At 46.4% G+C, this 144,179-nt stretch overlaps 1 protein-coding gene across 1 annotated transcript; it reads right to left on the reverse strand.

The window, feature by feature from the left end:
- Positions 1-60,499: 60,499 nt before the first annotated feature.
- WNT9A (Wnt family member 9A) lies at positions 60,500-120,134 on the reverse strand. Its single transcript, XM_058818101.1, has 4 exons — positions 120,040-120,134; positions 78,143-78,402; positions 71,114-71,376; positions 60,500-60,973 (listed from the first exon to the last, which is right to left on the reverse strand). The coding sequence occupies exons 1-4, from the start codon at positions 120,132-120,134 to the stop codon at positions 60,500-60,502; spliced, it is 1,092 nt and encodes a 363-aa protein (XP_058674084.1).
- Positions 120,135-144,179: the final 24,045 nt, after the last annotated feature.

Consider the following 144,179-nt stretch of genomic DNA (forward strand, 5'->3'; position numbering starts at 1 on the left):
TGAAACAAATTTATATTTTAGCAAAGTTTCAGCTGGAAGTGGCCTTTCTACAGAAAAATAATGTCCCAACTCTCAGCATAAGTGGGGAAAAGAAAACAAATATCCTCAGGAAACAGGTCCAGCAAATTTATCATTTCACTGATAAAATAGTTGAGAGTTTAAATTAGACTCACCTCATTTGTAGACCTGGGTTGAATTCACCTGTGAGGGCAAACTTTAAAAAAAAAAATCACATAGAAATCACTTTTCAGCAATCTTTGCAATATTTTGATTTGCCAAGCAAAGCCTACCTCAGTTCTGTGTTCAAATTTAAGCAACACGAACCAAGATAATGTTTTTATTTAACAAAGGAACAACAGGTGAAAGGACAAAATGCAGGAGAACAGCTGGGGAGTACAGTTAATTAATTAATTGTACAGTAATTAATTAATTTAGGAGTACAGTTAATTAATGTAAATTTGACTGGATTCATCCAAATATTGGATTTAAGCCACTGAGCTATGGGGTTCTGCACGTGGATCTTTCAGGTTGCCTTCAACTCTAAAAAAACAGCAAAACTGTTTCAACACAAACAATTATCTTTAGGACAAAAAATGACATCAATTTAGGATTTATTTATACAAAACAAGGTGAAATTAGAAGGAGCAGATGAGGAAAGGGCTGAGAAATGATGAGGGGAATGCAGAAAAATAATTTCAATCAAAGCCTTGATTCAGCAAAGGATCTGAAAATGAGCTGCAGGTTAAGCCCACACTAAAGTGCTCACATGGAAGTCGAATTAATTACAGAAGAAATGTCACACTTAAGGCAAAAGAACTGAAACATTTGCTGATTTTGATTAATGAAATAATTAATTCAATTTTTAGCAGCCACGTTGTTGAGATAATCCCTGGATCATGGAATCTCCTGAGCTGGAAGGATCTCTGAGGTTTGATTTTTACCCAGGTGAGTTCTCAAACCCTCATAAATTGGATCAAAGATCAAATGGAATTTAAAGCCCTTCATCACACTCATCCAATTAACTCAGATTCCAAAAACCCCAACAAGCTCTCACAGGCTGAGAGGACAAAGGCCATGGGCTGAAACCCCTGGGATGGGATGGGATGGGATGGGATGGGATGGGATGGGATGGGATGGGATGGGATGGGATGGGATGGGATGGGATGGGATGGGATGGGATGGGATGGGATGGGGTGGGATGGGATGGGATGGGATGGGATCCATGGGATGGGATGGGATCCATGGGATGGAATGGGATGGGATGGGATGGGATCCATGGGATGGGATGGGATGGGATCCATGGGATGGGATGGGATCCATGGGATGGAATGGGATGGGATGGGATGGGATCCATGGGATGGAATGGGATGGGATGGGATGGGATGGGATGGGATGGGATCCATGGAATGGGATCCATGGGATGGGATGGGATCCATGGGATGGGATGGGATGGGATGGGATCTATGGAATGGGATCCTTGGAATGGGATCCATGGAATGGGATGGGATGGGATGGGATCTATGGAATGGGATCCATGGGATGGGATCCATGGGATGGGATGGGATGGGATGGGATCCATGGAATGGGATCCATGGGATGGGATGGGATCCATGGAATGGGATGGGATGGGATGGGATGGAATGGGATCCATGGAATGGGATGGGATGGGATGGGATGGGATCCATGGAATGGGATCCATGGAATGGGATGGGATGGGATGGGATGGGATCCATGGAATGGGATCCATGGGATGGGATCCATGGGATGGGATGGGATCAATTGGATGGGATGGGATTGGATCTCTGGATGAGTCATGATTGCAGAAATCCAGAACCAGGTGCTGCACTTAAAAATCACCTTTTTATGGAGGGGCTTGACAGTTGGCCTGGAAGCAAAGCTGAGTTAATGAAATAAATAACAATTGATGATTTTTGAGTGCGTCCATAGCAAGGAATAAGACAAGGCCATCAGCATGGGAACAGATTAGAAAAGATACATGACAATTTTTGTAAGCTAGGCTTCGTGCATAAGTAGATGTGTATATGTGCCTTATTAAATTTCTGTAAAACTTTTGCCAATTATATTGACGCTAATTGCTTTGCACCAATGAATATAATAAGTTATTGTGATGTAGTTAATGACTTAAGATCACGCTTTGTTAAGAGTGTATAAGCTGGAGAACACGCAGAATAAAAACTTGTTTCTTCTTAGACCCTGATCATGTGTATATATATCATGTCCAGCCTAACAGTGGCACATTTATAGAATCCCAGAGTGGTTTGGGTTGGAAGGGACCTCAGAGATCATCTCATCCCCATCCAGCCTGGCCTTGGACACCTCCAGGGATGGGGATGCTGGTGGCTGGATGATGTTTCTTTTCTAAAGAAAACAACGAAGTGTTAGTTAATTTTTATTTTTTTTTTAGGTCAATGCAAAGAAGGTGGATAATGGTGGCCTTGCTTCTTGAAAAATTGGGCTGAACATAAAATGGTGATGTGAGGGATTTTTTATTTACTAAATTTTTTTGTTTCATAAAATATTTATTTAATTATTTTTATTTAATTTTTTATTGAATAAAATGTCCATTTATTCTCAGTCTAAAGACTGAGGGTCACAACAAACAATCTAATGGGTCCATCTGGAACAAAAATAAAAAGTATTTAAATAAAAATAAAAATAAAAAAATTAATAAAAATATAAAAAATACAAATATTTTTTATATTTTCAGTGATAATATTTTTTAAAATGAAAATTTAAAAATCAATTTTTCTTGTGATTTCTGACTTCAGGAAACCATTGAGTCCAGCACTGCTGGACACTGGCTTCCCACACTGAGATATTCCATCCATGGGGCAACCAGGTTGTGATCCATCCATGATCCCAGCTTCTCCAAATTATCCCTCCATGTTTTGACATCAGACGTGTTCTACTCAAACCAGACCATGCTGAGCAGGCAGGGAGGGAATGGATGGATGATGATCTGGATAAATGAAAATTGGCTTGTCAGGTCATGGGGATCTGTGTAAATGCTTATTTCATCCCAAATAAAGATGTGGCCTGTAATTCAATCCAGTGCCTTCAAGCAGCAGAATTCCACTGAGGGGAAAAAAAAATTCAATTTCTGAATGTTGTATGTGAAGGTTGTGCCTTCTTTCTGGTGCAGGCATCTGCTCTGGACCTATGGGATAGGTGACAGCAAGGGGGACAAGGATTTCTTCAGCTTTTTGCCTTCATGACCCCATTGTGCAGATTGAAATTAAAAATAAAATTTACTGACTGTTAGCAGGGTGCTCCCATTGCTGTATAAATTTCCTCCCAAGGTCTCCACTCCTTCTGCAACAGGGAATAACCTTGAGGTTGAGGTTGTTTTCAGACACGTGAAAACTGCTTAAAACTGCTGGTTTTAATTGTGATTTTTGACTTGGGTTTGATGGGAGAGAAGTATTGTATTTATGAAGGAAGGAATGATGGATCAGACTCCATATTCTCAGAAGGTCAATTTATTATTTTATGATACAATATTTTATTAAAGAATACTAAACTAAACTATACTAAAGAATACAGAAAGGATACAGACAGAAGGCTAAAAAGATAATAATGAAAACTCGTGACTTTCTCCTCAGAGTCTGACACAGCTTGGCCCTGATTGGCCAAAGAGTCAAAGCAATTCACATGAAACCAATGGAACAATCACCTGTGGGTAAAAAATCTCCAAACACATTCCAACGGAGCAAAACACAGGAGAAGCAAATGAGATAAGAATTGTTTTCCTTTTCTCGGAGGCTTCTCAGCTTCCCAGGAGAAAAATCCTGGGTGAAGGGATTTTTCAGAGAAGGTGAATGCCACAGAGAAGGGGTTGGTTGAGAGGTGCAGCAAAAGAGAGATGAGATGGGAAGGCTAAAAGAGGAAAGCAGAGGAATTTGTGGGATTTGCTCAAGTTCATCCCCTGATTAATAAAGGGCAAACCAGGAGTGACAGGGAGGTAACACTGAGCAGGTCTCGGCCATCCCACAAACCATCCCCCATCATTTCAGGGAGCAGGAACTCCAGCTGACAGATTTTTGGAGCCGGCCACGGCCCTGACATGGGGCTGGGGAGAGGAAGAGGAGGAGGGGGATGGCTGGGGAGGGAGCAGAGCTCATGGAGAGGAGCGGGAGCAGGGCTGAGGTCAAGGCCGAGGTGTTGGGGCAGCTCCCGTTGCATGGAGACCAAATCTGCTGCTGGGTTGGGATGCCCTGGGACAAGGAGCACGTCATAAACTCCAGGCTGGAGCGGGGCAGAGCTGGGAAAGGCTGAGTCCCCTCCAGGGTGGCTGCTGGGGCCGCATTACCTGACATTTCCCCCGCCCCATCTCGACATGACTCAAGCGCCGGGGGTTGCATTAAGGAGGTGTGAACATCATGAGCCTGGAAAGCAGCCAAAGCTTTGGGAAGGTCAAGAGAGGAATTTTTCCACCGAGTTCAACTGGACTTTCAATCAATTCCAGCTTCACCCTGTGACTTTCCCTACGTGTACCCAAAAGAATGAGGTGACGTGCCACGTAACGAGTGAGACCACACAGGGCTGACTCACCCAGGGCTCCTCTCTCAGGCAAAGTTTGCTGAGGACATCTGGGAACGTTCTGTTGTGGCTGTGTGAAAAAGGGGTGTCCAAAAAGGCGTTTTGCTGTTTTTTCAAAGGAAGAAGTGGCAGAAAGTTGTTCAAAATTTGGAAAGAACACGAAAAATTAGGACTGGAAAGATGACAGCAAACGATGGGATGAGTTTATGGCTTTGGGGGCATCTTCAACCACCAAGGGGAGGTTGTTCAGACAAGAATAACCTCAGCTGCTGCACCCTCACTCAGAAATACAAATCCCTAACAGCCCAAAAGGTGCTGGCAGGGTGACAACACCGAGGGAATTCCACGCTGTGATAGAGAAGCAGTTGCTCCATTTCCTTGGTAGGTCCTCGTCTGGTTCAGCTGCCTTTGCACATCTCACCCCAAGTGCTGAAATTCATCTTCAGCTTTGCCATCAGCTCTCCAATAAATTACCCTGGAGAGGTGTTTAGAGACCCCATAGCTCACAACGTGCTTGGGGAAAAGCACTAAAGAATGATGAAGAGCTGCTGAAATTTTATGTTACAAATATTTTTACAGCTTTAGCCCCTATTTTTAGTTAACAAATCATCTATGGACCAATTATAATTTCCTTCACACGTATTAAGTACACAGAAGAATTCACCAAACACACTGGTGCTAACCCCAAACATTCAAAAAACATGAGTCAGCCCCTCTCACTGCCTTCCCCCCTCCCACCCCAGGCTTATTATGGACCTAAACTTCATCAGACTTCTGCAAAAATAAATGTAGGCTCTTTATTTGCCTTTTCACACTGGAATTTTTTCCACTTTGCCTCTTTAAGGTTTCTTCTGCACCTCTGAGGAGTAGGAATTTATTTTCTTTTTAAAAGAAGCCTGATGTTTCCTCCTATTTACTTGTCTTCCAGAGTGAGGGATGCCTAAAAATCCCTCCAGGTAAAGACTGGGACAACAACTCCTGAAGTCCCTGGATTTCCCAATTTTGGTTGGATCCATGTGCTCTTACCTTGGTTTTCCTTCATTATATGGAATATTCAACTGAAAAAATCATGTGGTTACTGCTCCATCTTCCCAATAGGACTGAGGGCATGGTCAGACCTTCAAAATGTTGGAACAATTTTAAACCTTCCAGATTTTTTTAAAGAGAGAGTAATTTTCCTTTTTTCCAAGCTGGTCATGGGTGATTGAAGGCCTTTATTCCCTTTCCCAAACACCAACACCATGTCCAACACCATTTGAGATGCTCCTGAAAACCAAAACACCAACAGTTTTATTTCTGTGCAGAACTATCTTTAAACATCAGAATTTCCTGATTTATTCACACCGTACTTTTTTTCTGAATTTCAAATATCCATAAATGAATTCTCTGTGAGTTTCCATTTTGCTGATGGGGTCACAATGGAAAAAAATGCTCAAGGAATCCTTGTTTCCCTTAATTTCATCCATTCCAGAGTGGAATTCCAGAGTGAAGTCACATTTAATGTCTGTACCAGAGGAAAAGTCCCATCCCCATCATCCAGCACTCAGGGATGTGAAGCAAAACCCCACAAGGATCCCAACCCTCTTCATCAGTGTGCACCAAATCCCTTGGAAAAGCAGGAGCAGAGGCCTGGATGAGTGCTCCGGGATAAGCAGGACCATGGACACCTGGAGAAGGTCCAGATGCTTTGCAGGATGAGAAGGGCTTGAGAGAAAAGTGGAATGGGATCAGTTTTTCACATCTCCAAATCCAATCCTTGTCTTTCCAAGGGATCTGGAGATAATAGCTCTCATTTTAAGGTCATAACTTTAATGATTTTTTAATCAAATATAGATAAAGACATCAGCTGTGTCTGGCTTTTCATGGCTGGAACATTTAAGAGGACTCAGGTGCTCATTGCACTTTGGGGCTTTCTTTTTATCTCTTCAGACAGGGCCACAGAAACGCTCAGCACACACAGAACCATCTGCACAAAGCTTCTTTCTGGACCAGTTCACTGTGGCAGACACTGAAGTCAATCCCTCCTGGCCTGTGTGGTTTTGTGAGAATCCAGGGAAAAAAAAAAAGGAAAAAAAAAAGGTAAAAAGCAAAATTCACCAGATCAGCTTTCCAAGCAGTGACTTTCCCCGAGCTTTCCTAGAAACCCTGCTCTGCTTTTCCCGTCTCCTGCCAAGCTCTATAGAATTGGATGAGCATAATTTTAATTTTTTCTTTTGCTCCTTCTCCACGAGCTTGTGCCAGTGCGAGGAAGTTTATTTTTGTAACTTAACCCCCTCTTGCAAAGTGCACTTAAAGCACCTGGCTTTCCATTTTGAATTAAACCAGAACTGACCCTACTTTGCTGAAAATGTGGCTGCTCTTTATTTGACTTTGCAGGGCTTTAAGTCAGCTGTAATGGGCTGGGGTTAAGTGAGTCTCTGGTGAGGAAAATTTGGAGAGGAGAGGAGAGAGCAGCTGGAAGTAAAACAGATTTTTAAAAATCCCTGAGATGCTCAGAGACAGCCATGTCTGACAGCCTTCAAATTCTACCTGCTGCAAAGGAAAACCCATTTGGGGTGTTTGGGTTGGTTGGCTTTGCTTTTATTTTTCTTTCTAACAGGTTTCTAGAGGCCTTGAATGAAATTGAAGCTGGAGGCCAGGGAGGGAAGGGGTGTCTGGAGGCTGTAAAGGCAGAAATTGAGTGACTTGCACAGACTTCAATAATTTGCAGACATCTGATATTAAAATGAGAGAAATCCCACCCCCACCAGCACGGCCTGGGAACTGTGCCCTGCAGACACTTTTAATGGCTCCTGTGGCTCCAGGCACCCCAACCTGCCAGGAATGCCTTTTGCTGGGATATTTATTCATTTTTCTGGATCTAAACAAAAGCCCGGGAAAGCAGGGGCGGCGGGAAAACAAACAAAAAAATAATAATAATAATAAAAAAGATGGAAATGAGATGAAAACCAGCTGATAACTCAGCCTCAGGGAATTCTTAGGGCTCTCTGCAAAGACAGGCATCCAAGGAGACATGGCAGCTTCGTGGAGCTGGGAGAAGCAGGTCAGGACGTCAAGGGGAGTTAACAAAGTTGGAAAAATCACTGAGCAGGAGTCATTAAGGGCACCCATCACACTAAGCCTGGTAATTAATCCTGAAGCCTCATCTGCTCCCAGTGAGAAGCCTGTGATCAAGAGCAGGGAATAAAAATCATAAGCTTCAAAGGGGAAAATTAGTTTATATCAGAATCTGGAGTGTCCAAGGCCTAATAATTAACTAATTTGGAGGTTTCTGTCATTGTTATTGCGGAGTAAATTACTGCTTTAATGTTGGAAAAGAATTCTCAGCAAAACAGGTTTGCAGATCAAAGGTAATAGTCTGAAATGAAGTATTTAGCTCACTTTGATTCACCCCTCTTCCATTCCTAATTCTCAGAATGATCCTCTGACATGGATTCATTTATGACAGGATCCTCTGGAATCAGATAATTTGCCCTCTAAAGGAAAACATTAAAAAAATTTAAAATATTTTATATAAGGTATCTAATTTTAGATGGGTAATATTGACTGAAATGAACATTACACCTCCTCTTTCCTTTATACCAACCCCAGTTTTCGCTCAGAGAATGAGGATGGTGTCATTGCACACTTCAGATGGTGCAAAAAGACACCAAAAAAAGTAATTTTGTAGCAGTGGAGACCTTGAAACCACTTCCTAGAGCAGCCAGACTTACCCAGCACTGTGTTCAGCACCAGATCTGTTCTTTAACTCTAATTTAGCTCTGGATCAGTCATTCTGTTCCCAGAATTCCATATTTTTATTCCATTCCCTGTAAACGATGAGCAATGCTGAACTCAGAATCCCTGGAACAAGAGAAACAAGGGCCCTTCTTGACAGCTTTGGGTCATTTTAAAACCAGAGGATTTTCCAGAGGCTCAGAGGAATTCTGCCAGCCTGACATCATTGCTTGGCCCAGGGCTGGGGGTGACCAGTGGCACGCCACCCTGCTTGGCTCATGAAAGGCCATCCCTCAATGTCAGATGGGAAATCTTTTCCTGTGTCCTTTTTCATCATCCTTTCACAAAAATTGGGTGTGAGGTGAGAGGTCACCCACCCAGCTCTGAGTTCTCCTCATCTCTGAGCCTGCTTTGAGCATGAGGTTGGACAAGGTGAGCTGAAGCCTCCTCTGACCTGAATTTCCCCATTGTCTCAGTTTGGAAAGACAGGAGTCTGCTAAGGAAGGCAGGAGCCTCCCCTGAAATGGAGAATGTAAATCCTCCCCACCCCCCCAAATTGCTATAAATTTTAAATTAAGGGGCTCTCAGGCAAAAATACGGGAGCAGGAAATAACAGTTCTTTATTAGGGAGGAAAATAAAAAGATAAACAATGCAGTAAACTAAACACTGACAGAGTCAGAACCCAACCTGACACCCTGTGGGTCAGGGTGTTGGCGGCAGTCCCATTGGAATTGTGGCTCAGCCCTCCTGCAGTGTCAGGGGTGGTTCTGCTGGAGCAGGGATCCTGTACAGAAGGATGGATTCTTCCTCTGAAGATCCAGTGGAAGGAGAGGCAGCTGCTGTTCCTCTGGGGAATCCAGTGGAGAAGCCGTGCTGGTGTCTCAAAACCTCTGGATTATATCTGGGTAGGAATGCTTGGCTCCTCCCTCTGGGCTCACATCTCCCAATGGGATGCTGTAGTTCTTATCAGCCATGCAGTGACATTCAATAGCTGTTATCAGCAATGTCCCCTCCCAAGGGAGGTGTGAATGTGGTCACTCAAAGAGAGTGATAAGGCAAACTGCCCACTTGACAAAGGTAATCTGCCATACAGATGGTAATGGAAACCAACTTGCATTGCAATCTTCAACACCCATCTTATGGTCTGACTTCCAGGGAAAATTGTCTTGGAAGGGAGACAGTCAGTGCAGGTGATTGAGGTTCCCAGGTGCAGGGACTTGGAGGTAGCCTGGCAAACCAAAATAAGGAGAGAAAAGATGCATTCACACCTGGAATCCAGGAAAACTCAGCTTGGAGGGGCTGAACCATGAGGGGACAACCATGGAATCAGGAAGGTTGGATAGGATCATTCAGATCATCCAGCCCAACCACGTCCACCAATAAATCATTTCTTGGCCAGAAATCTTTTAATTCTTCCAAGGACAGTGATTCTACTCCTTCCCTGGGCAGCCTCATCCAATGCAAAAAATAAGGAGAGAAAAGACAGATTCCCACCTGAAATCCAGGAAAACTCAGCTTGGAAGGGCTGAACCACGAGGGGACAACCATGGAATCAGGAAGGCTGGACAGGGGACAGGACCACTCAGATCATCCAGCCCAACCACGTCCACCAATAAATCATTTCTTGTCCAGAAATCTTTTAATTCTTCCAAGGACAGTGATTCTACTCCTTCCCTGGGCAGCCTCATCCAATGCTAAAAATAAGGAGAGAAAAGATGGATTCCCACCAGGAACCCAGGCTCCCACCAGGAATTTTGGAAAAGCTTGGAGGGGCTGAACCATGAGGGTACAACCATGGAATCAGGAAGGGTAGACAGGACCACTCAGACCATCCGGCCCAACCACATCCACCAATAGATCATTACTTGTCTATGAATCTTTCAACACTTCCAAGGACAGTGATTCCACCACTTCCCTGGGCAGCCTCATCCAGTGTTAAAAATAGGGAGAGAAAAGATGGATTCCCACCAGGAATCCGGGAAAACTCAGCTTGGAGGGGCTGAACCATGAGGGGACAACCATGGCATCAGGAAGGTTGGACAGGACCACCCAGATCATCAAGTCCAACCACGTCCACCAATAGATCATTTCTTGTCCAGAAAGGGACAAGAACCTTGCCCATGAATCTTTCAGCACTTCAAAGGACAGTGATTCCACCATTTACCCTGGGCAGCCTGGCTCAATGCTTGAGCACCCTTTCCATGGATAAATTTTTCCAAATATCCAATCTAAAAAACAAACCCCATCCCATCTCCTGCTGGGAACAGCACACGGATGAGTCACTCCAGAGGCTGCATTCACGTCTTGCTCCTGAGGCTGTTTGATCCCTTTGCTCCTTCCTAACCTTTGTCCTGCCTCCCAGCTTTCCATTTGTGTCTGCGCCGCCGCCGCTCCGACCTTCGGCTGCCGTGCCAAATTTTTCTGTGACTGTATCACTCCATATCTGAGCTGCAAACCTCAACCACAGCTCGGTCCCCTGCTTCAAATCCATCAAGGGAACATATGGAGAGCTGCTTTTTATATTTTGGCCCCCAGCAATAACCTCAGAGTTTTCCCACATGCTGAGATGAGGCATCGTTCATTTTTAGAATCCGTCTTTTCTCTCCTTATTTAGAGATGTTTCATCATTGGCTCGTTGGGGATTTTTTGTCAGTTCTGGGGTGGTTGGGTCACTGGGTGCCATCATGGGGCGAACAGAACAGTGAACTTTTATTTCCACATTATTAATCAGATCTTTTTACAACACCAGAGGTGCTGTGAACTGTGCTGGGAAGTTTTAATTATTCACTGACCCTCAAAACACATTAAGGAAGGCTAAAATTGTCCTTTTTCATATTTCTTGTTTATTTATCAAGATTTAGGGGGAAAAGGAAGAAGAGGGAAGGAGTGAGAAGCATCTGTGACACTTCTGCTATGAATAGCAGAGCAGAGAAGGCCACATTCAAAATTTTTAATAGAATTCCTTTTTAAAAGATTAAAAATGCAGCTTTTCTCCAGGAGCACGCTAAGTTATCCATGGACCAGGTTGAAGGGGACTCGTGGCAAAGATGATCCCATGGTCCTGTTTACTAAAATAAAAGTAAAATCAGGAAAACCAGGGCAGCTGCTTCTCAGAGAGGGGATGGGCTTTTGGATGGGTATCCCTGAGAGGGAAAGGCCCACCCCAGGCACAGCTGAGCTTGCTCAAAATACAGATAGAACTGACAGACAGACAGACAGACTGTTCCTAGAGGGATCACAGCTCTCAGCCAGAAATCCACGAGGCCAACGTGTTCCAAGTACTGCTGAGCAAGGCCCTGTGAAACGAGGAGAAATGACCACAAATATGCCTGTGCTGGAAATTCCTGAGGAGCTGGCACTGCTGGCAGGGCTGCTTGGAGCGGGAGCAGCCAAATCCACGAGGAGCATCCTCGGCAAGGGGGGAATTTGCCGAGTGCGGCCGCGCATCCAAACCAATCCTGCCTGGAGCTGTTTGGAAATGGGATTTTCTTTTTTTACAAAATAACTTTCCCAATCTGTGCACATCCCTTCAAAGAACCGCTGTGGGCACCTGCAGGGTCTCATGAACCTCTGCTCACTCTCAATGGATCAAAACCCAGCGTTGGAGCCTTAATTCAAGGAAATCACAACCTGGGAGACAGAAAGTGAGGAAAGGCAGTCAGTATCAACCAGAGAGTTTTCCAAGATCTGGTATCTTCCCTTCTCTTTAAATATAAAGAATCTGGGGGAAAATAAAATGGACCACTTTTTCTTGTGCTTTTTATTCTGGAGCTGACAACGGGGAGACCACGGAGGAAAATTCCACAGAGTACTGGGGGTTGAACAAACATATTCCAGAAAGAAAACATATTCCAAAAAGCAAACTTATTCCAGAGAAAAAACATATTCCAGAAAGCAAACATATATCAGAGAACAAACATATTTCTGAGAATAAATATGTTCCAGAAAGCAAATATATTTCAGAGAACAAACATATTCCAAACTCCAGGAGCAGCACGTAAGATCAGCATGGGTGCCAGAATCTCAGGAGAGCAATTTCCTGCTCCTTCAGTTGTCCATCCTTCCCCAGAATCTGGATTTAGGGTTGGGTCCCAAAAGGAGCCTCAAAGCCCTTGGTAAGGTGTCTGTTCAGCCACCATCCCAAACTGAACAAGAAGTCTTTCTCCATCCTTTCATCATCTCTTCTCCATCCTTTCTCCATCTTTCTCCATCCCTTTCACCATCTCCAGCCAGCACCCCATTGATCTTTCCTGCTGCCACACCATGAAGTGTCCATAGTTAACATCACAGTTAATAAATTCAGAGAAATACTCTTTGTTCCTGGGCCACCATGGAGAGATGGTGTGGGAGCAGAGGCCAGGCTGAGCTTTGGGTTCTGCTTCCATCAGCACTGAAAGACCTGAAGAAACAGCAGGTCCTCGATAAGCACTTTGAACATTGATAATCACTCCATATCTTTGAATTTCCATGAGGATTGAGGAAGAAATAGCAGTTTTCCTTGTGGAGGAAGGGTTGCATGGCCTTTCTCAAGTTGGGAAATGGGATTTTAGTCCTGACTAATGTTTTTTTCTTCTCTCTGCTTCCTGTCTCCTAAACTCCAGAGCATCAACCTTTTTCCTCACTGTGGAAAGATCCAAACCCCATTTGTCCCAGATAACATATTTTGGATTGTTTGATACCACACTGCTGTGTTTCCAATTAGGTTTCCTCGCTTTTATCTTTTTCTGTGTAATCTATTCAGTCCCTCCCCCTAATTAGAACCTTATTTGCCTTTTCCCCCCTTTCAACAGTGTTTATCCTTCACATTGTTCCCTCCATCTCTGCTCAGCGAGACTGACTTCTGTTATCTTTGTTTTTTAAATATATGTTTAGGTTTTATTGGCACAGACATTTGTTTGAGCGATCCAACTATTCATTACAGACCTCATGATTTTCCACAGTAAATTTTCGAGACAATCAACACAGATCAACATTATTTCGTGTCTCATTCCACATTCTTTGGGAGAGTTATGTGTTATGAACAGCCCAATGCTTCAGATTATTACCTTCCATACACAAGATACCCTCGGAATCAGAGGATATCTGATGATATTCTGATGGCTAGACTTCCAGATGTTTTATTTTATTTATCCTACTTGGCTTGTTTTCTAGGACCGAGTCCAAACCAGCCTCGAATCTCAGGGGTTGCTCAACAAATTCTGTGAGGGGCTGTGAAAAGTTATAAAGCACGGGGGGGAAAAAGTCTTTGCACAACAAATAATTCTGCAAACTCCAGTATTGTCCTTGTGTATTTAAAATAAATGTTGATTAATAACATTGTAAGAAGATGAATAAGGAATTTTAACATGGACTTTTGGGACAGCATGGAAATTCCCAAAATAAACTGATTTCTTGCTGACACAAGTCAGGAAGAAACTTTGCAAGGGCAGCTTTCCCTAAGTGTTATTATGAATATTTTTCCTGTAGAAGATGGCACTTTGGGAGTCAGGAGAGCTTCTGGATGTTTATTTGAGTCAGGATATCAGCCTCCATTCCCAGAAAATAAATGGAACCAGGATGAGAGGAAGAAAACCACATGCTGTGGTGTCCTCCTGCCCATGTGGAGCCTCATGGAGCTCAGAACCAGGAGCACCTTCCTGGAAGGAGAAACTTCCTGGAAGGAGCTGCTCAAGGGAGCACATCCAGAGGTAAAAAAGAGGGAGAAGAGGACCAGGGGACTCAAAATTAGAATAAGCAAGCCAGTAAGTTCACAATTAATAATTTCACCTCAGTGTGTAAAGACATTGACACATTTCACTTACTGATAGGCCAAGCGGGGTATTTTCATAAAATGAAAATTTTATGAACATTTTTAATGAAAATTTTTTATTGAACAATTTTATTAAATTTTTCTTCTCCGAGAAGAAACAATTTCAGTCCACTCTGCTTTCCCTGCAGTTCCTCCCTTGTTTTGGTATCAAATGAGGAAATTCAGGGGCTTGGAATTAAAAATTTGCATTTAGGTACGGGGGGGGGTTTCACTTCCAGAAAAGCCAAATTGCACTAGAAAAATCAGCAAATTAATGATGGACACCATTGTGGTTTGGTTATCCCAAGAAAACCTGCATTGCCTGGCAGCTTTGGAGGCACCATCCCATTCCCTGGAGCTCATGGACTGGGGACCTCCCCAGGTAGGAGGAATCCTCTGATTCTGGATCTGGACTGGGAGGAAAGTCCATGGGTGGTGCCAGTCATCCAGATCCAGAAAATAAAGTGGTCTCATTTATCCCAGTGTCATCTCTACCCACTGGGAGATAAAATCCAACCCTGGAAATGTCCAGTAGATCTGTGGGTGTGGCACCTGGGGACATGGGTTATTGGTGTGTTTGGCACTGCTGGGTGATGATCTTGGAGGGTTCTGCCAACCTCAATGATTCCATGATTCCACTCTGCTTCCTTCAGTGGGAATCACAAGTTCAGCCACGGGTGGGCAATCCCTGCTCGCCTGCATTGTCCCTCCATGAATCCCATGGGTTTTCAGCTCCCAAATCGTGAATATGAGCTGAACCAACCACATAACCAAGCACCCAGCCCAGCCTTGTCAGTTTGCTCTGGAATTCCTCTCATCAGGTTTTGTGGCCTTGATTCCTCACAGCCAGGCCCTCCGACACCAGCAGGGCCCTTGGGAAAGGCAGCAAAATGACACAAAAGCAAAATGAGACAAAAAAAGACAAAAAACCCCCCTGATTTTTGTGAGTGTTCAAGGAAGTTTTGAAGCCTTTTTGTAATTTTAGGCCTTTCCCTCCCAATTTCGTGTAAATCTCTTTCTGTTCTTTCAAACCAAGTTCAAGGCTGAAATTCACAATACCCCCCCTCCCAAAAAAAAAGGGGGAAAAAAAAAAAGAAAAGGTAGAAAAAAAAAGAAAAGGTAGAAAAAAAAAGAAAAGGTAGGAAATTTGAGGATTTTCCCACCCCACCCCACTTTCAACAGCTTCCAAACCTTTTTACTACGACGGCCTGAGAGGGCTCTTTATTTTTACAGCTGCTGCATACCTACTTCTCCTCGCTGGAAGACGCACACGCAGCTCCAGCGATCCTAATCTTCTCATTCCAGGAAAGGAACCAGCTGTAAATCCACTGGAGCAGGATCAGGATACAGCACCGGGGCTGTTGTTCTGCCCTCCTGCTGCTTAAGACTTCCCCTGAACCTCTCTCACACTCAGTCCTGTCGTGGCTCCAGGAGCCTGTGTTTTGAGAATGCCTTCCCATCTCCCAGTCCAGCCCTTAAAGACACTGGAATTAGGATTTTCCAGAGCTGCTGAGACACCCCTGGAAAGCAGCACTGGAGTCAGGTTTGGGTGGGTGGGGGTTTTGCTTTCTTCCAGGCTGAGAGAACCCGAGAGAGGGGCTTGGTTTGCATCCGCTCCCAATTTCCAAACAAATGGCAGGGATAAACTTTCTCCATGCCCCCTCCCTGTCCCTGGGTGATGCAAATGAATTTATTTAATGATGTGCAGCCCTTGAAAGCACAGCTTCTCCCCACTTTTACTCCAAGCAGGATTTTTCCCAATCCCTGCTGATGTCTTGTTATAGGGCAGGCTATAAGAATAGCAAAAATGCTGGCACTATCTGAAAAAAGAAAAAAAAAAAAGAATAAAATCCTATTGATGTTTGCAAAGAGTGAGAATTTCCCTGCACCCCTGGAAAACTGCTCAGGGAGTCACCTTGTATCCATGAAAACGTCACCTCCAGGCTGAGTCTTTCCCAAATTTTCGCGGTAACCTGGTGCGAGTGTGTACAAACACTCACAATGAGCGCTTAGCAACCCCTCCTGCCAGCCCAGGCAGGGGCAGAGGGAACAAAAATGTGTGGGGAGCTCTCCAGCCCTTCCTGCAAGGAAAATAAAGCGGCAAGGAACGGTAAAACCTGGGCCGGGCTGATGGGGAGGAGGCGGAGCAGGACCTCTCTCCCTCTCTCCCCCTTTCCCTCCTTCTCCCTCTTTCCTTCTCTCCCCCTTTCCCTCTTTCCCTCTTTCTCCCTCTTTTCCTTTTCCCCTCTTTTCCTCTTTCTCTCTTTTCCTCTCTCCCTCTTTCCCTCTTTCCATGCTGTCAACATAAGCCTGGCTTTCTTGGGCTTGGCAAGTCTGATTTGGGGTCCAGAGAACCTCTGTCATCAGTAAAAGTGGAATAAATGAAATAATAAAAATAAAAATAAAAATAAAAATAAAAATAAAAATAAAAATAAAAATAAAAATAAAAATAAAAATAAAAATAAAAATAAAAATAAAAATAAAAATAAAAATAAAAGTAAAAATAAAAATAAAAATAAAAATAAATTAAAACTAAAAATAAAAGTAAAAATAAAAATAAAAATAAAAATAAAAATAAAAATAAAAATAAAAATAAAAATAAAAATAAAAATAAAATAAAAATAAAATAAAAATAAAATAAAAATAAAAATAAAAATAAAAATAAAATAAAAATAAAAATAAAAATAAAATAAAAATAAAAATAAAATAAAAATAAAATAAAAATAAAAATAAAAATAAAATAAAAATAAAAATAAAATAAAAATAAAAATAAAAATAAAAATAAAAATAAAAATAAAAATAAAAATAAATTCAAATGCAAATATAAAAATTATAAATTTTTAACTATAACTACATAACTATAACTATAGATATAATGATAGATATAAATAGAAATATAAGTAGATAAAAATAAAAATAAAAAATTAAAATAAAAATAAAAATTATAATATAAATAATATAAATATAAGAAGTGTAAATATAAATATAAAGATAAGACATATAATTGTAAACATGACACCTATAAATATGACTATAAATATAAATATAAATAATGTAAATGTAAATGGAGGCGTAGGCATGCCTGTTTTGTGAGGGGACGGGGAAAGAGGAGGCAGCCCAGAGCTCAGGAGATCTGCAGGACTTTTCCACACTGTGCTGTCACTTCTTACCCTGTCTGGACCCAGGGTGTCCCAGCAAGAGGGAACGTGGCCATTGACCACGGAATGGGATCTTCACTCTCAAGGCCAGGGAATGAGGAGATCCCGAGCCCAAAGGCCACAGCACAACCCCATGGATCTGCTGAGTGTCTTCCAGAGCTGTCCAGGCAGGAGAGAACCCCACCCAAGGCTGGCCACAACATGGCCCAGCTTTCCCACCTCTGGTCTCGGGGTCTCTGTGGTCAGGATGACCCCGAGGTGTTGGGAAATTTCTTTTTCCCAGCCCTGAGATCGACGGAGTCAGGATTCTTCAGCTGTGGTTCTCAAGGTTGTTTATTCTCTGTTATCTACAATATTCTTTCTCTGACCTGCTGAGATCTGTCCAGCAGGTTGGTTTGTGGCACAGTGACCACCTTGGGGTGATGTTAGCTTTTTATACTAAGAAAAACCTGTACTTCATTTACAATAATTTTCCAATACCTATCACCTATGTTTGACAGTCTGTCTCTACACCAATCCAGAAGTGCCACCATCACCCAGAAGCTGGAGGCTAATAAGAAGAAAGAAGGATAAGGCATGCCCAAATCCCTCCATCTTGGCTTCTGAACCCCCATTCAAGAAACCCTAAAATTCTACTTTTCTATCTTATAACAAGCTAACTATCATTCTGTTTAAACTCTCATGGCTTTGAAATCTTCACATAAGTTTGGTAATTTTCTCCATGGGTTGAAATCAAAGGCACAGGGGTCTTGGGCTCTGTGCCAAGGTCTCTGAGCCCCCTGGCAGGGTCTTGAGCCCTCCAGGGCAGCCAGAGGGATGTTCTGGGTTCTGACACTCTGGGATGTCCATTTTGATGTTTGGTGGCAGTTTTGGAGATGGGAGTGCCTTTATTGACTCAGGAGTGATATCCTAATATGGAGATGATCCAGTGCATCCATGGGGTACAATCCTTTGTCACATAAAAATGTTCAAAGACACAGACTCCAGTCTAAGAGCTGCTGGTCAGTTGTGGGCTGTGACACTCCTGATCCACCACATTTAAAGGAAATAATGTCTTTTCCCAACTCTTGCTGGCAATGTCACCTCATTGCTCACTTGGGGACAACAATTCCTTGCTGAATCCTTCACCCTCACATGGCACCTCAGCACAAAACCTGTTTTTTTCACTTTCTGATAGGCCAGGAAAAAGAATTTCTTCACTGGGGGACAGTTATGGGAGATGTGCATGTGTGTCACCAGGATGATGCTCATTTGTCACCAGCTTCTCTTCTTTCCTGGAGTCTCCTGAATACATTAAACTGCCTTAAAATCCAGAGCCTGGAATGTGAAATGTTACTGAGTGGGTGTTAATGATCCCCAGTCAAAACCCAGCGACTCTGTGTAAGAAACACTGTGCAGTTTCTTAACAAGCGTTTAACAAGCACAGCAAGCCTTGTGAGTTATGTTTGGAAAAACCCTTCAAATATTTGTGAGTTGAAACACATTTTAAATTACTCCTCTTGGGTAGCTCCTCCTGCTGACATCCTTCTTTCCTTTGCTGGAATTCCACTCATGTTCATTCCCAGGTAACTCATCCAAATGGAAAGTTGACTGCAGGACACCCTCAGAGCTGGAGAAGAATGGCAGAATCTCAGATATTCACCTGCTGAAAGGTGAACACCCTTAGCAGACCCTCTCTGGCGTCCCTTGAAGATTGATTTAGCGGAAGACATTTAAATTTCCTCCCATCCCAGCAGCATTTCAGCCTTGGGATCAATACCTGCCTTAGCTCCATGCAGATAACATGACACAAACCCATAAAAACGCAACCTGGACCACACAACACCAATTTCCTGCTCCTGTATCCCCCAATTCCATCCATGATTTGTCTTCCCTGCTGATGCCTGTGTGTACAAATGTCAGCTGAAAGGGACACCAGCTGCTCTGCAATCCTCAGAGGCAATTTCTAGGCACAGCTCATAAATACCAGCCCTTAAATTTGGCTCCGTCTGAGCCTTTCTAGCCCTGCTCTGCTGCCCTGCTCTCCACGTCTGCAAGGATTAAAGCTCCCCCCAGCCCTGCCCCTCCCTGCCTTTGATCCTTTTGTCTGGCCTGGCGAAATCCAAGCTGAGATAGAAAAGCATGTGGGATGCATCAGCCTGGTAGAAAGCTCCTCCGTGTATTGGGCTTCTTCTGGAGGAGTGAGATTTTTGTGGTATGATGCACAGAGCCAAACCTGCCAGCATTCCCTGGAAAGCAAGGAGAACAGGGAGAGGAGGAGGAGGGGAGGGTGAAAGAAAAATCTGAGCTCATTATTTGAGACCTGAACGTGTCATGATACAAACATATCCTCGTCACGAAACAAAACATCCACCCCAGCTGATTTCCCCACCGCCACCTTGGCCAAGGGGCTCTGCGGAATGGGAGTGGAGTGGAGGCTGGGATTATTGATCCATTTGGAGGGTGAGGGCTGGGTTTGTCCGTGCTGGTGAGGAGGAACAGCTGGAGGGAGCATTCCCCAGCAGAGCAACAGCTGGATGGCCCTGGGTCCATCCCAGCCACATCTGGCACAGGCACGGCAGCGCTGCCACAGCTCTTCGGGCTCCCCATTCCAGGGCTGCTTCCGTGGGTTATTTCCCAAAAAATCCTCAGCATCCCTTTTCCAGCGCTGCTTCCTTGGGTTATTTCCCTCCCAAAAAATCCTCAGGCTTGTCTTTCCAGTGCTGCTTCCATAGGTTCTTTCCCTCCAAAAAAATCCTCAAGCTCGCCATTCTAGTGCTGTTTTTGTAGGTTCTTTACCTCCCAAAAAATCTTCAGGCTCTCCAGTGCTGGTTCTATGGGTTATTTCCCAAAAAATCCTCAGGCTCCCCTTTCCTGTGCTGCTTCCATGGGTTATTTCCCTCCCAAAAAATCTTCAGGTTCTCCAGTGCTGCTTCCATAGAAAATATTTCCCTCCCATCAAATCTTCGGGCTCCCCTTTCCAGTGCTGCTTCCATGGGCTCTTTTCCTCCCAAAAAAATCTTCAGACTCCCTATTCTGTGCTTATTCCATGGGTTATTTCCCATCAAATCCTCAGGCTCTCCAGTGGTGCTTCCACAGGCTCTTTCCTTCCCAAAAAGTCCTTAGGCTCCCTCTTCCAGCTCCACTTCCATGAATTATTTCCCTCCCATCAAATCCTCAGGCATTCCAATGCTGCTTCCATGGGCTCTTTCCCCCCCATCAAATCCCTGTGTTCCCCTTTCCAGTGCTGCTCCCATGGGTTATTTCCCAAAAAAATCCTCAGGTTTCCTTTTCTAGCTCTGCTTCCATGAATTATTTCCCTTCAATCAAATCCTTCCCAAAAATTCCTCAGGTTCCCCTTTCTAATGCTGCTTCCATGGGCTCTTTTCCTCCCAAAAAACCCTCAGACTGCCTTTTCTGTGCTTATTCCATGGGTTATTTCCCTTCCATGAAATCCTCAGGCACTCCAGTACTGCTTCCATGGGTTATTTCCCTCCCAAAAAATCCCCAGCCTTTGGCTGTTTGTCATCCTGAGTGTCCCCTCAGGCAGTGACACTGCACAGCCCCAGTCTCTGGCAGGGTGACCAGGAGCCAGGGATTGTGTCCCTGTCCATCCCATGGGAATGACCTGGAGCCAGGGATTGTGTCCATCCTGCAGGAACGACCTGGAGCCAGGAATTGTGTCCCTGTCCATCCCATGGGAATGACCTGGAGCCAGGGATTGTGTCCATCCTGCAGGAACGACCTGGAGCCAGGAATTGTGTCCCTGTCCATCCCATGGGAATGACCTGGAGCCAGGAATTGTGTCCATGCCATGGGAATGACCTGGAGCCAGGAATTGTGTCCCTGTCCATCCCATGGGAATGACCTGGAGCCAGGGATTGTGTCCATCCCATGGGAATGACCTGGAGCCAGGGATTGTGTCCATCCCATGGGAATGACCTGGAGCCAGGGATTGTGTCCCTGTCCATCCCATGGGAATGCCCTCAGGCATTTCCAAACCCAGTGCCAGCAGCATCCAGGGGAGCCAGGGCCACTCCAGGAGCAGCAATGGCCCATGGGCTCTGTCACAGGACGTTCCTAAAGCCTCTGGGCTCCCTCCCAAGTGGAAAACCCTCCTGTCTGGAACAAACCGTGTGTTCAACCACACAAAGGATCCCTCTCAACTCCCCCTCGTCCCAAAGCTCTGACAAATCACTTTGCCCTCCTCGTGCGTGTCACAAAGGGCTTGTCATCCTCTCTGGGTGACACCATCCCAAAAACCCTCCTGGCCAAGCCCTGGCACTCAGAGCCAGCCCACAAACCCTGGGGATGTGTGGATGACCTCTCCCTGCAAGCATCCCCATCCCACCACCGTGCCCCAGAGGAGGGCTCAGCTCTCCAAGCCCTGAACCAAGAACCCCCTGTGCTTGCTGCAAAGCCACAGGCCTCTCTGACCATCTGAAGGTTTCCTTAATTAAAACTAGAAATCAAATTCTCAAAAATAGATCCGACTCTATTTTGGGATGGGTTCTGGGTTTGATTTTGTCCTGGTCAAACTGTCTCCTTCTCTTCCACTGGCCCCCAGTGGAATCAACTTATTATAAAACTGCTAAACAGCAGAGAAATGATTCCTGAAATAATGGGACAGGACACAGGAGTCAGCTAAATTGCTGGGATTTTAGTGCTCTTGCCCTCCATGTATTTGTCACCACAAAGAGTGGAGTGCTGAGGGCCTGAAACCCTTCTGGCAGAGCAGGCAAGCTGCTAAGGACAACAAAGCAAAGACCCTTAAAATTATGGATATTAGAAAATCAGGAATGACAGACTTTTTTTATTCACATTGGGGAAACTGTGGCAAGACAACTGACTTGTGAGAAGGAGGCTTAAATCACTTCAATGCACTAAATCCTTTATCTTGGTTATAAATCAAGTGATAAATGGGTGAGCAGGAGTATTACTAACATTGACTTCTAATTTAACTGTTTGGAAAAGCTCCTGGGAAAATCTAGGCCTAAAGGAAGGTGTTCCCAACCTCTGTTTTTACAAGGCTGAAGGTTGAGGAGTGCAAAGCCTTCCAAGATGGATGCAATGCCAACATCATCTGCACCTGAAACAGAGGTTGTGTCTGCCCATCCCTGGAAATGCCCAAGGTTGGACAGGGCTTGGGGCAGCCTGGGATAGTGGGGCTGTCCCTGGCCATGGCAGGGGATAGAACATGACCTCAAAGGTCCTTTCCAACCCAAACCATTGATTCTATCATTTAAATTCTATGGTGTTGGAACCCTGCTGAGAATTTCAGATTTCTGTGCTGCCAGGCACTGATCCCCAAGAGAACACTGCACTGACCTGAGGCCCTGGAGAAGCTTCCAAAATGCAATGACAGAACTGGGATTGTGGGTGTGGAGTTTGGATAGAAGTGTGTGATACCACAGGGTGGGAAACTCAGAGTTTAAGGGTTTAGAATATAGAAATAGATATAAAGCAAGATGGAGGTTTTACGGCGAAGGCTGGTCCCTCTACTTCACCTTCTTCCTTCTTCTTCTCCATGGGTTTGAGTGGTTTTGTGTAATTGGACAGAAAAGTCCATATTTCAGACTTTAAGTGATTAATCATTGGGTTAAAAGTAAAAATAATTTAGGTGTCATTTCTTAATTGGACAATTTAGCCTTAAAAGCCCTTGTACCAAGAGATAGTTGGCCATTTTGTGCCTTGTTAGTGAAATACTGCAGAACTCACTGCTGTGAGACTGTGACGTAGATAAGAAAAAATAAACATCTAAACCTGAATTTGAAATCCTGTCTTCAGAGCTTCAATCCTTACTTTGAGAGAGGTAGGAAAAAGAAGCCCAAAAGTGGCACTATGGTTTCCCTAAAACCCAACAACAATCCATGAGGGGCCTGAGGACATAATCCATTAACTACCCCACCCATCCAAAGAACCAGGGGATAAAATCCAACCTCAGCTGTCCTGGGAGGCAAATCTAGGGCAAATCTGGATGAGGATAAGACACCCCAGACTGGGGTGAAAACCAAAATCAGTCTTGAACAGCTACATTCCACCTTGGGATGGGAGAAGGGGAAAAGGAAGTGATTTAGGCCATTGAGGGGCTGGAGCGCATCCAGAGAAGGGAACAGAGCTGGGAAGGGGCTGGAGAATTTCTGAGGGAGCTGGGAAGGGGCTCAGCCTGGAGAAAAGGACGCTCAGGGGGCCCTTGTGGCTCTGCACAGCTCCTGACAGGGGGGCACAGCCGGGGGGATTCGGGATCTTATCCCAGGGAACAGGGACAGGAGGAGAGGGAACAGCCTCAGGCTGGGCCAGGGGAGGTTTAGGTTGGATATTAGGGAAAATGTTTTCCCTGAAGGGGTTGTCAGGCACTGGAACAGGCTGCCCAGGGAAGTGGTTGAGCAGCCATTCCTGGAGGAATTTAAATTATGTGCGGATTCGGCACTTGGGGACAGGGTTTAGTCATGGCCTTGGCACTGCTGGGGCAATGGTTGGACTCGATGATCTTGGAGCTCTTTTCCAGCTGAGAATGATTCTGTGATTTCTCTCCGCTTTGCTTTATTTGGTTTGCTTTGGTTTTCCTCGAGGTTCAGAAGTGGGGATGGCTTTCTCCACAAATCCACACTTAATCAGGGTCAGAGCACCGTGCCTCTTCCCACTTCCCAACCGCTGCCTCTGCTCTGCAGAACACCATTAATTAACCCCTGCACCAGAGCTGGGTTTGGCTGCTCCTCTGAATCCCTGGGCAATTAAAGATGTTAAGGATGACACAGCCCCTGGGTGTACTGGGAAATGGGCTGAGACCACAAATTTGTTTCACGTCAGTCACCACCAACACTCCAGAGCCTTTGGCCACTGCTACCAAAACAGGCTGCTCCAAGCTAGAAGAAAAACAGGAGAGGGATATATTTTCTATTTTTCGCCATAAAAGTGGATCCAACTTCTTCAGGGGCACTGCTTGGTTGTCAATACTGGGACCCTTTCTTAGAATCTCCACAGATGGAATAAAAACAAACACTGACCTTTCTTTTCTAATCCAGACAAATAACAGGATGTGTTTATCTGGTGGACTTCATGAATTGCTTTCACAGCCATCTTTCCAAGGCAAATGCAAGTTAGAAGGAATTCTCTTAAGGGCCAGATCCAATCCTGGACATCTTTGGATATTAGAAATTAGAATTTTATAGGAATTCAAATAACAACAGGCACAAAGCTACCTAGTCCAGAGCAGGAGTAAGGACTGTTCTTATTTTATGGAATTACTCGAGAAATAACCAGAAGAGACATGGTTATTATCTCCTAATGCTGTGGAGATATTATTATTTATTGGGATTTTCCCTTCAAAATATTTTTGACCTAGCAAAATTATAACTTCTTATTTAGAGCATGACAATCCTGCTCGATTAACCTGTAAATGCCACTCAGATAAGATTGCTTGGAAATTTGCTTGGTTCCAAAGGGCTCCTGGACTATTGCTTGTGATGAAAATTTTCTAATGGAAAAATGTCATTTCATCACAGAAAAATTTGTTCTTTCAGGAAGATACTACCTTAGACCATGTCAGGTTCAGGGTAAAATTTCCCATCAGAGCTTGAAAAATATTCCCAAGCTTGGGAAACCAGAGTCAGTGACCAATTTCTGGGATTTATGATGATGCAGGAATTTTATTCTGTAAGCAGCCTTCCTTCCTAGCTCTTTGCCTTTGGTACTCCTTAGTTTCCTGAAAACCTCTGCTGACTTCAGACAAAGAAACATCCAGTTTCTCAGGTATCCAGGTAGAACACAAAAAATACTGACAGCACCTTTCTGACAGCTATGGATTTTAAGAGAAAAGCTGAACTTGGCCCTGTGTTCCATTTCCTACACTTCAGATCCTCATGGTAATTCCAAATTCAGCCTGTTTCATTTTTAGACAAAGGTGTGAAGGACAAAGATATATCAAAGAAATATCCAATTTCTAAGTTATCCAGGTAGAAAACAGAAAATACTGGCAGCATCTTTCTGACTGCTATGGATTTTAAGAGAAAAGCTGAACTTGGTCCCGTGTTCCATTTCCTACACTTCAGATCCTCATGGTAATTCCAAATTCAGCCTGTTTCATTTTCAGACACAAGTGTGAAGGACACTTTTCCAAATGGCAGTGTAGAGTCTCAGTCCTAGGAGAGGGCTCCTTTGGCAGAGTGAGGAGGAACAAGCAGAGGAAGGCTAAGGAGCCATTCCAACCTTGGATGCACTTAGGATGACACCACACACCCTTCCTGGGTGCTCAGGAGCCTCAGTCTTCCAAAAATCCCCAGCGGGGAGGGTCTTGAGTTGTAAAATATGCATGTATTTTATTTACCATCTGTCAGAGCTGGGGCAGTTCTCTGCTGTCCATGGGGCAGTTTTTTCTTTTCTCTCTCCCACAGCCAACCCTCCCTGCAGGAGATCTCTGCTGTCCATGGCCACTGAGTGTCCCTGCAGGGCTGATCCAATCCCAGCATCCCATGGGGAGATGCTCCGCCCAGGGGAGGAGCCAAGCATTCCTACCTGGATCCAATCTGAGCCTGGCACAGCACAGCAGCCTTTGCCCCCTGCACTGCCAGAGGAGCAGCTTTCTGCTGCCCTGCATGGCCAGAGGGAGCCCAGGCCCATCTGCAGCAGCCCTGGAGCTGCAGAGGAAAACTCCCCCCTTGTGCAGGATCCCTGCTGCAGCAGAGCCACAGCTGGCACTGCAGGAGGGCTGAGCCCCCCTGGCATGGGGCTGGGACACCCCCTGACACACAGGGGGCAGGGACTGCTCTCACTCTGGCAGGTTTGTTTTGTTTTCTTTTTGTTTTGGGGGTTTTTTGTGGGTTTTTGTTGCTGTTGTTTGTACCATTGCATTTGTATTTTTATTTTTCCTGTTAAAGAACTGTTATTCCCACTCCCATATATTTGCTCAAGAGCCCCTTCATTTCAAAGTTATAATAATTCAGAAGGAGGGGGGTTGCATTTTCCATTTCAAGGGAGGCTCCTGCCTTCCTTAGCAGACACCTATCTGTTCAAACCAGGAGAGGCAGGTAAATGAAGCTCACCATGGATTCCCCACCCCATGCCTCTGTCCTTGCCAAATCTTCCAGAGCCAAATCCCTGACTTATGGAGCAAAGTTCTTACATTTCTGTGGCACCTCAGGTTTTCCCACCCTCCTCCTTCCCAGCACAGTTTGTGCCCAATCCTGCCTTGCACCATGGCCAGCAGCAGATGGAATTGCAGAGGATGAATTCCCCCAGCAGGGAGGGGGCCAAGGAGCACCCAGGAATTTCCCCCAAAAGCTCCAGGACTCCTCCAGCCTTCCCAGACATCTCCACATCCTCCACCTCCCAAAAGCTGCGGCCCAAAGAGCCCGAGGCTTTGTGCAGCCGCTCTTGTGCTGCCCTGGGGGGAACAAGAAAGGCATTTTCTCTTCTTGTCCCTTAATTCTGTTGGCAAACATTCCCCACACAACACAGCTGGGCTGGGAAGAATGGCTGGAGGCACCATCTTGCATTTGCCCAATGGATTAGCTGGTAATTGCTTGGGTGTCTCAAATGCAAAAGGGCTCCTGACTCCTGTGCGTGGCAGGACAAGGCTTGGTCTTTATTTAATTTATTGGTCATTATTATTTTCCTCCCCCTTTCTCACCCTTTCTGAGCTGTTTCCTAAATCCTTTTTCTCGGGAGGGAGAGGGAGGCAGGGGAGGGTTGTGGGGTTTTCATTAACAAAGCCTTGTGAGCCCAAGAGTGACTTTGGAAGGCAGGATATTGACCTTTATGGCTCCTAATGCCATGTTACAACATCTAATCCCACATTCCAGGCTGGAAAATGGGGAGAGGATGGGCAGAAGAGAAAATGCCACTCATTGTGCAAAATGCAATGAAGGAAACAGAGGTCATTGCGAGGGAGGGGCAAAGATGTAGCCAAAAAAAAAAAAAATTGAATAAAATTAGATTTAGGTGGATTTTTTGTGGGGATGTACAGAAATTTCCAACGCACAGATGAGCTCTGGAGTGATTAACCATAATGAGAATTTAATTTCCTCTCCTTAACTTCACATCACTCCCTACATCTTCTCCTTATGACTCTTATCAAGCATTTATCACCCAGGAGGTGAGGGCAGGGCGAAGCTGCCCAAACCATAACCAGGAGGTGGGCAGTGATAAATACAGGCTGGGAAAGCTGGAGCTGCTCATCCTGGAGAAGGGAGAGCTCCCAGGAGACCCTTCCAGCCTAAAGGGAATTCCAAGAGAGCTTGGAGAGGGACTTTGCACAAGGGCTTCGAGTGATAAGAAAAGGGGGAATGATTTTAAGCTGCAGGTGAGTAGGTTTAGATTAAATATTAAGAAGTTCTTCACTATAAAGGTGAAGAAACCTGGCATAGGGTGCCCAGAGAAGCTGTGGCTGCCCCTGGACCCCTGGAATTGTTGGACAGGGCTTAGAGCAGCCTGGATAGTGGAAGGTGTCCCTGCCCATGGCAAGGGGTGGAACTGGAGGATCTTTAAGGTCCCTTCCAACCTAAACTATTCTAACATTGCATGAACAGCCCTTATGGATGAAAAGTGGAAAACTCCATTTGTTTTTCCCTGTGGGAAATGCTGAAATACAAAACCTTCTCCCTTTGTCCAGGGAGCAAACAGGCTCACCCCACCAATCCATCCCAAAGGGTGACAGGGTCCAGGACAAGTCAGCTCTGTCCCCATTATCTCCCCAAAATATTTCCCTCTTGTACATTGTATGGATATTAAATTCTGAATGCCAGTCTGTGCATGTCTGAGCAAAACATCACTGAAAATCTTGATTCAAGGCACTGTTACACACATAAACAAGGAAGTGGGAGAAAGAAGGATTTGGGCAGAGCAACCCTAAATAACCAATAAACCATCAGTCAAAAAAGAAGAAAAAATAAAAAAGAAAGGAGGGAATTGATAACATTTGAAAGTCATCACTGATACCTGTGACCTAAAGAACATCTCAGAAATTTGGTTTGCGTGCAAAAAAGAGCCAGGGAGGTTTCCAGCACAGCCTTTCCCACTGGTGCTGACTGGGACATCACAACACTGTCTGACCACGTGCTGGTTATTTCTTACAGGGCTTTTTTACCAGCAGCAGTGACAAAGCAAGGAACAGTGACAAAGCAAGGAACAGTGACACAATATGTTAGAATCCTGGTGGCTGTCGAGCTCGTGAGAGGCTTTAATCTGAAAGTTTGTTTTTCATGTAAAAAGAAGGAAATATAATGTGAAAACAAATTGATTTTGATAAAGCTTTATTCTAGGAAAAAAAAAAAAACAATAGAAAATTGATGCTTTTAGAATAAAATTTCCTCATCTGCCATGTGCAGGGTGGAATGATTCATGTTATTCAAGCAATCTGGGGGAGGAGAGAGGTTAAGGAAGGGGATTAACTTCTTGGGAAAGTTTATAATGATTTTTAAGTTCCAGAATTCTCTTCAAAGCCAGGGGCAGGCAGATCCCACACATTTTGTGTGCCTTCCAGTCTGCCTCTCTGTGCTGATCCATCCCCACGTAGAAACCCAGACATCCAACTAATAATTAGAGTTCATTACTGCAGCCTCAGGAAGGCTCCTGGTGTCTTTCTTAGAGCCCTGCCTCCCCTTCTTGTCTGGGGGCGAGTGAGAATCAAAGTTTGTGGCCGTAGATCTGAGAGCTGGGGATGAACACGCTGCTGGAAAATCGCCCCTTGGTCCCTTTCCTTGATCCCATCCCGGCTCCTCTGCTCAGACACCCCACTTCTGAACCATTTTTGGTTTATGTTCCTGCGAATTAAACAAAATAAACCCAAGCCAATCGGCCCTGACTAGATTTGGGCTTGCTCCCTTTCCGCAAGACGCACACCAGGGCTTTGCTCGCAGCACAGCCAAAACCAAAGGACAATTAAACTCCAGGTTCCCTTTTAAATTAAACATTCCCTTCCAGATCGTGGGTTCTGCTCCAAACCAGAGAGTGAATCCACCAAGGGGTCGGTGAAAGAGTTCAGTGTTCCCTGAAAATCCCCCTCGCGCCGTGGATTTCGGGGATGCCGACCCCATGAACTTCGGGATGGGAACATCCTGATTTTTCACCGGGTCTGTAGAAGGGGGGGAAGGATGTTTGTTATTCTTTGAGGAATTTTATTATTTTTTTCCTGGATTCACAACAGCCCAGAGGCTTGGAGGAGCTCATTGCTTTGCTAATGTGTGGTTTGCAACAGGAGCTGCGGGAAGGCTCCTTGAGGGAAAACCAAGCTGGATTCGGGGACGAGCCAAGCCCAAGTGTTTGGGAGGGAAGAGGATGAGGAGTGGGGATGGGGAGAGGCAAAGCAGGGTAATAAGAGCTGTGTGTGGTACTTCCACACAGGAAAAAAAACTCCTGAGGAACGGATTTGGGATGCCTCCCTTTGGAAACGGTTGGAAAAAAAAAAAAAAGGGAGCAGAAGGCTGCATTTAAGAAGAGGTTAGAAATGTTTAAAGAGCAAATAGACCCAAAAAACCCCAAACCATGTCCTTGAGGGCTCCTCTCCCATCAGCATTCCCATTCCAGGAGAGCACACTGGGTAAGGCTACGTGACCAGTGAATGTGTCCTGACCCCAGCTGCACCACAAGAATAATAGAACTCATATTGTGCTTTCCTCTGGTAGAGTTCAGAACACTTTATGGGAAAAGTTGTGTTTTCCACAAAAAAAAAATTTCTCCAACAGGAACTGGAACCGGGAAAACAAAACAAAACAAAACAAACCCCAACTTTTTGAAATTTTCCATCTGAAATGTAAAAATGGGAGGGAGAAACATTTGAAAGAAGGGAAAACAGTTTTGCTTAAAACCAAAACATTTCATTTCTGAGAAAAAAAAAAAAAAAAACAACTAAACCCAAGGCACGGGGGAGGTTCAAGTGGCTTGTCCAGAATCCCACTTGGGACTTGCACCTACATCTCCTAAGCCACAAGTGAGTCTGTCTTCAGTTAAACTGCAACATCAACAGTGATTTCAGGCAAATATTGAAAAACGAGTCCAGTTTTACTGGTAAAGGCGCCGGGCTCTAAACCAGCCTCTGGAAAAGCTCTCCTTGCCCACACACGTTCCCCAGCCCTGGGGTGGAACAGCAGGGAAGGCAGGAAGAGCCCAGAGAGAGCATTTTAAACATTCAACTTTTAAAAGTTTTGATTGCACAAATGACCTCTCTATCAGCTGGAGGAGTGTGCTTGTTTAGCTTGCAAAGATGGGTAAGGACAAAAAGTCCCTCTGAACACCCACAAGCCTTTCCCAAGGCCCCCAAATCCCTGCTCTCCACTTGGGCAGCTCCTGGAAATTAATTCTCCTGGATGACACCGAGATTTGGCTTGCCCAGAACCTTCAGGTTTCCTCCTGAGCCAACAGCAAATCCTGCACGGAGTTTTCCCAGGGCACACGGATCATGGGGACTCTCAAGATGTCATCTGCCACTTCAGAGGGACTGAGAGAGCCAAGAATAGCAGAAAGCCAGAGCAGCACATACCCCTGGGTGCTCTACAGCTGTGCTCCAGCCTAAGACCTGTAATTTTCACACCATTTCTCACCACCCTACACTCAGACAGCTCCGTTTTCCCAGCTCTGCGGTCTGAACACCCAGATCTCCAATTTTTACATTGTCTTCTCATTCCAAAGGGCTGGCAGAGCCTGGAGGCAAAGTGCTGTCAGTGTGCTGTGCTTCTTGCTCTGATTTATATTGGCTTCTGGAATTAATTCTTCTGTTTAATAATTATCTCGTTAAGCAAAAAGTGGTGAAAAATACCCAAGCAATGACATGGATGGGTTGATGGATGTTCCATGATGGTTTTACCACACAACAGCTCTGAGTGAGGTGGGACATTGAGAGTTGGAGAGGAACCCACAGTGGAGTGAGGCAGAAAAAGTCAATTCTCCCTTCTTTCCACCTCCTCCTTTTGGGAGTTGAAGAAATCTTTGTTAACTTTCAGTCCTTTCCCATCTTTTCAAGCTAAACATGCACACTCTTCCAGCTGACAGAGGTATAGAAGTCATTTGTGTAATCAAAATCTTAAAAGGGGGAATAAAAGGAGGAATTCTTTATTTGGAAGGTAAATTTGTAGCTTGGCTGTTGGACCATCTGTGCAGTGACCAGAGTAACTCATCTCTCAGCTGGACCCAGTCACATTCCAGCAATACCCTCACCCTAAATGAAGCAAATCTGTTCCAGATGGAGAGATTTCCAAAGAATCTTACACCTCAGACCAGCATGAGGTGTAACCAAGCTAATCTTTCATCCAGTGGGACAGTAGAGGATACAGAAAAACACCTCGTAGGGTGGGATTTCTTTTCCTGACTTGGTGGGAGTTGGAGCAGAAGTGTTGGATCTGCAATGAGACCTTGACACAAAAGCCAAAGCTTGGTCTCTGCAGGAGGATATTGTTGCTTTGGGTTGAGGAGGTATTGCTCAGACAAAGCAGTGTGTGATCTTGCCAGTGAATCCAATCTCCGAGGTTTTCAAACCAAAATGGGCTTAGATATTTAGATTTTATTTATTTTTTCTTGGTATCCAAGTGAGTTTAGGTGCTGAAGACTCAGTGAATGCTATTTTTAAACCTTTTGTGGACTTCTGGAAGTTGTGCTGGAACCAGCACTGCAGCCAGCCCTGAAACACAGCCTGGCAAGAGAAGGGTTAACACAGCACCTAAGGAACGTCTTCAAAATGAAAATGGATTAAAAGTCAGACTTTTGTGTTATTTACTGGCTGATGCAGGCTCAGAGGAACATCATCCTTTACCAGTGCCTGTGCCAATGCTCATTGCACTCAATGATGCCTTGAGAGGCTGCCCTAGAACAGAGGCTGGACAGAGCTAAAGAATAAAGCAGGGATTTATTCAAAGGATCTCCTCCATGGATGCACCGTGGGCAGCACCAGAGCCCAGCCAGGGCTGCACCCAAGATGAACCAAAATGGCCCCAAAATGCACGAGCGCTGCCGGGGTCTCTCCCTGGGATCAGTTCTGCTCCATTTGCACCTTGCAGTTCATTGTCCCATTGCAGCTTTAGCCCAGGCAGTCCCACCCTGCTTGTTTTTCTCTCTCCAGCCCACGGGGTTTGTGCTCTGGGGCTGAGATTTGGGTCATTTGTCCTTGGTGCCCAGCTGGAGCAGGAATTGTTTTGTCTCCCTGCTCTGTGCACAGAGCTCACCATGCCCTGATGTGGAGCTCAGACCCACACACTAAAGCAGCACAGAATCTGAAAATATAAAAACTAAAGGCAATCATCAAATCCTCTCAGGCTCAGGAATTTCATAGAGCAGATTCCTGGTGTAATTATCTGCAGTTTTTTGAAGATGAGTCTTTCATAGAAGCCTAAAAACAAGCTCCATGTGAGGAGCTTGGAACTGAAGGGAACCTGCCAGGAACTGAAAACAAAGAGAATCTGCAGACTGGCCTGGTCTGTCAGGGATGTCTTCTCCAAACTCCAGCTAATCAGGATCAAGGGAATATCTGTCTCCCTGGATTACAGCGAGGGGCCCATCCCAATCCTCTGAGTGACAGCCCTTGTGAGAGATGAGGGGTGAAGGTCAGCTCCAAAGGTTCCTCCCTCTCTCAGAGGAGGAAAATGTTGTTGGTGGCACTCTGACAGCCAGAATGTTTCTTGGGCTGTGCAGGGATCTGCTGGGGATCATCTCCTGCCCTTTTTGACCTACTTTTGGGGTGGAAATGTTGTCTGAGAGGAACTGCACATCCAACACTCATCCATCTTAGCAAGGCACTTCCCAAAGGGCTCTCTCACCAACCTAAGGATGCCCATGAGCCAATAGATTTTGGGTCAAGATCTAAACTAAATGGAATTCACTCTTCCAGGTGCTGTATCCATACCTAAAGCACTATGATGCACATCCTGAAATATTTGGGATGGAGGTGAGAGAGGGTCCCAGTGATTGGAACAGAAAGAAAACTGTACTAATTTAAATTAGGATATCTGTGTTGAACCAGTAGATTTTGGGTCAAGATCTAAAAAAAAATGAAATTCGCCCTTCCAGGATCTGTATCCATCCCTAAAGCACCATGATGCACATCCTGGAATATTGGGGGTGAAAGTGAAGAAAAATGTTTTTGAGAGAGGATCCCAGTGATTGGAACAAAAAGAAAACTGCACTAATTTAAATTAGGATCAGAGTTGCTCAGAAAATCAAATAAACACCAAAATCTATCTGTCAATCCACATCTGAACTTTTCTTTTACTCTTAAAAAAAATAAAGGAAAAAAAATCCCAGTTTGGCTTGAACTGAACTGAGTTGAGTACGAAGACCAAAACCAGTCACTAATTAATGGTGTCTCGTTTTCTGGTATTTATGCACCATAAAAATTAATAAGGGACTTCTCTGGGAAAATAAATGGTTAGCTGGAAAGCCAGCTTTGGCCTTTGGTTTTTTTCCTGTTACTCATAACTCCTCAGTGAGATTCCTTGAAACTTCGGGCTGGTTCCTTCCCAGGAACTTTTAGCAACTTCCCAGAGCCAAAGTTTCAAACGAGGAATTGATGCAGCCTCCCTGATATCAGTGGAGAGAGACTGACTGTAAAAGTTAACTGTTCATGCTGATTTCCAGACCTCATATTCTCAAAAAAAAAAAAAAAATCAGGAAGAATACACACAAAATTTTCAGAAGCTGTGGATTAAGGTACATCTATAATTTTCTGCATTTTAAGATTTAGGCACCAAAACTTCTGTTTTTAACAGTGGTAATCACCTGTAGTGGTCACATGGAAGGCAGCAGGGGTTTCCTTTCCTAAAAGAGGTCCAAAATTTGGGAACATGTCCAGTGAGCAATGGAATCTTACCCTGATACTTAGTTTTGTCCAATTTCCTCATATAATCCATTCTGGCACGATATAAGATATCAGCTTAATCCTTTAAACAACATATCTGGGATTAAATGTTTTATCTGAGCTGGAAACTTCTGCTTTCCAGAAAGTTTAGATGTGGAAACAAGAGGAGAAAGCCAGTCATGCAGCAAAAAAGAGATTTAGAGCACGAGCAAAGACCAAAAACTGGGATATCAGATATTACCCGCCTTGCTGGTGGAGCTCCCAAATTCTTTATCGGCCTCTCAGTCCCTCAAGAGGCAAACCCATTCCTCCAGCACCATTCCACTGGTGGAAGTGACCTCCAGCAGCCTTGGAGGGCTGGAGAGGGGAGAGAGAGCACAGCAGAGCTTGGGATGGACCAGCAGAGCTCGGTGGATGTGGAGAAGATGAATCGGGAGCTCGTTTTTAGGGCTTCATGGGAAAAACCACCACTGACTCCACATCCTTGCATGGCAAACAGGAGCCTCAGATGCAATACCCTGGGTCAAATCTCCACCTGGATTAAGCAGGGATAGCTTTGGACATTTTCAGAGCTTTGCTGGTTGATATCAGCCCAGAGCCAGCCTGGGATCATCTTGATTTTTGTTGTGTTGTTGTTGTGGGGTTTTTCCCCTCTGTTTCCTCTTGGTTTGAACAGACAGGTGTCTGCTAAGGAAGGCAGGAACTTCTCTTGCAATGGACAATGTAAACTCCTTCTCTCTAAATTATAATTTTTGTATCATTTTTAGAATTATAATTTAATTAAATATTATAATCATTTGATTGATTATTAAATAATTATAATTTCATTATAATTTAATAAATAATTATTGTTTAAATTATAATTTTGAAATTAAGGGGATTTCAGGCAAATATATGGGAGAAGGAATAACAGTTCTTTACTAGGAAAAATAAAAATTAAATAATAAATGCAGCAATACAAAACAACCCTGCCAGAGTGAGAGCAGTGCGTGCCCCCTGTGTGTCAGGGGGTGTCCCAGCCCCATCCCAGGGGGGCTCAGCCCTCCTGCAGTGCCAGCTGTGGCTCTGCTGCAGCAGGGATCCTGCACAAGGGGGGAGTTTTCCTCTGCAGCTCCAGGGCTGCTGCAGATGGGCCTGGGCTCCCTCTGGCCATGCAGGGCAGCAGAAAGCTGCTCCTCTGGCAGTGCAGGGGGCAAAGGCTGCTGTGCTGTGCCAGGCTCAGATTGGATCCAGGTAGGAATGCTTGGCTCCTCCCCTGGGCGGAGCATCTCCCCATGGGATGCTGGGATTGGATCAGCCCTGCAGGGACACTCAGTGGCCATGGACAGCAGAGATCTCCTGCAGGGAGGGTTGGCTGTGGGAGAGAGAAAGAAAAAACTGCCCCAGGAACAGCAGAGAACTGCCCCAGCTCTGACAGATGGCAATAAATACACATATCTAGCCACATCTTGCATTTCCAACCTAAAATGTTACAATTCTCCTGGAATCTTTAATTCCAGCTTTTCCCCTTAATGAATCCTCTTCCTGAGCAGTCCAGCGCTGGAGAAGGAATCTTGTTTGGGCATTTCTAGGCAGCCAGGTCTTCTCTGAGGCCTGTGGAGAGCAGCGGGTGTTTGGCTGGGGATGAAAGCAGAAATGAACAATGCTGGTTTATTCCTGATATTTTGCTGCAATATTTCAATGATGTCAGAGCCAAACCTTTCAGAAAAAAAATATATATGTAGTACACAGGGTTGGGTCCAGTGGCTGGATTAAAAGAACAGGATTATTTTGATTACCTTGATTTAGAGCACCAGCAGTGCTGAATCATGTTCAGCCAAAGAAACATCACGGAGGCAAAATTTACTCCTCTGTACGGAGAAAAGCAGGAGAGGAGGAAGGCAGGGAGGAAAGAAAAATGACTCTGAATCAAAAGATGAAAATATACACCGGTTCAACATTTTCTCCTTGTAATGATTTTCTTTCTTAAGCAGGCAACCACAAAAGACAGAGATGTTTAATCCATTAAAAGTGCAGCTTTCTGGACAGCATAATCCGAGTTTTGTCAAGCCACCAGCCTGCTTCTCCCTGGGTGGGCCCAGGCTGGGGCAGGAATAAGTTTTTATTTGATTCCCTCGGAACAGGTCAGTGTGCACAGGCCTTAGGGATGGTATCAATAACCTCTCCTGGCAGGTTGTCAACAGGAGCACGGGGGTAAATGGATTTTCACCAGGGAGCAGCACAAATCTGAATTTTATCTGGCACCACGGTGGCAAGAGGGAGGATGACTTTGGGGAGAGGGATGAATTTCTGCTTCTTTTTCAATGGTTTTCTTCACCAGTCATTCCCATTTTCTCCAAAGGCTGGAAAGGCAGAAGATTCCCCCACTTTCTGCAACACATGGATTCAGGGAGAGAGGCTTTGACAGGCTGGCTCGAGTCAGAGCAGTGCAAATCATCTCTGGTGAAAGAGGGACCTGCCTTGAGTCCCTGCACAGGCAGGGACGAGGAATGGATGGAAATCTCTCCTGTCCCTTGATCCCCTCCTCTAGAATAGGGAGGACAAGACCAGGATCACTGCATGGCAGAATTTATGTGCAAATTCTGAGGGCCTGAGTGGAAAATAACAATTATTGGAAGGAAAGAGAAAGAAGAGAAGAGAAGAGAAGAGAAGAGAAGAGAAGAGAAGAGAAGAGAAGAGAAGAGAAGAGAAGAGAAGAGAAGAGAAAAGAGGATAATCCAGGCTTTGCTGCCATGGCATGAGCACCACCAACCCATCACCCTCCCTCCAGGACTGGCCTGTGTGAGGCTGCAAATCATTTTGGACATGGGAGGTCTAAATTCCAATTTCAGCATATCCTTGGTTACCCTTGGTACCAGTTCTTGGGCTGTTCTCCCATGGGCCTCATGCCTCTGATATTTTTTAACAAGTGTTCAGAGAGCTAAGTTTTGTTTTGAGGTAAGAAAAGTGTGTGAAAGCTCTTAAAAATATAGAATATTTATGGCACTTGGGGAAAAAAAGTGTTTTCCTACTCCTATTATTTATACCTTCTGCTTTCATTTGCAGGCAGGCTCACACAAATGTGGAATCACAGGATCACAGAATCATTTGGGTTGGAAAAGGCCTTTGAGATCATAAATTCCAACTGTTAGCCTTGACAAAAGTAAAGAGGTTTTGCCCGTCTCTCCTTTGGGAGGGAAAAAAACCCAACAAAACAAAACCACAAGCAAACATACAAAATAAAAATCAGAAAGAAGGAACAAAAAAACCTGAAAACAATTACAAGTTTCAAGTCTTCAGTTAAAACTTCAGTTAAAGAAGATTTCCATATCAAAAATTAATTTTGTTCTCATGAAAATGATCAACAAGTAGAAAAAGCAACCTTGATGCCCCCCAAGCCCCCAACACAGCAGAGAGCAGAGGAAATGTGAGCCCAAATAGAAATGCTCCATGTACAGAGCTGGGCTCTGATGATCCTTGTGAGTCCCTTCCAACTCAGGATTTTCCATGATTCCCTAGTTCCCAAGAGGTCTCCACGCTGAATCCAGTGCTGCCATTTATCCCAAACTCTGGAGAGAGCAAACAGCAAAGCCCCTATCCTGCTGCGCCCCACTCTGGCAAGGGATAAGTGTCAAAGGGGGGGAAGTAGGAAGGACTGACAGACAGAGGTTGAAGGTTGGTTGAGATTCCCTGGAAGGAAACTCAAGGAAAATCCCTTCTGGGGATTCCAGGAATCTGGCTGTGGGTCCTTCCTCACCAAAGTCATCCTACATTTCTATGTTCCTTCCTGGCTTTGGGAGGAGCCACATTTATCCCACCATGGAATTCACACAGCTCCTTATTCCCAAGGATTTGAGGATCAACCTTGGCTGCAGAGGCTCTCTGAATGAATGGACACATTCCTGGCCTTATCAAGCCATTCCTGATGGATAAAGTCCTCCTGATGGAGGGTTAGGACTGCCAGGTACAGGGACAAACCTTGTGGTCCCAAAACCACACCTGAACATGAGGGTGGAGCAGATCTTGCAATGCCCATCTGGTCCCATGGGAAAGGCATCTTCATCGCTGAGGATTTTCCCACAAAGGCTCCAAGTGCCCCCAAAACTTTGTGCATTACCCAGGCACTAAACCACACACAAACTGAGCCCCCAAGGACATGGAATTAATTGCTCATTTCCCAGAAACCTCAGGCAGTTTGTCACAGGCTAATAAAGAGAATAATGGATCATGGGGGAAAATCATAATTAGGTTCACCAAACGTAGCCTAGGCTTCTGTTTTTGTTTCAAATATCAGTTCCACCAAAGTAGGAGTATTTTGTGTTTCTATGATTTCCTGAGTAAAATTGGGAGGAAATCGTAAAATGCTAAAAAACGCCCGCAAATTCAAACTTCTTATCTTGACATGAAAATATTATTCAGAATCTCTGTGGATTGTTTTACTAATTTCCAAAATGGATGATCAAATACTGAGTGATCCCTCCATGGCTGCCAATATTTTTAATAGGCATCTTAGTCAATGTTAGTACAGCTGTCCTTTCAAATCAACTCTTCTGGTGACTCACACTTGGACTGGGAGATTTCCCGAGGTTTTATCTGCTCTTGGTGGGCCCGTCCTTGGATCCCGTCGCACAAGAGAGCAGGAGGTTCCTCCTCATCCAAAACACACAACCCACAGCGCAGTGAAAATGACACACACAAATAAAAGAGGCAGGAAAAGAAGGGAAAAGGGAAAAAAGAAAAAAGAAAGAGCAGCGGGGTCATTTCATGCTCCAGCAGATCGGCATTTTTTTTTTTTTTTATGTAAAACTCTTGGAATGTCATATTCCTGCAGCCACCCTCCCGCCTTACTCATGGCGAGTTCACATCACCTGTTTCCCCTTGGAGTTGACATTTCCAAGGGAGCTTTGGCTCCCTGACGTGCAGCTGGAAAACTGAAAGGCAAGAAAGTCTCCACGTTCTGGAGAAAACAGAAAAAAAAACCTTTGCCTCTTTGCAAAGCCTCACGGAAACGTCAACAGCCAACGGAAACGGAGACGAGGAGGCCGTGAGACAGTCGCCCTCCTGCAGAAAACAACTGGGAATGTTCATCTGAGGAATTAATATTCATTTCAGGCGTTTTATTCCTCAGATTGAACTTTTCCCAAGTCCATCTGACTGAAGGTTCCAGGAAATTTAGCAGCGCATTGACAGAGGGAGAAAACTTTGCCCTCTAAAATCTCATTTTTCAGGTGGAAAAGTGCTTTTTGACCCCAGCTGTGACACGAGAGAGGTTTTGTGTCAAGAGCTGGAGTTTTGTTACTGCCCAGATTGCTCTTAATACTGAAAAAGAAAAATTAGAAAACTAAGGAGAAGTCTCTGGGCTGAATAATTTTGAAGCCTCCAGTAGCTTGAAATATCTCCAAACCTATTAAACCCTGAAACCAAAATAAACATTTTGTCCTCCCTTCATGGAAGCATAAAGAATGTCTCAAGGCAACCCGTCCACTTGCCTGCCAATCCCAAATTGCCCTCAAGAACATATTCTCCAGGGCTTTGTCAAATCAGCTTCAACATTCCTCAAGCAACAGGGGGTTCTACCACGTTCCTGGAAAGGCTTTTCCACAACCTGGTCCCGTGTCCTTTTCAAAAGCACCGTGAAGCACCCGTTACCTGTGAGTGCTGGAGCTGCAGAGGAATCCAACTTTCCATTCTGTGGTAAATCCCATGCTTTCAAATATCTTTCCAGTCTGGATGCAAGGGAAAGCAAAATATTTTCAAGATTTCCTACTAAACAGGGCTCTGAGGGAAAAGGACACTTGCAGCTGATATAAATGTCAATAAAGACAAAATTTGGGACTGAGTTGAGAGTTATTGTTTTTATATAAACAACATGCTGCAGCATCTAAAAAAATATAGGAAGAGAAACTCTTCCTGAAATGGAAAACCAAAACTTTTCTTTTTAGAGAAAGCTTGTCAGAATTGCTGTTTACAAACCATATCAGTTTTATCAAACTGGCTTTTTCCAACGGGAAAACATTCCTGCAGAAAATTTCCCATCGGCTCACAAGCAGGGCTTTGCAATATCAAGGTCACAAAGAGTGGGTTTTGTTTCTGCTCTCCAAGAATTTCAACTGCCCAACTATTGCTTTCCCAGAAGATGCATTTCACAGAAAATTATTATATTGGAATTGAATCCTTTTAAATTGAAAGAATTTAAATATTTCAATCAGTGCATTCAGGAGCAGTGCAGGACCAATGACTAAATTAAAACAGTGTTTACATTGAGCCAATTCTTTATTTTCTCAAAATTTAAATTCTTATACCCTTGGTTTTCAAAATATATTGATTCAATTAAGAACCTACATGTTCCTTAAATTAAAGAAATGTCAATATACAACTTGAGCTCCTCCAGAATTTCAAATTAAGTCTGGGCTTGAGGTGGATTCTTGAATCGCAGAATGGTTTGGGTTGGAAGGGACCTTTAAAGGTCATTTACTCCAACATCCCTGACATGAGCAGGGACATCTTCAACAAAATCGAGCTCTGTTCAACTTGTCCTTAAATGTTTCCAGGGATGGGGCTTCCACCACCTCTCTGTGCCAGCGTTTTACCACCCTCATTGTAAAAAAATGTCATTTTTTTCTATCTAATCTAAACAGCAATACCTGACATAAACACCCATCCCCTCAGCCAAAACCCAATTCAGGCTTCTTGAACTCCCTTCCCCACCAAAGCCCCACACCATTGATTAATAATTATTTGCAGAGGGAAGCTGCCTGCACTCTCAGCCCTTTAATATTGATTAAGAAGCACTCGGCAAGGAAAGGCTGGGTGGCTCCAGCTCTGGAAGTGCCAAGGAAAATAAAGCTGGTATTAGTGATCCTCAGCGTCTTTGCTGAGAAAAAGGCAGCATTGTGGGCTGGGAGACTGCTCACCAAAGGCAGATCTTTTCCAGTCATCCAACAACAATAACAGCATTGGATAAATAGGTGGGATACTCACAAGGCGAACCGATGGAGGGAATTGAAAATGAGCAAAAGAAGCAAAAAGAAAAAAAAAAAAAAAAAAAAAAAAGAGAGGGAAAAAAGGAAGGTGTTAAGACTTTCCAGCATTCTGAGAGAACAAGGTTTTATCCTCAGTCGGGGGAAAAACAGATTTACTAAACAGGGTGACCTCACTTGTTTGCACAGCATTCAGTAACATGAATTTTATTACCTAGGGTACCTCCATGGGAGCTTGCAAAGCCTTTCCAGCAGCCCTGTGAAAGATGCCGAGTGTATGGAAAAGACATAAACCAGCTTGAGGAAGGAATGGCACAGCTGGGGGAAACAAAAAAGGACAGGCTAGAAACACCCTGGTTGGGTGCAAGTAAAATTGAGAGGGAAAAACCCTTTACTGTGAAGGTGGTGGTTGCCCAGGGAAATCGTGTATGGCCCTGGGAGTGATCAAGGCCAGGCTGGGTGGGCTTGGAGCAACGAAAGGTTGCAGGGGTGGGATGAGATGAGTTTTAAGGTCCCTTCAACCCAAACCATTCTGGGTTTCTATGATCTGGTGAGCACTCTGGAAAACATTGCTCTGCTCTGCCAAGGGTGGGATGTTTAGCTGGTGGTGGAGAGGTTTCTCCTTGTTGTCTGGAAGAAAAGACCAACCCCACCTGTCTATAGAAGGGCTCCCATGAGCTGTTGGGTGGGAGAAGCTGTCTCAGTGTCTCCTGGGCTTGAGAGCCTCTCGTGGATGGGAGAAGGGCAAGGACAGAGCATTTCCACACCCACTGGCCCAGGGCTGATCCAACAGGATGCTCAGGAACGCTGCTGCCATGCTCTGAGCAATCACCAAGGTGTGGGGACAGAAATTCCATGGGAATAGCTTGAAGCCAGCCTTGTTCCCAGCAAGCTTGGACAGTCCTGAGCTGTGAGGTGGCCACAGGCAGGAGTGAACACTGACCAAGAAGTAGCGCATGAGGTAAATGATGACAGTGCTGTTCCTCTGTTCCACTACTCCTCTGAAGCCAGAGAATCCCAGAATCCCACAGAGGTTTGGGTTTAGAGATCCTAAAAGTCATCAGGTTCCAACCAGCCACACAGGAGTTCACAGAATCCCCAGAATTCCCAGAATGACCAGGTTGGAAGAGACCTTCAAGATCATCGAGTCCAACCCAGCACCAACCCCTCAACTCAACCCTGGCACCCAGTGCCACATCCAGGCTTTGTTAAACACACCCAGGGATGGGGACTGCACCACCTCCCCGGGCAGCCATTCCACTATTTTATCACTCCATTTATCACCCTTTCTGTAAAAAACTTTTTCCTTCTATCCAACCTGTATTTCCCTTGGTGCAGCTCGAGGCTGTGTGCTCTGGCTGTGTCAGTGCTGCTGCAGACAGAGCCCAGCCCCAGCTGAGCACAGGCACCTTTCAGGAGCTGCACAGAGTGATGGGGGCAGCCCTGAGTCTCCTTTTCTCCAGGCTGAGCACCCCCAGCTCCCTCGGGGGTTCCTCACAGGGTTTGTTCCCAGGGTTTCCTCACAGGGTTTGTTCCCAGCCCCTCTCCAGCCTCGCTGTCCCCTCTGGATGTGCTCAGTGTCCCAAGGTCCTTCCCAACCTGAGGGGCCAGATTATTCATTGCAAATTAAACAGTCTGTGATTTCCCCTTTTTTTTTTTTGCTTTTCATGAGGAAATTTCCCTGTGAGAAAGACGAGAATTTTCTGTGAGAAGCACTGGGAGCAACCAGAAGAGCGAACAAAAATTCCTCCTTTTGTTCGTGCCGTCATCGTGGGGTGCTGTCAGCTGGCCCCTTCCAAGGAATTCTCTCCCAGCTCCACCTGGTGGCAAAAAGGACATTTGGGCCATTGCTGTGGTCATCAGGTTGGGCTCCAAGGGGACAGGGATCGTTTGTGCTGAGTCCCTCGTTCTGGGTGGCACTGATGTGACTCCTCCTGTGGGGTGGGAACAGCCCCTCACTGCACAGGGGAGCAAATTCTGTCCCCATTCCCTGCCCGTGGTGAGCACCATGGGGCAGTCACAGCTGGGAGGAAGGAACGTGGGAGGAAAGCAGAGGGAGCCTGGGGCTGCCAGCTATTCCCAATATTTTCCTTGGGGTTGAATTTTTCTTGACCTGAAAGACCATCAAGAAGAGTTTGGACAACACCCTTGGGTGCAAGGTGTGACTCTTGCGGATGGTCTGTGTGGGGACAGGAGCTGGACTTGATGGTCCTGATGAGTCCCTTCCAACTTGGGATAATCTGTGATTCCATGAAGGCTTCTCCAAGTGGGACCAGAGCAGTGAAATCTCCCAGATTGTCCTTTGGGACGTCCAAGCAAATTCAGTCCTCTTTCCCTGCCCATGGTGAGTGCCATGGGGCAGTCACAGCTGGGAGAAAATAACTTGGGAAGAAAGCAGAGGGAGCCTGGGGCTGGTGGCTATTCCCAGTATTTGCCTTGGGGTTAATCTTTCTTGACCTGTAAGACCAACAAGAAGAGTCTGGACGAGGCCTTTGGGCACAGGGTGTGCCTCTTGTGGATGCTCTCTGCAGGGCCAGGAGCTGGACTTGGTCATCCTGATGGGTCCTGTCCAACTTGGGATAATCTGTGATTCCATGAAAGTTTCTCCAAGTGGGACCAGAGCGGTGAAATCTCCCAGATTGGCCTTTGGGATGTCCAAGACTGAACTCAGCTGCCCAGAACTGGGCATCTCGTGTCCTCTGAGATAACCTGAACGGTCTCAACTGTTCTTCCCAGATGAAGGAGTGGAGGCTGCACCCCTGCCTCACGCTGGTGCAGATAACTTCAGCTTTATCACATGACAGTAATGATAAGGGGTTGTAAAAAGATAAGATAAAGATATAGACACCATGAGATAACACTGGATCAGTGCAGGACCCTTCAAAGCCCTTTGAATGACTAAAAAAAATAAATCCTGATTAAAATAGCTGCAGGATCAGGTCAGTTCCTGGTCCAGAATACAGCTCAGACCAGGCCTTAACACAAATTTCTCCAGGCACAATTAGAACAGAAGCAGCAACATCATTGCCTGCTTTTTTTTTTTTTTTTTTTTTTTTTTTTTTTTTTTTTTGTGTCACCAACTGAGAGAAGGAAAGAGAGAAAGCATAAAAAAGAGAAAGGGAGAGAAAGAAACCAGAAAGAGAGGAAGAAGATTCCAAAGAAAATCCAGGTAGCTGCAGAAATGCAAAACATTCTCTAAAAGCAGGAATTAATAATGGCTCTTTTTTTTTTGCATACTAGAAATTTGATATTTTAAAATGTATAACAGAATATATTCCTGAGAAAAATTAAAAATAAAGAAAAAGGAATAATGAAAAAGTCCCAACTTTTTTTTAAAAATAAATATCTAATTTCTAAACATCATAAATTATCAAAAAATCATGAGCTGGCAAAAATTCCAGGGCCTGGCTCATGGCTAATTAAGATGTCACAGCCCCAAACATGCAATGCTTTGACTTCTATCATCAAGCTGATTCCAAACACTGTTATTTATGGCTGCTGGAAGTGGCTTGGGAATGCAGGGTGCATCCATTTGGGATCTTCCCCTGTCTTCCACATGCCAGGAGCTGAGGTCACTGGCGTGAAAAACATCAGGGTGTGGGAAGTGGAGCCTTTCTAGGGAGCAATGGGAGCTATAGGGGGAAATTCCAAGTTTGGAAGCACTGATGAAGCTGTGGAGAGACAATATGGAATCAGGAAGCGTGGGGAAGGGAGGCAGAGCCAAGGCAACAGTTCCTAAAACTCTGCATCTCATGGAATTCCATTTATTCTGTAAATTACCCCAGTGTGAGCTAAGGCCATGTGGAGACCAGCAGAGCAGATGTCCCAATGCAATCCCTACCCATCAGCTCCTGCAGGGGTGTTTCCAACTATTCCACATCCTCCACCCATTCGGGCACATCCCTGTGGGAAGGGAGAGGTGCCCGTGCCAGGATGGAACATGGAATGTTGTCCTGGGTTGTAAGATATATGTGTGTGTGTTCTATCCTCATCTGTCACAGCTGGGGCAGTTCTCTGCTGTCCATGGGGCAGTTTTTCCTTTCTCTCTCCCACAGCCAACCCTCCCTGCAGGAGATCTCTGCTGTCCATGGCCACTGAGTGTCCCTGCAGGGCTGATCCAATCCCAGCATCCCATGGGGAGATGCTCCGCCCAGGGGAGGAGCCAAGCATTCCTACCTGGATCCAATCTGAGCCTGGCACAGCACAGCAGCCTTTGCCCCCTGCACTGCCAGAGGAGCAGCTTTCTGCTGCCCTGCATGGCCAGAGGGAGCCCAGGCCCATCTGCAGCAGCCCTGGAGCTGCAGAGGAAAACTCCCCCCTTGTGCAGGATCCCTGCTGCAGCAGAGCCACAGCTGGCACTGCAGGAGGGCTGAGCCCCCCTGGCATGGGGCTGGGACACCCCCTGACACAATGGGAGCTGGACATGGTCTGGCAGGTTTTTGGGTTTTTGGGGATTTTTTGTTTGCACTATTACATTTTTATTTTTAATTTTCCTATTAAAGAACTGCTATTCCTATTCCCATATCTTTGCCTGAGACACCCTTAATTTCAAAATTATAATAATTCGGATGGAGGGGGTTTTGGAGTACTGTATCCAGTTCTGGGCCCCTCACTTTAAGAGGGACGTTGAGTTACTTGAGCGTGTCCAGAGGAGAGCAACGAAACTAATAAGGGGCTTGGAGCAGAAGCCATATGAAGAGCGACTGAGGGAGCTGGGGTTGTTCAGCCTGGAGAAAAGGAGACTCAGGGGTGACCTCATCACTCTCTACAACTTCCTGAAGGGTGGCTGTAGTGAGCGGGGGGTCGGCCTCTTTCTCCGGGCGATAACGGATAGAACAAGAGGACACAGTCTCAAGTTGCGTCAAGCGAGATGTAAGTTAGAAGTAAGAAGGAAATACTTCACAGAAAGAGTGGTCAGAAACTGGAATCATTTACCCAGTGAGGTGGTAGAGGCATCATCCCTTGAAGAATTTAAAAAAAGACTGGATGTGGCACTTGCTGCCATGATCTAGTTGAACAGTTAGAACATCGGCTGGACTAGATGATCTTATAGGTCTCTTCCAGTCTTGAAAATTCTGTGATTCTGTGATTCTGTGGTTTACATTTTCCATTTCGAGGGACGCTCCTGCCTTCCTTAGCAGACACCTGTCTCTTCAAACGAAAACAAATGTGCAATTGGCTCTTCTCTGGGGCAGGGGAGAGCATGGAGAGAATTCCCACCCTGAAAAAAGGAAGGTTTGGAGCCACACTTTGTCCCCCAACTCCAGAATAAAAGAAAACACTTGGGAATAACCACAGGGAAGTCAGGAATTGCGGATTGATTCCAAAGGATATTTGGCAGTTGCCATAATAATTCCCATTTCAGTTGAGGTGGGCATCCAGCAAAAAGGTTTTAAATAAATAAATAATTTATATACCATTCCCATTTTATGCTTTTCTTTCCTCAAAATAATCAGCAATAACTCACATTCCTTCCATTGGTGATTCCTACAGCAAATGTTCTACACAGATACTTTAAACAGGGAATTAAAAGCTCTGTGTAAAGCAAAAATATTCCAGAATGATTATTTGTACAGAAAATAACAGGAATTTTAAAAACAACTAATTTAAAATGAATAATAATTAAATTATGAACCATATTTTCAGTTCTATAACTCCTGAATACTTAAATTATCAGGCCTCCCACGCAGCTGCTTGTTTTGCATTTTGAGTGTGTTTAGCCTGCTAGAACTGGCTCTGGATTTCTCGGAAATTCACAATACAGAATCCAAAAATAAAAATGAAATATGGATTTATGTAAACAACCCTCCCCCTCTCAGAGTGCTGCAGAACATCTCAGATGTGATTTTGGGTGAGTGAGAGGTAAAATTGAAGTGGTTTGGGTGAGGTTGGCCTTGGGAACATCTTGGCATCAGGAGCCAAGAAATTGGATCAGGAATCTTCAGGATTCTCCTGATGATCTCTGAGAATCCTCTTGTCTGCAGAAAACCTAAAATTTCCCATAAATTCTTGCAGTGGAGCTACCTTTTTAAAATAAAATATATAATGATTTTCATGGAAAATATTGCTTTTTTCATCAGATTCCCTCCCTGTTATCCTTTCCTTTGTACTTCCATGCACTGAAAGAATTATTTTAATTTTTTTTAATGAGAATTAAAACTCAAATATCTCTTGCCACTGCTGAGACACAGACCAAACTTCCTGGCCTATTAATGTCCCATGGAGGGGACATTTCATCCATCAGGATAATCTGTTGTGCCCAGGAGACCAATCCATTGGGGAAAGTGGGAACGGAAATTGTTGAACTCTGATTTTTGATGCATCAGAGCTGAATTTCTAATTATTTCCTCAGTTTTTCAACAAAAAAACTTTCTTTTTTGCACAGATAAAAAGTAAACAACCTAAAACATTACCCAATCCACGGTCCTGTTTATGCTGTTGAAATAACCTTTTCCAGCTCATTTTCTGTCACCAAACCTTTTCTGTCACCAGAAAAATTCACCTGTGCCTGTTTCTCCCACCTTTGCAGCCTCAAACCATGACTGAAAGTGGAAACCCTCAGCTCAGCTTCTCCCCAGCAAAGCCCTCCCACTACAGATCCCACTTTCGACTCAAAATGCAATTTATTGCTTCAATAAACCAAGGAAGATTCAACCAAACATGGTTTGGGCGAGGCCACCACCAGCCCAGAGCATCCAAAAAAAGTCAGGAATGGCTTCTTTATTCTTTATTCTTTATTCTTTATTCTTTATTCTTTATTCTTTATTCTTTATTCTTCATTCTTTATGATTTTTTTTCCAAATGGCAGCTGATAAAAAGGATTTTTAGCTGAAGTAGGATTTTTAAGAGGGAAAATTCAAAGTTAAAGGCAAATGCAATCCAGAAATAAAATTCATTTACAATCAAATCCCCTCCTCACTGTGGCCCTGTAGTTTTGGAGCTGGGTTGGTGTCCCAGTGACTGTCACAAGGAATTACAAAGGAAAACAGGCACAAGTGAGGTCATTCCCACCTGAGGAGGGGAAAACTTTGATTTTATTGGAGTTTCCTTGCCTCAGGAGACAACAAATAGAGGAACAAGAGAGGGGTGGCTCATGGAAAACATGATTCCACACCAGCCTTGATGTTTGGGACATTTGGCCATTCATAACCAAGACACCAAATCAGACAAAATGTCCCAAATGTCTTTTTTATGCCTTTTTTTTAAACTCTGACCATGATAATTTTAGTTCTATGTTGTTAGACGTAACAAACCCCATTTTTTTCATCCTTAATTCTTACAAAAATAAGTGAAATTTCAGACACACCGGGGCTTCACCAAGCAGGGTTAACTGGTAGAATTTCCCAGCAGGTTTTAGGGAATTTCTTTAGGCTGGAGATCCCTTTGGTCAACACCTCAGTGCCCAACCACTTTATTTTCATTTTATTCCCTCAACCCTCCCAAAAGGCTGCCCAATTCTCCTGGGACATCACTCAGGGAGAGCCTGAAAAGCTTTAAAGTAGAATTTACTTTTAGAAAATAGAATCCTAGGTTGGTTTGGGTTGGAAAGTGTAATGAACAAAAATTTCGGTTAATGTTTTTTCTGTGAGAAAAAGGTTCCCACTACTGCTGGGCTGCTGCCTGTGTTATGGTAATTACGGGTCGTTGTTGTTAATGGTTGTTTTTGTATTAGTAAAAGCCCTGGCTGGGGCGAGGTAATGGCCCTTCTCCGAGACAGTAACGGGTGGGGACCTTCCCGAACAGGGAGGAGAAGAGACCTGGAGGGGGGGTTTGCAAAGTGACTCCAGGACCAGCATGCTGTGGGGGACTACGGCTCCAAACGTACTGAGAAAACCCCAAAAAACAACGAGCCAAATAAGAGTTGAGAGACTGGAGTGATGTCTGGACGTGAGGAGCCGAGTGCTGAGCCTGCAGAGATGCGCAACACCTTCGGAGTCCCTCTCGCCCTGACCACGGGAGTTGTCCCCGGAGATGAGGGCCGGCTAAGACAGCCAGCAAAATCAACATCAGACGGGAACACCACGCCCTAAAGGCTCCCACGAGGACACGATTCCACCAGCTCTGCCCCTGGTGGACAGAGCTGTGCTAATCCTCCTCCTCTGAGTCGCCCTGGGAGAGGCGACGGGAGACTGCAGCCCACCGAGCTGCCCAATCCTGAGCTGATCACTTTTAATTCTTCTCCTGGCCCTGTTTATTTCAGAAAGGACCTTAAAGATCATCCCTGTCCCATGGGCAGGGACAGCTGCCACCAGACCAAGTTTCTCCAAGCCCCATCCAACCTGTCCTAATCCTTTGAGAGATTCTTCCCTGCAAGTGAGAGGGAGAAATGAGTGTAAATTTAGGCTGAGTGCCCTTGTAATTAGCACCTTGCAAATTAACACTGCCCTAGGAAGCTGAGAAGGCCAGGAATGAAAGAGAACCCAAGACAGGAATGCCATACTGGGGAGTTCATCATCGAAGGAGAGGTGGGAAATGGATTAAAAAACCAGGCTCTGGGCTTGAATTCTAATATTTATAATTTATATTATAATATTTATAATACGTATTCTAATATTTATAATTTATATTCTGGTATTTGTAATTGATGTTCTGATGTTTATAATTGATATTCTGGTATTAGTTGTGTGGATCTGAGATTCTGGTCTGGTCAGGAGCCATCAGGGTCTGTCTGTTAACTCAAGAAGATTTTGTGCCAGTCCCTGGGTTTGGAATTCTGCAGGGAATGCTGCCAGCCTTTACCTTTATAGGATATGGGAATGTAAATCATTAATGGGAATAATTTAGGATGGAAAAGACCTTTAAGATCACCAAGCCCAGCTGAACCCAGTATCACCATATCCACCATTTAACCACACCCCAAGTGCTACAGCCTCACATTTTTTGACCAATTTCAGGGAATTCAAACAAGAAATAAATAAATGAGTGCAGGGCCAGACACAACAACAACCTAAGGAACGAAGAGTGGAGGAAGAGGAGGATGAAAGGCATCATTCCCTCTAAATCCCACTGATTGTCCCAGGTGGAGGTTGCGCCCCTGCATTCCTTAGATAGGACCTCATGTAGATAATTGAGGGAAGCTTTGGCTGTTCAGTCCTTGAGGATGTGGAAGGAAGCCATGGAAGGGTTTTAAGGGCCTACAAACACTGATAAGCCCCCAGATGGATCACCCCCACTTTGTCATTTGATATGAGGCTTTTTTCAAGGTCTGGCCATGTTTTATACAAAAAAAATCATGAGTTTTGTAAGCTCCAATTATATTTACTCACCATTACTTCAGGGGTAGCTAGAGGCTGATGTGCTGGAGCAGCTCCATGGACTTGTTCCTTGCTTTAATTCCTTCAGTTAATTCTTTAAGTCCAGCCAGGAAGGTCATCCTTCCAGAAATGTGGTTTGTCCACCACCATAATCAAAGAACCAACCCAAAACACTTCAGGCTTGGCTTGTGAGAGTTACTTGCAGAGCACTTGAAATTCTACATTGATTTTAGCCCATTTAAAAAGTGGCAAGGAACATTCCTGGGCAGTGGAACTTGCTCAAATAAATTGTTAAAATATTAGAAAATCCTTGGCGTGCTGCTGGCTCAGGTAAAAGCAGCTCCCAAGTAATTCCTTGGCATGGCTCAGGAGCTGGCACGGGCCAAGGGCCATTCCCAGGAGATATTTTTGATGGAGACACCTTGTTCTGGAAGGCCAGGACATTTCACAGGTTGGATGTGGGCTGGTTTAGGCCATGTGGCATCAGCAGGAGGGCTGTGTTTAATTAAATCATGAAGCTGTAGCCAAAAAGTCCAATCCACTCCCTGTACCGACAATAACTCCTGGAAGCGGGAGCAGAGACGGTCTGGGAGAGGATGAGGAAGGTTGGATGGCTCCTCCTCCTCTTTTCCAAGCAACTTCCCACCACCTGGATATCCCAGATCCTGAGGGAAATTCCCCATTTTGCATTTGGCAGCTGTTACACCCTGGAGCCACCAGCTCACGAGGGAGTTGCACCTTCACCATCATCTCCAGTTATGGTTCCCACTGCAGAAATGGAGGACACAGCTTCAAATAAATTCCTTGGGAAGCAGGAAAACCCTTCTGCTCAACCACCCACATCCCACAGCACAGAGCAGGAGGTGAGCTCTGAATTGTGGCACAACTTGGGGCTCTGCCCTGCTCACCTGTGGTGCCCCCACATCTCAAACAGCATTGAGGGCATTTCCCACTACCTGGCCCCAGCTCTCAGAGTGATTAAGGGATGAGCTTGGCCAAGCCATGTCTCATTTCTGGCCCTCTTTCACCTCTCTGGCCCTGTGTTTGTCATTCTATTTAGACTAAAAGAAGTCCTTTAAGCAGCTCAGTTAGAATCTCTAAAAGGAGGTGTTCAAAACGACTACACAGCTTGAGCTATGTTAATGGTGCTAATGATGTTAATGATGATTATGATGATGATGAAGAATCAATATCAAGTGTTTAAGGACAGGCTGGAGCAACTTAAGTCCAGTGGAAAGTGTCCATCTCCATGGCAGTGGGGTGGAATGAGAGGAAATTTAAGGTCCCTTCCAACCCAAACCATTCTGTGATTTTGAGACTTGACTCTTCCATCTCATCTCTTGGTGATTAATTTTATTTTTGTCCAAATAATAGTCAGATTTTAGTCTTTCATGCCTGGTTAAAAGGAAGCTCAGTATAAAGTTTGTCCCTTCATTGTGTTTTCTCTTTCTCCTCATTCTGTGTTTTTCTTTGCGTGCTCTTCTCCACTCATCTGTGCTCCATCACTGGTTCCCCAGCTGGGTTACACAAAACTCCACACAAAACTCATCCCTCAGTGTACCTGAAAGCTTATAAGAGATTCAGGCAAGTCATTGTTTCTTTCTAAGCTGAAGGCAACTCTGTTTTTACTGGATTTTTCTTCTTATGTTCCCCTCCTGCTTAGCACATCCCCAGCTGCAGCCTGACACCACCTTCAAGGCATCTCAGCGATGCCGAGGGAAACAATGTAAGAAAAAGGAGGAAATAAACCCATTTTATTTTTCTGGAGGTGAAATCTCTCATGTGATCCTTGTTTCAATCCCAGATTCTTACAATGCACTCTGAGTCACCCACTTCCTCTGTGGGAACAGCTGTGAAAACCCCACCACATCCTCGGGCTCCTGCGGCTTTACAGCTCCCATTAGCAGCTCCTCAAGGGGCTGCCTGTGAGGTTCCAGACCTGCCAGTTCCCATTACCCAACTGCCAGGAAGTGCAAATGGGAGGTCGGTTGGGAAGCTGAAGAAGGTTGCCCTGCAGGGTTTGGTGGGAAGCAAAGCCGAGGTAGATCCACCTCCCATCCCATCATCTCCGATTGTTCGTTCTTCTGGTTTAAAAGCTGGTTTAGTGGAAGGTGCCCATGGCAGGGGATGGGAATTAGGTAATCCTTGAGCTCCCTTCCAACCCAACCTCTCGGGACTTCTGCTGCTCACAGTGACCCCAAGATGTGTCACAAAGTCTCTTTTCCCAGCCCAGCTATTGAAGAAGTAGTCAGAGCTCTTCCGTTCTTGTTCTCAAGATTGTTTATTGCTTCTTATCTATAAAATTCTTCTTCTGGCCTGCTGAGGTCTGTTCAGCACTATTCAGTATATTTTTAATACTAAAAACTACGTGTACAATATTTACAATTACTTTCCAATACCTATTACCTATGTTAGACAGTGAGCTTCTACTCTAAACCAATCCAAAAGTGCCACCATCACAGCAGAAGATGGAGGCCAAGAAGAAGAAGGAGAAAGGCTGGACACACCCAGATTCCTCCATCTTGCCTCCTGAACCCCCATTCTAAAAACCCCAAAAATCTATTATTCACCCCATGATAAATTCACTATCATTCTACTTAGACTTTTGTGGCTTGCAAATCTTCATATAAGGTTGGTAATTTTTTCCATGGGTCATAATCAAAGTCCCAGGCGTCTTGGGCTCTGTGCCAGGGTCTCTGAGTCCCCTGGCACGGGTCCTGGCAATCCAGGACAGCCAGAGGGATGTCCTGAATTCCAACACCAACCCATTCCATGCTTGTATGAAAAATACCTGGATCAAAGTGTTTGCCTGGTTCCTCTGAGCTTCAAGCTGATGTTTCTCACCATAAGATTGGACAAAGCAAAGCAAAAGCAGGAGGAGCATTGGTTGAGCAGAGTTTTCACTGATTGAGCAAACAATCCTTGGGTGAATAATCATCTGTGAGGAGAACAGCAGTGGGACACCATCCCAACGCCAGCACAATCCTGGGTAAAACTCCAGCATTTCTGTCTGAGGATGGCAGCGCTGACTCTGTGCAATGGGGAACCAGCTCTGAAGGGGTGGATTAAAAGCCTGGGTGCTTTTCTCACAGCAGGAAATGGGACTGGAATGTAAAATAAGTGAATAAATGCAAGAATTTTGTGTGCATGGGAAGGAGAGAGTTGAAAATCCAAAGGGAGTTTGGAAACCCTTTGGAGACACAAGTGAGAGTTTTCAAAGCAACAGAACCATACAATGGTCTGGGTTGGAGGGGATTTTAAAGATGGTCTTGTTCCAAGGTTTAGGTTGGATATCAGGGACATTTTCTTCCCCCAGAGCGTGCTGGCACTGCCCTAGGAATGGTCACAGCTCCAAGGCTACCCCAGCTCCAGGAGCATTTGGACAACACCCTCAGGGATGCCCAGGGTGGGATTGTTGGACTGCAGGATCCTCGTGGGTCCCTCCCAACTCTGGGTATTTAAAGCTCAGTTGCAATGAGGAACTGAACAGCTCCAGAGGCCCATTGTTAAGAAAAGGACATTTGATCAAGCAAGACAATGTGCCAGGCAAGGACACATTGACATCAACGGGTCAAGCAAGTCAGAGCCTGGGATAACAACAGGTTTTTTAAATTGCTGTCATTCCCCCAGACTAAATTTGGCCACATCCAACCTATTCTGAGCTCCAGGCAGTTATTTTGGAATCACATCCTGACAGGGACACTCTGCCAAGGTATCCTGACTTCTCCAGCAAAGTATGATGACCATGGAATCCCATGGGAAGCCAATGGAGTCCCTCAGCCTCCTGAGCTTGTTTAATGATGTCATTTGCAATGGATGGAGAGGCATTTCTCCAGCTCAGGGCACCACTTTTGGGGCTTAAATTAGCCCCAAGGCCAGGCTTATGTTCATGAATAAGGCTGAAAGAAGGATCTCCCACAAACACTGTAAAAAGACTTTTCCAACAGATGTGAAGAAAGAGGAGCACGCTTCAAGTATAATTTAAAATACATTTATTGTTTCATTTGTTCTTGCTTTTTTTCTTTTTTTTTTGTTATACAAAGATGTTAAATAACTTAAATACATTCTCAACAGTCACTCAGAATCAGATTTATACCTACAAGCTGTACATATGAGGTAGAGAAAAATAACTTAGGCTCCCATAAGACATTGGAAAATAAACAAAACAAAACAAAAAGAAAAACAAGAAAAATACTAATCCTTCATGTTAGTATTCCCACCTCCCTTTAAAAGGAAATGCCATCCCAGGTGTGCAAAACAAATCCTAGACTTTACATTCCTGCTTCAAATTATTAAAGGTGGGGGTGGTCCAAGGGAAATTCCTGGGCTGGTTTGGTGATTGGTGTTTCAGATGGATCCATGCTCAAGGGGAGCTGGAAGGATTACCCACACATCTCCTCATTTTCCTGAATTCAATCTCACCTTTACTAAGCTGGATGTCCTTATCCCCTTCTACTGTCAGCAGGGAGAACTGGCACCTCCACATGGGCCAAGCACCTCCCAGAGGTGCCCCAGAGCTGCAGACCAGGGGCTCCTTTCCCAAGGGGGTGATTCCAGACCCACATCAGTGCCAACACCTCTCCCAACACCCCTGAAGGAAGTCATCTCCTGGCCTTTTGGGTCATCTTGCCCAGTGCTAAGAAGGGTTTTATCCCATTTCTGAAAACACTCAGCAACAACTGAGAGAAAGGCAAAATTCTGATGTTTCCCCTGACAGGTGAATTCGATGTGTTTGCATAAATTCTGGCCTCACTCCCCACTCCCTCCCTGCACCTGAGGAATTGTAGTTACAGGAAGCCAGAGTAAAACTGTGCTGCCAAATCCATTTTCCTTTCCTCCCCACCCACAAAGCCTCAAGATTCCCTTTTTTCCTTTTATTTGCTCTATTCAGAAATATTCTGCTTGTGAATAATTTGGTCAAATCCAATGTTAGTTGGTGAAAAATAGATCTAAGAGCTATTCAGTGGTAGTACCCATGATCAGGCTTCAGGGGGTTGAGCAGATCTAACTTTGGAATCAGGAGGTTGGAATGAGATGGATCTTGAAGACCCCTTCCAACCCCAAACATTCCATGGTTCCTATGGTTCCTCTGGACCTGATCCTGTGCCGTACTGAGCGATGCAGTCCAGAAAGGCCACATCTTGCATTTCTTGTGGGAAAACGTCACTTTTGAAAAGTCATCACCTAGTTAGCACCCTAAAAACTGAAATCCAGGATGAGCTGGCCACCGAAGCCAGACTCAACCCAACAGATGTGCCCGCAGAGCTGGATAAACCGGGAATGAGGAGCTTTACTGCACCTGTTCCACAGGGTACAGAACAGAACGGATTTTACTGCAGCATCAACTGAGGAATTTTTCACAGGCACCATAATCCACCAGAAAATCACCTTAAGCAGCATCTACTCCATGAAAGTACCCTTGAGAAATCCGTCCCTTCATCTGGGGTCTCATCCAAGCCTACCCCAGCCAAAACACCCGACTGTATGTTCCCTAAAACAGGGCAGCTGAAAAACCGCGGACAAAGGAATTCCAGACCTGGCCTGAAGGAAGGCAGATGTCAGTGAGCTGCTTGACAACAAAATCTCCTCAGAAATTATTTTAGCCCCTACTCAGGTCTCCAAACCAGCAATCCCAAAAGTTCTTTAGAAAACAGGGGGTCCATAAATCATTCCCTGCTTCCCAAGGTGATGGACAAACTTCCCGAATCACGGCAGATCGAATCCCCAGCTCCCCGGTTTTACACTGCCCCATTCAAATAGATAAAAGTTGCTTGTGTTGGATCAAGCCTGGAATTTGGTCCTCTTCATTTAACCTTTCAATATACTCAGATTATCATTTTATTTTCCCCAACCCCCTTTTTAAGAGCTGTTCTTCCCAAGCCAGCTGAGCTCAGTGGCAAATCCCTGATAACTGCAAATAGATTTGGGATTTCCTCCATTCAGACCCATCTCAAAACCAGGATGTTCAGCTAAAAAAGGGTAAACTTGAAATTTTGGGGTAGATTTTTTTTGTCTTTCCATTACAAGCTACTAGTTTTTCATTTTTAGCATTAATAATGATAATAATTAAAAATCCCCTTTGATTAAGCACTGCTTGTTTCACCAACTGGAGTTTTTGATAACTGGAAGATAAGGAGAACATAATGTTTAGGACTTGTTTTGCATTTCTCCACATCCGGCATAAATGAGTCAGTCACACAGAATAGAAGCTTGTTAAAAAACAGATGACGGGTGCAACAATTATTTCTGTGGGTTTTTATTTCTTTTAATAGAAAATTCTAATATAAAACAGCAAACGTTTTCAGTTTGCCTTGTTTACAAAAATATTATATATATTTTTTTATATTTCTGACATAACTAAAATGCACTATTCAATAAAAATATTCTTCCATCAGCTAACTTCTCTTTTTAAAAAAATTAATAAAAAAGTTATATAAATAATGGTTGCACCCCCCCACCCCAAAACTGATCTGGCTGGATCAGCTTAGGAGAACCAACACTTTGACACTTTTGGGGGGACAGGGGGTGAAAGGGGGTCAGGAACCAGAGATCTCCCCTCCACCCATCTGTCCTTCTCCAGTTACATCTGAGCAAAATCCTGTTTCTCTGGGGATAAGAAAAAGGGGGAAAGTTGCTTTGCACTTTTTTTTTAATATTTATATATATATATATATGAAATGACACCATGAAAAAGTTCAGGGACCCAAATCCACCATTGAAGTAGTTTTACAAAACCGAGCAATTTCACTGAATTGCACTGGAGATCCAATGGTGTGGTGGCAGAATCAGCCTCTCTGGAAAAATCCAGTTTAATCCAGCTGGGACAAAAAGGGTTTTACAGGACACTCCCCAGTGTTTTATACAGGAGTTCCCAGTCTCTTATTTAGGGTTTTCCAGACTTGTGGATGGAGTAGGACTTATACTCCATGAATTAATTCAACTCCAACACATTTCCCACCATCAGAAAACCCAGGCCTAGCACTCCAAAGGGTTTTGAGATGGTTTGACAGATTCTCTCCCAGCTCCTACTTAAGCTCCACTGGATTTTTCCAAAAGGAGGCTTTTGCCCCAATTCCTTCTTCAACGATAAGGCAGACATTGGAAAACGCTGGAACTAAAGACCCCCCACCCAAAACACACCCACAGCATGGTGCAGGGAGGAGAAGAAAAATAACCCACATTTGTTTCACCACCCTAGGTCAAAAGGCCAAGAAGACAAGTTCTCCTGATTTCAGAGTGTTAGTATATTTTATACACTGCCTATGCATTTAACACATGTGCCTCGCTACTATTTAGTTATTTATAATTTTTTTTTAACCACAGGAGAATAAACCGTGCTATTTACAATATATAACAGGCAAGTACTATATCCACATGAACATAAATACAATTTGTGGTGGTTTTTTTTCTTGTTATTCATTTTTTTGTAATTATTTTTTGTCTTTTTTTTTATTTTTTGTCTTTTTTTTTAAATACTTACAGAAAGCATCCAGGCTTCAGTGCGTGAGTTATAATACACAGAAGAGCTCTTTCACTCAGTAGTTCATTCACTCTTTGCTGCTTCCTTCTAGACAAGCTTGGACAATCTGTCTGATTTCCCACCCATCTCTCTCTCCCCCACACTGCTGAACACACCAAGCTTCCCTACCCCATCCCATCCCATCCTGGAATTTTTTTTGGCCAGGATATCCATGCCAACACTCCCCTCTCTTCTGCTTCTAGGGACTCATTCTCCTCTCACACCAGTGCAATGTGGAGCTACTCCAGCGAGGTCAACGGAGACAGAGACACCAGTGAAAAGGAGGAAAATGAGGCCCATGGTTTAAATATAACAATAATAATAATAATAATAATTAATAATAATAATAATGCACATAAATTGTGGCCCATCCTTTAATTAAGAACAGATTAAAAAAAAAAAAAAAAAAGAAAGAATGGTGCCAGAAATAGTAATTCAGACCCCAAAGTTCCTGTTTTGAGCAGGTTTGGATCTGGTTTTACTTTGAAGGGGAAGAGCTATTTTAGAACACACAAAAATGTAACAGTGAGTTTGCACATATGTGTGAGAGAGAGAGAGACAGAGGGAGAAAGAGAATTTAACATAATACCACATTGAAACCATAAGAAGGTCCTTCTGAAGGGCTTTACAATAAATAAATGTTCAATATTTATATATATATATATATATTTATGTGTCAAGGTGTGCATATATATCTATATATACACACTGAATAATAGGTTTCTAGGCAATTTATTTTTTAAACCATTAGATAAACTGCTCAGGGGTGACTTTCCCAAAAGCTGTGAGACCTTCCTGGTGCTTTGCTGGGGTGGAAGGTGGGAATTCCACATGTGGATTCCACTTTCACTCCTCCAGCATTATCCCAACCTCCAGAATTGTACAGCAAATAAGGAAACACCAAAAAAGAGACATTTTGCTTCACTCTGCAGAGCATGGTGCTATTAATCAGCAACACCCTGTCCCTCCCCTTGCCCCCTCCTCAAGATTCGATGTCAACGTGCCAGGCTGGACTGCAGGTATTTTTAACTAGGAAAACCCCAAATCTATCTTTTCTCATCCCAGTAGATGCATATGAACAGCTTAAATATTAGTGGCTACAATTAGGGGGGAAAAAATTAAATAAGGAAAAAAAGACTTTGAAAAAAAACGGTTCATCTTGGGAAATTGCTCTCTTTTTGTTTACTAATTTTTACTAATGTTTGAGAATCTCCTCTTTTGAACACCAGATCAATGGCTTATAGAAACTCGGTGGAAATTGCTACTACTGGACAATCAAAAATTGCTACCAAAATTCAAACAAAAAACGCTCTGCTCCCCATTTTTTCCTTAGAAGTCTTCATTCAGGCAATTCTCTGGCTGCCTCCAATCCACTTCTATACGAAGAATATTGGCACGCCAAGTCCTGGATTGTAAATCTCCTCTTCCAAGCAAAAAAGAAATGATGGAGGTTGTCATGTGTTTCACAGCGTGGGAGTGATCAACCCCTGCAGTCAAATTTCTGGCTTCTCTCAGGTTGTCTCTGTGTCGATTGGCTATTCCAAATCCATGAGTTTGTTAGGATTTAGCAGGTGTGTTTTTTAAAGTACAGTTCTCGATCTAGTGGTTAAAAAAAAGCAAACCAAAATCATCTTAAGGTCATAGGGTTTATATACAGCTTGTGTCATGTACCACTGCCATGGTTTAGAGTAAATGGAATGATGACCTAGGAAAGAAAAGTCAGCTCCTCCAGAGGTCTGATCCAGGCCAAAACGGCTGCTCCACAAGGCAAGACAGCCCCGGGTTCCAAGAGGCACTCGGATTCCTCTTGTCCTACTCAAGAGAAACACGTCCAAATTCAACTCAACGAGTTCCAGTTGGGATTTCTGAAGCAGTTACCACAGGTTGACCTCCATTGGCAAGAGGTGGGAAGAGGAGAGAAAAATAAATCATGTGCCAAGTGAAAATGAAACAAAAGTATCTAGTGGTTAAAAAAAAAAAAATCAATTTAAGACAGCGATAGTGCTAAAGAGCCTGCATTTGGGTGAATTGTTTTAAATAAAGAATGGGATTGGACTGAAGGGGACAGGCACATCTGGTGTTCTGCTGTCTTCCCAACCTCTTCCTTGGATCTATTTCTGTCTGCAGCATGGTGGACCCAACATTTCCGAGCTGTACTGGTGACAATGCATATGGACACAGAGCTGTCATTAAAGAGCTGATGCTTCCAGTGGGTCTCTTTGTCAGAGCTTGGTTTGCTCCATGTGCAGAAACTCCACTGGAAGAACCCATCATTCCCTACAAATCCCTCTTGAGTTTTAGGAGAAATAAATGTCCGCTTCCGGCACCACCACACTCAAAGCGGAAAGATCTTTTGTATCTGCTCAGCTCTCTGAGCAGTTGGGTGAGCTCCAGGAATAAAGAAGTCCAGGATATTCATGTCAAAGGGAATCTCTTAGCCCAGGAGTTCATGGAGGATGGCTGAAACAATGTTCCAAGGAGAAATGATCCGTCAAACTACATAGACGACAAAGGTGAAGGTCAACTGGTGTCTAACCCCAGTGTGACAGGCACTTATTTCCACATGGTTGGACCTCATGAAAATTCAGTCTACAGGATAAACAAAACAAAAAGAAAACAAAACAAAAAACCCCAAAACAAAACAGCAACACAGCTGGGTCACCTGTACCCTACAAAGTGCTTATGTCTCAACATAGCTTCCAGATGCCAGAAGGTCAATCAAACCCTGTTTGTCTCCATAAGCAGTTCTCCAAGCTGGCCCAAGTGCAGCAGCAGCCGCGGGTCGTGTCAGTCCTTGCAGGTGTAAACCTCCTCCCTCTGGGTGCACTGCTTGCACTCCACATAGCAGCACCAACGCACCTGGCACTGGCACGGGCGCGTCACCACCCGGCTCTGCGTGTTGTGGCCCCGGCCGCAGCAGATGCTGTCGCAGTTCTTGTCCTTGTAACACTTCCGTCCCGACGTGCCGGGGGAATAGCGACTCATCAGGCAGAAGCTCGGGGAGTCGTCAATGTAGACGAGGTCCGTAGTCCTTGGGATTTGATCGCTGTGGCCGGGGATGGATTTTTTAGGGGGGGAAATGTCGCCTTCCCCCGTGGCCTCGTTGGTGGTGCTGCCCACCTTGAGCGAGGTCTCGTACTTCTGCTTCAGCTGCTTGCCGATCTCGTGGAAGGGGGAGAGCTGCCTCCAGCACGTCCGGACGGTGCAGGAGCCGGACACGCCGTGGCATTTGCAGGTGGTCTCCACACCGGCTTTGATGACCTGCAGACACACACACGGCCCCAGAGAGAATCAGTCATCAAAGCATCAAGTAAAACATGATATTTTCTAGAAGATGCTTCAGGGACACAAAGTTGATGACAATACATCTGTTGCAATCAGACAGAAAACGCATCCTACAAGAAATATTTGAAAAAGATCTCAGTTCCCAGATTATGACATTCAAAACACATCCTACAGGAAATGCTTCAAAAGGATCTCAGTTCCCAGAGTATGATATTCAGCTGTAAAAACTTTGCTTAATTGGCTAATTAAAGATACTAGAAAGGTGCACAAAGATTGTCCAGTGCTGCCACTCATTTTGTAGATAGAGATCTGAAATTGTGATACAACTAAGAGATTAATACATATTTTAAGACCTATTTATCTTTGTCAGTAATAAGTAGGTAAGATATAAAAGTGGAAGAAACAGAAAGAGGTGGGGTGGCACATGCTCCAGAACAGAAATGTGGATGATAGGAACCTTCTCCATACCACAGGACCCCAAACCCAAGTACAAGAAGAAGCAATCTTAGTTTAGCATCATCAACTGACTGATGCCAAACAAAGGATCCAATTCTTTTCAAATCAATGTAAGAAAGAAGTTTCACAGCACAAAACAACATCCATCTACTTAGAAACAGCATTGGAATGTTCCATCTCTGCTTCTCCAGAGAGAGATTTACCTGGGGTACCTCCATGGGCAACACACGAGCAGAGATGTTATTTGGACAGCCACACATACCCCACATTTTGCCCACAGATTATGAACACAAATTTGTATTTCTAATTCTCCCACCCTGCCCCTTCCCCAAAATTAGATTCTGTTGACTTTAAATGGGTAAGATACAGCCACCCCTTAAATCAGCAGGTAAGGACAGAGTTTGTTTGACAAAGCTGGGTCCTGACAAGGGACCAAAGTACTGTTGAAAGTGCCCTTCCTTTGGGCATCTACGGTACCTAAAAAAGAAGAAAACAACCTCCCCCCATGCCCATGATGGCATCTGGCTCTGCTGTGGCTTCCTGACAGCAGAGGACTGGCTGCAGTCCATTTCCTGACCATCCAGTTCTTAATTATTTGGCTGCACAAATCCTGCTGAGCCCCATGTGCAACCGTGCAATAGGTCATGGACTCGGAATTGGGGCCTGGCCCAATTGTGATATTCCAGAAACATTTTTAGAAAGACAATATGCATAATGCAGCCTTCAGCAGAGCCTGTCCAATGGTCACACTTCATTCCTGTGACAGCCAGAGACCTTTGCGAGTGCAATCCAATAATACACAGTAGCATTCAGAGCGGTGACGGGTTACAGGGGGAGATGTGTTGCTGGTTATAGCGCTCAGCTGGGATGCCTTGGGTAAGGGCTGTCACGCTTTGTGTGCCAAAGTGTCTCGCCAAGTCCACAAGAAATCCCACAATGTCAGACAAGAGCGTGCAGAACACATTTCAACACCGAGGGGGAGGGGGGAAAACCCCAACCCTCACCCGTCCCCTCCCTGGTGTAAAGTCCCGTTTCACTGCTTGTCCAGAAGTGAGAGCTGAGTTCGTGTGAAACAAAGCTCCTCCACCTGATTTCACGCCCACACCATCAGCAAAGCGGGCAGAAATTGCTGGGATACTTGGGAAAGGGCTGCACACTGCAGTCATTCATCACTTCAGGCTTTCCTCAACCTTTCCTCCTCCCACAGCACATTTGCATCTGCTCCACCTGGAAAAGGAGGCAACCCCCATTGCCCAGGAGTTGGGAAAGCAAGAAACCAACAGGAACTGGCTCAGCTTGCAGTCCTGCTCCTGGGCTCGGAGCTGATTGAACAAGACAGGGTCATGGAACTCAGGAAGGGAACCTGGACTCGGGGCTGTTCTTGTCAGGAGCCACCTCTCTGGAGCTCTGTGGGAGTGCTGACGTTGCAGGAGCGCTGCAGCCAAGGCGTCCACGTGGGGCTGGTGGATACAGCCCAACACGTGTTGGAAAACCTGATCCTGATGGATTGGCAGCTGGCTGATGGCGCAGGACCTTCAGTCAGGTGTAAGCATGTAGGTTTAGGCACTTGAATCACACCAGCCAGCCAGGGTTGACCTCACCGAGGCAAACACTCGAGTTTAAACACCTCAGTCTGAGAAACACCTCAGAACTCTCATCGCAGTCAGGGCAGCCAGAGCAGGGCAGGACCTGCAGTGAGGCAAACACCTGCTCCACTGAACAGCTCTCCAGGCTCCCTCTGACAGCTGAGCACATCTCTATCTCCAACAGGAACCTGGGGACCCAGCCCACACAGAGGCTCCTTATTTCAGGGGAGTCTGTGAGCAGAATCCTGCCCTCTGGGTGAAACTCAGGTGTTTAAATATCTCCATCTTGCAGTAATTGAGGTGTTTTAAAACATTCTCATCACACCAGCTGTCCCTCCACCAGCATAAAGGTCCCTCAAGGAGTACTAATAAGTGTATTTGGGTAGATTAATTCTATTCTCCTCATCTGGGCTCAAACAAAGTTCCACATGAACCCCAGTCTGGATTTTCCTGACTCGCTTCTAGCTCCTTGTTAAGCAGTGGCTGGGACAGCTCTGGTGGACCAAAGCATAAAAGGTTTCCATTGTCCCTGTCCCCATGAATGCAGCAGTTCATGAAATCCAGCATGTGGATTTTCCTGTGGCTGCCATGCAAGCGCGGTGCATCCTGACCGCCCCGTAAAGCCTCTCCTGGAAGGACCGGGAAGGGCTCAAGAATGTTACGAGGCAGCAAGAGTGAAAATCCTAGAAAAATTCCCTGCCCAGGCAGCCTCCCCTGCTGCTGTCAGTCACGCTGCAGCTCCTCGAGGCGCTGTGTGATGGGCAACTGCTGCCTGCAGCCCCAGCCACCCACAAGCCAAAATGAATCTTGGCAAAGCCCTTCTGGTTCCCGTCCCGCTCCCCAGCTTCCACAATGACCTTTCCTCCTCTTGGTGCAAGCTCCTGTCAGAGACACTTAAATCCACCTCATTTCTTCAGGAAGCAGAGCAAGACTGATCCAAGTCAGCAGGTTGCTTGGAGAAAGCTTTGCTGGCTGGATCCTGGGACAAATGTCTGGATCGTGCTTTCAAACTTGAAGGTCTTCTATCCTTCTTCCAGCAGAGAAAAACACAGTTTTTATAGCCAAAGAACTCTTAGTTAGATGAGGAAGAGTAAGGTTTTACCATATAAAATCATATTTCAGGAGCTGTAGCAGCTCCTGCTTTCTTTTCAAGGCTCATCACAGTTCAGAGCCTGATTTACCTCCATCCTACACAGACCTGAACCTGTTCTGAGCTCACCACTGAATAATCACTTCATCCACACCAAGGATGTGGCCACCTGCACCTTTGTCACAGATATGAAGCAGAATGGCTCAGCTTCCATGCAAGGCACAAAATATTTCATGCTCCCCATGGCCCCAACTCCACAGATACCACACAGGGTTGTAGTAACTCAAGAGTAGCAGCAACAAGGAGCATTCCTTTTGTACTGTGTGCTGTAGAGAGCTCCTACCATGAAATCAAAGCCAAACAAAGACAAGTGGTGGGTCAGGGATGGCATCACACATGGGAATTCTGTCCTCCCACTCTCCTCTGAACAAACACCTGGTCTGGCAGTATCAAACAGAACAGCTTGGGAGGAAAATAAGGATTTTTAGCTTGACATAGGAACACAAATTCCCACTGACCTTGCTGTGAGAACACCCAATACTGACAAAATCAGAATGAGGGAAACACAAAGCAAGACAGAACCATTTTTCTTGGGGTTTTCCAACTCGGAGGAAACCAGATAGCTCTGCTGGACTGCCTTCCCAACTGGCTTTACATGGGGAAAAGGGATCACAGCAGAGCATTGCTATGCAACATGTAATCCTTCCTCCCAACAATGGTGCGCCGCGAAGCTCAGACTGAGTGCCCCCGTCATGATCAGTCTCAGACATGCTGCAACACACAATTTCTCAGTGTTTTAGCTGAAACGCCGAGGACAGGATTCCCATTCATTCCCAGCTGGGTCACGGGGCTCTGGCAGTGGTTTTTTTTTTGTTGTTGTTTTTTTTTTTTTTTCAGACAACTCTTGTCTGGGCAGCAGCAGCCCAGGGCCGACACCCGGCCGTGGGAATTCCGCACTCATTGCTCCGCTGTCGTCATGGCTGGGCTGCGGCTCCAGGGCTTCAAACCATTCGCTATGGTTTGGGGGAGAGGAGGCAGCAAAGCCTCCTCGCAGGCAGATCATCCAGGGAAAAGCCTTGCCTGGCTTTGGGAAGGGCTTTGGGATGCCTCCCCACAAATCCAATCCTCTCTGTCCCCTCTCCAATTTAAATAGGCTTAGTCATTCTCTCTCAGCTCGAGTATTAACGTTTGTTTGGACAGCAGCCACGGTCCCCACACACAACCAGTGGACCAGACTTGTCCCTTCACACTGGCCAATGCCACTGGCTAAACTATAAAAATTTCACAAATTGTTTGTTGTCATCCTTTATTTTTTTTCTTCTACTGTGTTAAAAACCCTTCTTTTCAGCCTGTTCTCAACCTGCTTTTTCAGAACAGTTTTCCCCTCCCACTACCCTTCCCTTTTTAAAAAATGGGAACAATCATATTTCAGTGACATAGGTATTAAAACACAAACATTTAAGCATAGAACAACATAACCCTACTTAAAACTGAGAACTTCAGAAGTATTTTCCCCATGCTCAGTATTCCTAGCATGCTTCCCATGCTAAAAAAGCTCCACATAAACAACCAACTGCAATCACTTATGGGACACAGCAAGTAATTTTTTTTCCAGAGTATTGATTTCCAGGCCTAAGAAAGGCTTTGGCTGAGCCATTCTCAGCCTGAAAGGAGAGGAAAATCCAGAGAGCACGCCTGGGCATTCCTACCTGTCATAACCTGCAGCAATTAATACCAGTGGTGGCCCTGAAAACTGATCTGTACATTAAGAGCTCTTCTCAGGCTGTTATTCGCTGGGTTTGATTTGTACCTTGGTAAACATGTGATGCCCCATTTCTCACTGCAAACACATCCCTAAAAAACTGCCAAGAAGGATGCTTTATGTCTTCTGGGTTTTTTGCATGCACCAAGTGGATTAAGGTCCAAAATAGCGATTATTACAGACCATGAAGGTGCAGCAAAGCCTGGAATTGGACTGGAACTGTGTTAATGAGCAGGAACTGTGAGAGACTGGATGGTCAGTGCTTGTAAACACTGTCTCTGCAACAGGAGAATTGTGCCTCCCTCCGCCTGTGTGTGACCTTTAGTGAGTCACTTAATCTTTCTGGGTCTCAATTTCCCCCCTCTGCCCAACGGAGCTCCAGAAATGAAGAGGGTGGCATGCTCTGATAACGTGTTATGTGATAGCTCATGAAGTTCCTCAGACAGATGATAGCTGGGCAAACATCTCCCTGATATGGAGAGTGCATCTCCAGCCCTCCAGAGAGATCCCTGCCAGCGCTGCCTGGGGGGGAAAAGCCATTCCTCAGATGGAATTCCAAAATAAGCAAGTCAACAGCAAGGGAAAGACCAGGCACCTCCCTCTATCCTCTCCAGAGCATCCCAGATGGCTCCAGGTGTAGCTGTCTCAGGGTGGATCTGGAATTGAAGCCTACAAGGGTGACCAGGACCATGAAGGGCTTGGGACAAAGCGACCTTTAAGGTAGGTCCCTTCCAACCCAAGCCATTCCAGGATTCTGTGATCCTTCAGAAACACTTGCTCTGCACACACCAAAGCATCTTGTGCAAAAAAGCCTCATGAAAGGAACCAGTTTTAAAGCAGGAAACTGCTGGAAGAGAGATCTTTTCTTCTTCTCCATCTCTACCTCCCCAAAATTTTGTATTAAACACTCAAGACAACTGTGGTTATACAAGGACTTCAGGCAAAGGTTTGTGGAAGGATGAAGGAAAAAGGCAGTGAGAACATGATAATTCTTTTTCGAGGGTAACAGCAGCCCCTTTTAATTGTGCTCCTCATGAAAGGAACCAGTTTCAAAGCAGGAAACTGCTGGAAGAGAGACCTTTTCTTCTTCTCCATCTCTACCTCCCCCAAAATTTTGTATTAAACACTCTCAGCTCTCAAGACATAAACTTCAGGCAAAGGTTTGTGGAAGGATGAAGGGAAAAGGCAGTGAGAACATGATAATTTTTTTTTTCCTAGGGCAACAGCAGCCCCTTTTAATTGTGCCCCTTGGATCTGTAAGACATGCTTGACCAGACATACCTCTGGAAGAGGTCAGCACTCCTGGGATTAAGAAACTTAGCAACGCTCCAGAGAGGGAGTTGGAAAGTCATGTTTAATGATACTTGGCTGAGAAACTGGGCAAATTTAATTAAAACATCACTTACTCAAGCCCAGTGGAACTAATTGAGTGCTCTAATATTCCGCCTTTTCATTAATGGGTTACAAAAGAGGGCTGCACTTGTGTGTACAAGGGGGAAAAGGGGGGAGGATGGAGAGAAGATGAGAGCTTTAGCAAGGCTGCCTGGGCTTCATTTAATATAACTCAGAAACTTCATTGCTGGCAATGGAGCTTTAATACAGTTGACTTGTCCCCCCAAAACACCCTCTCCACCCAAGACCCCTCGGAAAGAATGGCTGAATAAGGGAGAGTAGATCTGGCAAAGGAAGGGAAATTGCTTTTTTAATAAGTGGTCTATTCAGAGCTCCTGCTTTTCAATAAAGAGAAGGCTGGAGAAGTCCTGGTCTAATTACCTCATCCTCACACTAGACAAGCTCACCCTTTCATTAACCACTGAGGTCATATCATATAACTTGGTGAGCCACCACGGGCACAACATGTTCAGTGATTATTTCACTGGTGGCAGCAAAATTACAGGCAGCCCATCAAGGTTGTAAAAAGCAGAAGTGAATTCATAATTAAATGAGAACGTCTACCAAGAGACACTAAAACTAGGCGGGATAGGATCATGTCACCCTCGCAGAAATACAGGGATTGTTTGCTGGTGTGACACCATGGAGAAACTGGTGTGGTGACCAGGAGGGGAGATGGTTGCTTGCCAAATTAGTCAGTCCAGCACAGGTCCTTTTTTTTTCTGCTGGGCCTCAAGGGACTATTTGTATGTTTTGCCATGGTTGGGAGTAATTAGATGGGAGAAATGACATGTAAAGAATCAGTGAGAGACCACCAAGCTTGTGCTGTATCATTGGTAGAGACTTCTCCACTCTCTCAGTGAACACACACATCCACACACTGAAAGAACTTCAGCTCTAAACTCCTCAGCTCCAAAATGGCAAAAATCAAGGCTGTCTGCACCCCTCTACTGCCTCTGATCAACCCCAAATCAAACCCAGATGAGTTATTGTTCCAATAACCACGGTAGGTGAGTCCAAAGGGGTTTCAGACTGCTGCAGTCACTGAGAAAACTCTGCTTGATAGTGGCAAAGTCTTTATGGTAGGAGTTGGTTGGTGGGCAGCCTCTTTGAAGGCACAGAAAACGTGCTGAGAATCATTTTTAACTCAGTACCTTCCTCAAGGGAAATATCCACAAGCTCAGCAAGAAATGCAGTGGTGCTCTCAGCCTCCATCCCCTCATCCCTGCACTTGCAGTGGGAACAGGAGGTAGAGCAGAGCTCAAACCTGGTATTGATCCACACTTGAGAGCAAGCAGTGCCAAAGACAATCCATCCACCACATCAAGAAGGTCAAACTGGTTTCAATATTCTGGAATCTGAATTAAGCACTGCAAGTTTTGACTTTGTAGTCACAGAGCCGGCCTGGGTCCTCACTCTGATCATCATCTTACTGACACCAAATTGTGCCAGGGGTTTAAAGCCAAATATCCTAACCATACAAATGTGTGTTCTCCTGATCTTCTACCACCATCCTCCTGAAAGTTTCCTCCTCAGCATTCCCTCCTTCTCTGCCTGGCTCCATGGTGGAGCTGTGAGCCTGCTGGGCTCCTTGGCTTGGCTTTCCACCATGCCATGGCCCAATGAATTATTATATCCAGCAGCACAAACAGAGAAATCATTTCAACTGCTGCTGCAAACAGGCAAAGGAGAGCTGTCACACAGCAATCCCAGCTTGACAGAGATATTGTGGGTGGACGAAAATAGGAGCAGTGGATCACTGACCTGCAGCAGAGGTCTGAGACTTGGGTTGCCAGGAGGGCTCTGGGTGTCTGGACAACCGTCACAACTGTTACTCAGCTGTTCAGCTGCAGATACCACACTGAGAAACCACTGCCAGTGGCCACAGTCCCACTGTGCCAAGGGGAGTGCAGGCAGAGGATGCTGGAGAGTCCTGCATCTTCCCCTGGGAGCTAACTCACAAGGATCAGGACACAGAAGGGAAGGTTCAACCTCTCAGCTCATCCTTGGAGTTTGTTTAGCTCAGAGTTGTGCAGTGTAAAGCACAGATGATAATTAAGGACACGAATCCTAAATCCAAGAGTGGCCTCAGCCATATGGACATCCTGACTGCAGCTCCTGGGATTGGGAACACTGGGAGTTGAGCCAAACCCATCTGGGAGGTTTTTAGCCCTGCCACTGTTGGTGGATATTCCTGGAGCCACAAGAACGTGCCAGAGTCACATCCTTGGAGGTTTTGATGGGACTGTATTGTGTGACTCAGGAATGAGAGGAGAGCCAGGACATCTCAGAGAAACATCCAGCATGGAATCACTGCCTCCATGGGCCACCTTCTCCACTGCCATCCCATCTGCTGCACACTCAACTCCAAAAGATGGGACAGAGCAACCAACACCAGGGTTGAGACAAGTCCCATCATCCTGCAAAGCCTGTTTGACACGTCAGGGAGCTGCCACAGGAGCTCAGAGACACTGAGCCCTTTAATCCAGAGCAGGAAAGCTGTCAGCCAAAACCAGACACCAGCTAAATCCAGGATATTTCTAATCCTGATCTCAGCGCTGTCTAGGAGCATCTGGTAGCAGGGAGAGGGGGAGACACTTTGCTGGCCAGCCCTGGCTGGTGGCATTCCCCAATGCCCCAATTCCGTTGCGAGGAATGACATTTTATACATAGACACAGCAACAACTGAGCTGGGGTGGCCATTCCTAGAATGCACAACTGGCTGGGCTGCATTTGCCTGGGAAACTGGAGACCCAGGTCCCCCATCCCAGCCCCAAGCCTGCATCCAATCACACAGACAATAACAAGGCTCGAGGGCTATTTCTGGCCCTGCAGTATGTCCCCCTTGGAGGTTGGTGCAATGAAACACTGATCCTAAGCACCTGTGCTGGCCAATCTGAGGGATTTTCGTGTTGGAGCAACTCTAGGCTAGGTACAGCCAAGCATTTTATGGGAGAAGGTGGAAAGCCTCTTCCTTTTCCCCTTGCTGGGATGACCCAGCACTCGCAGACACTTTGTCCTTTACATCTGTCATGGAAAATGCTGAGCTGGAAAGGGACCCACAGGGATCATCGAGTCCAAATCCTGGCCCTGCATGGGACAAACCCAAAAATCACACCATGTGTCCCAGAGCATTGTCCAAATGCTTCCTGAACTCTGGCAGTCCTGCAGAGAGGCCCCTAGGCAGCCTCAGAGTTGGTGTAAAGAGCAGGAAGAGAGGATAAAGATGGGAAAAGGAAAAAGGCACTCTACAACCAAGCACCATCTCCCCCTCTAGGTGACACAGGAGGTTTCTGTGCTCTAGGTGACACAGAAGACAAAACTGAAGGGGCTATTAGGTCTGAGGTCAGCCAGAAATTAATCTCTCCACCCTGGTTCCCTGCCAGCTGTTTCTCCAGCCAGTTTTAAAGAAACCTGGCCAAGGAGATGCTACACTGTCCACGCTCTACTCAGCTGCTGCAAGAGAAGCATCCCTCAAGGATGTGTTGTGGCAGCATAAAACCTTTCTTCCATTTCTACCTCATGTAAGCCTTTCCATCCCTTTGTGGTGTGAAATCCTTTCCTCCTTGTGGGGAACCAGCAATCTTTATCTCCACCTCATATTTCCTAAACCTGGCCAGTCCCTTTCCTTTCCCTCTAGTCTCTCTCTAATGGTTTTGCACAGTCAAAACCAGGGCATGATCCCACAGCTCAGCCTTCCCCCCTCCAGAAGGAGCATCACTCCATCCATTTCACCTCCAACACTCCTATCCCACACCCAAGAACAGCATAATTCCCTCCAAAGCCCCACAGCAGCCTGAACCCACCACTCCGCGGCGCCTTCAACGCACCTTCATGCCCACCAGGTTGTTGTGGAAGTCCACCCTGGCTCGCAGGTCCTTGTTGGGCTTCCTCCCCAGGAACTCCTTGACGAACTTGTTGCTGTACTTGAGGTTGTCCCCGCAGCCTCCCCACTGCCAGGCCTCCCTGTTCTCCAGGTCGGGCGCCTCGTCGCAGGTGCAGCGCTCCATGCGCCCCGCGCTGCACGCCTTGGCCATGGCGTGCGTCAGCCCCGCCGAGGAGATGGCGTACAGGAAGGCTGTCTCCTTGAAACCTGCAGGGACAAGCAGGGACAGGCTCTAGCTGCAGCTTAAAGTGTTGGGGGAGATGAAATAGGAAAGCCTTATGAATATGATTTTCTGGCAAAAGATTTTGAGAATATGGACACTATAAGCGAGATTGAAATGAAAGCAAGTTTGAGATACCTCAGTTACTGAATGAACAATGGGACAACAATGGTGTGGCCAGCTGAAGGTAATCCCCTTTTGATGAAACAACACCCTCTGCTTGCAGACAGCTCCAAGGGGCAGAGCAGACCCTGCCAGCTTGGCAGAAGGGACCCAAAGAGGAGTTTTTAGGGTTTAAAATGTAACACGGTACAGTAATGTACTGATTCTTATAGGCTGTATGTAAATGCTGTAGGATTTGTATATTGTACTAGATTGGTTAGTGAGAATCAGAATATTCAACACAGAAGATGATTTATTGTATTGTAACGGGAACTTCGCTCTCTTACCTTTGTCTCTTAGCTCTTACCTTTCGTCTTTTACTTCTTTTACTTTGTCTCTTAGCTCTTGCCTTTTACGCTCTTACCCCTTTTACTCTCTTATCCTTTTACTCTCTTACCCTCTCATCTTCTCCCCACCTCTCTCAGTCCTGCTCTGAGCTGTGGCTGGCAGCTCCCAGCAGGGCCCTGCACCCAGGCCCTTTGCAATAAACCCCAAGTTCCACAACCTGGCTGCAGAGATCTCTCATCTCCATCCATACCCACTGTGCTACCCTCCATCAATCCTACATTAAAGAAAGGAAAAACTCACAGGAAATGGAGGTAAAGCCTATCGGGAGAAGAGCGTGAGTTGCGTCATGGAGTAAGAGAGTGGTAAGGTTGGCAGGTGAGGCAATTCACAAAATCAGAGGGTTTTGGGAAAGCTGCAAAAGGCAGGCCCCAGAGGCAGTAGAACTGTGATTAGAGCTAAGCAGTAGCCATGAGATAGGTCAGCAGAAAAATTATTTAAACTATAAAAAAGCAAAGACAAATAGAACAATGGTCTGTGTATTAACCCTTGTCTAGAATAACTCTCTAAGCTACAGAAAAGTTTATCTAGTGAGATATTAGGAAGTTTGAAGCTTAATAATGGAGCTGTGTGCATTGTGTTTTAAGGCTCACAAGCAGATACTGTATTTGAAATAAGCAAACATTGTTTTAACCAAAGGTACCTGTGCTTACAGTGATTGGATGGAACTACTGTCAATGTGCTTTTGCTTTGTGTGATTGGTCAAAAAACTTATAAAGTAAATTGTAACATAAATTCTTCGTCTGCTGCCTGGGATGTGAGCTGGTGGCATCTTCCCATTGTCATAACCATGGAATGGGACTGATGCTGGAAGATAAAACAGCTCAAGGCATGTTCCACAACATCCCCGTCCCGTTGGTGATTTGTACACAGCCCCCAGCCGGTGACAGAAGGGACCATGGGGGGGCAGTTGGTGGCACCTCCCTGCTCCAGCAGGGCCATCCCACAGCTCAGGGCTCAGGATTGCATCCAGACTGCTCTGGAATATCTCCAATGAAGGAGACTCCACACCAGGGCTCAGTCACTGCCTGGGAAAGAAGTTCTTCCTCATGTTCAAGTAGAATTTCCTGGGCACCAATTCCTGCCTGTTCCTCCTGTGGCACTGCTGGGCACCACTGGGAAAAGCTGTGCCCTCCTGACTCCCTCACAGCATGGGAAACTCTACTTGCATCACTGATGGTGAACAGGGCACAGGAGAGGGCAAGGAATGATGGACAGAGTGGCACAAGGATTCAGGAATGCCCATGGAATCTGGCCAGCTCGGTGCCTGTCACTCTGTGTCACTCACAGTCTCTGCCTGAAAATGGAAAGAGTTGAGCAAGAGTTGTCCCATCCCTGGAAGTGTCCAAGACCAGGCTGGGCAGGGCTTGGAGCAACCTGGGATAGTGGAATGTGTCCCTCCCCATGGCAGGGGGTGGAACTGGATGAGCTCTAAGGTCCCCTCAGAGCCAAAGCTTTGACTCCATGAAGAGTTGGACCGGAAATGGAGGTACCACAGCTGCTACCAAAGGGACACCAAACTGCAGAACCCAGCAGAGGCTTCCAATCCTCCTCACTCTTCCCTTTCCTCCTGAATCAAATCACTGGGTCCTGCTCCAGACTGGCAGAATTGTTGACAGATGACACCTGAGGGCTGGGAAGCAGGAGATGTGTCACCCAATGCAGCATCTCACTCAAAAAAACCCAGTTTACACCTCAAACCTCCATGCACAGCCTTTCTTTACACCTCCACACTCACCTGCAGGGATGTGACAGCATCCACACCCCTGACAGGCAAGTGACACCCAGAGGGACCCAGGGTTTCAATCCAAATTATAAAAGCCAGAAATAAAAAGCAAACATGGCAGTATTTATAGCTGCCCATTCCCCAGCTATGGAAGCTGTAAACGACTGCATATTTGAGATGCAATTCCAGAACGGCTTTGGATGGGACTCAAGAAATCCCCCACTCAAAAATAACACAAGTGGATGGTGACAGTAGTGGATATATCTGTGAGCTGGTGTGTCAACCAAGGACATGCAGAGACACTGCCAGGTCATTTTTGGAACTGTTCCTTGGGAGGTTCATGACACTCCAAGCAAACTCATGTGGCCATTCCCAGAGTCTGCCTTCCCAAAACACTCCCAGGAGCAGGAAGACTGATGGAAATCCACCCCAGGAGACCAAGGCTTGGTCCTCCCAAGGGTTCTGAGGTTCTACCTCCAAATTGTGGTAGGAATTATCCAATCATTCTACTGCTCACCTGGAAAAGGAGAACAGGAACCTTTTCATCTCTAGAAACGACGCTAAAATAAAGAAGATTCAGCTCTACATTCACTGAGGACACTGCAAAGAGTGGTGAGAGTTAAAATAACAAATTTTCTTATTTTAATATTCTGACAGCCCAGAAACACCTTCAGCACTGCAAATACTCCACTGGAAGTGGAGTATTCTAAATTCATATATTATACATATGTGGAGGGGAGTATTCTTCATATATAAGTGGAGTATCCTAAATTCTATATTCTAAATTCACACAACAAAAACTCATGGGTACCCAGATACTCCTCTGGGTAGAAACTGCCTTCTAAGCATCTCTCATCCTTTGTAAACTGTGTTTTTTCGCTAAAATCCTTGGTTTTCTCTAGGTTACACCCCAGGTTAGACTGTCAGGGGGATGCCACTACCAAAGACAGCTGTGCTCCTGGATTGGAGAATTCTTGCCACAGCCACACAGAATGAACAGACACCAGTGTCAAACAGAGAATCCTCAATGGGACGGGGTGTGAAAACCCTGCCCTGGAGCTCTGAGCCTGGAATCATGGCGTGATTTGGGTTGGAAGGAACCCTGAGATCCATCCCGTCCTGAGCAGGGACAACTTCCACTATCCCAGGTTGCTCCAAACCCCATCCAAGCTGGCCTTGCACACTCAACTCCCAGCCATCAGCCTTCTAAGCATCTCTCATCCTTTGTGAACTATGTTTTTTCACTAAAAACAGTTTTTTCTAGGTTACACCTCTGGTCTGACTGCCCACATGCCTGTCAGAGGGATGCCACTACCAAAGCCAGCTGTGCTCCTGGATTGGAGAATTCTTGCCACAGCCAGAATGAAGAGCACCAGTGTCAAACAGAGAATCCTCAATGGGATGGGGTGTGCCAACATTGCCCTGGAGGTCTGAGCCTGCAATCATGGCGTGATTTGGGTTGGAAGGGACCCCGAGATCCATCCCGTCCTGGGCAGAGACACCTTCCACTATGCCAGGTCAATCCAAACCCCATCCAAGCTGGCCTTGCACACTCAGCTCCCAGCCACCAGCGTGAATTGCTGAATTGGGCAGCCCAGCTCTCCACCCTGCTGAATCCGGAGCAGTTGTGGAATCCCAGCAGAAAGTCAGCGCCGTGCGACCACAACGCATTCCAGACCTGACAGAAAGCCAGCAGGAGCAGCTCATCTGCCAGCTTCTCCCTCTCCACAGCTTTGTCTCCACTCCTCCCCTTCCCCACACCACTGAGAGCTTCCCAAATTCCCTGTGCCCATCAGCACGGGGATCATCTCACAGCTCCCAACGAGCTCCATGTGACATTTGGCTCTGGCCAGATTTTAAAGCCATCTCCACCACGCACTATTTGATTGCACCAAGATATTTTGTAACAAGATAATGAGCTTTAAATCAATGCAGGCATTCTAAGCCCCAGTGCATTGACAGTCTGCCGGGCCTGGCTATCCAGTTTCAGCCATTTCCAAAATTGTGCACGAGGATCCAAAGAGGATAACGAGTCCCTTAAACAATCCCCTGTTATTTTAAGAAACGGGGGCTGCATCAGCCCAAGCTGCAAACCAGCAGCCAGGGTGACCAAAGTGTAAAAAAGTTTCTGCTTTTAAGTGAAAAAAGTGGGTTTTTTTCCCCTTTTTCCTTTCTGTTTGCAAAGTCCTGAAGGAGGAGAGCGACGGATTTGGAAAGCTGTGCCCTAGTGGGTGATACATGCCAGCCTTTGCCCTGGGGTACCACTTGCTGCAATGCTGAGCCAGGAACCAGCAGCTCCTGCAGAGGAGGAGGAGGAGGAGGAAGATTTACAGAGCACTGTGTTACTGCTCAGGAACAGCACCTGAAGGATTTACAGCAGCGGGGCAGGGCAGAGATGCTGCAGGGATATAAACCATGGCAGAATGAGACAGCAGCAGAGCCCTGCAGCCCTCAGAGCTCTCATTTATCACCCAGATCCCTGACAACGGGGGCGTCTCCGTGGGGTTTTAACTCCAGGCTACCCTGCCCAGGGCACAGGCAGGTCTGAAGGAACGAGCTGTGGCCTCCAGGTGTCAGCATGAGAAAGTGCTTGGCTTCCCCAAGGCACCACTAATCCAGGGACTCCTCTGGCATGCAGGGATATTTTTAAATGTCTTGCAGCTCTGGCCCGGAGCTCTTGGGTTTCATAAGGACTTTCCTTGTTTCCACCAGTCAGTGACAGTGCATTAGTTAAGCCCCGGGTGCTTCTGAATTACTCCTCCTCACTAATTAAGCCCTGCAAACCTCTGCTCTTATCTTTGAAGCCTTTCACACCCTGGCTTTTCCAGGTCCAGGCCTATTGCTGAGTGTGGGGTTTTCTGGAAGGCACTAAAGCCCTGGAGCCCCTCGAATGCTGTCTGTAAAATTGTGCTAAAATAAGAACTGGATTTTACTGGGAGGGTGGAAGAAACTGGATTATATGTGGTGGTACAAATAAAAGAACTAAAAATATCACCTTCTCCTCCAATAATCCTAATTTCTGGCCATCTCCACCTGAGTTGATGAGAACAGGTGAATTAATTACCCACTGCTCACATCCTTGGCAATAACAGATTTATTGCAAGGTTTTATTTATTATTAATCTGCAGGTTTTGTCCTGCACTATGACAGGGCTCCCCTTGCCCCCTCTAACAGGACAGCATAGAACAGTCTGGTTTGCCTTATTTCCTTAAAAAAGGCGTTTCCTCAACCTTTTTCCTGAGAGACTGGCATGATAAACAGGAGAAATAAATAGGAAAAATGAACAGGAAAAATAATAAAGAAAGAATATAAGAAAGAAATTAATAAAGAAAGAGGGGATAGCTTTGAGAGCTTCCCAACGCTCTCCTCCAGCAGCAGCTCAGTTTCCAGCAGAAATGGGCAGAAAATGCAACTGCAGAGAGCTGCACAAACAGCTCCAGCCTCCAAGGGGAGCAGCCAGGGCCAGCAGTGGGAAGCAGAGAGGGCAAGCCCATAAATTACCCCCATTAGCGCATTCTCTGCCTGCCCTGCACTTCCAGGGATGAGCTCAGGCCTTGCACGGAGCCCGTGGTGGACCTTGGGGAAGCACCACCAGCAAAGGATGGCCCAGACTGGCCATCAGGGCAGGATGAGCCCCCAGACCCCCCCAGACCCATCTCTCTTGAGGAACCTCCAGACTCATTTCTCCTGAGGAGCCCCCCAGACTCACCTCCCTTGAGGAGGCTCCCCACACTCCCCAGACTCACCTCCCTTGAGGAGCCCCCAGACTCTCCTCTCTTGAAGAACTCCTCAGACTCACTTCCCTTGAGGAGACTCCTCAGACTCATGTCCCTTGAGGAATCCCCAGACCCCCCAGACTCACCTCCCTTGAGAAGGCCCCTGAGAAATCCCCAGAACCACCTCCCCTGAGGAGCCCCCAGATTCACCTCCCTTGAGGACCCCCTGGACTCTCCTCCCCTGAGGAGTCCCCCAGACGCATTTCTCTTGAGGAGCCCCCAGACCCCACAGACTCACCTCCCTTGAGGAGGCCCCACAGACTCATTTCTCTTGAGGAACCCCTCAGACTCACTTCCCTTGAGGAGACCTTCCACACTCATGTCCCTTGAGGAATCCCCAGACCCCCAGACTCACCTCTCTTGAGGAGCCCCCAGACTCATTTCTCTTTAGGATCCCCCTAAGGCCTCCCAAACTCACCTCCCTTGAGGAGGCCCCAGACTCATCTCCCTTGAGGAGCCCCAGATCCCCAGACTCACGTCTCTTGAGGAGGCCCCAGACTCCACCTCCCTTGAGGAGCTCCGAGATTCATTTCTCTTTAGGGGCCCCCCAGAGCCCCAGACTCACCTCCCTTCAGGAGGCCGCAAACACACCTCTCCTGAAGAGGCCTCCCCTCCAGACCTCCCTTGAGGAGGCCCCCCAGACTCATTTCTCTTGAGGTGGCTCCAGACTCCCCTCCCTTGAGGACCCCCAAGATCCCCCATACCCCCCACCCTCAAGGACCCCCCTGCAGCCCCCAGCCCCACCTCTCTTGAGCAGGCTGGCGCGGTAGCGGCCCTCGAGGGTGCAGTTCCAGCGCTCGAAGCGGAACTGGTACTGGCACTCCAGGGCGCTCATGCTGATGGCCTCCATCAGCGTCTCGGCCACGCCGGGGTCGCGCCGGCACATCCGGCGCTGCTTCTTCTCCAGCTTCAGGCGGTCACACACCTTGTAGTGGGCCTTGACGGCCGCCTCCTCCATTTCTGAGGTCAGAGGGAGGATGGTCAGGGGTTCGTTCCCCGTCAGCCTGCAGGGAAACACGGGGACACCACGGTGAGGGCAGGGAAACAAAAAATTACTGCAAGAGTTCACAGAAGGACAAGAGACAGAAAAGCAGAGATGGGTTTAGAGAGACCTTTTGGGATGGGGACAGTCCTGCTGCAGCCCTGGAGGAGACCTGTGTGCTCTGGCCAGTGCTTCTGCCCTGCCATTAAAGCTCCTTCCTTTCACAGAATCACAGAATTCCCAAAATTCCCAGGTTGGAAGAGACCTTCAAGATCATCGAGTCCAACCCGGCCCCAGCACCTCAACTCAACCCTGGCACCCAGTGCCACATCCAGGCTTTGTTAAACACACCCAGGGATGGGGACTCTACCACCTGGGCAGCCATTCCAGAACTTTATCACTCTTTCTGTAAAAAAACATTTTCCTAATTTAGAACCTATATTTCCCTTGAGGCTGTGTGCTCTGGGTGTGTCAGTGCTGCTGCAGACAGAGCCCAGCCCCAGCTGAGCACAGGCACCTTTCAGGAGCTGCACAGAGTGATGAGGGCAGCCCTGAGTCTCCTTTTCTCCAGGCTGAGCACCCCCAGCTCAGAAATTCTCCCCTGTGAGGGTGGTGAGGCCTTGGCACAGGTTGCTTAGAGAGGCTGTGGTTGCACCATGCCTGGAAATGTCCAAGGCCAGCCTGGACACTGATCTAGTGAGTGGCATCCCCACTCAGGGCAGGGGCTTGGATCTAGATGGTATTTAAGGTCCTTCCAACCCAAACCATTCTGGGATTCCATGAAATACAGCCTGTGATAGAAATGGGATCAGGATCTCCTGGCTGAGCATCCCTGTGGACTTGATTTACAGTGGGGCTCCTCACAGTGTGTGTGCAAGGTGGCAGCAGGAAAAAGGTAAGAGGAAATATTTGGATTTATGCTCCCTACTGGATCTCAAAGAGCTTGTTTGGGCATAAATCCCTGGTCACCTCCACCACAGGACTGTGTTTAAAACTGAAAGTGGAAAGAAATCATTTCAGGTGCCTCACTGCCTGAACTTGGGGAACTGGCAAAAATACACGAGCACCACTGTCACTGGGCATAAACAAAAAAATCATCTTAGCACAGCAAGCAGAGCCAGAACCCAGCTGGGGAAGGGACAGAGGATGATTTGTCCCTTCAGAGCCCAAGAGACACCCTGAGAAAGCACAGAAAGCCACCCTGCCCTCAGCAGAGGAGATCCTGACACAAAACCCAGCAAGTCACAGCGTGAGGCTGGAGCGCAGGACACACTTTCCAGGGTCGGGATCTCTCACTGGTCAGAGTGACCCCGAGAAAAGTTCCAAAGTCTCTTTTCCCAGCCTGGCGCTTGAAGAAGGAGTCAGGGCTCTTCATTTCTCGGTCTCAAGGTTGTTTATTGTTCCTTATCTATAAAAAATTTTCTCCTGCCCTGCCGAGGTCCGTCCAGCAGGACAGTTCCAGGCACTCTGCCTCCTCTGGGCAGTGTTATGTCTTTATACTAAAAACTACATGTACAATATTTACAATTACTTCCCAATACCTCTCACCTATGTTAGACAGTGAGCTTCTACTCTAAACCAATCTGTAAGTGCCACCATCACAGCAGAAGGTGGAGGCCAAGAAGAAGAAGGAGGAAGGCTGGACACACCCAGTTCCCTCCATCTTGCCTCCTGAACCCCCACACCAAAACCCCTAAAATCTACTTTTCCACCCCATGATAACTTCACTATTATTCTACCTAAACTGTTGTGGCTTGCAGATCTTCATACAAGGTTGGTAATTTGCTCCATGGGTCATAATCAAACCCACAGGGGCATTTTGGGCTCTGTGCCAGGGTCCCTGAGCCCCCTGGCAGGGGTCTGGGCTGCTCAGGAGAGCCAGAGGGATGTCCTGGCTCCTGACATTCCAGGAAACACTGCCAAAAGCTTTTACAAGACAGAACAAGCTCAAAACCTAAAGAAACCCCATAACCCAAAGAAATTCATGTCCCTTTGCCTCACCCCCTCCCTTCTCCAGCACAAGGTCCTTGACTCTACAGTGGGCAACAAAAGATGCCAGGGGACTGTTCCTGGTGTCAAGTGACAGCTGATGGCACAGGACCAGGCTGGCATGGTCCCCAGGAGCAGAGAGGCTGCAGGAACATCTGCTGGGCTCAGGAGAGCTCTGCTGGCCAGGCTGCTGTGCCCCACTATGCTGGCTGTGCCCTGCTCCGGCCAGGTGCCAGTCCCACAGCCCATGGGGATCACCACCCCGGCATGAACAGCACCTGCAGACACATCCCACAGCCAGAAAGGAAAAAATAGATGAAAAATATGGAAATTCAGGGCTGGGAACACGCTGGAATGTTGCAGTCCTGCACTGGGGAAGGCTGGGGACATCTCCATTGCTGCAGGAGCACTGGGAAAAATGGGGTGATGGGAATGGGAGGAATGGCTCACACAGCACCTGCAGACACATTCCACAGCCAGATAAGGAAGAATGGCTAAAAAATCTGGAAATTCAGAGCTAGGAACACACTGGAATGTTGCAGTCCTGCACTGGGGAAGGTTGGGGGCTTGGACAACTCTAGTGCTGCAAGAGCAGTGGGAAAAATGGGGTGATGGCAATGGGAACCCTCTTTGCTGAGATGCTGGAAAAGCCACATCTGTCCTGCAGGAGCAGTGATTGGCTGGTTTTAATGAGTATTTCTCTGTAATTAAGGGCACTGGGAAAAATGGGGTGATGGCAATGGGAGAGGAGCTTCTTCACCCTCTTTGCTGAGATGATGGAAACCCCTTAAAGCCCCACCTGTCCTGCAGGAGCAGTGATTTTAATGCTGGTTTTAATGAGTATTTCTCTGTAATTAAGGGCACTGGGAAAAATGGGGTGATGGCAATGGGAGGGGAGCTCCTTCACCCTCTTTGCTGAGATGGAAACGTGTAAACGTGTAAAACTGAGGTGAAAATGTGCAAAACTCCACCTGTTCCACACAGGAGTGTGGAACCCAGGGCATTCCTCTGACTGCCCTAGAAGACTCAAGACCCTGGCAAAGAGTTTAAAAACCTTGGCGCAGAGTCAAAACCACCTGTGCCTTCGATTTTAGCCCACAGAGAAAACTGCCAACTTTGTGTGAAGGTTTACAAGCCACAAGAGTTTAAGTAGAATGATAGTTAATTTGTCACAAAGTGAAAAAGTAGAATTTTAAAGATTTAGAATGAAAGTTCAAAAAGGAAAATAGAGAGATCTAAGCATCTTATTCTTGTCCTCCATCTCCTGCTGTGATAGTGAAACTTCTAAATTAGTTCAGAGTAGACTGTCTAACATAAGTGATAAGTATTAAAAAATGATTGTAAATAAAGTACATGTAGTTCTCAGTATAAAAAACTAACACCACCCCAAATACAGTCAGTGTGCCACAAACTGACCTACCAAACAAACCTCAGTGAGCCAGGAAAAAAATGTAATAGATTAAAAAATAAACAACCTTAAAAACCAAAGCATCTTGACTTCTTCAGATGCAGGGCTAGAAAAAAAGACTCTTTAATACCTCAAAAGCCATTTCAACCTTTAAAAATCCAAGACAGGAGCAGTGATTCGCTGGTTTTAATGAGTCTTTCTCTCTAATTAATGAGATGCATCCTGCCAGCAGCACAGGTGCTCAGGATGCTTTAACTCCCAAACCTTGGTGCACAATGGGCATAAAATCCTGCCCTGAGTCCCAGCCAGGCACATCCAGTACAGATCCAGTCATTACTGAGGCATTGATGAGGTGCTTTAATATCAGATATATCTCAGGGAGGGAGCAAAAATGGGATTTTTAGGACAAAGATGGACAGGAAAATGTTCTCCTTCAGTTATACTCAAAGGTATTAATATCTCTAGAAAAACCCTGCGGTGATAAAAGCACAGAGGGATTGGTGGGAAGCATGAAAAAATATCTTCCCTCAAGAAGAAGAAGAAGAAGAAGAAGAAGAAGAAGAAGAAGATGATGAAGATGAAGATGAACAACAACAACAATAATAATAATAATCTGAAAGCCAAACAGCAAGGTCTATTTGAAGCATATTTTAACCCTTTCATTTCTGGTCTGTCCCAGCTGCTCCCCAAGGAAAGGGGGACATCACCCAGCTCTGGTGCCTCCCAAAACTCAGCCAAAGCTCCCACTGAACAGAGATCCAACCCTGCCTGCATTACTGCTCAGAAGCACCCCTGGAACAAGCCAAGGAGTAAATTGAGGGGGGAAAGGGGTTTTCCCTCACCAGCATGTAGAAACTCTGCCAGGTGAAGAGCAGAAGCTTGGTTTTGGGATATTTCAAAGTTCAGTTTCCTACAGATCAGCCTTCCAAAACTGGCTGATAGCAATGGTGTGTAGGTGACAAAAGTCACCTAAACATACACAAAATAAAGATCCATGGTCCAGCAGATGGTAGGAAATGGGACTCATGGTGCTTCACAGTGCCACAACTGGCAGAAGATCCACCAATGAAACACCACGATGAACAGAGATCCCATCACTGCCTGCATTACTGCTCAGAAGCACCCCTGGAACAAGCCAAGGAGTAAATTGAGAGGGAAAAGTGCTTTTCCCTCACCAGCACACAGAAACCCTGCCAGGTGAAGAGCAGAAGCCACACACACAGACCCACACACGCGTTTTCCCTCCGGGGGCCCTCGGCTCCGCACGCACATTCCAGAGGCCCTGGGGACAGGGCTGAGGGGGCACTTTGCAGAGCGTGGCATCAGTAACAAAGCCCGGGCAGAGGCAGGGAGGGCTGCCCCACCTGACACGCTGCTGCATGGAGCCCTTCTAATCCCACAAAGCCCTTTTATGCAACCTCAGCTGAGCGAGGTCCTGTAAGGCAACGGTGTCAGTCGGACGCTTTCTCAGCTCCTCACAAAGGCCAAGCTGTTCTTGCCAAGGAAATGTTTCAGGGGCTGTGTGTGTGAGTGTGTTTTTGTTTTTAACACACCTAAGCCAAGGCTGTTACAATTAAACTGCCAGCCAGAGCCCTGTGATTGTGTAATTTTGCTCCAAGAAGGGGCTGAGTGGGAGATGGAGTGGACACCTCTATGTGGAAAAAGGTTGAAACTGGATGGTCTTAAAGCCAAGACCATCTAAGCCAAACTTAGCTGTTTCTAAGCTAAGAACCAACTGTTCTAAGCCAAACTGTTTTAAGCTCAATTCCAAGATTCCAAAGGGTTCTGTGTGTGTGTATGTCCACCAGGAACCCAGAGAGAGAGCAAACAGCTCATTGCACACAACCCAGGAAGCTTTACCTCTCTGGGAGTTAACTCTGAGAGCAACATCAACCTCCAGAGTCAAGAAACTGTTCATAAAAGTCAGGATTTTGAATTTCTGCTGCAGAATTTTGCACCTTGTAGGTAGAACTCAGGATATTCTGTGAGTTTTGACCTAATCTTCCCCAATTTCTGCTCCGAGTGCAACATCCAAACCTCAGGACGGACCTGGCTTCCCCACCACCCTGACAGGAACCTTTGCAGGATCCTTTGTGCTATTCCCATTCCAGTTCCACCAGTCTGAAGCCAGGTAATCAGAAGGTTTATAATTAAATCAAGTGCCACTGGAGCTGGGATCCAAGGTGAGCTTTTTCCTCTGCTGCTCCCACCTGGAATGACAGGGCTGCTGAAATAATCCATTCTTATCCCACTTCCTCCTCTGTTAGGAAATTTCTCTTTGGTCCATCTGTACAGTGACTGGATTAATTCTAATTCCACTTTCCACATTTAACATTAATTGATGTAAAAAGCAAGACCCATCTGGTTTGCACACACTCTGCTGGCGTCACTTCCTTGGTCGTGAACTTCATCTCAAACATTACTAATTACATTTTTTTCCTGGAGTTCAATCACCCAAGGATTTGGGAGTGATCCTAAGCAGAGCCCTGGCCACAACACAGGCCAAGTTTTATCTGTGACATCATGGAATTATTGCCCTTCCAAGAGGCAACTCAAGACAGATCCTGCTTCCCACTCATCTCAGGGGTCAAGAGTTTCTATGGCCTCATCAGCTCACACTTCCATCAGTGCCCCTGGATTTTCCCTTGCTCAAGTGGGGACTTTCCTGCTGGGGATTGGAGCAGGATGAGGGAGATTCAAGGCACCTACACTGACCTGTGAGGATTCAAGGCACCTACACTGACCCTCATTTTTGAGGTGTTCCAGAGTTTCCTCTGCTGCTCCCACCTGGAATGACAGGGCTGCAGAAATTCTGCATTCCTATCCCACTTCCTCCTCTATTAGGAAATTTCCCTTTGGTCCATCTGTACAATGACTGGATTAATTCTAGTTCTACCTTCCACATTAATTTTTTCCTGTGGAATTGCCACGCTTTCAGCCCTTTTTCTTCTCTTTTCACCGCTTTTCCTTTAATAATTAAAAAAAGCTTCTGGAAACTTGACAGCTTGACCACGAGTCTTCACCACAATACTTAAATTAATGATTGCACAGCTCAAGGAGTCTGAGTTATGCTGGACACCAGGCCTATATTATTTTATTTTGCACCCAAAAACCACCAGTTGCTCTCTCTCCCCTATCATCACATTCCCACTACGTGAATCTTCCCTAAATTGATTTATCACACTCCTCCTCCCACAAAGGCTATTGAATATTTGAAGTATAAAAACCAAAAGTCCAAGAAAATAATCTGAATTTCAAGGTGAGTAGTGAAGATTTGATATTTAGAAGAAGAGTTGGACACGGAAAGTTCAACCACCTCATTCTGCACTGTCCTGTTTGGGTTTTTAAGTGTTTAGAGATTAAAGGGTCCAGATGAACTCAAAAATATCCCAGATCTCTTTATATTACAGAAAAATAAGGCTGTGGATCCTCCAAACTTCAGGCTTCCAAAATGAAATCTCACCAAGTGCTCACAAAGATTGTCCTGTCAGAATTCTCCACTTCCACCTCACCCCTTTTCCAGTGTCATTTTCCCAGTGATCCCCTGAGAGGATACTGTGACATTGTGAGGCTCAAGGAAGGTGACAGGAGGAAAAGTGTTTTTCCCAGCCTGAGGGAATCCAAACCACCCAGGCCTTTACAGGACAGAGCTGGAGCCCAGCCAGGAGTCAAACCCAGCTTTGCTAAAACTCATCTTTGCAAGTTCCACCGTCCCTCATGGCCGTGCCAGTTCTCCTCCCTCAGCTCCATTCCCTGGGCTCACCTCTCCCTGTCATTGTCCCCAAACAATGGGGCCTGGCTGTGGGAGACCAGAAATAAAGCAATTATAAACTCCAGCAAAGAGTGAAGCAATTCCCACCACAATTATGCCCAATGGCTGTTTTGATCCTTATCTTCCTCTCAATAGTGTGGCCAGAGCTTTCTTTAGGTGACAACGTCTCAAATGTCACTTCCTCCTCAGTCAGCAGTGCCCAAATCTCAGTTGGAGTTTCTAGAGGAGTCACAGCCCAACAGCAGAGGCTACTACACACACAGAATCACAGAATTCACAGAATCACACAATGACCAGGTTGGATGAGACCTTCAAGACCATCGAGTCCAACCCAGCCCCAGCACCTCAACTCAACCCTGGCACCCAGTGCCACATCCAGGCTTTGTTAAACACACCCAGGGATGGGGACTGCACCACCTCCAGGCAGCCATTCCAGAACTTTATCACTCTTTCTGTGAAAAACTTTTCCTGCTCTCCAACCTGTATTTCCCTTGGTGCAGCTCGAGGCTGTGTGCTCTGGCTGTGTCAGTGCTGCTGCAGACAGAGCCCAGCCCCAGCTGAGCACAGGCACCTTTCAGGAGCTGCACAGAGTGATGGGGGCAGCCCTGAGTCTCCTTTTCTCCAGGCTGAGCACCCCCAGCTCCCTCAGGGGCTCCTCAGGGCTTACCACAACATTACACACTCCCCAAAACACTGAGTAGGGGTGAGAGGCCTTTCCAAGCTCACAGCATGCAGGTAGGAAGCAGCCTAAACCCCACTCCAAAGGTGACCATGTGCTTGATGGGTTTTTCTAATGGAAGATTCTGGAATTTTAGGACAGAGGGAAATCCTCTTAGGTCCTTGGATCAGCTTCTGAGCAATGGGAAGGAGGAGGATAAAAGCGACAGCACAGCGGAACTTCCAACCCAGCAGACCCCACTCACCAGGAAAGGAAGGACCAGTCTCCTTATGGAATCTGCTCAAACAGATTTTTGGGGTTTATTTTTAGGGAAAAAAGGTGCAGATTCATGTAGGTTTCAATCATTCAAGCTCTCTTCAACCATGCCTGGACAGATCCATACAGCAGCTTCCTCTGAGCCGTCTCAGGATGGACACATGGACACGAAAGAATCCACAACCTCAGGTCCTACCCAGAGTTATTCCAGCATCCAGCAAAAAGGGAAAACAACAGCTGCTTCTGGACAAAATAAACCAATGGTACAAACCTCCAGCCTGTCCCTTTCCAGCACAGCTTTCCTCCAGCACTCAGCCACCACTCTGAGCCCAAAGTTCTCTTTGGATGCTACCACAGAGCTTCCCATTTTAGATGTAGATGAAGCTCACATGGAAGTTGGAAGATTTCCCCAGGCCTTCACTGAGGAGAACACTGGACTCCAACCACCAGCAGGTTTTTAAATCAGTTCAGAAGGGATTTCTCTGGGAATGGGACTAAACATGCATGGTTTTCTCCCAGACAGAGGATGGTTGCTGCATGTAAAAATTAACTTCCATCAAATTTCCTGCCAAAGCAGGCCCTCACCTTCCCCTGGACAAATTACCCACAAGTTTGGCATGTGACAGACCTATAAAGGAAAAAACCTCTCAGTGGATCAGCAGGAAGATGTGACTCAGCCCAGCTGTGGAGGGCTGGAGATGTTCCCATTCCTGCAGAGGATTTTATGGGATGGAGGTGCCATGAGGAACAGCTCCATCAGGAGCACCACAAGCTCCAAGCTGCAGCAGCATTCCCCTCTCCTGCAAAGTAGGTCTGCACAGGTGATGAATTACAACTCATTGAAGGGAGGATTTGCCTTCCCTTCCCCGGTGAGGGGGAACAAACTCAGCAGAGAAAAGAATCAGTTTTGGCTCTTTGGTGGTGCACCTGAACCACAACGCTGAACAATTTCTCCTCTTTGCCCCCTCCTCTCCTTACACCAAACCTTATCCAGGAGGTTTCCAGCCCATCAGAGCAAAAGATAATTTGATTTTAGGTAAAAACCTCAGTCCCAAGACCTAATTCCCCTGGAAGGACCCACTCTGTCCACAAACAAGCAGAGAAAGAGGGTGGGGAGGGAAAGGTTGTGTTGTTTCCTCTCCCCTTCATCCTCTCAAGAATGAAACAGCAATCAGGGAGATTTACAAAGGATTTTCAACCCAACGGTGCCAGTGGAATGCACGGGCCAGGCGGCAACAGGGGCTTTCAGTGCTGAGTTAAGAGGCATTAGCTGTGGCCCTGGCAGCCTGTGCCAGGAATTATTCCCCCACACCATCCCCTCCTTGGCTGGACAGCTCCTGGACCTCCAGTCCAAACCCCTGCTCCTTGGCCAGCCACTGATCATTTTTATTTAATTTATTTTAATTTATTTATTTTATCTTATTTTATTTTAATTAATTTATTTCAATTTATTAATTTTAATTTTTTTAGCCAAACATTATTTCTTTTGGCCTGGAGCTTGCTGCAGCATAGGCAACAAGGAGTTGGGACTTTCATGCAGGGAAGCAGGAAAAGTGCGATGGAAGATGAAGAATTAACCCAGAGAAGAAAATAAAAGGTTTTTTTTTAACCCATTAACTCCACATGGTCTAGAGGGGAGAAAAAAAAATCAAAAGCCCAAATAGAGACAGATTTTTAAAATATTGGGGCTTTTGTTTGGGGCTTTTTGGGGGGAGAGGGGAATAGTTTGTGGGGTTTGGGGTTTTTTTTTATAGCACTGAATATCCTTTCATCCCAGGATCTCAGCTCCATCCCTGACACAGGGTTAGAGAAATTCACGCTCTCAGGCACAGGGTGAGATTGTTGAGCTGTCCTGTGCAGGAGTTGGACTCAATCCTTGCAAGTCCCTTCCAACTCCAGATATTCCATGATTTTTTATCTAAAATTTGGCTTAAAATGACATAAAAGACAAAGGACATTTCTAGATGTCACTTATGGAAGATATGCATCACCACCCCGCCTTGCTTTTGAGCAGTTTTTGGTGGGATTCAGGACAAGGAAAGGACCACAAATGTCATGGATCACACGACAGAACACAGCAAAATAATTTATACAGGACTTTAAAGACAGGAGACCAAAGGAGGTGGCCCAGAGGCTCAGTGGTTTGAGTTTCTTGTGCCAAACTTGAGCCCCATGGAAACCCATCTGCTCCTACCACAAATCCCAAATTCCTAGAAGCCAAAATGCCATCTATAAACCTGCAGAAATAGCTTTGATCTTCTATTCCAAGCAAAGAAAATCCAAGTTCATGATCTTTCTCACCAGCTTCCCTTATCTGGGAGGACATCCACAGAATAAATTATATTTGGCATTTGAAATCTAAACAAAGAGGCCCAAAAGCCCCATAAATGTTTGTTCCCTGAGCTTCTTGCACTGATGCTGCTTTTTATTCATTTATTTTACCAACAAGGAATCAGAAAGCACCACACAGGAGGTAAGAACATTCCTTCAAAAGGGTAATTCCAGCTCTCAAAACACCTTCTGCCCATCCTTCTTTTATAGATCAACTGTCCAATTAAGAAATGAGACATAAATTATTTTTACTTTTAACCCAATAACCAACCACCCATGCCCTGCAATGGGGGCCTTTTTATCCAATTACACAAAACCACCCAAACCCATGGAGAAGAAGGGAAAGAAGGAGAAGAAAGAAGGAGAAGGAGGAGGAGAAGGAGGACCAAATCCTGCAGATCCAGCCAGGGCTGGAAGCTCCACAGGGAGAGCTCTGCTCAGGGCAGTGCAGGGATCAGACCTTTTGACTCAGACCAGGCACAGTATTAAAAAAATAAAATAAAATAAAATAAAATAAAATAAAATAAAATAAAATAAAATAAAATAAAATAAAATAAAATAAAAATAATAATAATAAATGGCAGCCATTGAGAAGGGAGCCATTTTTCCAAAGTTCACATCATTGAACGTCAAGGCTTGCTGCCACCAGATGTTGTGAAGCCCAGAACGATGAACAGACTCCAAAATGGATTAAACAAACTCAGGAAAGGGAGGTTCAGCCAGCTGGGTGATGAAACACGAGGGTTCAGGAAGCCTTTAAACCACAGGCAGCCAGAAGGACACGTCAGGAGCCACATCACTGCTCCCAGGTCTCCTTGGACCCCCAGAGATCCGTGAGTGGCTGGAGAAATCTTTGATTTGACCTCAAATGGCAGCTCTTGTGTTCCCAACCACCTGCAAGATGCTTCCTGCTCTAACTACAGCATTTGGACATTTAATACTGAACCCCTTTGCACTCTGGAACCCTTCAGATGGCAGCAGGAACAGCCCCAGAGGTGTCAAGCACACACCACACTGATATTTTACCAACTGAAGCCTTCCAGGGCTTAAAGGAGTCTTATAAAAGAGAGAAAGAGACTTATTCCTTTCTTATTATCTGTAAAATGTCAACTCTTGTCTTTTTCCAGGGTAGGGATTAAATGTGTGAGATGGTATTTCTTGTAGGGACTCAGATGTTTATCAGCTCTTATCTCTGTCACAGTCTCACAAACCCTGAGTTCTGCAGCACTTCACTCTCACAAACTAAAAATGGAGCCCCATCTCTCTCTCTGCAAGGCCTTTGAAGGATCAACTGTCCAATTCAGAAATGACACCGAAATTATTTTCACTTTTAACCCAATAACCAACCACCCATGGCTGCAATGGGGAGTTTTTATCCAATTACACAAAACCACCCAAACCCATGGAGGAGAAGGAGGAGGAGGAGAAGGAGGAGAAAGAAGGAGGAGCAGTCTCCACCCCAAACCTCCACCTTGCTTTATATCCATTACTGTATTCTAAACCCTTAAACTCTGAGTTTCCCACCCTGTGATCTCACACACTTCTATCCAAACTCCACACCCACAATCCCAGTTCTGTCATTCCATTCTGGAAGCTTCTCCAGGGCCTCAGGTCAGTGCAGTGTTCTCTTGGGGGTCAGTGCCTGGCAGCACAGAAATCTGAAATTCTCAGCAGCCAGGGTTCCAACAGGAACAGGACAAAGGAGGAATGGTTTTAAATAAAGAGATTTAGATGAGGTGCTACAAAAAATTCTTGGCTGGTGAAAAACAGGTTGTGCAGAGAAGCTATGGCTGCCCCATCCCTGAAGTGTCCAAGGCCAGGCTGGATGGGGTGGGAGCAATCCCAGCAGGGCTCCCACCCACGGCAGCCCTGGGCACCCTGGGCTGTGGGCACGGCTCCCACAGCCATGTGTCAGTGTCAGTCTCCCCCTGCCAGGGAATGCATCTGACTTCCCACTGAATTCCTGCTTGTCTCCCTCACACCTCAGCCAGCCCTTTTGTCCACTCTGGGGAGTTGTGACCGTGTTCACAGGGGTCTTAGGATGAGGGAAGAGATGAGGATCTGACTCCATGTTTCAGAAGGATGATTTATTATTTTATGACATATATTACATTAAAACTATACTAGAAGAATAGAAGAAAAGATTTCAGCAGAAGGCTAGCAAAGAATACAATAGGAAAGAATGACAATAAAAGCTTCTGTCTCAGACAGAGAGTCTGAGCCAGCTGATTGTGATTGGCCATTAATCAAAAACATCCAACATGGACCAATCACAGATCCACCTGTTGCATCCCACAGCAGCAGATAATCAATGTTTACATTTTGTTCCTGAGGCCTCTCAGCTTCCCAGGAGGAAAAACCCTAAAAAAAAGGATTTTTCATAAAATATGTCTGCAACAGGGTGTGAAGGCTGCCCAGCTCTGCAGCAGCAAGGTCTGGCTGGGGCTGTCCCTGCCTTTTCCCATGTTTGGGATAAATGGTGCTGTCCATCCCCAACACTGCCCGGTCTGTTCCCAGCTGATGCTGCAGCCACAGAGCTGCCCTTGCCCAGACCACAGAGCCTGGCAGCCAGGCAGGAAACTCCTTGGAGCCAAGGCAGCAGCTTCCCTGTGCACACATACCTGCTCCAGCAGCACAGCAGCTAAAGAGAAAATCAAGTTTACTCTCTAGACAACACAAATGAAATAAAACCTTTGAGTGCAAAGAGCTCATCGAGTTCATTTGGACAGAAAAACAACTGGAGAAGGAGTTTCTTCCTCCTTGCCCAGCCCTAGTCTTACATCCAGGACCTGGAGGTCCCAGCTGGAAGCAGGGACTGGCTCTTGGTCAACTTCTGGATAAATGACAACTTCTAGAAACCAGCATGTGGATTCAGGGAGGAGGGGTGTCAGCTCCCCCTCCCCTCCCAGCGTTACCAGCCCCTATTAGATATCCCTGGGAGGTCAGCTCATGGAGGATTGGGATGGTTGGGCGGTTTGACACATCATCTCAGCTATTTTGGGAGCAGTTTACGGGTCTGCAATTCCTCCCCTGCGCAGCCCCGATAGCTTTTCCACTCTAATGTCACATTATCCTCGTGGCAGGTTTCAAAACTAAACAGGTGAAAAAACAAACATTTGGGGCACTGCACAGAGCAGGATGCACCAGAGGCTTTGGGGTGATGGGGTGCTGGAAGTTTATCCTCATCCTGAGCCCCAGCACAGGTTGTGGGAATCCCTTGCGGGCACAGAGGTTGATTCCTTACAAAACTCAACAGGAAGACACTCAAAGGATCTCTCAGGGAACTCATCCCATGCCCAAAGATGTCTTGGGAATGACTTCCTGGAGGAGCCTTGCAGTCCTGAGGCTTCAAATGGGACTTCATTGGTCAAACCTCAGCTAAACAAAGCAGCCCTGGCCAAGGTTTCAAACTCAGGTAAGGATGAGACACCGGTGCAGGGAAATGTTCTTGCTGCTCCATTCTGACACCAACACCCCAAACCAAGCTCTGCTCCAGACTCAGGGGCACTGTGTGTTCCTTCCTTGCCCACCTTCCACCCACCCTGAGCACTGCTCTTCCCGGGGCTCCCCCAAATCCCTGCTCCTCCACACCTCAAGTGTTCCAGCAAGAGGAAAATGGAAAGAAGAAACAGTGTGAACGTCGGCCCTCAACCTCCTGATGTTCCTTCACCACTGTCCTCCAAGGGCTGCATCCAGGCCCAGCTCTGGGGAAGGGAAGCTGATGCTGGGGTTAATCAGAGGGGGCAAACAGATCAATATTGATGTTTTTACTAGATCTCAGCTATCTTTCCAATGTGACTTGACTGCAGAACAGTGGCAGGGACCTCAGCCAGAGCTACCCTGGCCAACACTTCAGGTGAACACCCTCAGGATCCTTGCTGAATTCAGCACATACCTGTTTTTTTTTATACTACATGAAGTCTGTCTGAACAAAGAGCCACATTAACCAAAACACCCCAGGCCAGGGAAAGCCACAGTTTTATTCTGTGGACTGAACAGCATCCATAAAAATGGGAAAAAGAGGGAAAGCCATTTTTGTTTTAAATACAGTGATAGGAAAAGCAGAAAGAGTTTTAAACTAAAAGATATTTTGATTAGATATAAGGAAGGAATTCTTCCCTGTAAGGCACCACACACCTGGAAGTGTCCAAGGCCAGGTTGGATGAGGCTTGGAACAACCTGGGACAGCAGGAGGGTGGAATTTCAAAGTCCCTTCCAACCCAACCCAACCCAACCCAAGCTCTGATTTTCTGATCCACTTCAAAGCAATGCATTTGTGCTCAGTAATTGAAATCCTTTGTGCATTAAAGCAGCACGTGGGGCACACTCCACCAACCAGTATTAAGGAAAGCATTTCCTTCCTGTATTGATCACCCACCCACCCCACAAAGTGGCATTAAAAAGGCAGAGGGGGGAGGACAACAAGCCAAGTGTTATACATAGCAAATTCTCATTAGATTATGAAACTTTAAGAAGATCTTAACAAGTGGACAGTGTGCATTTTACATAATTAGCTTGGTTGCTTATAAATGCCTCCCATAGTGCCAATGGCAGATTTTCACCACCCAAAATAGCCTAAAGCTGTCGGGTTCAGGAGCTCCTGCCATCCCAATTTAGATCAACTCAAACACACAAAACCACGAGGTGGTTTCGTTACACCGAGATTAAGAATTGAATCGGCTCTTGTGTGCCTGGATGGTGGAAGGGATAAAAGATTACAGAGGGCAAAGACACATTATGTCACCCTAGCCCAATCCCCACTGAATGTGGCATCTGTTCCTCGCTGGGTTTTGGGGGATTTTGGGTCACTTTTGGGGGGACAGAGCCCGGCTTTAGGGCTGGATGTGAAGTTGTGGGATGCCACAGCTGCATCCATATTCATGGAGCTGAGAGCTGCTGCCCAGCTCTGTGAGACTCATCCTTCATCAAACTGGGGCTGTTCCACTCCAATTCCAAGAAGCAGCTCGGAGCAAGCCTCGAGTTACAACCACTGCCTAAAAAAGGTGACCTCAGGAGCAGCAGAGCAGGTAAAGAAACCATTTGATTTGCAAGCTGGGGGTGTTGGAGAAGGAAGTCCCAACAAAAGCAGAGCTACACTGTGTTATTCCTCTGCCTTCCTCCACTTAAAGGGAAAAATATTTTCAATTCTAATTAAAAAGTGCAAGAAAACGTTGTTCCTCTGCCTTCCTGCACTTAAAGGGAAAAATATTTTAAATTCTAACTAAAAAGTGAAGGAAAATGTTATTCCTCTTCCAATCCTCTGCATCCCTGCAGTTAAAGGGAAAAATATTTTCAATTCAAATTAAAAAGTGCAAGAAAATGTTATTCCTCTACCAATCCTCTGCGTCTCTGCAGTTAAAGGGAAAATAATTTTCAATTCTAATTATAAAGTGCAAGAAAACATGATAGGAAGTATCTTGAGGAAAAACCGTCATGAGAAGATTGTCCACAGGTTTAGCGTTATCCCAGCAGGTAAAGATCATCCAGAACACCTTCTATCAGTCTGTGTGAGTTCCTATTTCCTAAAACAGCCATCAAAAGCTCAGAAAAGCAGCAGAGCAGAAAGACAGGACTGAAATCAGTAAAGCTGCCATGGTCTAAGACTGGTTCCTTTCAATATCCCACACTGGGCATTTCCAAGTGCCAAAGAACTTGAGGGAAAAGGGAAATGTTTCCAGTACCTTCTAGGGGAGCTGGAGAGGGACTGGGGACAAGGATGGAGGGACAGGACACAGGGAATGGCTCCCAGTGCCAGAGGGCAGGGATGGGTGGGAGATTGGGAATTGGGAATTCCTGGCTGGGATGGAATTCCCAGAGCAGCTGTGGCTGCCCCTGGATCCCTGGCAGCGCCCAAGGCCAGGCTGGAGCACCCTGGGGCAGTGGGAGGTGACCCTGCCCACATCAGGATAGTGTCATGATGTTGAGTTTTTATCTTTTTTTTTTTTTCTCTATAAGGCTTTTTAAGGACAAATTGTCTAATTAAGAAATGATAGTTGAATTATTTTCACTTTTAACTTAAGAACTAACTAGTCATGTTTCACAATGTGGACTTTTATCTAATTATATAATGCTACTTGAACTCATGAAGAAGGTGAAGAAGGATTAGTTTCTGTTTCAAAACTTCTATTTTGTTTTATATATATTACTACATTCTAAAATTTTAAATTCTAAGTTTTCCACTGTGTGATACTATACACTTTAATTCAAACTATACACTCATAATTTTAGTTTTATCATTTAATTTTGGAAGCTTCTCCACAGCCTCAGGTCAAATGCAGTGTTCTCTTGAGGGTCAGTGCTTGTCAGCACAGAAAGTCTGAAATTCTCAGTAACCAGGGTTCCAACAGCATGAGATGATTTCTCCTTTATCCTTCTAATCCAAACTATTGAGTGACTCCATGATTTCCCTTTGTTTTAACAGTTTTATTCTTTAGACCTCAGAAATGGGAGATTTGGAGGGTCTATTTCCTAACCAATCTCCAGCACAGGGTTTGAATCTTTTCCTTTGGAAAGATTGCTGAGTTTCAGCTGAATGGAAAGCATTAGGTTTCATCTGTGAGGAACTACAGTGAGGCCACAAGTCCCAGCTGAGAGAGAACCCAATAATTGACACATTTGGAAAAAGCCAACTGGTGCAATTTCTGCACAGATCATTGACCCAGGAGGATGCTCTGCCTCACAACATAAAATGCTTGTGTTGAAAACACAGGATCCGTTCCCAACCCAGACCTGGACAATCAGTTTGCTAAATATTCAGAGCTGACATCTCATTTGAAATAATTATCTGCATCCCTAAATTCCTCTGAAAACACCCAGAATGCTACAGAATCCATCTGTGAAAGAGATGAAGAGATTTGAAAGTTTGGGGTCTAAATTATTCCTTGGGAATGCCTTTGGGAGCTAGGGGTGGAAGAAGCAAAAGAAACAAAATCATTACAGACAAATTACCTGAATTTGAGCCACTCAAGGGCCAGGAAACATCAGCATAATTCTATGTATGCAGTAGGAAATCAATTCTACTAAAAATAATAGAAAAATGGCCATACTCTGCAAGGCAGCAGAATCCTTTTCCACATTCCCATCTTTTCTTAATTCCCTAAGGACAACTAAAAGGAAAGGAGGCAGCGGGCAATGGGAGGAGAAAACTCAGTTTTGAGAATTAAAATTCATTCTCATAGCGTGACAATAAAAAGCAAATTCAGGGGAAGAACATTCACAGTTGTTCCCAGGTCATCAGTATTCCTCATTTTCCCTGGCTTTAGGTTTCCCTGGTGTGACAACCAAATACAGGATGACCTATAATAACTCCAAGTACTCCAAAGTAATGAAAAGAAATCTGATTTTCAGCATCAGGAGCAATGCTGGAGTAAGTGGACTCTTGACAGCTTTCTCTGAGCTCTGTGTCAGACAGCACCTCAAAAACACCCACGAGGACCCAAATGTGTTTTCCATGGAATAGAGAACATGGATAATGTTTTCTAAATCAGCCCTGGGGCCAGGCAGTTAATGAGAACAGAAAAGAAATATTCAGTAATTGCCCATTCACTGCAAGGGGAGAGGAATTGCAGGACAAACCTCGCATGGAATCACGGGACAGAATTCCATGGCAGGGTGCAGGCACGGAGGGGATGACTGAGGTAACTCCTCTGCAGCTTCCCAAATTAAACTGTGAGCTCTTAATTAGCAGTAATTGTGCAGTAAAAGGTGTCTCCAGATACCTGGGGTGCTGGCATTGGATCACAGATTACAGCCAGATTCACTTGCAGATGCACTTTTGGTGGTTATGCTCAGTTTTTCATGGATTTGCCAGGAATTGTGTCCAGCACTACAAGGGACAAGCAAATTCCAGGGTGTACCTGAGTGTACAGACACATCAGGGAAATCCTGGGGTGTGAATTAATAAAAAGTGAATTTTTTGACAACACAGGTAGAATTTGTCCAATATGGAAGCACAACAACAAGAGGAATAAGAATTAAAATAAATATTAAAACCCTCACATTGGGGTATATTCCATAAGCAAGACAGCTTTGCTGCAAGTCTTCACAAACAACCTGAATCCTCCTTTTCAGTTCAGCTCTTGATATTCCAACACGAGCAGGGATAAAGAACACTGAGAACCATTCTTGAACTACTCCATCAACAGATGCTCATTAGAGCTAATCACAACCAGAGCAGCCCCAGCCCGAAATGGAGTTTCCATCTGTCTCCAAAATGCACGTGGGCTTAGCTGTACAAATCCCACATCCCACCTACTTCTGTGGATCTGGACACTGAGTCATTATTCCCAGGAGGATACAGGGCACAGCTACATGGAGCCTATCAGAATTAGAGTTAACAAGCTAAAAATACAAAAAAAAAATAAAACCAGAAGGATCTAAATTAATTTCCAAGTGTCACAAAGGTGATCAGCTATTAAGTAAAATCTCAAAAAAAAATATTAATAATGATACTGGAGAAAGAGCAGACTTATATTCCCAATTAAAAATTAAAATAAAAACTTGCTTATTAATAAATCTCCTCAGCAGGGAGGATAAGCAGAACCAGAGCTGCCCACTCAATACATAAAGACAATTCAGGGCAAAAGAAGTTAAAATCTATCTGAGCCCTGCCTGCACTCCAATTTAGCCTGAGTCAATATTTTTTCCCTGAATCCTGTTTAAATTTTAAACATATTTAAAAGGAAGGGTATGAATGTAAATTGAAGGGAAATTCAGGAGATTCAAGGAAACTTGGGAGTTTAAGCAGACCCAGGGTGAGATCTGCCTCTGGCTTCTTGGACAAACCAAACCAGAATTCCCAGCTCTTTCAGCAAATCCTACACAACCACGTTGCTGAAGCAGCAGCTGAAACCCAAGAGCTCTGTGACAGAACTTGGCCACGTCCTTGCCTGGGAGCCGGGATCACATTCCCCAGCCCCTCGCTCCGTCTGAGCCCGAGACTTTCCCGCTGGCCCCGTGTCAAGAGCCCTGTCCCACTCCCAGCCTCGGTGGCTCCTCGCTGCCAGAGCCTCCTGCCAGACCTCCCTGAGGCTGGGGAGGTGTCCAGCATCCATCCCTGACCCTCATAACCCCAGGGACACCAGCCTGGATGTCCCACAGCTCGTTTCCGTGAAACCCCGCGAGCAACGGCACGGCCTGAACCGCGAGAACGAGGGCGGCGGGAGCTTTGTGCTCCACGTTTGTTTGCCATTTGTTTTCCTGGTGCTGGAGAACGGGATCTCTCCAGTTTACCCCTGTCCAGCCCCAAAACAGCAGTGCCCCAAAAATGTTTTGCTCACAGGCAGCTGGAGCAATGAGAAATGAAACCAAAATCATGGAGATATAGGGAGGAAACGACTGGGAGACGTTCACCTTGTTGGTACAGGTCTTGGGATGAAGGGAACAAGAATAACCCATCCTAGCCCAAAAATATTGCTATTAATCATCAAAATACTCTTTGTATTCATTTCTTCCACCTTGTGTCACATTAAACAAGAACTCAAGACTATTTTCCCAGGATCATGACTTTCCACCGAACTTTCTGCATCCACACTGAGGGCTTTGACATTCCAGGAAAAAAAACCCTAATCCATTCTAGAAGCAAAGTGAAGTTTAGCAAAGCAAATGGCAGCTTCAAGGAGGAAAGTAATGCCCAAAGAACACAAAGATAAGAGGAAAACCTTTCCACCATAATTTCTTTGTCAATCAAAAGCATTCTTCACCCTGGAATTTTCCTCTGAGGTAAAGAAGGCCATGCCACTAATTTAAAAAAAAACCTCAAAGTTTCCAAAGCATTTCAAGGGAAAAAGCCCAAGTTAGAGCCTGAAAATAAATCATAACAGTAATATGCACACACTTGAGAGAAGAGGGGAAGAAAAAAAAAAAAAACAAACCAGATATAAACCTACACTGGAAAAATCTTGCACTTAAGTGTAGCCAAAATGCCAGTTGCTACATGTCACATTTGGGCGCTCCAGGCAACGCTATCACAATGGCTAACAGGGGCAGGCAGAGCTCCAAGACCTGAGTCCAAAGCCCAAGAGGACACACAGATGCTCCTCGGAGAACAGGGATGGCATCTCAGGCTTTCTGCTGAGGCTTTCACACACGTTCAGCATCCTGAGCAGCGGCGCGAGTCACAGCAAGGCTGCGACCTTTGGGACGCCGTTCCCGGCTAATCCTGCCTGAAGGAGGGCCCCAGAAAACATTTAGATTGAAGGATCCGTGAGATTAAGATGTTTATCCATGCTGTGTCCTGCACAGTTGGGATTTCAGTGTCTCCTGGCTGCACGAGCTTGGGAGGACCAAGGGCCAAGAACGAGAGAGGGGAGGGATAGCAACGCTCACAACTGCTGCGAGTGTTTGCTGGAAACCTGTCCCAGGCTGCAGATAAAGGAGTAAAACAGGATCAGGGGAGGTTTTCCCCACATGGAAACACCTTGGGAGGCTGAGCTGACACAGCTGTTGGGGCCAACAAGTGAAGAGCACAGTGTGAGACTCTGTAGGGTGAAATGCTAAAGTTTTACAGATGTTCGTATCTGGCTTTGGCCAGGAAAGGTGTTGTGAACCCCTAAAGGTCACCTCAAGCTATCAACAGCCCAAAGAGGACTCAGAACAAATGTTAAGGTCAATTAACTCCTGCTCTGGCTGGAGAAACCAACTGTGTGCAGAGCTGAGGGTCTCCCTCCCATTCCAACCTGTAAGGGCATTTGGCACCAGAGTCCCAACAGGGAAACCACATGGAGACACTCAAATCACAGAATATCCTGAGTGGGAAGGGACCCACAGGGATCATCAAGTCACACTCCACCCCTGCAAAGACACCCCAACAACCCCAGCCTGTCCCTGAGAGCATTGCCAAATGCTGCTGGAGCTCTGGCAGCCTCAGGGCTGTGCCCAACCACCCTCTGGTGGAAGAAGTTATCCAACCTGAACCCCTCAACAGCCTCCTGCTGTTCTTCTGGATCCTATCACTGGTCACTACAATGCCTCAGGTTTGAGCTTTTATATTTTCAGATTCTGTGCTGCTTTAGTGTGTGGGTCTGAGCTCCACATCAGGGCATGGTGAGCTCTGTGCACAGAGCAGGGAGACAAAACAATTCCTGCTCCAGCTGGGCACCAAGGACAAATGAGCCAAATCTCAGCCCCAGAGCACAAACTCCGTGGGCTGCAGAGAGAAAAACAAGCAGGGTGGGACTGCCTGGGCTAAAGCTGCAATGGGACAATGAACTGCAAGGTGCAAATGGAGCAGAGCTGATCCCAGGGAGAGACCCCGGCAGCGCTCGTGCATTTTGGGGCCATTTTGGTTCATCTTGGGTGCAGCCCTGGCTGGGCTCTGGTGCTGCCCACGGTGCATCCATGGAGGCCTTTTAATAAATCCCTGCTTTCTTCTTCAGCTCTGTCCAGCCCCTGTTCTAGGGCAGCCTTCACAAGGCATCAACTACAGAGAGGAGATCAGTGCCTGCACCTCCAATTCCCTCAGGAGAAAGGTGCTGACTGCTTTCCCTGGAGGATAATGCTGAGCCCTTCCAAATTTGCAGCAAGGGAATGAAGGTCTCCAAAGCTTGGCTACAGAAAAACACACCGTGGACAAAGTGGAGGAGAGTTGAGGTGACACAGCAGGAGGGAGGATGAAGACAGCAGCAAGAAAAGAGACTTCCCCAATGCACATGGAATGAGGAGACAGGGATTTATGGAAAAGTGACCAGTAAAAACCTTTCTATCCCACCTTCATGCTGGAATAATTATCCTTTAGATAGAGTGTCCATAGCAGTTTGCAAACTCCAGGTTTAGGAACCTCACACAAGACAATTTGAGTCACAGGTGAGGAGACAGCACAACTTGGTTCCAGCACAGAAAATCCACACCGGGTTACAACAGCACTGCAGTTCCTAGAGAGGTTGTGGATTCCCCATCCTGGAAGTGTCCAAGGCCAGGTTGGACAGGGCTTGGAGCAACCTGGGACAGTGGAAGGTTCCCTGTCCATGGCAGGGGGCTGGAATGAGATGGGCTTTGAGGTCCCTTCCAACCCAAACCGTTCTGGAATTCTACAGAGTCATGCTTGGATTCTGCATGGCAGGAGATCCATGAAGGAACAGGACAAGGCAACCACTGCTTCCAGAATATTCCTGGCCCAATACCTCCTGTGGCTCATTTAGGATGATAGGAAGCAGGTCCTGGGCAAGGATGGTCCCTGATAATTCAATGTTCTTCCACATTTGGTCATAATAAGTGGATGGGTGAATCAGAGACAAACCACTGGACATTCCCCAGCAAGGTTTTACAGCTTCCAAAAAAAAAAAAAAAAAAAAAAAAAAAAAAAAAAAAAAAACAAAAAAAAAACCCAACCAAAAAGTCCCCAAAAACCCCCAACATTACTTCCACACTAAAGGTCCCAAAGCCTGTGAGGCAGGTTTAATTTTAGAGCACACTCATCGGATTTGCTTACATAATTTTCTTGATTTGGAAAGCTTTCTATTTTCCTTAGTGAGAAAAGCTGTCCAAATTTATCACGTTAAGTAGGGGGCTGCTTGCCCAAAAGGATCTTAAAATACATTGGCTGTGATTTTCCTTTTAAAGTTTGCATATCACAATTAGGGCAACATGGAATTAGAGCAGCTTTAAAGAGTGAGGTGGGAAAGAAACCATTAAAAAGGACAAATCCTTACCAAATTATCCTGGCACCTAAATGCAACAGCTCTCAGGTTGTCCAGAGGCTGCTGAAAACAGGGCAGCAAGAGATCAAGAAGTGTTCCAGTGTGAACCCATTAAGCAGGATGTATATAAATCCCACAGCAGAGATTTTGAGTGATTTTTAAGAGTTTTCAGTGATTTTGAGAACATCATCTTTCTCTTTGGAACTACTGGGGAAGATGTTGGCCTAACTGGACAAGAGTTTGGTGGGCAAAGGAATTTTCCCTTTGGATCCTCAAAGGGACAGGACTTGGCTGTGATTCTACTCCAGATTTAAATCTGCTCAGCTCCTCCACCCAACTACCAGTTGATCACAGCAAGAACTCATTAAGTTCTTAGGCTCTTCCTAGATTTGTTCTTTCCAACACGAAACCACAAAAAGCCATAAAATCCATACACCAACATCTCACTCAATCCATTACTCCCAATTTTGATGCTGATTAGTTCATTTTTGTAGATGGAAGTTGAGGATCTCCTCAGAGTTTCCATCCCTGTGGAAAAGCTGCAGGAGTAAAAAGAAGGGGGCAACTTCCACAGAAAATACAGAAAACTTCACCAATCCCATGAATGCCACAGGTCAACATCCCTCAGATTGAAAGTTTACAGGAGGAAAAATCCAGTTTAGGTGTTGCCAGGTATCTTCTACCTACTGAAAGCTCATTTCTAGGGCCACTCCAGCAGATCCTTTATCCCCCACACCCAATGGCCACAGTAACACACGATGCAAGAAGTGGCACTGAAGTGAAATAATTTAATTTGGGTCTAAAATGAAAACCTCCCAGGACAAGCAGGTCTTGCATTTATGGTTCCAGCACTCCTGACTGCTTACAAGAGCAGCTCTGGAGCTCTACAATCCCCCCACAAGGGATGGAAAATGACACTGGGCTGCTTTTGGATGTGAGCACTCCCACCTCAAAGGCAGCTTGTTGGATTCCCTCTTTGGATGATGGTCACAAACTCAAACTTCGTGAGCCTGACCTCAGAGGCCTTCAAAAAGCTACCCTAGAACAGACAGAGAACCATGGAATGGTTTGGGTTGGAAAACACCTTCAAGATCATCCAGTGCCACCCCCTGCCATGGCAGGGACACCTCCCACTATCCCAGCTTGCTCCAAGCCCTGTCCAGCCTGGCCTTGGACACTCCCAGGGATGGGGGCACTCCCAGCTATCCCTAAGAGAGAAGAAGGTTTTGATGTATTAATGCACCTCTTTATAGATCCTGAGGTTTAAAACCAGCATCATTCCCAAATAAAAATGTGTCCTGAGGTGAGAGTTCTCAGCAACACCTCAGTGTCTTCTCAGGAGTTTCTCAGTTGGACACCTAGATAAAATTGATGTGTTCTCAGTAGTCTTTCAGTATTTCCCAGAGCAAAAAGTCCCCAAAAGTCTTAAGAGATGCTAAAGATGAAGTTAATGGCATTTTTGTCTTGAAGAAAACAGAAGCATCTCATGGTGCTAAACTCACCAGGCACTGCTCCAAAACCTAGGGAGAAAGAGCTCTTGGCCCAGATAATTCAAAACAGTGTCATATAACTAAAAATTTAAATTTAAAACGGTATTTATTTTTGTGGGTACTCTTTGAGCAAGAACAGACTTAGATTAGATATTAGAAAGAAATTGTTCCCCGTGAGGATGGGCAGGCCCTGGCACAGGGTGCCCAGAGAAGCTGTGGCTGCCCCCGGATCCCTGCAAGTGTCCAGGGCCAGGTTGGGCTTGGAGCATCCTGGGACAGTGGAAGGTGTCCCTGCCCATGGCAGGGGGTGGGACAAGATGATCTTTAAAGCTCCTGCCAACCCAACCCGTTCCATGATAAGAATAAAAAAACCTCCCCAAATCTGGCCTTGATTTCCATCACCGCTCCAAAAAACTTCACCAGAGAAACCAGGCTTGGAGCAGAACCACAGCAGCCACATTGTCACCGTTTGTGCCAAGCTCCAACCAAGCCTGAAGGCCACCAGCGCCTGAGGAGCAGCTTGGTGATGTCCTTCAGCTGCTGTGGAGAGGGAAGGAGGAGCTCCTTGGTGGCAAGAAAATGGGATTAAATCAGCTTAGGGCTCAGGCAGAGCTGTAAGCGAGACTCAGCCTCTGAAGGGCAGCACAGAGGGGCCTTTGAGGGATTTCTGAGCTGCAGCACAGAGAGGTCTCACAGCCCCAGCACATCAGGGCAGCAGCAGCAGCATCCATGTCCTGCCTGTGTGCAGTGTCTGTTCCCTTCTCCACAGCCTGCAGGGACCCTTCAGCAGAGCCATGAACAGCCCATCCTAAAGAAACTCAGGGTTTATTCACCAACCCCCCCAAAAAAATCCCTACAGGGCTGCCAGCTGCTGCTGCGGCCACCCAAAGTGCTCCCCCAGCTCTGAAGGGATGCTGAACCAAGGAGAGGAGCTGAAATATCCTGAGCAGGAGGGGAGGGTGAAGTTACACAGGGCTATTAGTAAAATAAACCTTGCTCTGGCACGCTGGAGGAGCCTTACCCAGAGCAATGCTGGCACTCACTGCAGTCACTGCCTTTAACCCTTCCTTGGGCAGGAAAGGTGGCAAAGCTATGCCCAGCAGCCATTCCCTCCACAATCTGCTCAAAGTTGCTCCTCAGGGATTAAACTTGGATGCAAAGCAGGGATCTGATGGGGTCAGGATGGTATTAGGTCAGAGAATGGGGTGCGGGATGAGGACAAAGGGTGCAGAGCCCCATCTGCAGAAGGGTCAGTGCTACATCTTCTCCCCTTCACAGTCAAAACGTTTAGGATCAGCATGAAGGAAATAAAAAGTCATGATATTTTTCCCCTCAGGGATCTTCCCTGGCACTGGCAGGATTCCCCTCTTCTCCTCCACACCCACATCAGCCAACACTCCAAATGCAGAGGAAAAGCCCTGTCCCACCCAGCTCCCTCCAAAGCAAGAATTATCCAGGGCACCACATGGAGTGACTGTCTCAACTGGAGGGAAACTCCCCAGCTAAAGGAGGAGTGAGCTGTTGGTCAAGTATTCCCAGTTCATCCAGAGATTCAGGACAGCAGGGAAAAGCTGATGTGTGACTCACTGCCCTGCATTTTGAAGTGAAAAAGCAAAAACGAGCTTGGGTTGAAGAGCTGAAGGGGAAAAAATATTTGGAAAAAAAAAAAAAATTAAGGAGAGTAAACACCTGTAAAACACCAATTTTCAGCAGTGGCTCAGCAGATGCAGGAGGAGCTGGTTCTCACATGAGCTGAGGTGAAGTTTGCAGCTCTCTGTGTGAGAGGCTGCCTGCATTAGTCACCGGTAAGGGGACACTCCAGCAATGCTCAACTGGAACGAATGGAGGCCAGGAATGCAAAGTGGGGTGGTGAAACCACATCAGTTCTGGAGTGCCTCCTCCAAACAAGGCTCTGAAGTGCCCTTAATTCAGTTCAGCCTGCTTTGCATTGAAATCGAGTCTGTTAAAGTGAATTAAGGACCTTTAATCCCCAAGGAGAGCCGTTTCCACCAGGGCTAGTTAAGAGTAATTGAACTAATCCACTTTAAAAGTCACTTCAGATTAGTTGTGCTAAGTGGCTGTGCAGATGAGGCCTGGGAGCACAGGGACTGTCTCTAGCATGCAATAATCTCATCAATCTGCCCCAGGGAGGACAGCTCAGGCCTGGGAGGGATCCAAACCACTCCAATGAGAGCACTAATAGAAATGTCTCCTGGTGCCTGACAGGTGCCACCTGGTTGCTACCAAAGGCATTTTCCATGTGGATTTTCTGGGCAGACCACATTTGCTGGGCATGGCCAAGGGGAAGTTGGGTTTTATGGGCAGCTCCCTGGTCCAACAAGTGCTGGCAGCATCTCCCACTGGAGCCATGCTCACATCCCCTCACTGAAATATCAAATACAGCAATCCCCTCTGATCCAAAGGGGTCAGAGGATGGATTTGGGGTCTGTGCAGGTGGGAAGGGGCCAAGTCCACCCTGTACTGATGGCTGGGGGTGATTGGATCCCCCATTTAGTGCTACCACACCCACCCTGCTCTTCTGCAAGGTCCCAGTGTGTTCCCCACTTCCCACCAGTATTCATCCCAGTTGAGTTAGAGCAAAAACAGGTCAGCCCCACACAATTCCCACAGAAACAGCAATCAGGAAGCTAAGAAGGGCAATTAAACCAAACAAAGGGCTACCATACCTCACTGAAATATCAAATACAGCTCTCTTTCCATTCCCCCTGCCCCAAAGGGGTCAGAGGATGGATTTGGGGTCTGTGCAGGTGGGAAGGGACCAGCTCCACCATGCACTGATGGCTGGGGGTGATTGGATCCAACATTTATAGTGCTACCACACCCACCCTGCTCTTCTGCAAGCTTCCACTTCCCACTGCTTTTCATTCCAGCTTCTCCACTGCTTAGAGCAAAAGCAGGTCAGCCCCACACAATTCCCACAGAAACAGCGACCAGGAAGCTAAGAAGGGCAATAAAACCAAACAAAGGGATACCAACCACCCCAAACCACATCCTGCCTCCATTTTTACCCCAGGTTCCCCCTCCCCAGAGCCGCCAGCAGCACAGGGCAGGCTCAGCCCAGGTTTTGCCTTTCTAGGAAACCACAGAGCCCCTGTTTCACACAAGGCACTGCTTCCCCAGCTAAGAATAATCCCCCCAGCTGCTGTTTGATGTCCCCATCGCCATGGATGCAGTGTTTTTTCTCGGGGACATCCACAGGGAGAGGCTGCGTGTGTTCGCTGCTGTTAATGTTTCCTGTGCGGTTCGGGCTGCTTTACCTCCAGGTATGTTTATTCCACTACTCGAGCAAAGCAGCAGACTTTTTAATGGAACTGTTGATATTTTTCCTGGCTGCTGCTCCTCCTGGAGAGGCGAGGCAGCGTACAAACGGAGTTCATTGCTAGCTCCAGCCTGGAGCTGCTCTGCTCCTCCTGCGACCGCGGGGAATTGAAGGTTTCCATTGCACTGGTCAGGTTTCCTCCTTCTCCCCAGCCTTCAAGTTTTAGACACACAAACAGAGGAGCTCGGGCAGCTGACAGGAGCAGGAGCAACGTGTGGCTGCTGCTTGAAGCAAGGGCAGCAGCTGCCCTGGAAATGCAGCCACGCATCTCCCAGCCAGGCTCTGGGAAAGGAGAGCAGGTGCAATGCTGCACCCCCAAAATGAAGCCTGCACCACTCAGCTTGTTCTGCAGCCAGACCTCGAGGGCTGGAACTTGGTGTTTCCTGATTTTAAACATTTCAGACCTCACCAATTCAGCAGGAAGATTTCTATAAATTTGCCTTTGGATCCCCCACAAATTTGTCTTTGGATCCCCCTACAAATTTGCCTTGGGGTCCCCTCTATTCCTGCAACAGGAGAAACTCCACGCAGAGGGCTCTGCTTTGTCAGGCACATATTGAAAGCATTTTTAAATAAAATCCATAGCCCCAAAGCCTTTTGGGTCTTTAAAGGATGTGCACCAAATCCCTGACTCAGCTCAGAGCTGCTCCCTGTGAGAACAGCCCTGTGCCACAGCTGAAGGTACTGTATTTGTGGGGTGCCCTGTGGCAGGAAGGAATGATGGACCTGACTCCATGTTCTCAGGAGGATAATTTATTATTTTATGATTCTATATTATATTAAAGAATACTATATTAACTATGTTAAAGAATACAGAAAGGATGCTTACAGAATGCTAAAAAGATAATAATGAAAACTTGTGACTCTCTCCAGAGTCCCAACACAGCTTGGCCCTGATTGGCCAAAGAGTGAAAACAACTCACAGCAGAATCCAATGAAACAATCACCTGTGGGTAAACAATCTCCAAACACATTCCACATGAGCACAACACAGGAGAAGCAAATGAGATAAGAATTGTTTCCTTTTTCTCTGAGGCTTCTCAGCTTCCCAGGAGAAAAACCCTGGGCAAAGGGATTTTTCAGAAAATGTGAATGTGACACCGAAGCACCCAAAGCCACGCAGACCGTGAGCAACCTCTACTCCCTTCACCCACAACGTGAACATCCAGACAGGTCAGAGAGCAGCTCCAGAGCCACTTCAACCCGAAGCACTTGACAGGAGAGCCCTGGGAGCAGAATAAACAGCCTCACACAGGCAGGGAGGAGCAGCTGTTTGGACAAGGCCACTGATGTGACCAGCAGCAGAGCATCCCTGGGAGCAGCTCAGCTCAGCCCTGGCTCTCTGCAGGCTCTGGGAGCAGAGGAGTCACCCATCACTGCTCACCATGAGTCTGTGAGGGGGCACATCCAGGCAGAAATACCCCCAGAGCCGTGGTGTCACGGGGTCAGCCCCAAACTGAGGCGTTTGTGTGGCTGTGAGTCAGCCCAGGCCAGGCTGTCAGCTCAGCTGCCCCCTCCCAGCAGCAGCTCTCAGATTTTCCATGAGCCTGGAGCAGCCCCAGGGATGCAGGGCTGAGGGAGGATGCCCTTCTCCTGCCCTGGGACAGCCCTGCTGAACCCAGTCTGTGCTCTGGGAACACAAAATCCCACTGCAGTTACTCCTACAGCATCTCCACAACGTCAGATTTGTTTCTTCATCATTGGGGATCCCTCTGCAAGCTCAGCTGATCCAGGATTATGCCTGGTCCCACCACCCTGCAAGCACCATCCCTTCAGCTCAGTGCCTGCCCTGCACCTTGCAGAGAAGCCAATCTGCCTGAAAACACATTTTCCTCAGCTCCACAAACCAGTTTGGACACTACAGCTTGTAACACTGACCACAGGGACTGCTCAAAGCCTCCCTCACACCCTCCCAAGGGCAGCTCTTCAGCTCCAGCCCTCTCTCTCTCCAAACTCATGCTAAGCCTCTGGATTTCCAGAGTCAACAAGGGACAAGCCAGGAGATAGAAAGAGTCCCCAGGGACGCAGCACAGCTGTGCTAATGAGCCAGAGGAAGTGTTGGATCTTTGGTCAGACCCTGTAATTCAGCTCAAGTGGCTGCTTCACCTCTGGCCTCTCAGATCAACTTGTTAACCACAGACTGGGAAAGAGCTCCCTGCTTGCTCCCAGCAGGAGACTGATCTCTGGCAGGGGCTGAAAATGCTGAAAATTCCCCTGCCCCCCTCACCTTTGATTGCAGAGAGGCCCAGAGATGCAGAGAGAGAGAGCTGAGCTCCAGGTTTGCCAGGTATTTCAAGATCTCACCTTACACTGGGAGAGGATTAGGGCTAGAAAAGAATTTTGTCAAGATTAAGCCAAACAAGTCAGTTCTTTTAAATCAAGTATCAGCTCTGGTGAGCTGTCCCCTGAGGGGTTTGGGCTGCAGGATTGGGTTTCTTGTCAGAGGAGAGCAGCTGATCTCCTGTTCCTGAGCTGGGAACGGTCCCCTGAAGCCATGGATTGCCCTGGGAGAGGCTCTGCAGCCAACACCAGCGGATCCAGTCCAAGGTGGACACTCATCCCCAGTGCAGCCACTGAGCTGGCTCCCAGCTTCCCAATCCAGGGTGTAAAAAAGCTGAGAAACACCAAAATCCAGCAGCCTTTCCATGTTAACTCAAGTGCAAACACATTTTCTTTGATTATCTGGGTAATTTTCAAAGCCTTGGCTGATGAGCCCTCAGCCACCACTCCCCACTACCCAAAAGCTTCAGCAGCCATCAACAAAAAGTACAGTTACACCACCAGGGCTGCCTGGCTTTGTTTTGCTGGAATACCAAACATCAGGTCATAAATCTTAAAAAAAAATTAATCCAAAAAGATAATGAGAAATTATATTAATTGAATGATATTAATTATATTTAGTATTAATTATCCTATATTTAATTATATTTAATAATTAATACTAAATTACTATATACATTTGTACTTATTTATTATATTTATACTATATTATATATTTATTGTTATTTATTAATATATATTAATATATATTACATTTAATACTTATTATATATTATATATTATATGTCATATATTTATTCCTATGTATTAAGTTTATATTATTATATTTACATTTATTATATTATTAATTATATTTAGTTATTTAATTATATTAATATTTAGAGTAATTATATCATTGTATTATATTGCTATTTAGATTAATTATATCATTGCATTATATTAATATTTACAGTAATTATAGAATTATTATATTAATATTTCTAGTAAAATAGTAAAGAAACAATACCCCCAGCTCAGCAGGGGTTGACAACAGGGGTTCCCACTGAGGTCTGCACTGGGAATTAGCTGTAGGAAAGCCATGAGGAGCAGGGCACAGCAATCCCTCCGTGCTGTTCCTTGTAGGATCAGGTGAGGGAAGGCTACAAAAATCCCAGCAAGTCATGAGGAGAACCTGCCATGGGACACCTTCCACTGCCCCAGGATGCTCCAACTCCAACCAGCCTGGCCTTGGGCACTGCCAGGGATCCAGGGGCAGCCACAGCTGCTCTGGGCACCCTGTGCCAGGGCTGCCCATCCTCCCAGGGAGGAATTCCTCCCCAGTATTCCATTTCTTCCTGTTCTCTGGCAGTGGGAAGCCATTTCCCTTTGTCCTGTCCCTCCATCCCTTGTCCAAGTCCCTCTCCAGCTCTCCTGGAGCCCCTTTAAGCACTGGAAGGAGCTCTGAGGTCAGAGTTAAGAGGTGCTGAAGATCCAGAAGCAGAAATCCCAGTGCCAAGCTGTGGGCTCTGAATCAGAACAATTCATTTTGCCACTTGTGTCCCCTCCCAGGGGTCACACCCAGCACACCTCCCTGGGTACTTCAAAATAAGCTCTTAATTTTTGATATTATTTTGTTTTCCTCATCAACTGACCTCTTCCAAAAGGATTTGGCCTTGAAAACAGCAGTGGCTTGACCCTCTTTGTGCTGGGAGGCTGCTCCAGAGAAATTCAGAGATTTCAACAGCACACCAAGGTTCTGGTGAAACTTCTGCCCATCCCTGCCAGGACTGCCTCAGCCAGCAGGTGTGGCATTCACATTTTCTGGAAAAATCCCTTTTCCCAGGATTTTTCTCCTGGGAAGCTGAGAAACCTCAGAGAAAAGGAAAACAATAGTTATCTGACTTGTTTCTCCTGTGTTGTGCTCACATGTGGAATGTGTTTGGAGATTGTTTACCCACAGGTGATTGTTTCATTGGATTCTGCTGTGAGTTGTTTTCACTCTTTGGCCAATTAGGGCCAAGCTGTGTCAGGACTCTGGAAAGAGTCAGGAGTTTTCATTATTATCTTTTTAGCATTCTGTCTGTATCCTTTATTATAGTTTAGTATAGCATTCTTTTATATAATATAGTATCATAAAGCAATAAATTAGCCTTCTGAGAACATGGAGACACATTCTCCATTCTTTCCTGCCATGGGGCACCCCACAAATACAATAAGCCGGGAGGGTTTTCAGCCAAGCCCAGATGCCCTCATGGGTCTCTCAGTGGTTTGTTCACATCTAGGGGAAATCTGCTGCTCCACACCACAAAAGCCACCTCCTGCTCTGCTCCACGGCCACTTTTGCTGCTCCACTCTGGAAGACCCCAAGAAGTTTTTCCAAGAAAGGAAAGTTTTGCTCCAATTGGGAAATTGCTCCATCCAAATTCCTCCATCCAGCACATGGCAAATGCAGAAATCAGAGCAAGTTTGGCCCAGACTCCATGACCAATTAATGCTGTTTTAATCAGCTAGGCCAAATGGATCTGCTCATGAAATTCCTGCCGACTCCCATCCAGCCTGCTGGGAATCAACAGGAATTGGGTGTTCCATGCTGTATCCCAGACTCAGCATTTCTGTCATAAATTGTTGAGTTTGCATTTTCTGTGGTGGATGAAAAGAGGTTTTCCTCTGTGTTCTTCCCCAAAAACGAGTTTAGGTTTTTTTTAACCTGTCATTTCCCCTTCCCCCAAGATTGTTCAGCAACTGAATTAACAAAATGCTCCCCACACTTCAGAGAATGGTTTATAATAACAGACTGGAATGCTACAAAACACAATCAGGAGCTGCTGGATTCAATTGAAACAAGAGTTCCTGGTAAGAGCTGAGGGAAGAAAAAGAAAAAAAATAAAAAAATAAATCAGGATATATTCTTCTATCAGCTCCAGCAAATCCTGTAAGTGCTGTGTTTATCCACAGAATCAAAATACTCCCTGTTCCACTTGGGGAAGTGCAAACATGCATTACAATAAAATGTAAAGCTTGCTGAGCTGATAAACTTCATAAGTGTGTTTTATGACAGTATCTGCAGAGATAAGGCTCATTAGCACTTACAGCCAGCAGCTGAAGGAACCTTATAAAGCACAGTCACAAACAGGAGAAGAGGAAAAAAATTTGCATCTTGACGTCAAAAAAAAAAGCTTCTAAAGGGTTAACCCTTTCCATAATAATAATCCTAATAAGTTCTGGGTCCTCTCAACTTGACCTGTGCTATGGAAAAAGCCAGGAAAGCAAATCCTAGCTGGCTGATGTTGGTCCAGAACCTGCAGCCACGTTGTGCAGGAGGAGCAGTGGCCCCCCATGACCATTTAGGAGTGCAAACACCAAGCCCTGTGCTCCAGGGCTCCTCAGGTCAAGGAACCAAGTGTAGGAACACAGCACAAGCCACCAGAGAGCTGTTCTGGCTGCAGGGAGAAGGGGCTGCTCCAGTGTGGAGGGAAGCCAGGGGCTCAGAAGGTTTCAGGATGGATAAACAGGTCCAGGAGAGTTCTTGGATTGCTCAAACACAGCCCTGGGAGTTGGGAACTTGGGAAGTTTGTGTTTAACAGAAGGTTTCAGTGTGAACTTGGCACCATCCCACCCCAGAGGGGTCTCAAAGAAGCACAGGGACAGAAATTGAGAGAGAGCACATCAAGACAATTTGAATGCATCAAGTTCTCTCCTCAATCATCAGGGGAAGCTTTGACCCCTCTCTCTTCCACAGAAATCAGGTAGTCACAGAACACAAGCCCTGAAGGGGCCACATTATTCCATGGAATTGGAGCAGAGAGGATCTAATGGAGCTTCTGGCATCAGAAGTCCTCCCACCTCTGGTAGTCCCCACAGTGGAGACATTCTGATTAAACACCTGCAAAACCTAACTCCCTCTTAGAAGGCACCAAGGCACAGGGATGAAACAGGAGACAGGGAAGGCAAATCCAGTCTTGAGCTCTCCTGAGCCAAGATTTCCATGTTCCACCACCCCTGTGCAGCTCTGGACCACGAATGCCTCACACTGTGGGAACACCAGTGATGGTCACTGGTCCAGCACCTCCACTGGCTCCCCAGCCACCCCCACAACAGCTGAACCTTCACAGTTTCTTCTGACTCAGATTTTCCACTAAAAAAAAACCTTAAAGAATATTTAAATACCAACATTTATTAGAAATAACAACACTGTCAGCACGTCCTTAAATGAAGGGAATGGAATGGAGCATCCCTGGGCCAGGAATATCCACAAGAGAGCTGGGGAGAGCTTTTTACACAGGTAGATGGTGATGGGATTAGTGGGAATGTTTAAAAGTGAAAGAAAACAGGTTTAGGTGAGGTGTTAGGAGGAAATCCTTCCCTGGGAGGGTGGGAGGCCCTGGCACAGGTGCCCAGAGCAGCTGTGGCTGCCCCTGGATCCCTGGAAGTGTCCAAGGCCAGGTTGGACAGGCCTTGAAGCACCCTGGGACAGTGGAAAGTGTCCCTGCCCATGGCAGGAGGTGGAACTAGAAAATCTTTCTAACCCAAATTATTCCATGATTCTCCAAGAGGCACCTACACCAAGTCTGCCAGCACAACGAATTAATCCGACAGAAACATGAAGAAAGCCGCAAAAACTGACAAAACTTGCTCTGGTCAGAAAGATTCTGACTAAGCTGCATCACAGAGGCTTCTCCATGCAGTCCTGCAGACTTTCCACTTAACCTGCTCCCCCTTCCCAATCCCACAGCCTAATTCAATTACCTGCCACCACATAAGCCTTCAGGCCATTCTCATTACCCCGATAAAGCACAAGGCCTTTAATTATTAAACACTCTGGGGCTCTTTGTGTTGGGGTTGTGGGGCTGGACTCCCTTTTATTGTTGTCAGCGGCTTCCAGAAATCAAGTTAATCATTGACCAGGCCTTTCAGCAGGAGACCAGAGTCCTGTGGATTCCTGGTCTCTGGTTCTGCATCACCAGTCAGGCTAAAGGAAGTCACCAGCCTCCTGCTTTGCCAGTTATCCACGCAATAGTCTCCTAACAACCCATCTTCCCCCTCCAAGGTGTCATTTACAGCACTGGGAAAAAGAAAAATGCAATATTTGGACATGGAGGCTGCAGGAGTGCTCATCATTAACGTGAGTTCAGAGAGGAACAGCTCCAAGGGAAGGAAACTGAGGCACAAGTTGGTGGTTCCAAAATGTCAAGCAATGTGATCAATCCACTACTTAAGCCAAAAAATTACTAATTCTTGTTGAAGTTAATGCTGCTCCATCCTCTGCAGGCAGGAGAAGCTTCCAGACACTTCCCAGCCCGATCTGGGACAAATCCTGCTCCCCAGGGATGAAGATGCAGGTCTGGCATAGTTATTTTTCCAAATATTCCTGGCTTTGCCACCACACTCATGGCATTTCATCAAATCCAGTTCCACTTCCAGGCACCTCCAAAGCAAATTCTGATTCTGGGCACGGGGCTCCCTCTCCAGAGGAATGGAGGTTAAACACTGCTTTGAGTTGACCCAGAGAGGCCAACTTTGGGAGCCAAGCCAGGCAGGACTCACAGCAGTGACAACTCACCCAGCTCCAAAAAAGCAAGAGAAGGGGGGGAAAAAAAACCAAACCCACCCACCCAAACCAGGCAAACCCTTCAATTTTTCCAAAGAAAACCCCAAAAGCAGCAGCCGAACCCCGCAGAGCTGTGTGGGAGCGGCGGAACGCGCGGCTCAGGGCGGGATGGCCGAGCCGGCCTTTCCAGGCATTCCAGCTGTGTTTGCCTGCCTGCTGCATTCCTGCCTCGCCAGCCCAGGCCAGGTTTTGTTTTTTTGGGTCGTGCTGGGAAGCAGCTGCTCCATCTCACACACGCCAGAGCCCGGCGGAGCCACCGCGGCCTGGAGCGGCCTGCACGTGGCCCCACACCACCCTCCAGTGACAGCCACACACACATGGGCTCTGCCATCGTCCTGAGCGGCCCACGGGCTGGAAAAATGGGCACAGAGCCTGTGGGATGGCTTCTCATGGAGGGGACACTCCAGCTGGCAGAGCCCGTGGGATTGCTTCTCCCGGAGGGGACATTCCAGATGACACTCATGGTGACTTTGCGCCCTGCTCAGGAACCCGCCCCAGAGCGCTCATGGCACCTGAACTGCCCCTTCAAATCCAACATCCTGCTCTAAGTCTCTCCTAACAAAATCACACCCTGAAGGACAAGGTTTTTATCCTACAGCTGATGCTGGAACTCGCGGTGACTTCATGCCCTGATCAGGAACTCACCCCAGAGCGCTCACAGTGCCTGAACAGCCCCTTCAAGTCCAATGTTTTGCTCTTTTCTAAGTCTCTCCTAACAAAATCATGCACTGAACAGTCCTTCAAGTCCAACATCCTCCTCTTTTCCAAGTCTCTTCTAACAAAATCACATCCTGAAGGATGAGGTTTCTATCCCACAGCTGACACTGGAACTTGCAGTGACTTCTTGCCCCACTCAGGAACCCACCCCAGAGCACTCACGGCGCCTGAACAGCCCCTCAAGTCCAATGTTTTGCTCTTTTCCAAGTCTCTCATAACAAAATCACACCCTGAACAGCGAGGTTTCTGTCCTACAGCAGAGCTGGAACTCACAGAGCTGTAACTGATGCTGGAACTTGTGGTGACTTCATGCCCCGCTCAGGAACCCGCCCCAGAACGCTCACAGCGCCTGAACAGCGCCCTCAAGTCCAATATCCTTCTCTTTTCTAATTCTCTCCTAACAAAATCACACCCTTAAGGATGAGTTTTCTATCCTACAGCTGATGCTGGAACTCACGGTGACTTCATGCCCTGCTCAGTAACCCGCCCAGAGCGTTCACAGCACATGAACAGCCTCTCCAAGTCCAACATCCTCCTCTTTTCTAAGTCTCTCCTAACAAAAATACACCCTGAACAGCCCCTTCAAGTCCAACCTTCTGCTCTTTTCTAAGTCTCTTCTAACAAAATCACACCCTGAAGGATGAGGTTTCTATCCTACAGCTGATGCTGGAACTTGCAGTGACTTAATGCCCCACTCAGGAACCGCCCCAGAGCACACATGATATCTGAACAACCCATTCAAGTCCAACATCCCACTCTTTTCTAATTCTCTCTTAACAAAATCACACCCTGAAGGATGAGGTTTCTATCCTACAGCTGACTCTGGAACTTGCAGTGACTTCATGCCCCGCTCAGGAACCCAGCCCAGAATGGTCGCAGTGCCTGAACAGCCTGCAAATCCATCGTTTTGCTCTTTTCCAAGTCTCTTAACAAAATCACACCCTGAACAGTGAAGTTTCTATCCTACACTTGGCACTGGAACTCAGGGTGACTTTGGGCCCCGCTCAGGAACCCTGAAGGTGCCTGAACAGCCCCTTCAAGTCCAACATCCCACTCTTTTCCAAGTCCCTCCTAACAAAATCACACCCTGAACAGCGAGGTTTCTGTCCCACAGCAGAGCAGGGCACCTATCCTGCACCTGCCAAAGGGAATAAAAATACACAGCGCTTCCCACACTGCAAAGCCCGCAGTGAGTGGTGTGTTGGTAAATTAGGGCAAGCTATGCTTCCCCTGCCTCCCTCCCTCTCCCCCCGTGAGCATTTGAGGGTTCCTGTTGCCTGCGTGCAGGGGACAGATCAGTTACATTTATGCAGAACATTGCAATCTGTCAATATAAACACTATGTAAGCATGAGCCACTTGTAACATTACTACTGTCTTGACAAGTGTTTGCAGAGGGGGCAGAGCTGCTGGGATCCTTCTGCTCCCAGAGGGAAAGCAGAGCAAAATCCCAACCAGCAGCAAAAAATATTCCTTCCAGCAAGAATTAAAAACTAAATATTGTTTTTAAAGAAAAGAGGTGCATCAAAACTGAACCAGACTCTAAATCAGAACAGAAAATAGAGGAGTTGATTTATGGCCTGGATCACCTCAGATTCACAGATCAGGAAAGCAGAAGCTCCCACGGGTTGGTTTCCCTTCCCACCAGCACAGGGCACAGCAGGATTGAAGTTCCTCAGCCCCCCTGTCACCCCAGCATGGCTAATCCTGTCACCTGCCACCTCCAAAGCCCAGAAGTGCAAGTCCCAGCACAATCCCCAGATGCTGCTCTGGCATTCCCACCACCCCCAGCCACACTGGAGAGAGGAAAGGCAGGGAGGGAGGGGAGGTACCCACGCCCAGAGCGTGTCAGGCACCGGGAAAGCAAAGCAGGGAGGAAAACTGAAATGCAATGCTTTCTCAGGGATCCTGGCAGCCTGGGGCTGCTCCAGACTCCCCCCAGCAGCCTGCTGGAATATGGTGCAAATTAGTGCTCAGACAGCCCAGCTGCAGAGCCCGTGGCTGGACATAAAAGCAGGCTCACCCCTGGGGCAGCCAGTGCATCCCAGCGGGCTGACACAGAGCCCCAGGCAAGGCCACCCCCCAAACATTCAAAATTCCACAAAATTCAGCCACCACCATCATCCTCCTCCTCCTCCTCAAGGGCAGCTCTAAGTGCACAAAGAGCCAGCAGGGCTGTGCTCAGTTTTACAGACATGCTTTTTCCTCTCTGTCAAAAAGCTTCTTATCAGCCAAGGTTCAGGAGCTGCAGCATCACCACATCCCTGACCCCTGCAGCCAGGCTCTCCAGCTGCTTCCTAAGAGTTAGGGCTGAGCCAAACCCTCCAAACCCCTCCTGAGCAGGTGCCTGCGTGGTCTCAGCTCTGCTCAGCATCACTGCAGGTGCAGGAACCCTGGGTCCTGCTGGCACCTGCTCCAGGGGGAGGGCAGCAACGCTCAGCTGCCAGAATTCCTCTCAAGAAAAGGGGAAAATCTCTCTCTTCCTCCACAGACCATCACATTTAGCGCATCTCCCAGTCAGACAGCCTGGGGATGGAGCAGAACAGCAGCAAGAGCCCCACCTGCACCGCAGTTTAACTCCCACACGTCCCAAACTCTGCTTCCAGAGGGCATTTATCCTACTCAGCCACTTGTGCATCCCTCCAAGAACACCAGGGAAGCACAGCAGCCTCCAGCCGTGGTGTCCCCAGCCCAGCATCCCCTCCTGGGACAGGCTCAGACATAACTCCATGCTGACACAATCTCATTACCCTGTAACCATGCCCCATTTCTGTCCCTGCGCACTCATTCCCCACCAGGCCAAACATTTGGAGACGTGGAATTCTTTCCCTGAAATAAGACATTGGGGCTGGGGGGGAAGGGATCATCCACAGCTGTCTCTGTCCCCCTCCAGGCTGAGGAAGGGAGCAGCCACAGTGTGACATCTGCTGAGCACTGCCTCGCTCCGTGCCCCACCACCTCCTCCACAGGGATGCCAGCACCCAGAGGGGCCAGCAGGCCACCAAAACGTGGCTTTGCTTCAAAAGAAACATCCCTTTCCCTGCCTGGAGGGTGTAAGTTAGCTCAGGTCATTCAGCCAAGCTGCTAGCAAGGATTTATCAGAATGAACAGATGTGCTGCCTCACCTGGAGCAGCTCCTTCATGCACGTGGCAGAAGAAAAAAGATCAATACCAGCCTTCCCAGGGCATTTTCAGAGAAAACTGGGGAGTACTACAGGAACTCTCTGCAGTTCTACTTGCAGAGAAAACTGGGAAGTTCTGCAGGAACACCCAGCTGTTACCAGGTGGGATTTCTTTCCTTACCAACAGAGAGAAACCCACAGCAAGGAGGGAACAGCTCTTCCACACACACTTGTGGGTTATCAGGAGCTGGGATCTCAGCACTGACTATTCCCAGTGGCCCCAGCAGCTCTGCAAGTGCAACCTCTGCTCTTGGAAGAACAAAGAGGGGATCAGCTGCTCCTTCGCTGGGGCTTTAACCAGAAACAAGGAGGTTTTGCATAAGCAAACTCCACTGCACAGCACAGCAGCCCTGGAGTGCACATCTGGCTCGGGGCACATCTGGCAGCAGCTCCTCTCTGCCAGGCAGGGAGTCTCAAACCAGAAACAGCAGCTGTACCAAGACAGAGAAAATCCCAAAGCAGTCAGGACAGACAGCAGACACTGCCCTTGGCTCAGAACGTCCCTTGCACAGTTAAAACCTCTCCGAGCCAAGAGAGAAAGCCCAGAAGGAACTGGAATGAGTTACCTGCTGCTCTAGAGCAGATAGCAGCACAGCAGGGATTAATGGGAGAGTTACAGCCAAGCTCCTTGCAGAGCCTGTCAGTCCCCAAGGCACAACGGAGCTGCACAGTGCCGGTGGTCCTGGGCAGACACATGAGCCAGCGGGCTGGGAACAGCCCTCTGCACACTGCCCAGGGAGAAAAGGGCTTTTCCTAAAAACCTGCACACACAGGACAGGCTGTTTCCTTAGAAAACCAGCCCCAGCAGCAGGAAGTGAAACGGTTGTGGAGTTGGAAACAGAAGATGTAAGTAGCTCTGTTTGCAAAACTTTGCCAGACCACAAGCAATGGACAAGCCTCAACACCAGGATTTGTTTTACTGGAAAGAAGGGGGGGAAACCTCAAGTCTGCTAAAACATTCTCCAGGGCTGGTCCAGTGGCTCCTACCAGTGGTCGCAACACAACATCCCCAAAAAAAGGGGAAGAAAAAAAAAAAAAAAAGGCAGAATCTCCACTGTTGTGTAAACTTACACAAAACCTCTTACACAGGTGCTCGCGTCAAACTCCTCTCTCAAACCGATAATATTTTGCGACAAATGGTTTAAAATGAAGGATAAGAGGCAGCGACAGCCCAAAAAGCACAGAGGGAAAACCCGCACGGAGCTGAGGCGGCAGCGGGGGGCATTGAACGGGAGCGGGGTGAATTGGCTGGTCCAGCTCACCGCACGGAGCCGGGAAAGCGGGATAAGGGAGATAAAAACAGGGGGATAAATCCCCGGGATAAGAGGGATAAAACCTCAGTATAAGGGGGATGAAACCCCCGGGATAATGGGATAAATCCCCGGGATCGGGGGTCGGGAAGGGACCGGGATCCACCTGCGCGACGCGCGCCGGGCCGGGAGCGCCCCCTGCCGGCCGCGCCCCGCGCCGCGCACAGGTGAGCGCCGGGGATGCGGCGCCCGCACCCGCGGATCCCCCAAAAAACAACCGGCAGCACCCCCTTGCCGGCACCGGGTGTTGAAACCCATGCTTTAATTGAGGGGAAAAAGGAGTTCTCTCCTCGCTGCCCCATGCTACGGGGGTTACAGCTCGCGGCTGGTGCGCTGCAGGTCCGCTCAGTGCGGGGAACCCGTGCGGGGAACGGGGGAACGAAGCGCTCGCTCGCCTCCGGTCCCGGGATACAGTCCGGCAGCTCCCGGAGCGCCCGGTCCCGCCTGGCAAATCCAAGGGGATTCCGAGCGCTGGGACGCCGGACAGCTGCGGGCACAGCGTTGTCGCTGCCCCTGTCCCGGCTGTCACTCCAGGAGGGGATGCCCGCACCCCCGAGAGACGGAGGGTGCCCGCAGGAGAACAGCGGCATCCCCACCAAAGCGCAAAACCCCTTGAGCATCAAAAAAAACAAACTCGGGCACAAGTTAAAGAGCAGGAGCGGGGGGGGGGGGGGACGACACCTACCCGAAGTAGGCGGCGGAGGGCCGCGGGGCGCAGGCGAGCAGCCCTAGGAGCGCGCAGGAGGAGAGCCATCCCAGCAGGACGTGTCCATCCAGCATCTTGCAGCGGCGCCGGCGCTGCTCATCTCGTTCCCCCGCCGCGCCCGCTGCGGCCCCGCCGCCCGCCCCGCTTCTTATAGCGCGGCCGGCGGAGAGAGCCCGAGCGGCGGCGGGGCGGGCCGGGGAGGGGCCGCCGGGGGGGGAGGGACACGGGGGAGAGGCGGGCTGCGACACGGGGACACGCCCCGGGAGGAGGGACACGGAGCGGAGGGGCGGGGAGAGAGCGGGGAACGCGAGCGGAGCGGGGAGAGGGGAGCGCGGGACGCGCTGGGGAAGGGGAGAGAAAAGGGCAGGGGAGAGAGGGATGAGTGTGCCAGGGTGGGTGTGCAAGGGATTGGCATCTGGGCACGGCATGGACAGCAGGGCCAGGTGTGCAAGGCGTGGCTGTTGCAGGTGCCGGGGCTGCAACAGGGAAGATGTGCAAGGGGTGCGTGTGCCGCATCTGGGCAGCTGTGCAAGAATGGAGCAGTCCTGAAAGGGCTGGATGTGCCAGAGGTGCGCAGCTGGGCAAGGGCTGGATGTGCCAGGGGTGGACAGTTGTGCAAGGGATAGGTGTGCCACGTCTGGGCAGCTGTGCAAGAATGGAGCAGTCCTGAAAGAGCTGGATGTGCAAGGGGTGGGCAGCTGGGCAAGGGATAGTTGTGCCACATCTGGGCAGCTGTGCACGAATCAAGCAGTCCTGAAAGGGCTGGATGTGCCGGGGTGGGCAGCTGGGCAAGGGGGAGGTCTGGCACATCTGGGCAGCTGTGCAAGAATGGAGCAGTCCTGAAAGAGCTGGATGTGCCAGGGGTAGGTGTGCCACATCTGGGTGGGTGTGCAAGGGATTGGCATCTGGGCATGGCATGGGCAGCAAGGCGTGGGTGTTGCAGGTGACACCGCTGGGTGGCCGTGCAAGGATCAGGGAGGTTGTGCAAGGGGGAGGTTTGGCACATCTGGGCAGCTGTGCAAGAATGGAGCAGTCCTGAAAGGACTGGATGTGCAAGGGGTGGGGAGCTGAGCAAGGGGGAGGTTCGGCACATCTGGGCAGCTGTGCAAGGGATTGGCATCTAGGCATGGCATGGGCAGCAGGGCCAGGTGTGCAAGGCGTGGGTGTTGCAGGTGACAGGGCTGGGTGGTGGTGCAAGGGTCAGGGAAGATGTGCAAGGGGGAGGTTTGGCACATCTGGGCAGCTGTGCAGAGGTCGGGTGTGGGAAGGCACAGCCGTTGCACACTCGTGCGCACACCCACAGCGCTGTGAGCAGTGCAGGCACGCCGAGCAGGCCGGGCAGGAAGCAGTTAATGCCCTGAATGTCACCCCTGCGGCCGGCAGCGTTTTTCCAGGTCTGTCGATGTCACTGTCACCGTCATCCTGGAGGTAATTCCAGCTCCCGAGGACGGGAAGGTTCCCCTGCTGAGCGTGTGTGTGTCACACTGCTGAGCCAGCCGTGTCCCCGTGGGGACACAGCCAGGAGGACACTTGGCGCTGGGCTGCCATCTCCAAAGCCACCATCCCTGGGGGTTTGAGCTCAGCCCCAGCAGGTGACATTTGGTGCATGGTGAGCAGCAAGGTGCTCAGAATGGGGTCATTGGTGTTTCTGACCCCCAGAATGTGTGGGCAGAGCAGTTCAGGAGCCACACAGGGGGACAGTTCATGGGGATAAACCTTTTGTCCTGGAACAGCCCCTGGAGTGACACGGAGAGCTCAGTGAATCAATTCTCACCCCTGACTGTACCCTTGAGCATTTCCAGCCTTCCCAACACTGTGCAAACTGTGTGGATCCTGCTTATTTTTGGGGTGAGAAGGAGAAAGATTTTTTTTTATTATTTTTTAATGTTTAAAACATCTCAGCCCAGTCCCTGACCACATCTTTGCCAAAACAAAAGTGTCCTTGTGGAAAAGCATCGTTCAAAGCTTCCCACATCCACCGTGCATGGGATGTGGGTCTCCCACTGCGGCTCTGCATCAGCCCCCCATGAGGTGGGGGCTGAAACTGGCTTGGGGTGGGTTCCAGCTTCCTCAAATCCATCTGATTCTCCATTATCTGGGAATATCTCAGCTTCCTTCTCCCCGTGAAGTGGCACCGAGTCAGCCCCCTGTGGGTGCTGGGGGTCAGAAGCCCCGTGGGGCCACCACAGTCATTTTATTTCATTAAAGCCCCATCTAGAGGCCTTTCCTGGAGGAGAATTCGGCAGATAGGAGCAGTGCCAGGGTCATGCTGAGTGTCCTTATCCTGCCACCCGAGCCCTTCCAGCTTGGGAAAAGTCAAGGCAGGGCTGTAGGTGGAGGCCAGGACAAGCAATGTTATCACTGGGAGGCTTTTCCTGAGCGTTTCTCTGGTGGAAAAAGCAGCCTAGGAGTCATTTTCCACGCACATCCCCAAGGAGCTGGTGATCCCAGCACGTGGAAGGAAACTCCAGCTGCTCCAGGCAGCCCCTGTGGGTCACGGAAAGGCAGTGAGCCCCTTTGCTGTTACTCATTTTCTCTGCCAAACCCGGGGTGATGCCCTGGCTCTGTGTGTGACTCTTTCCAAAAATAGTCCCCACTTCTGCTTCCAGCCAGGACAAAAAGGGAAGCCCGAGCAGGCAGTGGCTCCCCCAGGGTGCTGCTGCCTGGGGACCACGCATGCAGCATCTTCCTGGGGCAGCTTGGTGGCTCCCAGGTCCTTCAGGTGACAGAAATCTCGGTGTTTCTGCTCAGGGCAGTGGCCTCGGGCGCTGTCCCCGCAGCCACCGACAGCAGAGGGCAGTGCCACATAGGAGCAGTGCCACACAGGCTCTGGAAAAGAAAATTTTTCTGTCCGGGAGGGAAGGCTCCCAGCAGAGCCATAGGGAAGCAGCCAAGCACACGAGGGATTTGGTGGTGTAAGTGGTGTCGCAGACATCTTTTCATGAAAATCCTTTCCTTTGCATTTTTCCTCCTGGGAAGCTGAGAGGCCTCAGGAACAAAATGCAAATGATTATCTGCTGCTGTGGAATGCAACAGGTGCATCTGGGATTGGCCCATATTGGATGTTTTTAATTAATGGCCAATCACAGCCCAGCTGGCTCGGACTCTCAGCCCGCACCACAAACCTTTGTTATTCATTCCTTTCTATTCTTAGCTAGCCTTCTGAGATGAAATCCTTTCTTCTATTCTTTTAGCATCATTTTAATGTAATATATATGATAAAATAATAATTCAGCCTTCTGAAACATGGAGTCAGAGCCTCGTCTCTTCCCTCATCCTGTGAACACGGTCACAAAGTGGCAGTTCCAAAGGGTCATAATTGTTTTCTTTGGGATGAAAAGATGCCAGGTGCAGGGATAATGCTGGACAAGGAGCCCCAGAGTTGTTGTCACCTCTGGTGTGGCAGCAGCACAAACCCTGTGTCCTCACCCTGTGGGAAATGCATTTCTAGAGAATTTTTAAATGACCACAACCTCACCGTTGTGCTTCTGGAATGTGCTCCTGCAGGCAAAGCAGTTGTGGGAGTGACCTGTGAGGATCCAAGGCTGGCATCCTGCAAAGCGTCCTGACATCCCATTCCCTGTGTCCCTGTCCTGTGGGTGACACTGTCCCATGGCAGCTCAGCCAGCACTGCTGTGTCCACTCCAGCAGGCTCTTCCCAAGGGTGGGTGATTTCAAGTTTTCCTGCTCCATGACTCAGCTCTGGAGCAGAGCCTGCCTGAGGCTTCCCCATCCCTCGCTCCCATCCATGTGATTTTTGCAGCTCATCATTTCTCCAGGGCTTCCCTTCTGTCAGGAGCCAGGACATCCCTCTGGCTGTCCAGAATTGCCAAGACCCCTGCCAGGGGTCTCAGAGACCCTGGCACAGAGCCCAAAATGCCCCTGTGAGTTTGACTATGACCCATGGAGCAAATTACCAACCTTGTATGAAGATCTGCAAGCCACAACAGTTTAGGTAGAATAATAGTGAAGTTATCACAGGATGGAAAAGTAGATTTTAGGGGTTTTGGTATGGGGGTTCAGGGGGCAAGATGGAGGGAACTGGGTGTGTCCAGCCTTTCTCCTTCTTCTTCTTGGCCTCCATCTTCTGCTGTGATGGTGGCACTCACAGATTGGTTTAGAGTAGAAGCTCACTGTCTGACACAGGTGACAGGTTTTGGGAAGGAATTGTAAACATTGTACATGTAGTTTTTAGTATAAAGACGTAACACTGCCCAGAGGAGGCAGAGTGCCTGGAACTGTCCTGCTGGACGGACCTCAGCTGGACAGAAATAAGAATTTTATAGATAAGAAACAATAAACAACCTTGAGACCGAGAAATGAAGAGCTCTGACTCCTTCTTCAAGCACTCAGGCTGGGGAAAGAGACTTTCCAACTTTTCTTGGAGTCATTCTGACCAGCGAGAGATCCCAACACCCTTCCCTCCCTAAAGCTTTGCTCCAGGTGTTTTTTTCTGCAGTGCAACACCAGCTTCCACCCACCCTCCAACACATCCATTGGAGAGCAGGGGATTTTGCCCATGGAGGTTTCTCTGCCTCTCCAGGGCAGCCACTCCAGCTCAGCAGGAACGACTGACTCACAGGAGGGTGAGAGGCAAGGAAAATACCGGTGAGCTCATCTCGCTCATCCCTCCCTGCCAGTCCTGCACGGATTCCCCATGAGATATTTGGCAGCCACTCCCAGGCTGGAGTAACCCAAGCAGGGCAGGAGGGGCAGAGACCTCACCGGGCTGGGCTGGGCCGGGTGGCCGAGGCCGTTCCTGGGATAGCTGAGAAGCCTCTGGTGGTGTTTCCTCCATTTGGAGCCACTCACATTTCCCTTTCTCAGTTCCCTGAATTAGAAGTGGGCCTGGTGTTTCTGTGCCCTCCGGAGGGAGGCTGAAATAACAGACAGGAGCCAGGAATGTCACATTCACGTTTTCTGGAAAATGCCTTCGCCCAGGATTTTTCTCCTGGGAAGCTGAGGAGCCTCAGAGAAAAGGAAAACAATTCTTATCTCATTTACTTCTGTGTTTAGTTCATCTGCAATGTGTTTGGACATTGTTTACCAACAGGTGGTTGTTTGATTGGTTTCTGGTGAGTTGGTTTCACTCACTGTCCAATCCATGCCAAGCTGTGTTGGGACTCTGGAGAGAGTCAGGAGTTTTCATTATTATCTTTTTAGCATTCAGTAAGCATCCTTTCTGTATTCTTTAGTATAGTTTAGTATAGCATTCTTTAATATAATATAGTATCATAAAATAATAAATTGGCCTTCTGAGAACATGGAGTCAGATCCATCATTCCTGCCTTTGTTGGGGCACCCCACATATACAATACAGGGAATGCTACCTGCCCACGGGACAGCGTTTGTCCCACTGGGATCACACCCTGCTGTTGGATTTGCAGGGATTCCCTCTAATTTAGGAAGTTGTTGCTTCCAAGTTAAACAGAAGGAAGCACCAATTCTTCACCTTTTTGCATGAAGTGACCTTGAGGTGACTGCGCCTTCCTTAAGAGAATCATGGAAGCATAAAAAGGTTGGGAGGGGCTTTAAACTCATCCAGCTCCACCCTTGCCTTGAGTAGGGACAACTTCCACTGCCCCAGGGTGCTCCAGCCTGGCCTTGGGCACTGCCAGGGATCCAGGGGCAGCCACAGCTGCTCTGGGAATTCCATCCCAGCCAGGAATTCCCAATTCCCAATCTCCCACCCATCCCTGCCCTCGGGCACTGGGAGCCATTCCCTGTGTCCTGTCCCTCCATCCTTGTCCCCAGTCCCTCTCCAGCTCTCCTGGAGCCCCTCCAGGCCCTGCCAGGGGCTCTGAGCTCTCCCTGGAGCTTCTCCTCTCCAGGGGAACATTCCCAACCCTCCAGAGCAGGGGGGCTCCAGTCCCTCATGTCCCTCTTTTTCTCTCTTCTTGCTTCTATTAATGTCCAATCCTTTTGTTCTGGCAACAAAACACATTTCCTTTCACTGATGTTTCCAAAAGCTGGCAAATTATTTTTTTAAAGTACCTAAATTTTTTTTTTTTTTTTTTTGCCTCCTGCTTCCATGCACATCCTTCCTGAGCTGTGTTCTGCTCTTGCAAAGCTTTATCTTCATTACATCCATCCCATAAAAACAGCTCCTCTGAGCAAACCCAGGCAGGAATTCCTCACATGGAATTCACCTTTTTGCTGGTAATTTCATGGAGAATGATGGACTTTATAGTCTGAACCAGAATGCTTTTTAGTACAATTAATCCCAGTGCAAAATTGGGTCCCTTTTGTCTTTATGGCATCCAGACATGTCAGGAATGAAGGAATTTTGTGGGGCAGAGCTGCAGGAGGGATTTTTGAGCTCTGAAGGAGCAGTGCCAAGGGAGCAGGGACTCTTCCCACCTTCAGCCTGTGCTGTAAAACCTGCATTAACCAGCCATTATTTGAGGGACTGTGAGGACAATTGGAAAATTGTCATTTCCTTATGAAAATCAGGTGTAAAAGACAGACCTGGACTTGTGCACAGGGAGGGAGAAACCCCTGTGTGAGCTCAGCACCTCTCTGAGCTGACTAAATCTGTTCTAGAATAGAATTAACACTGAAACCCTGAGCTATTCCTGAGCTGATTAATTCTGTTCTAGAATAGAATTAACATTGAAACCCTGAGCTACTCCTGAGCTGATTAATTCTGTTCTAGAATAAAATTAACATTGAAACCCTGAGCTATTCCTGAGCTGATTAATTCTGTTCTAGAATAGAATTAACATTGAAACCCTGAGCTATTCCTGAGCTGATTAATTCTGTTCTAGAATAGAATTAACATTGAAACCCTGAGCTACTCCTGAGCTGATTAATTCTGTTCTAGAATAAAATTAACATTGAAACCCTGAGCTATTCCTGAGCTGATTAATTCTGTTCTAGAATAGAATTAACATTGAAACCCTGAGCTATTCCTGAGCTGATTAATTCTGTTCTAGAATAGAATTAACATTGAAACCCTGAGCTATTCCTGAGCTGATTAATTCTGTTCTAGAATAAAATTAACATTGAAACCCTGAGATATTCCTGAGCTGATTAATTCTGTTCTAGAATAAAATTAACATTGAAACCCTGAGCTATTCCTGAGCTGATTAAATCTGTTCTAGAATAGAATTAACACTGAAACCCTGAGCTATTCCTGAGCTGATTAATTCTGTTCTAGAATAGAATTAACATTGAAACCCTGAGCTATTCCTGAGCTGATTAATTCTGTTCTAGAATAAAATTAACATTGAAACCCTGAGATATTCCTGAGCTGATTAATTCTGTTCTAGAATAAAATTAACATTGAAACCCTGAGCTATTCCTGAGCTGATTAATTCTGTTCTAGAATAGAATTAACATTGAAACCCTGAGCTATTCCTGAGCTGATTAATTCTGTTCTAGAATAGAATTAACATTGAAACCCTGAGCTACTCCTGAGCTGCGACACGCCTGGGCTCACTGGGAGAGCGACTGGAAGGGGGAAATGAAGAAATTGGGGTTGTGGGGGCAGGAATTGGGGGAGAAGAGGGGGAGTCAAGGGTTACAGGGAGGGTAAATATCCCAGCACTGATCTGGTGACAGGAGCCCTGGGGACCTGTCCCTCTGTCCTCAGGGTCACCCACCTCTGTCCCCCTGGGGATGGAGGCAGGGGCCAGGGAGATGCCCCAGCCAAGGCTCTTTGACCTTGAGTGTACATTAAAGCATTTAATGCACAATTCCTGAGGGGAGAGGAGAGGTGAGATAGTGTGGGAGAAAAGGGAAAGGGGAAAAAAAGGGGAAAAAGGGAGAAAAAGGGGGGAAAAAGGGGGAGGAAGGGGAAAAAAAGGGAGGAAAAAAGGAAAAAAAGGAAAAAAAAAAAAAAGGGGGGGGAAGAGGAAAAAAGGGAGAAAAAGATGAAAAAAGGGAGAATAAAGAAAAAAAGAGAAAAAGAGGAGAAAAGGGAGAAAAAGAGGAAAAAAGGGGGGGAAAGAGGAAAAAAGGAGAAAAAAGGAAAAAAGGGGAAAAGAATAAAGAAAAAAGAAGAAAAAAGGGAGAAAAAAGGGAAAAAAGGAAAAAAAGGGGGGAAAGAGGGAAAAAGGGGGGAAAAAGGAAAAAAGGGGGAAGAAAAAGAAAAAAAAAAGAGGGGAAAAAGCAAAAAATGGGGAGAAAGGGGAATAAAGGGAGAAAGAAAGGAAAAAGGGGGGAAAAGTGAAAAAAAAGAGTAGAAAGTGGGGAGTAGAAGCTGGAGTTCAGCTGCCCCTGGCTGTGGTCACTGCTGTCACCTTGGACAGAGGTAACAGAAACTTCTCTATATCTCTACAAATTGATTTCTGGCTGCAGTCTTGCAAAAGGTTCCAACCATCTCCATTGTCTGTGGGTGCTGCATTCCACCATGGGTTTGGGCATTTTTTGGAAATTCCTGTAATTGATTACTGCTCTCATAAAATAATTTTGGTGGGTTTTTTGGAAATTCTTCTAGTTGATTACTGTTCTGATGAAATAATTCCAGTTTAAAAATCCTCTCTCCATTGGATTCACTGGGAAGCGACATGGGATGTTGGATCAGTTTTTAGCACAGCAAAGAAGAAAAAATCATAAAAATAGTGAATGAGGAGCAGGTCTGGGCAGTGCTTTCTCTCTTTTTCTTTCTATTTTTTTTTTTTTTTTTTTGCTTGTTTGGTTGGTTTTTTGTTTTGTTTGATTTTTTTTAATAGTGAATTTTTTGGAAATGGAGATTGGCAGGGAAGAGAAGATATCCAAAAAATCCACATTGAAATTGTGTGGGTGGCACAAAAGGTGGGAGAAAATTTCTATGGGGAAAAAATTAAAATATTCCCAATGCAGGTCCAAAATATCAACAGATTTCCTTGGATATTTCAAAATATGACCTTTTTGCCTGTAAATTACAGCTGGCTTTAAAAAAAATCCCAGAGTGCAAAGGAAAGCCTGGAAAGGGAAGAGTGAAATGCCCTCAGAAGGGAACAAAACTGAGCTCCATGGATGTCCTGGGCTGAGCTAAAGGACATTTGCTGCTCTCTGGTTTCGTTTTTTGATGGAAAGCCTTGGAAAAGAAGATAAAAAGACCAAATTCCTTTGGTGTTTCCAAACTACCTGAGCTTCCTCCTGAATTTGGGCTGGTTTTGTCTTCTGGGAGACCCCACGTTGTCCAAAGCAGCTCTTGGGGGGCAGGAGTGTCCCCAGGGACGTGTCCTCCTGTGCTGCTCCATCCTGTGAGCAGCCACACTAACTTCAACAAAAATGGGAAAACTGCTGCTCCTCAGTCCCGCTATTCCCAGCCTGAAATTCTGGAGAAAAAAATACATTTTTGGGGTTTTTTAAAGGAATTTCTTTGAAGTTGTTGGCAGTTGCTGTGGCTCAAAACATTGGGATATTTCTAGGACATTTACCTGGGGAGTTATTCCGAGTGTCCACCATCCCTCCAAGCATTTTTGGGATGAGCAATCCCATGTTAGGGAATGCTGAAGGAAAAGGGATCCAGCTATAGTGGGTACTTTTGCTTTTGATGAAGGAGAGGAAGGATGAGGAGGACTTCATCTTATTAGAAGGTTAAATATGATTTTATATATTATATTACATTACATTATATCATATTACATTACATTATATTATATTATATTACATTACATTATATTATATTACATTACATTACATTATATTATATTACATTACATTGCATTACATTATATTATATTACATTTTATATTATATATTACATATATTCTATTTTATGTATTTTATTTTCTATTATATATTTCATTTTTTATTTTATATGTTTTGTTTTATTTTATATATTTTATTTTATATTTGTATATTATATTTTTATATATTGTATTTTCTATTCTATTCTATTCTATTCTATTCTATTCTATTCTATTCTATTCCATTCTATTCTATTCTATTTATTATATATGATAAATATATAATTTATATTATATATAAATAAAATGTATATATAATAAAATGTATATAAATACATTATATTTATATTATATTACATTTAAATTGAATTTGCTAAGCACTTAATTGTACTTTACTGTGCATCATCTTGTGACTGTCAGCTGACAGTCTTGATACACACACACTTGGATTTAATTGGTTAATGAATTAAAGCACGCTAGAATTTAATTACTAATTTTTTTTTTAAGTAAACAATCTTCTACAATGCATTTCCCTTGAGAACAAACACAGGCACAGCAAATAAGAATTATTTTTTCCTTTCTGTGAGGTTCGGAGAATATGAATCCCAGAAATATTCTTGGGGAGAATTGTGCCGTGCTTTTCTCTGTGAAGAGAAATGTGGCAACATCCATCCAACCCTGGCAACCCTTCAGCTGCAGAGCAGCCAGAAACAAACTGAGCAGAAATGTTTTTGTAGCCACAGCATCAAGCCCACCCATTGAAAGTGTGTCAGGGATTTTCCAGCCCTGCTGAAAATTCTCTCTCTGCTTTTATTTTTGGAGGACGGGTGATGCTGGTGGTGTTATTTCACTTTTTTGGATGTTCCCTGCTAATAAAAGTGTTTTATTTAACAGGGCTTTGCTTTCTTTGAAGCCAGGCTTATGATTTCCTGCTGGAACTGAAATGTGATTGTCCTGAAGGCTGTCATCTGCCTGGTCCCCAGCCAGAGTCTCTGGGAGCTGGGTGTTGTCACCTGGCCTGGTTTGTGAGCACTGCCAGGTTCTGGCCAAGTTAGGAGAAGGTTCCTGGGAGTGATCCCTGTTCTTGTGAGTAAAATGAGCCTTTTGAAAGAAAACTCGAGTTCAAAAGTCCCTTTAACAAGGGCTTGGAGTGACAAGACAAGGGGGAATGGGTCCAAAATGAGAGAGAGAAGGTTGGGAGGGGGTATTGGGAAGGAATTCCTCCCTGGCTCAGATTCCCAGAGCAGCTGTGGCTGCCCCTGGATCCTTGCAAGTGTCCAAGGCCAGCCTGGATGGGGCTTGGAGCGCCCTGGGACAGTGGAAGTGTTGCTGGGTAGAACTGGATGATCCTTAAGGACCCTTCCAACCCAATCTGTTCTGTAATTCTGGAGTTTCTGAGCACAGAGTATTTTTCTTGCTGCTCTGCCTGTTTACTGCCAGTGGTTTTGCCTCTCTGCCCAGCCAAAAATACAGAAATAATCATTTTACAAGTTCCAGTTGCTGCTCAAGTTCTTGCAAACCTCATCCCAGCCTGCTGCATCCCTGAAATCCTTTCCCAGGATTGCTTCCAGCTAAGCAGCAAAACAAAAATCCCAACTCTCAACAGGTAAAAATCTGAATATCACTGGGGCCTTCTGGTTTTTCTGTCATCCGTTTTCTTCTGTCCAAATCTTTGACCAAACCCAGTTTGGAAGACAACCAGAAGTCCTGGAATCTTGGAGCATCCCAATTTCCGTGCCCACAGAGCTGGGTGAGCTCAGAGTCCAGGGCTGTGTTGTCTGGTGGGTGTTTGGGATGGGACATCACCATGGGGGTTTGTGGATAGTTGGGAAGTGTTGGAACCCAGGACATTCCTCTGGCTGCCCTGGAGGACTCCAGACCCTGGCAGGGGGCTCAGAGACCTTGGCACAGAGTCACAAACACCTGTGCCTTTGATTTTAACCCATGGAAACAATTGCCAACTTTGTGTGAGGATTTGCAAGCCACAAGAGTTTGAGTAGAATGATAGCGAATTAATCACAGAGTGAAAAAGTAGAATTTTTGGGATTTAGAATGGGGGTTCAAGAAGCAAGATGGAGGAATCTGGGCATCTGCTGTCCTTCTTCTTCTTCTTCATTGTCTTCTTCTTCTTCTTCTTCTTCTTCGTCGTCTTCTTCGTTGTCTTCTTCTTTGTCATCTTCTTCTTCGTCTCCTTCTTGCCCTCCATCTTCTGCTGTGATGGTGGCACTTCTGGATTGGTTTAGAGTAGAGACAGACTGTCCAACATAGGTGATAGGTATTGGAAAATTATTTTAAATAAAGTACACGTAGTTTTTAGTATAAAAAGCTAACGCTGCCTCAAGGATGGTCAGTGTGCCCCAAACCAACCTGCCAGACAGATCTCAGCAGGTCAAAGAAAGAATGGAATAGATAAGAGAAAATAAACAACCTTAAGAAGAAGAACCGAGGAATCTCGAATTCTTCTTCGGTCGCGGGGCTGGGAAAAAAGAGACTTTTTAATACCTTGGGAGCCATTTCAATCACACAAAACCCGAGAGGGAAGCAGAGCAATGGGAAGCAGGGCCCATCCCCAGTGGAAAGCTGGGAGGGTGTGCAGACTCCAGGGCAGGATACTCATCCTAAAGGTACTGGGTCACTCCAGATCTGGCCAAAAATCTGATTTCTGTCATATATTTAGTTCATCTGAAGAGGAATTTTTCAAGGAATTTGTAGGGGGAAGCAGAGATGAAGCTCAATATGTAGGAAAGTTTCATCCTTATTTGTTTCAAATAAACTATTTTTTCAAAGTTTCAGTTTGGGAAATCAAAGAGTCATCAAGGCTGGAAGAGACCTTCAAGATCATCCACTCTAACAATGAACCCAACACCAACATAATCACCCCAAAACTGGATCTCCAAGTGCCACAAAAGCAGGATTTTCACCCATTTTTCACTCTTCCTCCCAGGCCCAAAAGAAATATTTTGTGTTCTGTTTTCATACTCACTGTTCTAAAGAACCTTGGAAATCTGAGTCAAATGGAACTCCAAGGATCTCTGCCTTTGGGGCATTGCCTGTTTCAGTATTCCTGGGAAGCCTGAGGTGCACCAGGAATTTTCCATGTACCAAATGTGCACATTGCAGAACATCCCCCCAGTCTGTATCCATGTACTAACCTGGGCAGGAGCAAAAAAGTGGGAATCTTCCCATCTCAGTGTCCAGTTTTTGTGTCACATCCTGATTTTGATGACATCCAGATACATGAGTTCCCTCCTTGGTTTTATCACATCACCGGTTTTCCTTCTCTTTTGAAATCAGAGGGTTGGGAAATTCTTTTCCCTGATTTTCCAGTGGCACGCACCAAGGAGAATGCCAGGGGGTAAGTATGGGACAGCTGAGCAGGAACAGACCCAAAATAAATCGTGGAACTGGGTGGTCTTCAAAACACAGGAATGATGGAATTAGATGGTCATTAAAACACATTAGATGGTCTTAAAACACAAAAAGAGGGACTCCGAAACACACATCCAGATAGAACTGGGTGGATTTTAAAACACAGGAGTGATGGAACTTGGTGTTTAAGGATCCTTGACCCCCAAGCCCTTCAGTGATTCTGGGATGGTTTGATTGAGGATGAATCTGACAGACACAGCCAGGATGGGATGGAGCACCATAATTCCCAAAAAGATTTAATTAATAATTATTATCTAGAGAGAAATGATTAATTCTGTCTCATGTATTTGGCCAATGCCTCCAGATAAGTAAATCTGTCTGACAGTGATGCCTCAGGTTTAGCTTTTATATTTTCAGGTTCTGTGCTGCTTTAGTGTGTGGGTCTGAGCTCCACATCAGGGCATGGTGAGCTCTGTGCACAGAGCAGGGAGACAAAACAATTCCTGCTCCAGCTGGGCACCAAGGACAAATGACCCAAATCTCAGCCCAGGAGCACAAACCCCGTGGGCTGCAGAGAGAAAAACAAGCAGGGTGGGACTGCCTGGGCTAAAGCTGGAATGGGACAATGAACTGCAAGGTGCAAATGGAGCAGAGCTGATCCCAGGGAGAGACCCCGGCAGCGCTCGTGCATTTTGGGGCCATTTTGGTTCATCTTGGGTGCAGCCCTGGCTGGGCTCTGGTGCTGCCCAAGGTGCATCCATGGAGGCCTTTGAATAAATCCCTGCTTTATTCTTTAGCTCTGTCCAGCCTCTGTTCTAGGGCAGCCTCACAAGGCATCATTAGGAGCTCCTCAATTCCCACACAGCATTCCTGCAGCGTGCAAAAGGGAGGCTGGAAAACCAGTGGCAGCTCCTAAACCTCCCAAAGTTTGATTTGGGCAAGATCAGCTTCCAAGGTCAGCACAGGGCAGATGGGAAATTGGGGAGCACGGGGTTGGCTGTGTGAGAGCCCAAACTGAGCCATTCCAAGGCTTTGTCAGAGAGGCACTTCCAGGATGGGCAGGCTGGGCTGGTTTCTGTATGGAGCCCATTGTTCAGCCCAGCTCAGGCCTTCCTCCCTGGTTAATGGCTCAGCAAAGTGTGTTGCTTTAATGGTTAATCATCTACTCACATTGTTCGGGAGGAAAGGCAGGCAGATAATGCCCCTGGCCTGCTGCTCATGTGACAGGCTGACTTCCCGGGCAGCAGGAAAGGATTTCACACTGGGACAAGCAGGGAGAGGGAAAATGCCAGGCTGGGAGGATTCTGGTGGTTACAAAATGAGTAAAAATACACATAAATCCATGTGTGGTTGTAGATACACACTCTGCTAAATCCATATGTGGCTGTAACACACACATTGTGTGCACAAACAAAAATGTGTGCAGAGCAGAAACACACACAGATCCTCAAAATAAAATTATGAAATTATTATTTCTACCTTTCACTTGCAAGGTTGGGTATTTGGTCAGGGCAGTGAGATTACCTTGATGATTGATGATTATGATATGATGACTATGATGATGATGATTTTATGTTTTATTATTATCTATAGTTGGAGTAATTGGTATGACTATTATGGTTATGTCTTTTATTATATATTATTCTCATTATTTGTGTGATTATGATTATTGATGATTATGATTATTGATTATGATGATGATACCATATTATCATTACCATCTGGACTACCTGTGCTGTGGGCACTGCCCCATAAGCTCCTCCAGGAATGCAGAAACTTCTGGCACAAGGGCACATGGAGGAGTTCCTGTCTGGTCTTTAAATTATTATTTCCACCCCAAATGGTTTTCCAACAGTTAAATTAGATATCAGTTAAATAATTCATCAGATATCTGATAAATGATTATCAGATATCACAGAATCATAGAATGGTTTGGGTTGGAAGGGATCCTACAAATAATCCATCCATGGGCAGGACACCTTCCCCTAGAGCAGGTGGAATTTCACACAAATGGTTGTGAGCTTACAGGCAAAGCTCACTGCAAATTCTTTTAGCAGCAAGTCAGAGTGAGAGCCATCACCATTCAGGGTTTCAGGGTCTCAGGAGTGTCTCCTCTTGCTCTGAATGCAAGTCCTGAGCTTGCACACCCCACCCTGCACCCTTTGCTGTCTGAATAGATCCATCAGAGATGTCATGGAGGAGTCAGGGGCTCAGTTCTGCTCTCTGCTATCATTTTGGAGGAGTTTCTTGTTTGAACATGTCTCACACAGGGAATACACCAATATTTCAATTCCTGGGAGACCTTGGAATTACTGGGGTTGGAAAGCCAAGATCACCATCAGCCTGGAGAAAAGGAGACTCAGGGCTGCCCCCATCACTCTGTGCAGCTCCTGAAAGGTGCCTGTGCTCAGCTGGGGCTGGGCTCTGTCTGCAGCAGCACTGACACAGCCAGAGCACACAGCCTCGAGCTGCACCAAGGGAAATACAGGTTGGATAGCAGGAAAAGTTTTTACAGAAAGAGTGATAAAGTTCTGGAATGGCTGCCCGGGGAGGTGGTGCAGTCCCCATCCCTGGGTGTGTTTAACAAAGCCTGGATGTGGCACTGGGTGCCAGGGTTGAGTTGAGCTGTTGGGGCTGGGTTGGATTCGATGATCTTGAAGGTCTCTTCCAGTCTTGTGTGATTCTGTGATTTTGGGAATCAAGCCCAACTATTCATCCAGCACTGCCAAATCCCCCTGAGCCATGTCCCCAAGCACCACATCTGTGTGGCCCCGGGGACATCTACCTGATCACCTCACCCAGGTGAGAAATCAGAGTTTGTCAGTGTCAAGAAAGGAGCCTCTGGGTCAAATTTTCTCCCTTAGTGTATTCAGCAAATATCAAACTCCATTACTGCATCCTGGCCTAAACATCTCTGTGTGACAGTGACAAATGTGCGTTTTCACCCCAAGTGGAGGGGCAGGCACTGAGTTTTTCTCTCTGTGACAGTGACAGAGGCACGGGACCCAGGGAATGGCACGAAGCTGTGCCAGGGGAGGTTCAGGCTGGATATCAGGGAAAGGTTCTTCCCTCAGAGGGTGCTGGCACTGCCCAGGCTGCCCAGGGAATGGGCACAGCCCTGAGGCTGCCAGAGCTCCAGGGGGTTCGGACACTGCTCCCAGGGATGCCCAGGGTGGGATTGTTGGGGTGTCTGTGCAGGGTCAGGAGTTGGACTGGACGATCCTTGTAGATCTCTTCTAGCTCAAGATATTCTGTGATTCTATGATTCACCTTAATTTGACAGGAGTTTGATTCCACGCATAATCATAATTAAGCATCCAACTCCACTCCCTTGAGCTGGGTCCTTCCAGAGCATCTGTCCCTTCCCACAAGGAATTTACAGGAGGAAACACCACTCCCAATACACTGGAAACATGTCCTTTATTTATTTGTTTATTTTAAATTTATTTATTATTAATTTATTATTATTTATTTATTATGTCCTTTTTGTTTTTTACTTAATAACTAATCACTCGTGTCTCGTAATGTGGATTTTTTTTTTGTCTAATTACAAAATACTCCTGAAACCCTTGAAGAAGAAGGACTAGTTACTGCTCAAAAACATTTATATCTATTTCTATATTCTAAACCCTTGAACTCTGAGTTTCCTACCCTGTGATATCACACACTTCTATCCAAACTCCACACCCACAATCCCAGTTCTGTCATTCCATTCTGGAAGCTTCTCCACAGCCTCAGGTCAGTGCAGTGTTCTCCTGGGGGGTCAGTGCCTGGCAGCACAGAAATCTGAAATTCTCAGCACCCAGGGTTCCAATCCTTAATAACTCCCTCGATCCATTCCCATCACCCTGAGCAGGATATAACCATTTCCCTATCTCCTAAAACACACAGCCTGGCCCCCCAAGACCAGGAAACAACACCCTGGAGGGGAAAAAAGAGACACCTGAGCCACTCAGGGCTGACAGACCAGACACAGGACTACCCTCAGCAGCCTTGGGGCCTGTGTGACTCAGCAAGGTCAACACACTTCAAGTCCACTCCAGGAACAGCAGCGTTGACTTTCTGTCATCATCCCAGGAGGAAAGAGGCAGGAGGAGAGTGGTCTGCAAACACCTGGAGTGTTTGTTCCTCCCCAGAGGACACTTGGCACTTGGGAAGCACTCACAGCCTTCCAGGGCAGGGATGAGTAAGCTTTGAAGTGCAGGTTCCCTTCCCACTCAGAGAGCTCCGCAGCCTGGCTGGATTCTTGTGTCATGGAGCTGATTTTGCTGTTGTTAAGCACTGATGCCACTCAGGATGGTGGGGACAGGTCGTGGCCACCAGGCTGGAGAAGAGGGTCGGCAGTAGGAATTAATCCCTGTCTCCAGGGGGAAAGTGTGCTGAGGGTTCTAAAATCAGGGGGAATGGGGCAGGCTTCTCCTCAAGGAAATTTAGAGTGAGGTAACCACAGCCAGGCTGAGCTGGTAGGGATCTGTTTGGCTGGGTCCAGACAGGAACAACTCCATGGGCCCTTGTGCCAGAGGTTTCTGCATTCCTGGAGGAGCTTCTGGGGCAATGCCCACAGCACAGGTACTGCAGGTGGTGATGATAATCTGATATCATCATCATCATCATCAATAGTCACCAATCATAATCACACCAATAATGAGAATAGTGTATGTGGCACTCACATTCTCTGAAAAATCCCTTCACCCAGGATTTTTCTCCTGGGAAGCTGAGAAGCCTCAGAGAAAAGGAAAATAATTCTTATCTCATTTGCTTCTCCTGTGTTTTGCTGCTTTGGAATGTGTTTGGAGATTGTTTACCCACAGGTGATTGTTCCATTGGATTCTGCTGTGAGTTGTTTTCACTCTTTGGCCAATCAGGGCCAAGCTGTGTCAGGACTCTGGAGAGAGTCAGGAGTTTTCATTATTATCTTTTTAGCCTTCTGTCTGTATCCTTTCTGTATTCTTTAGTATAGTTTAGTTTAGTATTCTTTAATATATTATAGTATCATAAAATAATAAATTAGCCTCCTGAGAACATGAAGTCAGATTCATCATTCTTTCCTTCATCAGGGGACCCAGCAAATACAATAAATATATAATAAAACCATAACCATAATAGTCATCCTAATAACTCCAACTATAGATAATAATAAAACATTAAATCATCATCATCATTGTAATCATCACATCATAGTCATCAATCATGATCTCACTGCCCTGACCAAATATCCAACCTTGAAGTGAATGATAAGGAAGTAAATCTGACATCAAAGGATCCCAGGGATGGCTTTTCTTCTGCTTAGAGACATTAAGTCAGAGCCCTCTCCCCCCATAGTCGATCTGACCTGTCTCAGGACCCCATCCTCCCCCCAGCACAGGAATCCACCTGTTCCTCCCATCACAAATCCTTCCTGCTGCTCCAGGGAAGGATGTGGCCCCTGGAGAGGGTCAGAGCTGGAGAGCTGAGATGAAAGGAGCTCTCAGGAGATGCCCTGTGAAGGGCAGGGGAGGCACAGCCAGCCTTGTTTGGTGTCGGGGACACCGAGAGGTGAGGGGGTCACTGCATCCACTGGGAATAAACCTGTGCAGAGGGCAGGGAAAGCAGGCTCTGAATGCAGTGACACAGGCTGGAGTTAAACATTAGTGTGACCTGTCTGCAGGCCTGGCTGGCAGCAGCAGGGGCAGGGCTGGGGGGTGGAGGGGTCACTCAGAAATCACCAGCAACCTCAGGACACCCAGGAAATTCACTCGGGAGCTAAAATTCACCAAGGCAAATGGTAGAATAACAAAGAGTATTTTACTCAAAGGAGCAAAGAGAAAATATCTCCTCGTCCTTAAGAGGGAAATGCAAAATAACACACAGAAAAACCTCCCCTGCACAGAAAATGAACCTATTCAAAATAAACACAGTTTATTTTAAATAGACAATAAACTGCCTGTTCAAATACACAATAAACTGTCTGTTTGTCCCCTCTGTTTTAGCCCAGCTCCTCTCCATCCAATTGCAGCAGACCCTCCATCCTTTGGGATCTCATCCCCCTGAAAGACAGCTGTGCTCTGATTGCTTTGATTTCAAACCTTTGCTACCAGGCTGATTTATTTTTTACTGGCAATACAGGAAAAACCTGGCTGAGGGGGAGCTTTAATGTATTTTCAGGCCTAGGTACAAGGTCCCAGGATGGTCTGGGTTGGAAGAAGTCTTATAGATCCTCCAGTTCAACTCCCTGCCATGGGCAGGGACACCTTCCACTGTCCCAGGTTGCTCCAGCCTGGCCTTGGACACTGCCAGGGATGGGGCAGCAGATGAAAATCACAGGAACTTTCTTCAGTCTGACCAGCTACATCTTTTTGAGGCCACTTTTCCCTTTTCCAAGGGCTATAACCCATAAAATTCAGTTTCAATTCAGATCCCAACTCATTTTCTGCAAATGGCATCTACAAGCTACAGAAAATCAGTGTTTCATCCATCCGTCAGTCATTTCAAAATCATTCCTCCCTGCAGATCACTCTGCTGCTTCCTGTAGCCACTCTCCACTTTCCCCATCTCACTCTTTTAAAGCTTTTATTTTTTTGTCTCCTTTTGCATTGTCCTAAAAAAGAAACTGAAACTCCTGCCTGTGCAAGGGAAGAGAAAGGAGATGACCCCCCAAAAAATGCCCAACACAGATCATTGCCAACCAATAAAAGCAACCAGAACCTCTGTCCCCAGCCAGGTTTCTCTCTCCAGCAGGTCTAAATTGTTTGCCACACTAATTTTCTGCTAAATAAAAACTTCAGTGTTTAAATTTCCTGTACTTTATGAAGCCATTGCTCTTGGCCACGTGTTCCCTGCAAAAACAGCTTGGGTACAACGCTTGACATTGATCCTGGGGGATTCCCCTTCTGAATGTTCTTGCAGCAAATGGTTTTATTTTATCACTTCCCAATAAAACCGGAGCTCTGGGGCTCTCAGCTCTATGGCCAAAGGAAAATCTGGCAGCAGCCCAGGGCAACTTGTGACTATTTAGGAGACTCTTGGTGCTGGAGTTCATGCCCAAGAAAAGGATGCAGAGGGTAGAAAAGCACCCCCAGGTCCCAGTGACCACAAATTCACCAGTTTGCCTGCTTTCTTCTTCCCCACTGCCCTTAAAGCTCTGCTGGCCACAGGAAGCCTTTGGATTTACCTCCAGACCTTGAAGAATTGGGATTTGGTTGCACATTGAAATATCTAAATATTGGTGTCTGCACCTCGATGAGGTTTGACCACAGGGACTTCCTGCCACCTAAAATCCCCCACGGGCTGCCCCACCTGCATGCAGACATCCAGAAGGTTTGATGGCCTCCAGGTGGACGTCCCAGGTGCCCCACAGTGTCTCAGACAACATTAAACACCGCCATGGTGTCACATTCACATTCTCTGAAAAATCCCTTTGCCCAGGATTTTTCTCCTGGGAAGCTGAGAAACCTCAGAGAAAAAGGAAAACAATTCTTCTCTCATTTGCTTCTCCTGTGTTTTGCTCATGTGGAATGTGTTTGGAGATTGTTTACCCACAGGTGATTGTTTCATTGGATTCTGCTGTGAGTTGTTTTCCCTCTTTGGCCAATCAGGGCCAAGCTGTGTTGGGGCTCTGGAGAGAGTCACGAGTTTTCATTATTATCTTTTTAGCCTTCTGTAAGTATCCTTTCTGTATTCTTTAGTATAGTATAGTATAGTATTCTTTTATTCTTTTAATAGAATATTAAATATTATTCTTTTAATATAATATAGTATTATAAAATAATAAATTGGCCTTTAAAATAATATAGTATCATAAAATATTAAATGAGCCTTCTGAGAACATGGAGTCAGATTCATCATTCCTTCCTGCCACGAGGGTCCCAGCAAATACAATAACATTGAGGCAGATGATTTGAGATTTGGGGGCTCCATGTGAGAGGGAATCTGAGGTTTCGTTATGATCTGAGGGGATCTGATCCCATCACCAAATGTGGGCAATCCCTGGAAAGTTCTTCCTCCTACTCATGTCTGGGCCTTCTCAAGCCACTTGGAATGACTCAAATGTAAGGAAAACTCCCCTGGATTTGCTGGATTCAGAAGGTTTCTGGGAGGTTTCTGGCTCCCAGAGGCCCATAAGTGGCTGGAGAACTTGCACATCTTTGCCTGATGCCCTCAGCTTGGACATGGAGTGAGAATTTGACCTTGGAAAGAGCCACAAACCAGACCAAGTGTGGTTCTGTATTTGCATCTTTCCTTCCCCAGCTGCCAGGGAGGTTTAGGAGACACCTGATCATTAATTTCCACTTTATCTCCTTGTTACTTTTACTGTCCTTCATCTTCTGGCTTTTTGGAATAATTTCCTGCCGATAGCAGGAAAATGTTCTGCTGTGTGCATTGGAGTTGCTGAGCACTCAGGTTTCTTTATGTCCCTCCAAAACAGTCACATCACATCACTGGGCCATGGGCAGGAGTCCCAGGTCAGGTGGTTGGCTTGGGAATATTTTTCCAAGCTTTTCCTGGTTGCCTGAACCTTGTGCACACCTGGAGCAAGGGATAGAATATGTTTGTATGTAGATGTGTTTCAACACACCTTTTTTTGGATGGGATCTCTGGAGTACTTTTGGGTAAAATGCATTTTCCCAGTAGCCAGTTTGGGGCAGCCGCCCTGTTTGGAGTGGGGACACCACAGAGGGGCCTGGATGGGCTTTGTCCATGCTCCAGCTTGATTTATTTAGTGCCACAGGATCCTGGTTCACACCTCGGGTTTTTGGGCAACCACAGGCAATGTTGGGACTGGCCTGGCACACCTGAGCTCTGAATGCAGTGAGATATTCTAAAACTGATGCAGGTTTGATGGGGAAGGTTCACTCCAGGTTCCTCCTGCAGCCAAGTCCCCATCACCCATCTGCCCCTGCTGCCTTGTGCAGCCTGACCTGGAGCAGAGACTGGACAGAGCTAAAGAATAAAGCAGGGATTTATTCAAAGGCCTCCATGGATGCACCTTGGGCAGCACCAGAGCCCAGCCAGGGCTGCACCCAAGATGAACCAAAATGGCCCCAAAATGCACGAGCGCTGCCGGGGTCTCTCCCTGGGATCAGTTCTGCTCCATTTGCACCTTGCAGTTCATTGTCCCATTGCAGCTTTAGCCCAGGCAGTCCCACCCTGCTTGTTTTTCTCTCTCCAGCCCACGGGGTTTGTGCTCTGGGGCTGAGATTTGGCTCATTTGTCCTTGGTGCCCAGCTGGAGCAGGAATTGTTTTGTCTCCCTGCTCTGTGCACAGAGCTCACCATGCCCTGATGTGAAGCCCAGACCCACACACTAAAGCAGCACAGAATCTGAAAATATAAAAGCTCAAACCTGAGGCATCACCTTTCCCTCCTCTCTCTTGTTTTGGTTGTTCCCAAACTTCTACAAGGAGCACAAGGGAAGCAATCTGCTCTCCTCTCTCTGCTGGCTCTGAGTTGAGAAGCAGAACCCATGCCCTGCCCCATTCCCAGGGGATTCCATGCAGGCTGTAGCTGCAGTTTGCAAGGGCATTTTGGCCCCTGGCAGTGTGTGTGGGCATGCAGAGCTCTGCGGGCCTGTAAATCATTGTCAGCACCCACACACAGCAGGCCACAGGTCAGGGGCTGAGCACTGAAGCATCCCCTGCCACCAGGGCCTGATTTACGAGCAGGCCCAGCTCTCTGAGGTGGTTCCTCACTCAAGTGCAGGGGAGTGCCAGGCTCTGGGGAGCTCAGGGCATTTTCAGGGGGTTCTGTGGGTGCAGGAGAAGCAGCTTTGCCACGCTGAGATGCCTCAGACATGGGAAGTGCTGGAAAGGAGTGATGGAAAGGACACAAATCTCCTGCAGAGAGGCCCCTGGAGCGCTGAGCTGCTGCAGGGTCACCTCTCAGTCCTGAGACTGGTGTGGGTGAGGCATGGCCGAGGCACAGGACAGCCAGAGCATCTGCTGGGGGCTCCTTTGGGTGTTTTGCTGAGAGATTTTGTGCTCGTTGGTGTGAGCCTGAGCCAGGCAAAGCAGTGAGGGTGGAAAACACAGAAATCATCACGATCACCTTGCAGCTCTTAATCCCCTTCTTAACCTTCTTATCAGCCCAGGTCTTTTTTTTTTCCTCTATTCCCACATTCTTTCTGCATCCAACTCCAGGCCAAACCAGTATCTCACATCCAGCCCCCCAAACCAGGCCCCTCCTGAGGGCTCTCACATCCACCCCCCCAAAACCAGAGCCTTCCTGAAGGGTCTCACATCCAGCCCCCCAAAGCCAGACCCCTCCTGAGGGGTCTCACCTCCACACCCCCAAACCAAGCTCTCAGAAGGCTGATTTATTATATGATATTATACAGAATATAATATCATATCATATCATATCATAATTATATATTTTATTATACAGAATATAATATACTATAACATACTATAATAAAATATACTATACTATAATATACTATACTATACTATACCATAATATAATATAATATAATATAATATAATATAATACAATACAATATAATATATATACTATATAATATATACTATATAATATATATAGTATAATATATTATATTATATATATAATATATAATATATAATATATATAATATAATTAATATAATATAATATAATATAATATAATATAATATAATATATTGAAACCATATTAAAATATAGAGAAAGGATAAAGACAGAAGGCTGGAAAAGAATGGAATACAATAAAAATTTAAAAAATAAAATAATGAAATAAAATAAATTGAATAAATTAAAATAAAATAAAATAATAAAAAATTAAAAAATAAAAAATAAAAACAAAAAGAAAAAATCTCATTACTGACCAGAGTCAGTTCTCAGAAGGCTGATTTATTATTTTATGATATTATATTATATTAAATATGATACTATTTAATATTATAATATTATATTATACTATACTATACTATATATTATATTATATTATATTATATTATATTATATTATATTATATTATATTATATTATATTACATTATATTACATTATATTATATTACATTATATTCTATTACATTATATTATATATTAAAATTATACTAAATTATAGAGAAAATATACAGATAGAAGGTTGAAAAAGAATGGAATAAAATAAAATAAAATAAAATAAAATAAAATAAAATAAAATCTCATGACTGACC

This window comes from Ammospiza caudacuta, chromosome 1 (assembly GCF_027887145.1).
Source record: "Ammospiza caudacuta isolate bAmmCau1 chromosome 1, bAmmCau1.pri, whole genome shotgun sequence".
Taxonomy (NCBI): Eukaryota; Metazoa; Chordata; class Aves; order Passeriformes; family Passerellidae; genus Ammospiza; species Ammospiza caudacuta.

Bases quoted from the DNA above. Each gene is read 5' to 3' on its own strand.
- WNT9A (XM_058818101.1), bottom strand. From the start codon at position 120,134: ATGCTGGATGGACACGTCCTGCTGGGATGGCTCTCCTCCTGCGCGCTC. The intron at 78,403-120,039 runs GTAGGTGTCGTC...GTTTCCCTGCAG, and splicing joins CCCTCCGCCGCCTACTTCGG to GCTGACGGGGAACGAACCCC. The intron at 60,974-71,113 runs GTGCGTTGAAGG...GTGTGTCTGCAG, and splicing joins ACAACCTGGTGGGCATGAAG to GTCATCAAAGCCGGTGTGGA.